At 33.3% G+C, this 139428-nt stretch overlaps 1 protein-coding gene across 2 annotated transcripts; it reads right to left on the reverse strand.

Annotated features, from left to right (window-relative positions):
* Positions 1-13894: 13894 nt before the first annotated feature.
* LOC140437359 (sterol O-acyltransferase 1-like) lies at positions 13895-107607 on the reverse strand. Of its 2 annotated transcripts, XM_072526842.1 has the most exons (8): positions 107388-107607; positions 98521-98628; positions 87126-87284; positions 62533-62669; positions 38736-38875; positions 29921-30075; positions 27054-27378; positions 13895-14316 (listed from the first exon to the last, which is right to left on the reverse strand). In XM_072526842.1, the coding sequence occupies exons 1-8, from the start codon at positions 107444-107446 to the stop codon at positions 13945-13947; spliced, it is 1455 nt and encodes a 484-aa protein (XP_072382943.1). In that variant the 5' UTR covers positions 107447-107607; the 3' UTR covers positions 13895-13944. The 2 variants fall into 2 exon arrangements, with proteins under 2 accessions (XP_072382943.1, XP_072382944.1); XM_072526843.1 differs by lacking the exon at positions 27054-27378 and having other exon boundaries at positions 14183-14316; positions 107388-107605.
* Between the last annotated feature and the right edge of the window lie 31821 nt (positions 107608-139428).

A 139428-nucleotide genomic window follows, 5' to 3' on the forward strand; every position in this document is an offset into this window, starting at 1 on the left:
GCAAATTTATAATGAAGAGTTATTTATAAATTAAAATAACTCTTTTTTGTGCAAAAACATATAACATAGCTCCTTGAAATTATGGAAATTAATAAGTTATTACAGTGCGCTAAATGTCAATCAGAGCAAATGGTTTATAGGTTATTTAATCTGTTTATAAACATTTATATCTTTGATATCGTTTATGCCACAAACTTATATAGAGGCTAATGAAAAACTGATGAAAAACACACTTCCTAAAAAAAAAGAATCTTCTATGACCATTACGAGCCAAGAGAGCATTTTATATTTAAAACCAAAGCATTTTATTCTTAAAATCATACTTCCATTGTCTATTAACAGTAAAAGATGAAAATTGAAGGGACTCTAAATAAAGATCTGAATTGTGCGATCCAGCTTACAGATGGCATATGCGGTAAAGAAGTAAAAATTTATAACCCGTTAAAATGATGGTACTCGTAAAATACCTCTTCGGAAGTAGAATGGAGAACCATCTGAGCTCCGTTTTTTTTAGATTTGAACTTTTTTAAAATAAATCGCGCTTGTAAAATTTGCAATATCTTGGCTTCTGTGGCACGTAAAACATAATTTTTTTTTTTAACTGGGGTAACTCAACAAAAAGTTGTTTAAATAATCGCTTTCCATGATAAACAAATCGTCACTATTTTTATTAGTTACATTACATACCATTATGCAAAAAACAAAGTTATTAAAATTTATAAATTTCTGCAAAATCAAGGGTTTTTTGCAACTATTTTGGTGAATTCTTTATATATTTTAATTTAGAAACTCACAAAAGGAAGAACTTTTTAAGATCTACAATTTTTATTTTAACTATTTTTCTCTAAACTGGATAAAAAACGTTTTATAAGCAAAAGAATGACCTCTCACTTTTTAAAATTGTTTAAACAAAAACAAACCAAAATACCTGTATGTCTTCACAGATTTATTATTAACTAACACTCGTATATCTTTTAGAACCTTCAAATATCTTTATAAGATTTTTACGTGTAATCAATGATTTTTTTACAGATGGACTGGTGTATAAATTAGTTCTCTAATTTGTTTTTCCGAAGTTTATTATATCATAATTATAATACCAACGAAAACGTAAAATTCAAATGATGAATGAAAAAAAAAATAAACATTTTTTTTAAGTTAATTACGTAACGGAAACGGTGTAAAATAAAAGAACATAAAAAAGTTTCTATTTACTTACCAGAGTGTAATATCCATGTTTGACAAGCCGAAAGATTTTTTGTCGGAAATCTGAACATTCTTAAACCATGAATTTTGTATGATGATAAACCACATTTGTAATAACAACAAATATTTCCAGCCATCTGTAAAAAACGATTTATTTATTATGGAAGTAACATTATTTTAATTTAAAATCACTTTTTTCAAATATTATCGAATGTATGTATTATCCGCTAAAATTTATTTCTAAATACCTAATTTGTTCATTTCTCATACAAATGTTTTTTGTTTTAAACACACAGAATTAAAATGTTTTACTTACCTCGGACCAAATTTTTGTAATACACTTCCAAATAAAATAAAATATTTAAATTCTTTAAACTTATTTAGATATAGGAAGATTTAGAAGCCACAGTACGTTTATGTACAATTTTAGTTGACACGATATTTACTAGTTGATAGTAATAACTCTATTTTAAATGAATATCTTAAGTGATTCAAGGTCTGTTTTTTGTTACATGTTTAAAATGTTGTAAATAAACATGTTGCTACTATGTCAGTGAAATATTGCAACGCTGGTGAATTTAATTCAATGGATCAAAAATGGACGTTAAGTTTAGTCTTTAACTTTTTCACATAGCACCATCTAGTATAACGTATATCAAACAAAGAATGGTATATTAAAATCTATTGAGACAGAAAGAGTGGTGACATCTAGTGACTGTCTCAATTAGAATCAAACAAATTTATACATTGCGTTGACTAACTAGTTCTATTTAAACAATGGTATATGATTCAATAAAAACTACAGTTTCCTTGAAAGGACTTTTTGAACCGAAATTACTAAATTTGTTTCACTCAGACTCCAACAGATACCACTAGTTGCAATGTATATACGCTTTATTACCTATTTTACAGACAATCAATTTACAAAAACGAATAATTGTCTGTACCTTCTTGAGTTTCCGAACTTGAGAAAGGGCTGACCCCCTGAATAACTCGTTTATATTTCTGTAAACAGTGTATTGTAAACGAGTTCGGGGAAACCTAACCTAACGCCGCACTTTGTGCTTATTGATGGGGTTGTTTTGGCATCGTGCAACTTTCTCCCCAAATTAAAAGAAAATATTATATTAAGTAATATAAATTATCTTTTATGTATGCAGCAATTATGCCAATTATTACTACTATAACAGTTGTTGAGTTATTTAATTGTTTGACATTGCCAATATAAAGTTTTATCAGGGATTTTTAATAAAAAAAAATTTTGGAGGAATTAAGTAAAATTTAATTAAAACAACAATTATATAGATATAATAAATATTATATACATATAAAAAGTGAATCATTTTTTAACTAAGTAGTGTGCCAATTAGTAGTACCACTTAGACAAATTAAGTTCAGGTTTTCAGAGATTCACAAAGCACTGGTTAACAATTTTTCTGCGGGTAAAATTTTGTACAGCTGAGAATAGTCAATAATATAAATATTAGTGGGTACCATTTTTTAAACATAGTTTAGGATTTTCAAAAAGTACTGTTCGAAGAATTCAATTAAAGTCATTCGGGGTAACTTTGATCCACTTTTTAAATAGTTTCTTGATTTATTTTTACACTGACCTCCTTAGTTGTCCTTTTATATTATATTATGACTGTGTATACAGTGGAACCTCGATTATTCGTCAGGGCACCGGACCAAGGGTATGACGGATAATCGAAAAGACGGTTAAAAGAACATTAAAAAAAATTCATAGAATGACTCCCAAATTTTATTTGTATGTTTTATTTGTCAATATAAGAGGGATTTATGTTAGTACAGTCGAATCAATTTGATTTAAAATATTTAGAAATCTTTGTTTGTTTTATTGTTACTTCACATTTCGCAACGGCTAAATTTCTTAATCGACTTAAAATCATCAAATCTACCTTATTTGTTTCTTCTTGCCGAGAAATCCACTCGATGAATTGTTGTATGTGGGATGCACCTTCTCTAGCTTCTTTACGCAAATCTTTGTGAGTTGCAATCATCAACATCGCCACCTCAGCCAAACTTTTCAATTCCTTCAGCATTTTTCTTTAAGATTGTTGTTCTCGGAAGATTATAGTTTTTGCTCAATACGATAGCAGAAACACCTTTCCTTCGTTATGCAATAATTTCTATTTTTTTTTTCAATTGACAAAACAACACGTTTTCTTTTTGATGCTCCAGATGTGGAAGGCTCCATTTTTCAAAACTTAATGAATCAAAGGACTAAGTGACACAATCAATGTTCGAATTTGAATCAAACTGAATTATGGTGACACACAGATATTGACTGTAATAATTATTGTGCTGTGGGTTTTTATTTTCGGCTTGCGATTCTAAAAATAGAACTCTAAAAGCACGGTATCATTTATTACTACCTATTTACATTGAAATTTAATCCAGAGCCCTTGATAAGAACAAAAATTATTTACATAAAATAATGTGGTGGTGGTGGTGCACGTGTATATTTTAACGAATTTTGATTGGCTGATCGCAATGCTCAAACAAAATGAATTTAGGACTAAATTTTTACTTACGTAGTCAATATATTTTATGTATGAACGCTGACGGTTAACAGAGGTGACGGTTAATAGAGAGACGGATAATCGAGGTTCCACTGTAGTTCGATAATGTGATACAAGCTTAAAAATTTGCAACAGTAGCAAGTATAATCAAGAAAAAACATTTGGCATGGTTCAAAGTTAGACCCGCTATGGGTGTAACTTTGAACCAGATTTACATTTATGAGGAAAATCCTATATATTTGGTGTTTTAAACTATCAGAACAACTTTGCAAGAGTGCATTAGGTTACTTCGGATGTACAAAAATTACACAGTTGTTACACAGCACAAAATGTTTAGTCCAGGCCTAGTTTCCAATCTATTTTATATGACTGTTCATGGGTTGATTCAACAATATGTACTCTAAAACTAATTTAAAAATATTTATTAGGAAACTAAAGTCTTACAAAACAATACTAAATAAAGATTCTTCGTTAACAACATATTGGAATTTGATTTGTGAAGTTTTTTATTTTCAATGCACCTCAAATGAAACATTCTTATGCACTTTTTACTTTTTATACCTAATGAATGCATAGAGACATTGAAAGTACAAAAATAACACAATCCAGAAGATATTTCTTGATTTTTAAAATTAACAGCTTCTGCCAAATCCTTCTTGCTTTGAATTTCACCCAATGAAATTAATTGAGGGGACTGCGAAGTCCTTTTCTGCTAATTTTCCAGTTTGTTCTGTTCTGTCTTGCGTTCCTTGTTGACGATTTAATCCTGTTCTGTCCTTTCTGCCAGTACAATATCTACTGGCATGTTGTCAATGTCGAAATTGTAGCCAATTGAGTCCTCGACCATGCAGATCTCCATAATCCAGCATCTGTTCCTGAATTACCTCGTCAACGTCTTCATTTTCTTGCACATTGTCCTCAACTGCAGATATGATTTTGCTTCTTCAACAGTGCTGTTGGTCGTAATAGATCCTTGCGATCTATGACCCCCTCGTATTTTTGGTCCACCTCGTGTTTTTGGTCCACCTCGTGGTTTTGGTCCACATGGTGTTTTTAGTCCACCTCGTGGTTTTATTACATCTTGTGGGTTCGGTCCACCTCTTGGTGTAGATTTTCTAGTATTGCTAGTAGTTGAACTCCTGTTTTGATAATACTGGTCTACTTCTTCGACTGAAACACTTTTGCCAGCAGTTATTGGAAGACAAAAATTTTTTGCCCTCGTAACGGTTTGCAAGTCATTTTCACGAATCTTTTCTACGTATAATTTAAATTCTTTTCCAATATCTTCATTTATTTCACCCATTAGTCGAGCATACAAGAGAAGTTTTAGCAATGCCTTGTTTCTGTCAGTGGGATAAATTCCTGAAGCTTCAAACCCTTTTTTGAGACTACAAGCTGCAGTGTCTTTCTTCCTCCCTTGGTCGCTCTCCACTGGGTTCAAATTTGGCGCCAATATGTTTTAAGACTGGCAAAATACTCATACTGACTTTAAGACTCTCTCATTATGTTTCCTTGCAAGTGTTAATGTCTTTATTAAAATATGTGTTGGCGTATGTTAGAAAATGTGTCTCAAACCAGTCATCAAATACAGAATTTTGAATCCAGCCCGATTTTGAGGAGTTCAACTTCGTACCATTAGGTGCACCAAAAATCCAATCCGACCACTTCAGATTACCTTTCATTATTACATAAGGAGGTAGAAACTCTCCATCTGCATTTGCACAGCACAAAGTGGTAAAACAAGATTTCGTTGAATTTATTATTCTCTCTGGATTCCTGCACCCTTCTGAATAAAACTTTTCTTTTTGTTGTAACGTCATGGAACCCTGTTTCATCGTAATTGTAAATATTTTTGGGTGCGACATCAGAAATTTCTATCTCAAAGTTGTCAAAAACTTATTATGTCTTCATTTACTTGAGCCCTTCTTCTCGAAATATTCGTTTGAAACCGTTGAGCAAGTTTTGTGCGGTTTCTCTCCAAAAATAATTGGCTCCAATTCCAGCCTAGTAAATTCTCCTTAAACTGTGACACTTTTCTCCCTTGAGAATTTAGGTAACTTTGTGCAATGCATCTCACATCAAACAAAGATATTGGAATTCCATTATCACTTAAAGAAATAACATGCTTGGCTATCGACTTTTCTTCTTCTTGAGAAAATACTATAGGTCTTCCTACGTTTTTTAAATGATTTCGCTTTAATTTATTTCGAATTGTATTACGCAGGATATCGTATTGTTTTGAGGCCTGCCTTTCACTCAGCATTCCACTTTTAACCTATTCTAGTAATGTTTATAGGTGTTGTTCTGTATATCGGCTTTTAGTTCCATACCGACGGACCCCAATATGTAGACTGTGTATCTGTTTTCTCGACATATCCGGAAATCCTGAAATACAAAATTACAAAATTAAATTTACTAAATAAATTTTTCCGCAATTTTAAATCGTCAGGATAACTTTGAACCAGTTTCAATGTGGTGCAAAGTTAGCCTGAAATCATATAAATTATCAGGCCGGTCAGTTTTTGCTGCAATTCCGGGTTATTTTAATGAAACTTGAAGCTCTGATGTACCGAAAGTGATTCTAATGTAGACTTTACAATACATGATTTTATCATATGACAATATCATATGAGATTTGTTATGATTCTTCGTTTCTATGATGTTTTAAAAAATCGTGTTTACACACCATGATAAGTTATGACTTATGAAATGAGTGACAATGTGTGAGGTTTTATTGATTTTTATTTTTGTTTATGGACATAAAGATATTAGACACAGTATAGGTATTAACTATTAGATTTTTAAACTATTATAATGGAAAATAAATCTTTGATTGCATTGGCTTCCCGACTTTTAATAATAATACCAAAGAATATAGACGCTTAAGGCGTCTATCTATGCCAGTAATACATCCAATGCTCTTATAATTACCGATTCCCTCAGTTCCATCAATACCATTAACCAACTGTACACAAAGCATCCAATTGTTCTCCTAATCAAAAAAGAAATAGCTACTATTCAAAACAATAACTATACTGTATAATTCCTATGGGTTCCTTCACACATTGGCCTTCAAGGAAATGAAGAAGCGGATCGTACACCCCAACAAGCCAGGAAAAGTGACACCGCGAGTGAAGTGAGAGATGTAGTTCTTAACGATTTAAAATCATTTATTAAAGTGATTAGTCGAAAATCTGTAAAACCAAACCAGTGGGACAGTTCAACTTCAAAACTTCGCGAAGTTAAAACGTTTGTAAAACCGTGAAAATCTCAAATTATGTGAAAACTGTAATATCCCATTAAGTGTTAAGCGTGTACTTGTAAAGTGCCCAAGATACCAGTTGCAGAGACAGAACAACCAAAGATATCAATGTATTTAACAAAATCTAACATTTGTAAATAAATTATCTTATGTATATGTATATATGTCGCTAATAACCTCAGAGGTTGATGCGACTATTTTGTAAAATAAAAAAAAACTGAGGTGGCAGGTCTAAACATGAATATGACAAAATGTGAATATCTCTCAGTGGGAACAGATGAAATATGTGACCTAGTCTTTGAAGACGACAAAATCAAAGGCGTGCAATCCTGCAAATATTTGGGGGTCATTTTCAACAAGAACGGAAATAGCGCAGATGAAATCAGGGAAAGAATAAACAAGGGCAGAGCAGCGACCCGTGCCTTAAACTCTCTTCTCTGGCAAAAAACAATTCGACGAGAAATCAAAAAACACATTTACGGTAGTATAGTCCAAAGTATTACACTTTACGGTTCGGAAGTATGGAACGTCACCAAAGCTAATAGAAACAAACTTATGACGACAGAAATCGATTATCTGAGACGAAGCTGCGGTAGATCGGAACTGAAGAGAGTTAGAAACGAACAAATAAGTAACGAAATGAAAATGGAGCGAAATATCAATGATGACATAGAAAGAAAACAATTAATCTGGTTCGGACATGTTAAAAGAATGCCAGAGTACAGATGGCCTAGAAGAGTACTGGAATGGATCCCTCCTGAAAGGAGAAAGACAGGACGACCACGGAGAAGTTGGCGCAACGATATTGATGAAGCAATGGCGGCAAGAGGCAACTGCATATGACAGAAAAAGATGGAAATTGGGGGCGGAGAAGCGGCGACAGCTGTATAATAAATCCGTTATTATATATTTATATAAAAAAAACTGTAAGTTATATTGTGTTACACCTGTATTAGTTGCTGGATCTTTGATAAATTAAAAAATCATATCTTTGTCACCTTGTTAATAACCATTAACAGAGTAATTAGAGACGGTTACAAGAACTTCACTTTACTAGAGTTATACCATCATCTTTCATTAGTAACATCTTGATAAACACAATGCGAATTTAATTTGATAAACTACAGTGTCGGTTTGTTTTTGGTTGAAACAAAGATTCTTGTATTTTCAAGTTATTGTCCAATTCTCATTCTAATCTTCGACGTATCAACATCAATTAAAAACCAGCTCATTAGTGCTAATTGTTTATCAATGAAAAAACAGATACAACTAAAAACAATATATTTTTAATATTGATAGAGATATCTAACAATAAGTGTGTCGGTTATAAAATTAAATAAATTAATTATAAACCAATAGTCCGGTCCGGGAGTTGATGGCAAAAATGCGTCAACCAACCTCCGATTATTTAACAATAATTGGATTCGTAAAAGTCACCGAAAGTTAAATAAATATACCATAAACAAGAAAACATCCAAATGGACTCCAAAACTACGCCCGTGATGCAGCTGTTCCAAATAATGCCAAAAACGACTGAAAATATGATGCAACCTACCATGATACAAACACAACAGTATGAACCTCAACCAACGCTAAGTCTAACCAGAAGCATCGGAAAATTATAGGATAATAACTCAAGCCCTTATAGACAAGAAAACACAATTTCATAAATATAAGCTGAAAAAAGAATGTTGCTCCCAAGTAGTACTGAAAAATATGTACCAGTCAGTCAACGTAAACAACATAACAAAAGATATAAAAAACATGGACACTGTGTAGAGAACGTTTGAAATATTAAACACTCTTCTTCTCATGGCTCCGTCTCCTTTCGAAGATTTGCGATCCAAATGGGAATTGTAGTTTTATCACTACAAAACTAAAAATCCACTGCTTATGTTTCTTGTTGATCTTAAACCAGCACTAACCAACACAGCCATATATGATCTAGAGCTACAAATAACTACAGCAAAAAAAAATCTGGCACTTTGTCCAAAGCATGTTAACTCCAAAAAATATATAATCTGAACAATATATACAACCCAGCATCACATACGCTCAGGTAACATCTAACAAACAAATGGAACTTCCTAGCACAGTGCGCAGCCACACCAAAACCAGACTTCACACAAAACCAAGGGCGATATGGTCAAACTGAAACAAATAATGAAAGGACTCATTGAACAAATGAGTACGATGTTAAACCATTTGACTATAGCGCTCGCTACACTGTCCAAGTGACCAGGTTTCTCAAAGTGGGACTCTGGAATGTCAACAGGCTAATCCAACATGCAAAAGACATCAAAGCCTTCACAATAAACAATAATATTACTATAATGCTGATATCTGAAACCCCCTTTACCAGCCGCAGTTATTTTAAATGTCCTAATTATGTAATATACAGCAACAATTATCCAGACGGTATGACACACGGCTGATCTGCAGTTATAATCAAAAAATCAATTAAGCATCACGTGCATAGCAAAACCACTAAAGACTTCCTGCAAGCCACCACCATGAAAGATTGGGCTTGGAGGAAATAGAGTGCTACAGATCTATTAGCCTGCTCCTTATTATGTCTAAAATATTTTAAAAACTGCTGTTATCTAGAATAGAGCTAATTTTAATTGAGAAACAAATAATATTTCATAACTCAGTTTTACTTTAGGCCACAGTACGCTACCACTGAACAAATTTACCGGGTTTACCAACAAATACGCCAATCACTTAAACATCTTGAAATCTTCTTAGACATCCCCCAGGCATTTGACAAAGTCTGGCATAATGGTCTTTTATACAAAATCAAAAAATTCCTTCCCAACAATAAATTCCAAATCCTAAGGTCCTACCTGCAATACTGCCATTACCTTGTAAATCATTACGGTAAATACACACTTTACCCAATTACTATGTATGGCTGGAGTCCCTCAAGGCAGTGTTCTCAGAATAGTACTGTAATCTCTTCTCATGAAGACGCAGCCGTAGTATCACACAGAGCAGGGTTGCCAGATGATTTTTTTTAATTCCCTAGAATTTTTGCCAAAGAGATTTCCCTAGATTTTCCTAAAAACTTGACAATCATATTTAGCCTAGAATCCTAGAATGGACTACCTAAGTCTGACGTCAGAATGAGCGGGCATTTTAAAAACCTTTCCAAACATTTCTAATTTGTGTGTATTTGTCACATAAGAAGTTAGAAATATTGTTTTTTTTAATTGTTTGAAGAATAAATAAGGACTTTTGATTATGAACGTTCATTCTGTGCGATTGGTATTATCTGTTGTTCATGAATTTGTGAGGTAAGAGGTAAGAATATCAAAGTATTAAGATATTTTAGCCCAGGGGATCCCCGTTGTAATTCGCCGTTAGTGAAATACCACCACTCTAGTCGCCGACGGGGAATCACATGAGCAGTTAAAAAAAGAGAAACTACAGTATACTCCCTCTATAACGAACACGGTTATTACGAGGTTTCGCTTATAACGAGATACTTTAGATGTCCCGTGAAATTTCTATTGAACTATAACCGTCTATAGCGAGGCAAATTTGGTTATAACGAGAGAAAATAAGATCCAAAAACCTGTTTTTTCGTTTTTGGTCCGGTCGTGGCTATAAATAAATACCTTTTCAAACAGCTCCTCAATAAACTTAACTGCAGCCCGCAATAAACTTCTTTACAATGAATAAATACAACTGTTTCACATCTTTAGAAAATATGATAGAATGATACTGGACCATTTAAAGCAGTTTAAAATGACAGAGTTCTTAAAATTGCAGAAGCAATAGTTTATGTTATCCTTGAAAATACGCTTTATACATTATGTAGTTGGAAAAAAATATTAGTACAGATTTTTTGTTTTAACCTATATCATTGATAATAAAAGGAAACAACTCTTTTATGTTTTAATATATTTCATTGACAATAAAAGTAAATAACTTTGTTTTGAAAACGCCATTCAAACAATATTTATTAGCATCTTATATTGCTCCGAATGGCTTCACTACAGGAAGTTAATGGTTTAGAAAACTACAGATTCATATGTATGCACAGTATTATTATTGTCTGATATAACGAGATCGGCTTATAACGAGGTAATTAGTCTGTCATCTCAGTTCTCGTTATAGAGGGAGTCTACTGTAGAAACCAAAAATCGCCCGAGGCCAATATATACTTTTGCTTAGGTGGATCCCCGACGTAATTCGTACTTCGTGAAATTCCACCACTCTAGTCTGCGACGGGGAATCACATGAACATAATTCAGTGATTGCCTGAATAATACGATTTCCAAGCAGATGATATACAGTAGAGCGTCGATAATTCGAACCTTGGTAATCCGTAATTACTATTTAAATGGGAATAAGCCACAATTAAAGGTTAAAGTACGTTTATTGACGTTTCAATTTCCACTTCGGAAATCGTTCTCAAAATACAAACATTAGTAAATTAATTGTATTTTGAGAACGATTTCCGAAGTGGAAATTGAAACGTCAATAAACGTACTTTAACCTTTAATTGTGGCTTATTCCCATTTAGTGTGTGTATGTGATTTGTTATTGCAAAAGTACTACACACATAATGACTGATTCAGTGAGCAGGAAAAGAAAACATAACCCTAACGATTGAAAAAAAAATGAGATTTTAAATCAACTGGAAAAGGGAGAATCTGGAGCAAACCTAGCCAGGTTTTATGGAGTAGGGAAGGCGACAATTACCGATGTTAAAAAAGGGAATCGCTAGGAAAACGCTAAAAACTTCACAAAACACAAAGTTGGAAGATTCTGTTTATTTATGGTTTACTCAGAGGCGTAGTTTGGGCGAACCAATACCTATCCCACTCCTCTGTGAAAAAGCTCTGCAATTAAATAAAAATCTGAAAGGGCCCACCGACTTCAAAGCAAAATTTTAAAATGCGGCACGGCATTAGAGAACTTCAAATTGAATGAGAAAATCTGTAGGGTGACAGTGCTGCAGCAGAAGCATTTAAAATAAAATTCAGCGAACTCATAATATCTTAAAATTATTCAAGGGATGACGTTTATAATGCAGACGGAAACATATAAATTGCCGTGCGCTCCCAAGCAAATCCCTCGCATCTAGTTGAGAAAAAAAGCTCCTGGTTATAAAGTAAGCAAGGACAGAATTACAGCCATGGTATGTTCAAACGCAAGTGGCACGCATGCTTTTCCTTTGCTGGTAATAGGCAAAAGCAAGAAACCGCGTTGCTTCAAAAACATTGCATGTCTTCCTGTTGCATATAGAGGACAAAAAAGTGCTTGAAAGATTCGGAAATCTTCATGGAGTGATTTTCTAAGATGTTTATACCCGAAATAAAGAAACACAGGAAGAAAGAAGAGAAGACGGGAAAAGTATTACTGCTTATTGACAATGCGTCGACTCATCCTGGATTAGACTGTTTAAACACAGTTGACGAAGATTTTGTGGTGATGTTTTTCCCCCCAATATAACAGCTCTTTTGCAAGCCATGGATCAGGGATACATTGCTAAATATAAGAAACTGTACCGAAAGCAAGTGTTACAACGTTTGCTTATCGCTGAAAGAGACCAAGATAGCGTGATCACTTTTTTGAAACAGTTAAATTTAAAAGACTGCTGTCATATGCGGACTCGTGGGACAGTTTGACTAATGAAAATTTAAAAAATGGATGGAATAAATTATGGAAAATACAAGATGACAAACAAATCGAAAGCATTAAGTGCGAAAATATGACAGATATCGCTGCAATATGTCAAAATATACCTGGGTTCGAAGAATGTGACGAACAGGATGTTAATGAATGGCTCGAATTCGATCATAATCTACAACGACATCAAATTTATGAGGACGATGAAATTGCCGATATCGTTTCTAATATGGTTGACGATAACGACGAGGATAGCAGCGACAATGATCATGATAATGATGATCCAAAGCCTTCACATTCCGATGCATTTAACTCATTGGAAACTGCTCTGAAGTGGTTCGAGAACCAGCCTAAGTCTGATTCGGCGCAATTGCTAGTGCTGAAAAGAATCCGCGATTTGGCAGCAAAGAAAAAGGCAGTCACAGTAGTTAAAAAAAAGATCTCAGATTATATTCATGTAAAAAATTAAACTTATTACATATGTATCTATTGATCTCTCACGTATACATATTATTATTATGCAAAAATACATATAATATATTTGTTTATTATGCAGGTGTTTTATTCCTTGTAACTAAAACATATGTACTATGTTTACGAGCTTTGAATTTAGAACACATGTTTGATAATCCGAACAATTTAATAATCCGAACTACCCCTCTACCAATTAGTTCGGATTATCGACGCTCTACTGAATGTACATTGTTGAAAAGTTTATTAAATCCAACAGATTTTTTAAAATAGTCTTACAAATAGTAAGAATTCCCTAGATTTTTCATAGAATTAAATAAAAATCCCTTTTCCCTAGGCTGGCTCAAAATTCCCTAGGTATTGGTAAAATTCCCTAGGTCTGGTAACACTGACACATAGTACAGGCTAACCTAAATGCAATACAAATTTGGCTTAAAATGTGGTGTCTTCGAGCCAATGAGGCAAAATCTTCGCAGGTAACATTTACAAACATATGTGTTATTGATATATTTGACATATATGACATATTTTAGATTTTTGGTTTTCAGAGTTTCTTAACTTTTCCACTTTTAATTACAAAAAGTTAAGTAGCGCCCTTTTTCTACCTTTTTCTTCTTATCTGTAATAATTTATTTTGTTAAACTAAAGATTAATTTCAAAAGCTAGTTTTGAACCCACGACCCTCTATCCACCAATCATCTAGCTGCCGTTCACATTATATCAATATAATGTGATACTAATGATAAATATTATAGTAAAGATAAAGACAAAATTTAAATTAAACAATAAAATATTTATTAGAAACATAAAAAATACAACGAACTAGAAACGAACACAATTATTTGTAAAAAATAATGACACAAATTGTTTATTCGAAGGAAAATTTAACCTAGTAAAATGCTCAAAAGCATAAAAGGTTATAATAATGTTGGTACCTAACATTATCATTATAATATATACAATGTTAGCAGCAGTGCTATATTCTTTTACTCTAAATACATACATGCAAATTGTGCTAAAAGTCATAAGTGGTACATGGAGTGGAAGAAAATATCCAGAGCAAACAGTGCAAATCCATTCGTGCACCACAGCAGAGATTAGTACAGTTACGATTTTTCCTAAATTTCTATTACCAGGGGCAATTATTTCATACATGTCTTTGTGAATGTAGGTGTAAAGCCAGTCTCCAATTACCTATAAAAAATAGAAAATGTAATGTATCAGCCACATAACCAAGGGAAACAACCCCACCCGCAAGCGCAATCATTAATCAGTTAGCCCGGTATGTAACAAGCCAACATAGCAAGAAAATAAAAGAAACAAAATAAGGGGTAGTTAACCTAGAAAAGAATAATTATGATTAACTACTCCAAATTAAATAAAGAATAAAAAATTCGACATAGTTTAACGTATACATTTTAAATTAAACAAAGCATAAACATATCAGGTCCGAATGTTTAAAAATTACGAAATTTTAGACCTTCGTTGGAAAATAATACAACAAAGCATCGCATGATCCATTTTAACACGTGGAGCAGATGGCACGATCAGCAAAAACTCTAGGGGAAAGCGGTAAGACGAGACGCTTTACTTTGGACTGTGACGGAGTAATTGAGGGTACGCGTTCGCGGGACATAAAAACGAAGAAAATTGGTCAACAGGGCAGTGAGTGCTCGGCAACCTAGGAGTGTGCTAATCGGTCAGCCGTCCCGGTGTGATCAACTCAGTTAGCGCAGCATCGTATCCGACGGGAAGGTAGAGAGTATAAGTACCAAATTTTCGTCTCCCTTAAAAATCGTGATAGCGTACAGTGCTCCCAGAGTTCATTCAGACTGTTCCTGAGTTCCAGTTCGGACTACAAGGCGTATTCTTTAGCTAGGCCGAAATACGCTAAAGTAACTAAACATAAATACTAACCAATGAGGAAATACAAATAATAGTAGATTGTCCGCCTTTTATACTCTTTAGTAAAGTCTCTTTTCCTCTCCCTTCGCAAAATTTGATAAAATAATAATTAGCTATCTCGTATATCTTGTTGTATTAGTTGTAGATTTACGATTTATTAATATATAGTAAGTTTGAAAATTGGCTTTTGTTCTTTCCCGGCCCGTTTCAGGTAGAAACTAGAAGAGAACACACTTTTAGCTTTGTACAATTTTCCGGCTTCTAACGTAAGCCAATAACCTCTAACTCTTTACAGAGCCTGCAATCTGAACGTAGTTCATCCCCTTATCCCGATTTTTCCTACCCTCTAGTAAAGCCGCGAGGGCGGAATCACGTCAGTTCGGACTAGTTGGACCAGTAAGCCTTCCCTCCGCTCGCAGAGTTAAGTATCCCTTAAAATTATAGACGCGGATGTTACATTTGAATACAGTTTAGTACATTGGTGACAGCGGTCTTTCCCGACTGTATTACAAAAATATATTTTTTTGTTACCACGCACTTAATAAAAAATTTTTGTTTGACACTATAGTAATAACTAATTATTGTAACTAAAGTCTGGCAAATATTAAATGACACTATAAATTAGAAAACCTTTTAAAACAAATAACGGGCTACGTCAGGGAGACCCACTCTCCTGTATACTATTCAATCTAGCTTTGGAAAAAGTAATACGTACGTCACAAATCACAACTACCGGTTCAATATATAACAAATCTGTGCAAATCTTAGCATATGCTGATGATATCAATATTGTTGGGAGAACGGAAAACGCAGCACGAGAGGCGTACGTAGCATTAAAGGAAGCGGCTACAAAAATGGGTTTAATAATAAACACCAACAAAACAAAATACATGAAAATAGGTACGCAACCACAAACACTACGGCCACTTGTTATAGAAAATGACGTCATCGAAGCAGTTAACGAATTTGTATACCTGGGAACGCTCGTCAATACTGAAAATGACACTACCGCAGAGATAAACCGCAGAATTTGCACGGCTAATAGATGCTATTTTGGGCTTAATCTCCTTTTTAAATCTACAGTTATATCAAGAAATACAAAAGTAAAACTCTACAAAACAATAATACGCCCAGTCCTAACATATGGTTCAGAAACCTGGACTTTAACAAAAAGTAATGAAAACATGTTAGGATGTTTCGAAAGAAAAATACTAAGGCGCATCTATGGAGCGGTAAATGAAAATGGTGTCTGGAGAAGACGATACAACTTCGAACTCTATAGGATATACCAGGAACCAGATATCGTAAAACACATAAAGATAGGACGTCTAAGGTGGGTAGGCCATGTTATGCGGATGGAGCAAACCGACCCAGCTAGAAAAACGCTCCTTGATAGACCTATTGGTCAAAGAAGAAGAGGAAGACCCAGAACAAGATTCCTAGATAACATCGATGAAGACATGAGAAATATGGAAATACGTGCTTGGCGGAGGAAGGCGATGGATAGGGACGACTGGAGAAAAATTCTTGGGGAGGCTAGGACCCACACAGGGTTGTAAAGCCAAAATGATGATGATGATAAATTAGAAATCACGCACCGTAAATGGTCAAATGTAGCTGAAATCACGTGCTCATCATGAATTATTTCTAGGAAATTTTAAATTCGATCATTGGCGGCGTGTAAGAAAATATGTTTCCTTGTGACCACTTTACATTGTAACAGTAAAATATTATATTTCTACTTATAATAATAAAAATAATACATTAAATCTAGTTTATAAAATAATTTCTCATTCACATTAATAATGTGTCGACCGAGTGAATGACTAGAAGTCGAATACATACACTAAGATGTAATTGCACTCTAATGTAAATTAGTATATTCTTTTTATTTCAAAAAGATAGTCAATTAAAATATTTTCCACCTAAGAAGACCGCTTTGCAATTAAATGCTGGTAACTTTAATACTAACGGACCAGATAAGCGGCGATATATTTTACACTACCTTTATGAATAACATTTTACTGCTCTGTTGTTTCAATCAGCACTGCTCAACAAGTTATCGTTTATTGGTTTTAATATTTTATTGCAATAGTACGAGTACTGAATATTTATTTAAACAGTGAATTTATTACACGTTAATTTTTTTTTAATTTCTTGTGACGTATCGTATAATGTAGGTTAATTCAATTATTAACAGTTATGCCTTTACAAGAACATACTACTTGAAAAATAAGGAGTAAATACCATGTGTCATAATAATTGTAATCTCCTTTATACACACCTTAAAAATTTGTTTAGTAATGTATTTCTTAAATCCACACAATCATTGAAAAATGATTCATGCTGTTTAAAAATATCTTTCTGTTAACGACACTGTCATCGACAAAGTAGAGCTAATTCAAACGTCATCATATTTCTCTTCTTTTTATCGTTTAAAATTAATTGATGGTCTTGGGTTGTATTGGTGTTATTTAATAATTTAACAAAATACATAATCACCAAAAATCTTATTTAAAACATACGAAAGGTTTTTGCAATCACAACCAATGCAGTGTTTATGCTTGTTTAGCATTGGCTGTTAAATAATTTGTGTTCGATTGTTTCGTCCGTTGTACAACGCTCGTCCTTTTTAGGGTGTAGTAATTGTATATAAGTACCTATTTTTTATAGTAGTGTAGTGAAGCGGTACTTTAAAGCAAAATGAGTAATTTAAAAAAAAATAAAATACACTCGAAACGTAGAGTGTTATCTCCAGAAGAACGGCGTTTAGTTCTAAAAGTCGAAAGTTATTTTAATTTGGAAAAAAATAATATGGGTCCATTGACATCTGTTGGATGCACAGAGAGGACATTCCGAAGAATTAATAACATGAGTGAGGATGAAATAAATAAAGTATACAAGAAAAATCGTCGACATCCAAAAATTTTAGATTTGCACCAGTCAATTAAACTTACAATTAAAAATATTATATATAATATGTATAAAGCCAAAGAACATGTAACAGTTAGTGCTGTGTTACAAAAAATAAAAGACAAGGAACTGTATGATATAATATGTAACAAGTTTGTGGAGAGTGCTGAAACATTTAGGTTTTCGATATAAAAAGACAAATAATAGACAAGTATTGTGTGAACTCTCTAATGTTGTTTTAATACGGTGGCATTTTTTAAGAAAATACATGAACAATAAAATGTCTGATAGTCCGAGGCAAGTTGTATTTTTAGATGAAACTTAAATTTTCGCTAAAAGAAATATGTCAAAATCATCCTGGCAAGATGGTACCACGAAATGATATTCTTCTAGTCGTTTCGGTAATGGTAAACGCTACATTATACTTTATGCTGGAAATGATGAGGGTTTTATTCCTAGTATAATCGTTTCGTCCACAAAGAATACAGGTAATTATCATGAACATATGGATGCACATATTTTTGAAGAATGGTTGAAGAAAATTTGTGAAAAAAATTGGAGCGACCATCCATAATGGTGTTGAATAATGCATTCTACCACTCAAGAGTAAAAGATAGATTTCCTTCAAGCAGCTGGACAAAAGAAAAAATAAAGTTGTGGTTGACAGAAAAGAAAACTTATCACAGTGACATACTTTTAAAAGTCGATTTACTTCAAAGGTGTGGAGAGCACAAAATTCAAAAGAGATTTGTTACTGACCAAAGGGCTCTTAAATATGGTCATGAAGTTCTTCGACTTCTGCCCTACCATTGCCACTATAATTCAATTAAGTTAGTTTGGGGTATAGCCAAAAATTTTTATGATACACATGCACATGCTTGAAGCATCTAGCACCCTTCAAGCATGAAGGACCTCTTTCATCTCTAATTTTGTTGATTAACTCATTTATTTTCCTTTATCCCACTCTTCTTTATTCTTTAGTCATTTCATTTACTTTTATTCCTGCCAAGTCTCTGAGGATCTCAGCCTTTTCAATTTTTTAAATTTAATCACATTATTATAACTTTAATTCCTTCAGCCGGAAGATTTTTAATCCCATTTCTCAATCTATTGGACTCACTTATATTAAAATTTTTACGATACGAGCAGTATTAAACTACTTCATTTAAATACGAAGTCTTACATTAGCTACAAATATATACTATTTATTTTTTCCTTGTCCTAGATGTAAGCAACATAAAAGGACATTTCCATATATTTAAGCTAATTCGTCACAAATTACACTTTTTAGACCACACTCCATACGATAAAGAGTAACATAAGCTGCCTAATGCATACGTCATTCTCTTAAACATGACCTTCAACAACACCAGTAATTTACATCTTTTATATCCAATATTAAATAATTATAGAAAAATTTTTAAATCCCAACACCTGGATTGCTGTTATCATTTTAACATCATCAAAGTTTTTTTTCTTTAATCTTTTGGCTGTAGTAATACTATGTTTAACTAATATTGTTTCATGGTACATTGACATTTTGTTTTTGACACCGTTCATGGGTATCTTCTTATCAATCAGTTACCAGCTGAAGTCCGTTTGAAGAGGTTTACTCTCCGGACACTGGAACTCACTTAAGCATGGGTGTATGTTACCTGAAGTAAAATTTAATTAAAATATTAAACATCATATAATATTATTAACATCATGTACAATCTTTGGTAACACATTACATTTTAAAGGGTTTTTACCGAAATATTTTGGTGGCTCAGGCATGGTAACCTGTAAGTATAACCATTTTGTTTTTTTAACCTTAGTCAAAATTTTAAACCACGTTTGCTGTAATTAAATGGTTTATACTTATTTTAGGTATTTTAACCTGATGATGGAACAGTTGTTCCGATAACGTTCGTGCTTTTAATGTTGCCCTTTTAAGGGTTTTTATTAAATAAAATATACCCACATACAAAGACTAACCTCTTTTTGTTATATGTGGTATACAGCCAGCTGCAGGAATTATTTTCCTTGTGGATTTTAAAAATATTTAATTTCCTGTATTTTATGTTCAGTAATAATATTGGATTTTACTGTATCTAAGGTAAATAAAATGAATATAATATGTATATACAGGGGCGTGTTAAAAGAAGTGGGATGGAATATTTCGAATACTCGAAATTATTTGTCGACATTCAATGTTCATCAAGGTCTCTATAAGTCTCTATTTTGCGTAGAGTGAAAATAATACGAATGGTTTTGCATGCAGTTAAATTGGAAAATACTTGCCAAGTTGCTGGTATGTCCAAATTTGAATAACATACATCCAAGACTTTACTTTCTGCAAAAACTGTATTAAATATAACCTTGAAACAAATTGGCACTAAATCACTTTTGAGTTTTCAGAAAAACAAAATGTTTAAACACATGTAGTTCAGAAATTAATACCAAAGGTATTAAGAGCATGTAGTCCAGTAATTAGACCGAAGGTACTTTATCGTTCAGCTAAAACACACCACAAAGTCCGAATTGAATTTCCGAAACACTTTTTTGTTACTTCTTTTTAGCAAACGATTTGCTTTATTCACTGTCTGATATTTCACTATCAGAGTCGTCACTATCCGAATTGTCTATCCGAATAATTAGAAGCCGGACCTCATCTATAACTCGCTAGGTTTGAAAAGACTGAACGATTATGTCTTCCGTATGTCTAATACAATTTTGCCATTGTTCTGCCTTTATTTGTTCTAGCGATTCTTTCCATAAACTAAGAACGCTAGCGTCATCTGTTGTTTTGGATGCATGTGTATCATAAAAATTTTTGGCTATACCCCAAACTAACTTAATTGAATTATAGTGGCAATGGTAGGGCGGAAGTCGAAGAACTTCATGACCATATTTAAGAGCCCTTTGGTCAGTAACAAATCTCTTTTGAATTTTGTGCTCTCTACACCTTTGAAGTAAATCGACTTTTAAAAGTATGTCACTGTGATAAGTTTTCTTTTCTGTCAACCACAACTTTATTTTATTTATTTTTTTTTTTTTTTTTATAAATATTTTTACTTTTCAAATGATCGGAATTAAATATTAACGCCCCACTGTTTGAGGCCCACTGATCATATCTTAATTACATATCGGCCGTCATAGGGTAAAAGGACTATAGCGGAATTAATCAATATCCTGACATTATGTCGTAATGTCTTAATACAGCCAAATTAAGACACAGCAGATAAATAGCCGACGAAGCAAATACTTTCATTTTACAAGCGTCAATAAAAAACTGAAAATTCTGCTAAATGAAAAATTGAAATACAAAGTAAACGCTTAACTTACATGGTATGAAAGAGAAATAATAACAAAACAAAAATAAAATAATTGGTGCTTGAGAAATAACGAATTTTAAATATTTTTGATGATGTGATTTCAAAAATGTCTTTTTTTTCATAGTAGGTTTTTTAAACAATTGTATAATTTTAACGTCGCTCGGAAAGATATACATGTAAATATTATTGACCATGTTATTGAAGACGCTATTCGCCGATTGTAGAATATTCGCTTGTAATTAGATTCATCAGAACTTTAATAATATATTATAATATTTTTTGCTTATATTAATGCTTACGTTTAATAATTTTTACTTCTTAATATGTCTATTTAAGGGAGATTACCGTTACTTTTTCTATCACTGTTGTTATCGCCTGTTAATGTAATCACTACGGGTTCGATTATAGTGTCAACATGAACATCCGATTCCCACATTTGTTTTTCACCTTCCATACATGAACAATAGCATTTTGCCATGCTAATGGAGTAACTTCATCAAAAGCAGTATTAAGCAGACACTTCACATCTTCAATTTTAAAATTTATACTTTGACGTGCCACCTAACTCTTTGCTTGTATCCAGATAAGCTAAATCGGGTTTAATTAGCGGTGATATGGTGGAAGTCTTAAAACAGTAACACCACGAGCACGGGCCATTCCATCCATTACATAATCGATATGATTAGAGCAATGTTCTTTGATTAAACACATGAATTCTATCATAACTGCATTCTCATAGAACGGAATATTTGTCCCCGGAGCCATTTGTACATTTCAGCCTTCCGGCTCTTTGAAGTGGAAATTTGCTTACTCTGCCTACTGTGGTATGATGCATAATCCATAAATATGACGCAGTTATCTTCAACACGTTGCAGAACATATTAAAACTACCGTTTGAAATGATCTTCATTCATGTTCTCAGGGTAATCACCGTTTAAAAAAAAAAAAAAAAAACTAGACCACTGTCTGCTAGAAAGCCGCTGTCGCTTCCAATATGGATCACTATGATGTGCTGTCTTTTACTTCTTGGTCCTCGGAATCCTTGACATAGACTTTCAACAAAAGCTTGCTGACTGCCTGTTACAGTAGTGTCAGTGCACACATTTTAAACGGTATATCCAGTATTGACCCAAGTTTTATCTAAATAATAGATTTTTCTAATTCGTTCACGAAATTCTGATATTTTACGCAGATAGTCGCGACGCCATGTAATGATTTCAGGTTTCGGTAAGATAGTTTCGAAACAAATTCAGATTTCTGCTTTAATCTGAACCTTCTATAAATGCAAGGTATAACAGACGTTGATAAAGATGTTAATAGAGACATGGGGAATCTAAAATTTGCATTCCACGACATGTCTATCAACTAAGCAGAAATCCATAACGAATTTGTTTCTTGTACTCATACAGAGTAGATCCGAATAAAATGAAAAAGACAGCAAAGATTTGATTTCACGTTCAAAGCGTCTATGTATCTGTTGATACGTATTTCGACTTAATAAGTCTCATCAGAACAGTTATTCATAGCCGTTCTTAACGTGAAAAATAATCTTCTCTGTCTTTTAGGAAGCAACAATAAAATGGCTTCGTTATGGACGCAATAGCGACATCTGATAGAAAAATCGGTAAGATAGTTTCGAAACAAATTAAGATTTCTGCTTTAATCTGAACCTTCTATAAATGCAAGATATAACAGACGTTGATAAAGATGTTAATAGAGACATGGGGAATCTAAAATTTGCATTCCACGACATGTCTATCAACTAAGCAGAAATCCATAACGAATTTGTTTCTTGTACTCAACGTCTGTTATACCTTGCATTTATAGAAGGTTCAGATTAAAGCAGAAATCTGAATTTGTTTCGAAATTATCTTACCGATTTTTCTATCAGATGTCGCTATTGCGTCCATAACGAAGCCATTTTATTGTTGCTTCCTAAAAGACAGAGAAGATTATTTTTCACGTTAAGAACGGCTATGAATAACTGTTCTGATGAGACTTATTAAGTCGAAATACGTATCAACAGATACATAGACGCTTTGAACGTGAAATCAAATCTTTGCTGTCTTTTTCATGATTTCAGGTTTCTTTATCAACGCTGAATTTCTCTTTTAATTAGCATAAATAAACTCCAATTTGTTTGTACTTATCAGTACTTAGTTAGGTCATCATCATAAGGGGCTCGACAATTCGTTGTGGATCTTGGCCTGCTCACAAAAAAGTCGCCACTCCTGTTGATTCCTGGCAACTTCCCTCCATCTTCTAACCCTTAGAATCTGTAGGTCTTCTTTCACATCATCAATCCATCTCATTCGTGGTCATCCTCTGCTTTTTGTGCCCTCTGGTTTTGAAAATGTTAATCTCTTCGTGTATTCGTGATCTGACATCCTAGCAATATGTCCAGCCCATCTAAGTCTCTGCACTTTAATAACGAATTTCACAATATCTGGATCGATGTGTAACTGATATAGTTTAAAGTTGTATCTTCGATGCCATTTTTATTTACGGCCCCAAAAATCTTTCTAAGAATTTTTCTCTCAAAAATACCAAGAAGTCTTTTATCATTTTGAGATAAGGTCCACGTTTCAGCCCCATATATCAAAACCGGTCTTATTAAGGTCTGTATATATTAAGCTTTACTGCACGTTTTATATTTTTATTTTTTCAATATTTCTGGAGACCGTGAACAGTTCTGTTTGCTATTGCTATGCGTCTTTTTATTTCGTCGCTTATCGTGTTTGTTGCGTTTACTAGCGATTCAAGATATGTAAATTCTTTGACTTGCTCAAAGGTATGGTTGGTAATTTGAATTCTCTGTTGGATATGTCGAACGTTTTTAGAAACCAACATATATTTGGTTTTTTCCTCGTTTACCACAAGTCCTAATTCACTTGCTGCGTCCGCAAGCCTCGTAAAACACTGCACCTATGTATCTCATACTTCTGCCTACTATAACTATATCGTCAGCGAATGCGAGAATTTGCGTCGATCTATTAAAAATAGTTCCATTCATTCTAATATTTAATTGTCTGATTGCCTTTTCCAAGGCAATATTATACAGCAGACACACCAACGCGTCCCCCTGTCTTAGACCATTATTAATGTCAAAGAACATAGAGTTTTCTCCTTCAATTCTAACGCATGAGCTTACGTTTTGCATTGTTAGTTGGGTCAACTTAACTAACTTAGGTGGGATCCCAAAGTCTATCATTGCATTATATAATGCAGTTCTTTTCACACTGTCATAGGCTGCTTTGAAGTCAATAAAGAGATGGCGTGTTTCTATGTTATATTCTAGTGACTTTTCTAGAATCTGCCTATGTGCTTGAATTTGATGTGTAGTTGACTTTCCAGCAGTAAATCCGCTTTGATATTGACCAACAATATCTTTTGTAAAATGTTTAAGTTTTTCAAATAATAACTAACATAGTAATGCCTCTATAGTTCTTACACTCCAGTTGATCACCCTTTTTATGCAACGGACATATTATTCCCTTTAGCCACGCCACTCTTCTGGTACCCATTCATTCTGACATATAAGTACTATCTTTATACATTTCCAAACAGATTTCATCGAATCCTGGGGCACTTAGTTGGGTATCATAAGTTTTGATATCATGCAAAAAACGAGCAAAAGAAAGAACAGTGGATGAGGTAAATAATTTCTTTAAGCGACAAGGGATAATACATTTTTTTATGCCTGAAATAACGACACAATTATTACAATCAACAGATCTTTTCACCAGTACGTCATCTTAGACCAGTCGTCCCATATTACATGCCCATCATGAACAGAAATGGACAGATCGCTGTCGACACATTCAAATTTATTTGCCTTTCTTCATTTCACATCACAAGCAGTTCAAGAAGAATCTCAAACTTCTCAAGAATTCACCAACCATGATGAGATCGTAGTATATAAATATACTTCTGGATTAAAATACAGATTATATGATTCTCTCACCTACTTACTAAAACTCGCAAACAATAAAATGTCTAGTAATAATTTTTAGTAGTACTTTTTAAAAAATTAGTTTTTAGTTTAAAATTTTTTTTTAGAAATATGTATATATTTATATACAATTTCGTTTCTTAATGGGTATCCTTTAAAATAAACAAACAATATCTTAAAAAAACTTCCAGCCTCTCTTTTTCTCAAGAAAGAATTATCTGAGAACATCTTTTGGGTTTAATACTTAGAAAGACGAAGGAAACAGAAGCTATACAGGACGAAGAACTAGAGGAAGCAATAGAAAAGATAAAGACTAGGAAAGCTCCTGGGAGCGATGAATTAAGTTCAGGGATGTTGAAATATATAAACAGAAAAAGCAAAGAACAGATTATTATACATCCTGAATCTAATATGGAAGAATAAAATAGTGCGGAGTGAATGGTCAAATGTAATAATTGTACCAGAGCACAAGAAGAGAAACACAAGAGACTGTCAGAACTATAAAGGCCTATCCCTACTATGTGTTGCAGTAAAACTATGAAACTGAGTTTTGCTGAGGAAATCAACTTTGAGGTCCCAAAATTATGTAAAAAGATGACAACTTCTATTACCGGGTTCCCCCTAAACCTGTCCTCGAAGGTGTGAAGTGGAAACGAAAAACATCGATTTACCAAAAATTTGTACACCGTAGAAAAAAATATTTTAAATGTGAAATATAGATGATATAATTTTAAACAAAAATATTTTTTAGCACTTTTTCCGTAGAACGAACCATTCTCTCACTTAGTGACGGGAATTTCGGGTCATCTTTAAGATTCGGGTCACCGGTTCCGGTTCACTTAAGAGAACCAGATCACTTTGTCGGGTCACGGGTCAGTCGGGTCAGTACAGATCATATGCAAACCAAATCTATAATTTTAGCGGTAGGCGGGGGGTGGATAATCGAGTGTAAGATCATTATGTTATTATGTAGTTGTTATTCAATCTTACAAGTAAATGTTATGGCAACCAAAAATTTACTTTGATCTATTAAATTTTACCTAATTTAACTTAAAATTCACATTTAATTTTTTTAAGCTAATTATATATCATCAACTAAACGTTTTTTTTAAGCAAGCTAATTTAGGCATACCTATCTAAGGTCTCTTTAATGTATAAAGTACAAAAGATCTCGTAGGTCTCTTACTAAATTATTATTATTATGCAACCTATTATACGCCATGTCATAAAATATTTCGGGAAATACCATAAATTGTACTTGCTCTGAACAAATATTATTGTGACCAAAAATACAAGAAATACAAAAAAAATATAATAACCAAAATAATCAGGTGGAAAGACAACAAATATATACATATTTTTTGCCGATAATTTAGATTATAAGTACTTATAGTTTTTAATTAATATTTTACACCTTATAATTATCAGTAAAATAAATAATATTTTGCTCTCCCAATATCCCCGTCATGATAACCGACAATCAGCTCACGATTCCGATTCACGTTCCTTTCAAACGAGCAAGACCGCAAAATATTTGAAAAGATTCGGTTCTATTTATAAAAACTTGGGATCGTGTTCAGCTGACTCCTTGCTTTCGCTTAGATACATCATTCCGCGCGTCATTATGTGTTTGTTACTGACCCGTGGTCCGTTAGGTTTAGTTTTGAGATTCGGGTCAGTTGGATCTTTCTGAAGATTCGGCTCATTGAATCGGGTCAGTTCTGATTTGCACATCCACAAACAACACTTGAAGCGACCGGCGATTTTGAATGTCTGTTACGAGCCATTGATAAATTTTAAAATGTTCCCATCTATTGATGTTATGTTCATATTATATAACTTACCAAATTCCATTTCCTGTAATACTGTTGAACATTTGTACAGTTCCACCAATCAGCATAAAACAATCGATCTCCAAATCTAAGAAGTTCGCCTACAGCATTTTGGATGGAGTGTAGTACAGTAAAAAACATCACCAATATAATAAGATAAGCTGGTATACAGAATTCAATAAAAAGCAGAAATACCTCCAGCGCGCTCCATGTTTTTAAGCAAGTTTCTTTAAAATATGGTGTAATGACGTATTCGTACCAATACGCCAAAAAAATGATTATATTAGCGATTTCTAGTAACCGGTAAAACACAAACCCCCATCTTATAACCTTTAACCTAAAAGATAAAAAAAACTATTAAACTATATAAAGTAAATAACAATTATTACGTTTTAGTGAAACTTAATAGATTATGTCTGAAGGTCGCAAAGTTTCCATAAAGCAGTGGATTACTGAAGAAATATGTACCTTAATAGATGTATTCCGAGAACATAGAAATTTGTGGTACCCAAAGGACATTAACCCTTAAATTCGATTCGTACAAAGAAGTTGCACAATTGTTTGACACCAACTGGATAGAAAATTTCACTTAAGTGGATTGGTTATAATGCACTGAGTTTTATACATTTTGTCCTTAAACATCGGTTGATCGGTTGTTATTAATAGCCAATAACAGGTAGTGATAATACTACCTAGTTGGTGGTAGTTTTATTACTATATTCATTACCAGGTAATGATAATATTAATAAAACTACCATCAATACGTTTGTATACTTGGGACCCTCCGCAAGGTCAACCAGGAGACATGTGCTGACGGTGTCAGCATATGGACCAAATACATACAAGAACTCTTTGATGATAATAGGTCCAAACAACCTCCGTCCTGTATATGTAATGACCAATTACCAGTCACATCAGATAAAGTGGAAAAATCAATATCACAACTAAAAGATGGCAAAGCTCCTGGACCTGACAATGCATATGCTGAACTCATAAAGCTATTAAACACCGACGGTACTCAACGACTAATAAAAATATTCAATGATATATATTTAAACGGAGTAATACCAAGATCATAGCTGAAGTCAACATTTATTGCTCTATTAAAGAAAACAAAATTTGTATCCTGCAATGATTTCCGGACCATCACCTTAATGAGCCACATTTTAAAGTTATTTCTAAAAATCGTACATCAAACGATATATAGACTATGCGAAGAAAAAATTAGCCGTACACAGTTTGGTTTTTGGAACGCAGTGAATATGAGAGAGGCTCTCTTTAGCATACAAGTGCTATTTCGATGTAGAGATGTGAACTGCGATATTTATGCATGATTCATTGATTACCATAAAGCATTTGGTACAGTAAAACACGACAAGCTGATGGAAAAATGAACAAATATTGGAATAAACACCTGTAATCTAAGAATTATTAGCAATCTTTACTGGAATCAAACATCGTCTATCCGTATAGAGGCTGGAGAAACCGATGATATTAAAATCAAGCTTGGGGTCCGACAGGGATGTATACTATCACCCTTGCTGTTTAACATATTCTTCTTCTTCAAGTGCCCTCTCCGTTACGGAGTTTGGCAATCATCATTGCTATTCGTATCTTTGAACCTATTGCTCTAAATAATTGGTTAGATGTGCACTGGAACCAGTCTCTTAAATTGCGCAGCCAAGATATACCTACGTCGTCTCCCCACGCTTTGTTTACCCTGAATCTTTCCTTGGATAATTAACTGGAGCAATCGGTACTTTTTTCCTCTCATCACATGACCAAGATATTAACATAACATATACTCTAAGGAAATCTCTCAAGAAGCAGTAGATGTTGGGAGCCAGAATTTGAATTAGCGGAGAATGTATCAATAACATCAGATACACAGATGACACGGTGGTATGGTATTCGCTGACAGTTATGAAGCCCTCCAGGAGTTAATGAATAGAATCATAGAAATGAGTCAGAGATATGTACTTTCACTGAACATTAAGAAAACAAAATGTATAATGATCTCTAAGAAGGAACAGCAAATTGAAAGAATCATTGTGAATGGTCAACCAATAGAAAGAGTAAAAACATACACCTACCTTGGTACTAACGTCAATGAAAATTGAAACCATTCTCTAGAAATAAAATCTAAGATAGAGAAAGCAAGATCCGCCTTTCAAAAAACGGCTAAATTATTCAAATGCCACGATTTTTCAGTACCCCTAAAAATCAGGTTTCTACGATTTTATAACTTTCCTATACTGTTGTACGGAGTTAAGTCGTGGACTCTCGTTTACAATTTAGAAGAGTTCGAAATTAAAAGAGGTGTACGAAAGGGATGTGTATTGTCACAGCTACTTTTTAAAGCATTCTCTAAAAAAATTATTAAAATAGCTTTTGAAGGAGAAAAAGCTATAGTGCTAAGATCACTATTGCTAACGCTGCACACAGACCACCGTATATTCTGCAGTGCCTTGTCTCGAAGATCCTTGTATATGCGTCATCTTTCTAAAAATTGTGACACATTATACGAGATGTGTCGAAGATACGCTGTTTCGTTAGAGCATAAACCATAAAATTTGATGAACGTATACCATACGTTATTTACTTAATGTTTGCAAAATCTTGATTTAAGCGCATGTTTTAAGTTTGTTTGTTGTGAGAATGATTTTTGGCTTTTTCTAAGCACAGTTTTTCTCTACAAGATATCAAATATCTTTCTATTTTTGTCATTTTGTCGCCGCAGGTGTCAACATCTCATAAAATACTTTAGGTAGATTCGTTCATCTAGAGGGTACTGTTCTCGGATGTCCTATAATGTCCTGATCACAGACAGCTAAGAAAAACAGTTTATAAAAAATAACATAAAAATACTGTTTGCTTACCTGGGATAGTGGTCTCTGTAGATTATTGTTGGTATATACAAAAAATATAGAAATTTCGAGAATGAAAGACAATCTATTGTTTTATCATTAGAATTATGTAACATCCTTGGAGCGTTATGTCTGACAAAGGCGTGAACTTTCATTAAAAAACGTACCTAGAACATAATATGTACTAATTAGTCTGAATTGTACAAACTTTTAACCACAAAATATAAATAATAAAGTCTTTAATTTTTCAGTTTTGTATCTACAATCCTTTAATATTAACAGTTTTATTTTATGGGAATAAGCCGCAACTATGTATATAACTAGTATTATTTTATATTTGGCGTTTCGTCTTACCTACTACTCAAAAATCGTTCTCAAAATACAAATTATTTTGTGTTGTTACTTGAAAATACAAACATTTTCTAATATTTTAATTTTATCAGCCTCACGCATAGTGACCAATGAAACATCTAATATGCTTTTAAAATTAGAAAAATTTAAAATATTATTAACAATATTTTTGAAATGCGTTTCTATATTGACTGTATTGGATGATAGGTCACTTGATTACAGGAAATCAACTTTAGTTTACGAACCACTTCCAAAATAATAACAATAATAACCTGTGGGAGCTTTTGTCAGTTCTTTTATCAGGCGCGACCTTCTGTGAATGGGTGCTGCTCTCTGGGTATTCTTGGCAACGATGCCCAAAGGGTAGCTGGAATACCTACCGTGAAATAAAAACTGACACCTCGCAGTAGCTATGCACATCCATAAAAATGCTGAAAAATAATTTATGTTTAGAATAGCTACGTGGGGATCGGTGCCTGAGGGCACCTGTGGAGCCGGCGCTGGACGTGACAGCGCCGGCTGTACATGACATGAATCAAATTAGTTTGTACTTCTATGATTTCTTCTGCTTAGGGTGCCTGTCCGTTCCAAACGTTGGCGATCATTCTTGCTATAATGACTTTGTTGGTTGCTATACAGAATAGCTTTGTTGAGGTCTTTCTATACCATGCTCTCAAGCCAGTATATTCTTCTTTATCCTGGGCCCCTTTTTTCTTCAATTTTACCTTAAAAAATGCATTGGAGTACCTCATATCTGCCTTGATTTCTCATTATATGTCCCAAATCATGGCTGTTCAGGCTTGAACACAGAGCTCATAGTCAATAATGCACTTTTTGCATTTCCGATGCGATATTTAATCTCTTGGGTATTATCCCACGACTCATTGATTATAGTTCCCAAGTAGTTGTACTGTGAGACACGTTCAATTGTCATGTGGTTCACATACAGATTTGCTCCAGTTATGTTTTCCTTGCTGATGATCATTACCTTGGTTTTGCTGGTATTTATATCCAGTCCTTATGTTCTAGTTGTTTCCGTTATTTTGTTCATTAAGTTTTGCTGCCATTCTATGGTATTGGAAAGCACTATTGTATCATTTACATACCGCAGGTTATTGAGCTTGACTCCATTTATTGAGATGCCTCTGTCAATATTTTTTAGAGCCTCTTCAAAAATGTGCTCCAAGTACAGATTGAATATCAGTGGTGATTTTAAGAACCCCTGTCTCACTCCCCTTAAGATTTTGACCTGATCTGTATATTCTCCATGTATTCGGAGCACCGCTGATTGATTCCAATACAGGTTAGCTATTATTTTTAGGTCTGTTCCGTCAATCCCTGTCCTCTTCAGCACTTCCATCATTTGTTCATACCTGACTATATCAAAAGCCTTCTTGTAGTCAATCAGACATCAAAGCTGACATCTCTACATTTCTGAAACAATATCTGCATGCTAAATAAAGCTTTCATCGTACCAATGGCTTTCTTAAAATCCAAACTGATTTGGCGTAATTTGTTCCTCGCATTTTCTTCAGAATTCTTTTGTTGATGACTTTTAAAAACAGCTTCAGCTGATGGCTCATCAGGCTTATGGTCCTATAGTCTTCACCAACTTTTGCTCCTGGTTTTTTGGACAATGGTCCGATTTAAGCCACTCTACTGGTATTTTTCCTGCCTTGTATATTTCATTAAATATTTCAGTTATTATTTTTATTTGTTTTGCATCTAATAGCTTCAGCAGTTCTGCAGGAATTTCATTCTCGGTAAAGTCCCGGTGCCTTTCCATCCTTTATCTGTCTGACGGCTGCCGATATATCTTCTGGTAGAATTTCGGGACCTGAATTTTCTTCAATGGTGGGTTCTTGTATCCTTCTAAGGTCGTGGAAAAGTTTCCCCAAGTATTCTTCCCATAATTTCTTTTTATTTTCTTTGGTTATGGCAATATTGCCTTCATCATCTGTTATTTTTCCGCTGTTGCGTTTTAGGAACTTTCCAGCTATTTTCTTCACCTTTCGATGAACATAGTTATCATATCGACTCTGATACTCCTCTATTTCTTGATCTTGTTGTGTTTTCTGTTTCTCTTTAACTTCTCTTATCCTTCTTCTGGCGATGGTATGTATTCTCTTATATTCTTGGAGATTTTTTTTGTTTTTTTTTTCTTTGATCCATAAGTTCAAGTATTTCATCGGTCATCCACGATTTCCGTTTCTTTGTATCTTTCTTCATGTGTTGTTCTTTTACTTCTCTCACTGTTTCTTGTAGTATGGCCTGCATTTCTGCATTTTAGCACCTTTGTGTTGAAGTTTTTACTCACCTTCAGTCGAACATTGGGATCTTTCAGTTTTCTAACATCATACTTCTTCATCTACTTATGATTCATAAGGTGCCAAACCTCGGTCCAGTAACAATTGGCTATTGACAACAACTGCATGTCGAATTTTGCAGGGAGTATCTAGAAATTTAAGTATTTGAACAACGAGTGGAAGACCAACTCCAGGTAATTTTAATAAACAATCTTATCCCAGAGACTAGATGCGATACCATCAGAAGAGAAGTTTAACGGGAGATACACTACCAAGAAGAAGTTGTAGATCAAGTCCCTAATAAAATACATGGATAGCTTTCTGAGATTACCCTACATAATACCAAACTTTATTATACATAGCAATACAACAATGAGTTGCCTGGTAAGCCATATGGCACGTGCTGTACAAGAGTTTAATCCAAAATCCCACAAAACCCCTAGAAAAATAGTTTTTCGGATTTTTAAAAATGGTGCACAATACGGAAAAATCTGGAAAAATCAGAGATATAGTTTTTGATCAAAGACACAAAATAAAAAAAATTGATATGCAGCCGTCTCCAAAAAAAAAGTACGATTTTTTCAAAAAAAAAATGAATTTTTAGGGTATGTACACTTAACCTACGGGTTTATAAAAAAGAGATAATGTTTGTAAAAGCCTCAACTACGCGTGTGAATATTTTATATTTTTTGATTGCATCCCACCTAAAAAAAACGAAAAATTGACGTTTTTGGGGATAGGGAGTGGGGGGAAGGGCTGGCGGGCTAAAATTGCACCAAGTCTTATTTTTTAATCACAAAGAACGTAAAAAAATTAAAGAAAAAATCAATTATGAGAGTGAGTGCATTTTGCAAGGTAGAAAAATACCAAACATTTAGAGGGCACCTATTTCCGGTAGCAAACACAAAGAGCAAGAAGATGATAACGATTTATTTTTTACCATATTTTGATCTATTGAAATGAGCTTCATTAAACCTTGACTTACTTTTCTGTAGATTCATTGATAGTATAATTTGTTTTTCGTCTACCCTGACAGGTTATTTAATTTCATAAAGACAAAATATTATGAAATATAAAACTTGAAAAAAGTATGATAAATTGATCTCTGTTTTTCATCACTTAGATAATAGTGTCAACAAATTTTAAAATCAAAGGTTATCGATCAATTACCATATAGTTTATTTATTTGTAACTCTTATGAAAACAATTATGATTAACATTAATTCGTGTAAATTATTGCAGAATTTTTCATATGATATGAACAGTCAAAGTGTGATTATCTATATTTTTTTTTCACAGCTTATTTTAAATTTTTTAAAAATATTCCAGATTTGTTATTAATTTAGTTTAACTAACTAGCAGAAATAATTTTAAATATGTTTATTCATATTGCATAAAGTAGTTATATATATATATATATATATATATATATATATATATATATATATATATATATATATATATATATATATATATATATATATATAATAGCACTAAAGGCCTTAGAGGCCCATGGCTTGAAAAGTTTGTTCTTTCTTAATTTTCGCTTTTCTTTATGTACTGAGATCTTCTCTGGCTCGATATGTGATTTTTCTCCATTCCTTCTTGTTATTCATTTTTCTTTTCTGGCCTTTTAGTCCAATTTTTTCCATATCTTTTTCTACCTCTTAATTCCATCTATTTTTTGGCCTTCCTTTTCTCTTTTTTGAAGCTATAGTGTAGTTTAGTACCCTTTTTGGAGTCCTCGTGTTCGGCATCCTTTCTAGGTGACCTCGCCATCTTAGTCTCTGTGCCTTTATGACTCCTATTATATTGGGTTGATTATATAATTCCTTTAACTCATTATTTGATCTTCTTATCCATAATCCTTCCTCCATATTACATATTACAGAAACTAAAGTCAGAAGAAACAAAAGAAAATCTGAAACACGAAATCAACACAAATCTAGATAGAAACCCAAGAAATAATTGCAACGTTGAGGAGCAGTGCCAATTTTTCAAAACCTCTATATTGGAACCAAGTAAGAAAGTACTTACAACAACCAAATGTAAGAAAAAAGAGTGGATGACCGAAGAAATTCTTGAGTTGATGAATGAAAGGAGAAAAAACAAAACCATCAATACGATCTGCTAGAAACAGCTTAAAAACCAAATAAGAAGAAAAATTAGGGAGGCCAAAGAAACCTACTTCCCTGGAAAATGTAAAGAAATAGAAGAACTGCAAAACAGATATGACAACTTTAATCTACATAAAAAAGTCTAAGAACTAGCCGGAGTAGGAAGTAGAAGAACCTCGAATATATTGCTCGACAAAAATGGAAATATTATATTGGAGACAGAACAAAAACTACGACGATGGAAAGAGTACATCGAGGAATTATTTCATGACCAGAGAGAAGCTAGTACATCTGTAGATAGCCAAACGGGAGATGTAGGCCCAGAGATAACCAAATCAGAGGTTAGTCAAGCATTAAACTCAACGAAAACCAATAAATCTGCTAGTCCAGAAGAATTACCAAGTGAGCTATTAAAGTTGGTCAACGAGAAAAACCTGGACATAATAGTATAACTGTTTAACGCTATCTATACTACGGGAATCATCCCTAGAGAAATGTTGACATCAGCATTTGTGTGTTTGCCAAAGAAAGTGAATGCCAACGAGTGCAGTGACTATGCTTGTTCCACATCTCCAACCCTATTTAAAATATACTTAGAGAAAGCCTTGACTACATGGAAAATAAAATGCGAAGGCATTGGAGTACCGGTACGGAGCGAATACCTATATACGTTAAGCTTTGCAGACGATCAAGTAGTGATTGCACAAGACCAAGACGACCTCAGCTACATGATGAAGAAACTACAAAAAGAATATACCAAGGCTGGCCTAGATAATAACCTCGCGAAAACAGAGTACCTATCTACAAGTGAAGAAAAAATAGAAGATCTACAGATTGATGACAACGTAACAATCAAAGGAAAGGATAAATTTAAATACTTGGGGTTTATAATCACGAAAAAGGCAACAACAGACGAAGAAATAATACAAAGATTAGGACAAACAAGAACAGAAATCCGACAACTGAACTCAGTATGGTGGGATAGATACCTAAATATGAAGACAAAAACACAGATTTATAAAACATTAGTGCGAAGTATTATGACATATGGGGCTGAAAATTGGATCATAAATAAGAAAAACAGCAGTAAGATAGTAGCAACAGAGATGGAATGCCTGCGAAGATGCTGCAGAGTAACAAGAATGGATAGGAGAAGTAATGACGAAATAAAGCAAAGAGCATCAATAGAAACAGACATACTAACATATATAGAACAAAAAAGACTAAAGTGGTATGGACACGTAAGGAGAACATGAGAATATGAGAAAGAAACAAGTATTTATAATGCATTGTTTTGTGTTCCACTATACATATCCTTTTATAAGTGAAATTAATTAACTACAACTACACAGTGCTGAATACGGCTCTGATTAGAATGAACCATTATATCGACAATCTAACAGTAAAACCGACCTGAGAGTTTTGGCAACACTGATCTCCATAAGCGCAATGTTATTTTCTTAACTTGAAACAAAGTATAGCAGAAAAGAAGTCAAGATTAACTTTTATAGTAAAATGATATAATTAGGGACGCAAGGGATGGTGATGCGCAACGTATAGCCTCTCCTATCCAAATGTGAACCTCAGCTACACGTCATGTGTGTCCTACTACATAATAAACAAGGCTTTGACGTCCGAGTGATTACCGGTATAAGCAACTCCCCCACCAATGAACCGATTTCCGATCAGAAGAAACCGCTACTGATCAGAAACGCTGTAACAGAAGCGGAAATCTCCAGGGCTTTATTAACTATGAAATCGCAAGTAGCCGGTCCTGACTATACTAAGATCAAAGAGCTGCGTAAGGTACCCGTTCACTAATTGGTTCTTGTCTACAATACCATGCTTCGGTTTGGAGTCACTCCTGAGATATTAAAGGAATAGAGGACCACTTTGACACCAAATGATGACGATCCGCTCGAAGTTGGTAATTGGCGCCTCATAACCATTTCCTCGGTGATGATAAGGATTAATGTTATCCGAAGTAATAAGCACTCTTACTGCGTAATGCGTTCTCTATTTTCTGTGCTTGAGCTGGTTGGATACCTTGGTCGAAGGTATAATTCACTCGGGCAGACCAAGGCAGCCTTCAGCGATCTACAGACTCAGCTCGATCGTATTTAATGAGCGGGGCTGAAACCAGCGCACAATCTGCTTGTCCCGAAATCATCCCTACTGTCAAGATATGTTGACAAACTGCAGAGACCCACGAAAACTATCGAGCTAAAGGGTGTTGACAGGCCGTACGGAAAATTATGTTTCTAAACCTTATGTGTACTGATGCATATGTACATGCTCCCACAATAGAGAGTGGTCTGGGCGTGATGGTTACGGCCATGTACAGTCCGGCTATCATGGGAAGGAGAGTGACAAAATTGATTAGCGCAGCGACTAAAGCTACAGCAATTACCCTCTCTCTATTATACATGTCACATCTCTGGAAGAAAATCTCAAAATTTACGGAAGCAAAGGTGGGCCGTTCTAAATAGATAGCACGTGAGTTGAGCTAAAAGTTGGATGTCGGCTACAGCGATAATGGTCTTTGTCAGGGCTCTTCAAACTCAGAAAGCTCTACCTGGATTAACAATCCACCTTCCTAAAAAGTCGGGGAAAAATTATATTTATGCAATTTAGCTGGGACGATATATTATACCTACTTGATGAATCCCATGAAAACCACCACATGAGCTAAGGTGCCGAATGGCATGCGAACGTAAAAAGATTTTGAGTCACATTCTTCAAAAGTGACCTACAGCACACTGGTACCAAATAAAGAGACATGACCAACTCTTTACGTATCTTCGAAAATTATGTGAACGAAAAGGGTGGCTCTGTAAGATAGAGCCTAAAATAAGATGTAGAGATTGGGTTCTGAAAATACCTGAAAAGGTCCTAAACCTTTAAGTATGGCCACCGCTAATAAAACGGCGCTAAGCCTTGATTTCCTCAGACCATACAAACCCAATATCCTGGGAAAACTATTTGCATAGCACCTCTATAGTCGCAGCCCGCGGAACATGGTGTCTATCGAATTCTACTCCTAAAATAAGTGACATATGAGAATTTTTACTTCGAGTACAAGTACCGAATTTTTCCTATTCAGGGGTCTATGTTCGTCTATTTAGGGTTTTATTCCATGGACCATATTGATAAATGTATGTGAATATCTATTTTACGTTTGTGAATGTCACCTTTAAACTCCTACTATTTTTATAAAATATTTTTTAAGCTTGAACGTTTGGCATGAAACGTTAGTAACTGCAGGGGGAATGCTGGATGTCGGTACGATATCTAGCAAAACACCGTGGTATAAAGAGTTGTATGCTGCTGTTTTGTTGGTTTCCGGATCGAAACGGGGAGAGATCAGTAGAATTAGGCCAGGCCGGATCGACGGACGAGGGTTTGGTTACATGATGAACGAATGTTGCCCGGCCATCCAATCGGCTATGCCCGGTCTACACACAAAGAGGTTATGGCTTCTGATAACCAACGGCTTCGGGCGGATGAGTTGATAAGTGGCAGAGCACTCTTTTTTTCCTGAGGTTAAGAAATCCACCCCGAAGGCGAAAGAACCAAAATTTGGCCATATAAAGATTTAGAAGGTATGGGGAAACCACTAAATTAAAGAAACCTATAGATATCCCTGAAACACACGAACGCTGAAATTGTCCAGAAACTCTTGGACAGCTTCAAACCGCTAGGTTGCAACATAAGTATCAAACTGCAGTTTTTAAAAAGCCATCTAGCTAATTTTCCGGAAAATCTTGGCGCAGTCAGTAATGAGCAGTATGAGCATATTTAAAGGAGGCACCGTATCAAGGTAGATATAAGCTATAAGCAAAAATTTTTGTTTTAATAGGTAATTACCGTTCGTTACTTAACGAATTATTTGCAGTAAATGCTTTTGTGAACAATATATTCTTGTCATATTTATTAAATGTCCAAATCTTGGTTTTGTATATTCAATTTATGTTCACTGTGGAAAAAGGGCGGTTTGGTATTTTAAAGCAAACAAAATAAATGAAGTGTGTTTAAAACTATTCAGATACTTACTGACTCCATTGTAATAATAATAGCTGATGCGAACGGTAAATTCAGGGCAAAAACTACCTTTGTTATCACTACAAATGACATAATGTAATAAGTAATCAGCAGAAGAATCCATAATATGTCCCATAGTTTTTGAAAAATCACTAAAATCAAAAATAAAATAATTATTTGACCATCACTAACAGAAAGTAATTTCTATACATAATAAAGGTAAAATACGGATCAGAAAAAAAAAGCAGTAAGAGTGAAATATAATATTGACATTTAATTATTCTAACATGTATATATATATATATATATATATATATATATATATATATATATATATATATATGTATAAAATAACAATATTTTAAAAAATACAGTAACCATACATAATTATGGTATATAGGCAATGTCACAAACTAGTGGCAATAATTTTTTTTTTCAAAATTTGCATTTAAAATATGCTTTATATCTGAGTATAAATGTTTATAAATCGAAAAACTTTTTTCAACATAAACAAAGAATATTGATGCACTTTTAAACTTGTTTATGTTGAAATATTGAATAAATTGAAAATAAACCCAATTCTTATTAACGCCACTCAAAAATATTACAAACAAAACTTTGCAAGAATTAAAATGGGCCAAGAAATCACCTCTCCTTTTCAAACAACAAAGGGACTAAGACAAGGCTGCTGTCTGTCACCCACCTTATTTAAAATCTATTTGGACAGATCCTTAGTGAAATGGGTAAAAAAATGTAGAAACATGGGAATAACGGTGGAAGAAAACAAGCTATATATACACTTTTCTTTGCGGATGACCAGGTAGTAATTGCCGAAGACAGCTATGATCTTAGCTATATGTTAAGAAAACTGCAAGAAGAATATGAGGTGGCAGGTCTAAACATGAATTTGACAAAATGTGAATATCTCTCAGTGGGAACAGATGAAATATGTGACCTAGTCTTGGGAGACGACAAAATCAAAGGTGGAATCCTGCAAATATTTGGGGGTCATTTTCAATAAGAAGGGAAATAGCGCAGATGAAATCAGTTAAAGAATAAACAAGGGCAGAGCAGCGACCCGTGCCTTAAACTCTCTTCTCTGGCAAAAAACAGTTCGACGAGAAACCAAAAAACACATTTACGGTAGTATAGTCCAAAGTATTACACTTAACGGTTCAGAAGTATGGGACGTCACTAAAGCTAATAGAAACAAACTTATGACGACAGAAATGGATTATCTGAGAGGAAGCTGCAGTAGATCGAAACTGGAGAGAGTTAGAACCGAACAAATAAGAAACGAAATGAAAATGGAGCGAAATATCAATAATGACATAGAAAGAAAACAATTAATCTGATTCGGACATGTTAAAAGAATGCCAAAGAGACTTAGAAGAGGCCACTGTAAATGACAGAAAAAGATGGAAAAGGATTCCTTGCTGAACTTCTGCAACTTTTTCCAAAATATAAAATCTAGAGCTTTTGTTTAAAACATATTGCAATTTATTTTCTACTGATACATCTACGATTCCTTTACATATATATATATATATATATATATATATATATATATATATATATATATATTTCTTTGTAGTACCAATTGACTTCTGGACGAAAAGTATTCCCATTTGGCATCCGTGAATATTCACGGGCCACAATATACAGCGAATTCTGTTGCGGTACCAATTGGCATCAATCGCTGTTGCGGTTTCTTTGGCATCGATTGGCTTTGGACCTTTAGCATCCATTGGTTTATGACTCAAGTCGACAATAATACCTAAAGGTTTCGGTGGAATTCTACCTGAGTCAATTCATCTGTTCAGTCATTGTAATATTTTGTTGTCGAAACGGATGTTTAAAAATTTAACTTGTTAGAGTATATTATAAAGTTATCTTTATCTATAAATTGTAGGCAGGTAGTTATTGCTTTTTTCGAGATTGAATATTTTTCTTTTAAAATTATGACAGCTTCAAATTTGATTTAATTTGCTAAATACTTTTATTTTACATTTTTTAAGCTCAGTAATTTAAAAATGTTTTATCGTCTTTTAACAACTTCTAGTCTGATTATTCCCTGAGTAAAAGAGCTCTGTTGTGTTGAATTATTTGGTATTACTAAAGAAATTCTGGTATAGTAGGATTAAATGTTAAAATTAAATGTTACAATGATTGTAACTTCATGCCTTGGGCTGTTACGTCGCATTATGGGCTATATGGGCTGTATTTTCTCGTTCTTGTTCGTATTTCTCTTCGATTTGCATTTTCGATGACACTTTCCAATATTTTAGCAAATTCAAAGTCCATGAAAAATACTTAGAAAGCAAACAAAAGTACTTATAAGAGTATACGACCATTTGATAACACTCACTGTGAAAATTTTTGCAAGTGAAGATGTTTAAGACAACAGGCACATTATTGCCGAACGCAAAGTGCACATAACTTTCTCCTTTATTTTTTGGTATCTGACTTCTTACAACTGTGTGTATTTTTCTTTCCTCTGCCCATACTTCTCGTACGTCACTGAATCTGGTTTGATGTGGTATTATATAATAATAGATGCACAATCAAAACGAACCAGATTCTTTTACATTAAAAAGAGATAAAATATTATGTCCATATACTATGAAAAGCAATAATTAAAAAAGAGTCGTATTTTAACACATATTTGTTTTTCTTTAACCGTTTGTTAATATATCAAAATTTATTCGACATAATGTATGTTTTATTTTAAGGCTGTAACATAAAAATAAGAATTACCTGTTATGAAGGCACTACATAGGTAATTATTATCTGTACCTAACAAAAACCAATTTTATCAAAATCAACCTAGTTTGAAATATATGGAGTCTCGATTATATCTCATGGTTGTGTTTGCCCTACGTAGAAAAAAATAAAATAAAATTACTGAAATCTCTTGGGAATTGAAGTACTCAAGAATTGAAAAGATGTTGAAATTACTGTAACTTTGAAGAAGTTGAAAATCAAATGTTTAAAGGTACACTTCTTTTAAACAAAATTCAGAATCAGTATTTTATCTCTTAACTTCATTAGAAGTGAATAATAAAGAAGTTATATACATACAAAAGGTTTTTGTAAGAAACACAGTTGCAAACATATAATTTACAAAATTTCTTGGTCTCTCTTTTTAAAATGGCGATACATAGCTTTCAACGTAAACAAAGTTTTAGGAGTAGTGTCCACTTAATAGCTTCTAATGGTAATAGTGGGTTAGGGACAATTAAAACCTAGTTAATGTTTAAAATTTGCCAATGTTTTTACTTTATTTTAAGTCTTTATCAAGGCTATACATGGCACATACCTATAATGGTACATAAAATGATCCATTGTGACGTTTGGGTTCACCATTGGAAAGTTGTCCGTTCTGCTTTGGGGACTGTGTTCTCTGACTATAAAATATAAGCGAAAAATTGCAATACACTCTTAACTGCTCAACATATCAAGGTGTTATAGCAGGTGTTCCGCGTGCAATGCTGCCATGTTCACATGTACAGCGTGGAAAACAAGAGTCATTTGCTGTCGGTTAAGGTTACCGAAAACCCAAGCAAAGCTTAACTTTTTGGATCAATAGCAACAACTACTCCAGTGACTCCAATAGTGAACAGTGAACATGGCAGCATTGCACGCGGAACACCTGCTATAACACCTTGATGTGTTGAGCAGTTAAGAGTGTATTGCATTTATTCGCTTATACTAATTGAACATCTTTGGGATATGTTAGATAGATGTGTCCCGAGGCGCCCACATCCACCTCAAATCCTTCAACAACTAAAAGAAACTCTAATCGAAGAATGGGAAAATATAGGTACCTCAACAAGATATCGACAGGCTTATACGCAGCATGCCACGTAGATTTCAAGCACTAATTCGCGCTGGTGAAAAATACACACGATATTAAGAATCAATTTTTCTTTATATCCTTACGTTAGAGATGTGGAACAACTGCTTATTCCATTTCATTTGTTGTAGTGTTTTCAAGTTGTTATGATTATCTTCAAAATGGTATGTAGAAATGGTTTTAATTTATTAAATTTATTTGAACAAAACATGATTCCTTTATTCAGGTAATAAGATTTCTATATTATTAAAATTATTAAGACGCAAATATGTGTGAGGCAAAATTAATAACAAACTATGAACGAATAAATAAACGAAACACAAATATAGAGATATCAGCAGGAGTGGTGAGAAAAGCAAAGAATAGTAGAAGGCAGGAGAGTAATAATATCCCAGTTAAAGACAAAAAATGATCCAGAAATTGAAATTTCATAAGACACTTTAATAAAATATAGGTAGAAGAGCGAGCACTAAATCCTACATATCTGATCTACCCGAAAATGTATTACTTTGCTATACTATAAAATACTAGTTATGTTTGGATCAACAGAAACAACTACTCCGAGGGCTAATACCCCTACCGGCATTGAATTATACTATTGATCCTATAGTCGCAGAACAACACAACCCATCAAGTGTGAAACGCCAAACAGCTGTTTCGGTCCGCCAGACCTCATCAGTGACGCTTGGCTTCTCCATTGGAAAGTTGTTCGTTCTGCTTAAGGGTACAAGGTCCTCTGAATCTCAAATGTAGATGAGAATGCAATCCACTCTTAACTGATCAACATTTAATATGTCATCACAGGTGTTCCGTGTGCAATGCTGCCAGGTCACCCATGTACAGCTTGGAACAACAAGAGCCATTTGCTGATCGGTTTAGGTCACTGAAACCCAACCAATTATGTTTGGATCAACAGAAACAACTACTCCGAGGGCTAATACCCCTACCAGCTTTGAATTATACTATTGATCCAATGGTCGCAGAACAACACAACCCATCAAGTGTGAAACGCCAAACAGCTGTTTCGGTCCGCCAGACCTTATCTGTGACGCTTGGCTTCTCCATTGGAAAGTTGTCCGTTCTGCTTAAGGGGACAAGGTCCTCTGAATCTCAAATGTAAATGAGAATGCAATCCACTCTTAACTGATCAACATTTAATATGTCATCACAGGTGTTCCGTGTGCAATGCCGCCAGGTCACCCATGTACAGCTTGGAACAACAAGAGCCATTTGCTGATCGGTTTAGGTCACCGAAACCCAATTAATTATATTTAGATCAACAGAAACAACTACTCAGAGGGCTAATACCCCTACCGGCATTGAATTATACTATTGATCCTATAGTCGCAGAACAACACAACCCATCAAGTGTGAAACGCCAAACAGCTGTGTCGGTCCGCCAGACCTGATCAGTGACGCTTGGCTTCTCCATTGAAAAGTGTTCGTTCTGCTTAAGGGGACAAGGTCCTCTGAATCTCAAATGTAAATGAGAATGCAATCCACTCTTAACTGATCAACATTTAATATGTCATCACAGGTGTTCCGTGTGCAATGCTGCCAGGTCACCCATGTACAGCTTGGAACAACAAGAGCCATTTGCTGATCGGTTTAGGTCACCGAAACCCAACCAATTATGATTGGATCAACAGAAACAACTACTCCGTGGGCTAATACCCCTACCGGCATTGAATTATACTATTGATCCAATGGTCGCAGAAAAACACAACCCATCAAGTGTGAAACGCCAAACAGCTGTTTCGGTCCGCCAGACCTTATCTGTGACGCTTGGCTTCTCCATTGGAAAGTTGTCCGTTCTGCTTAAGGGGACAAGGTCCTCTGAATCTCAAATGTAAATGAGAATGCAATCCACTCTTAACTGATGCAACATTTAATATGTCATCACAGGTGTTCCGTGTGCAATGCTGCTAGGTCACCTATGTGATCAGTTAAGAGTGGATTGCATTCTCATTTACATTTGAGATTCTGAGGACCTTGTCCCCTTAAGCAGAACGGACAACTTTCCAATGGAGAAGCCAAGCGTCACTGATGAGGTCTGGCGGACCGAAACTGCTGTTTGGCGTTTCACACTTGATGGGTTGTGTTGATCTGCGACCATTGGATCAATAGTATAATTCAATGCCAGTAGGTGTATTACCCCTCGGAGTAGTGGTTTTTGTTGATCCAAACATAATTGGTTGGGTTTCGGTGACCTAAACCGATCAGCAAAGGGCTCTTGTTGTTCCAAGTTGTACATGGGTGACCTGGCAGCATTGCACACGGAACACCGGTGATGACATATTAAATGTTGATCAGTTAAGAATGGATTGCATTCTCATTTATATTTGAGATGCAGAGGACCTTGTCCCCTTAAGCAGAACGGACATTTTTCCAATGGAGAAGCCAAGCGTCACTGATGAGGTCTGGCGGACCGCAACAACTGTTTGGCGTTTCACACTTGATGGGTTGTGTTGTGCTGCGACCATTGGATCAATAGTATAATTCAATGCCGGTAGGGGTATTAGCCCTCGGAGTAGTTGTTTCTGTTGATCTAAACATAATTAATTGGGTTTCGGCGGCCTAAACCGATCAGCAAATGGCTCTTGTTGTTCCAAGCTGTACATGGGTGACCTGGCAGCATTGCACACGGAACACCTGTGATGACATATTAAATGTTGATCAGTTAAGAGTGGATTGCATTCTCATTTACATTTGAGATTCAGAGGACCTTGTCCCCTTAAGCAGAACGGACAACTTTCCAATGGAGAAGCCAAGCGTCACTGATAAGGTCTGGCGGACCGAAACAGCTGTTTGGCGTTTCACACTTGATGGGTTGTGTTGTTCTGCGACCATTGGATCAATAGTATAATTCAATGCCGGTAGGGGTATTAGCCCACGGAGTAGTTGTTTCTGTTGATCCAATCATAATTGGTTGGGTTTCGGTGACCTAAACCGATCAGCAAATGGCTCTTGTTGTTCCAAGCTGTACATGGGTGACCTAGCAGCATTGCACACGGAACACCTGTGATGACATATTAAATGTTGATCAGTTAAGAGTGGATTGCATTCTCATTTACATATAAAATACTAGCTTTTATCCTCGATTCGATTGTGATGGCGTCTTCTGCCGAGAAGTATCCCTTGAAAATACAACTTTTTTTAATAAAATGTATCATCTGTGCTTATTTGTGTCCCTGTCAAAATTGCAAAAATAATCAATATGATCGGTTAAAAAGTTAAACAGGGAATGCGAAAAAAAACAAGCCGACAAACACCTTACACTCACATTTATAATATTAGTTAATATTTTCACAGAAAAAAAGACAAAGCATAACCAGAGATAGATAAAAACTAAGCATCTTAACGAAAGAATCTTATTAACACAGCGCCAAACCACATTTTCAAAATTCACAACATTTTTAATGCATTTACAACCCCTAACATTAAATGCTTTTTAATACACAACGTTTTAGCAATGTGCTTCAAAAAATTATACACATGGCGCTGAGAAATAAGGTTATAAAACCTTTCAAAAAGAATAAAAGACTGCAGATAACAAGAAAGTAAGATAAAACCAATAATATATTGTAAATCCAAAAACTAAACAAAAAATATCCATTCTAAGAATTAAACTCAAACACGAATCGACCAGATGTTACTCGAACCTTTATAAACCTGGAATCTAAGACAATCTAAGTGACTAACTGGCTTCCAAAATCGTATCACATCCTGTAGATGCCAATTGAACCGCTAAGCTGTAACGACATGAATATCGCTTCAACTCAATATACACAAATCGATGGTGGCGCTGCTTATTTTTTGCCTCGAACTACGATTTATTTACGAATCAAAAAACGGTCCAATTGGATTCCGGGTTCATATCGCGTAAAGAGCCTTATAATATCATCCACTATGCGTTTCTGATATTATTTTGAAGAGGTCAATTGGCATCCGAATACCGGATGCCAATTGACCAGCGGAAGCCAATTGAACCTACAACTTTACATGTGGGAAGTCAATTGTTACCGTAAATAAATATATATATATATATATATATATATATATATATATATATATATATATATATATCTATATTTAATATAAAATTTGTATTTCTTGGTTTTGGGTTCATTAAGTAATAATAAATTTGGAACTAGATTTTATTGTCCATCGTAATCCACGTTTCGGCAGGAAACCCTTGCCTTTGTCAAGACTAAATGCTTTTATATACGTTATTCACACCAGATTTCTGGACTACCCTAAAATATTTTTATTGGGCATGGATCGTTCTAAAAATATTAGGTGGGTTTTTAAACTATTTTCTTCTCATTTTTCTATCAGTTATTATAGTAGAAATATTTGATCTAGATAACATCGTCCAATGCGAATATCGTTCTTCTTCTTCGCGTGCCATATCAGAATTATCCGACGTTGGCGATCACCATTGCGAAGCCTTCTCGATCTTCTGCAATATGGAATAATTGTCCTGCATTTAATATCTGAGTCCATTCACGAATGTTTTTTAACCAAGAAACTTGTTTTCTTCTTACACCTCTACGGCCCTCTATTTTGCCTTTAAGGAACAGTTGTAATATTTTATATCAACTTCCCCTTACTATATGTCCCATATACGACATTTTTCGATGTTTAACAGTCTTTAGCAGTTCTCTTTGTTGACGCTCCTTCTTCATTAGTTTTCCTTGCTGTCCAAGGTATCTTCAGCATTCGTCTATGAACCCACATTTCCAATGCTTTAATTTTGTTTATGATTGATACTTTTAACGTCCACACTTCTGCACTATACAAAAGTACGGACCAAACATAGCACTTAACCATTCTTTGTCTTCGTTCTAAACTGAGATGATTATTGCTAAGAAATGACTTCATTTTCATAAAAGTAGTTTTAGTCATCGCTATTCTACGTTTTATTTCTATGTCTGGATCTAGTTGGTCCGTTATCACAGTTCCCAAGTATGTCATTTTGTGAACTTTCTCAACTTGGATTCCGTTTAATTGAAGCTTTGCATCGGGATGTGGGTCAAGACTAAACACTAAAAATTTGGTTGTGTTTGAGTTTATTTTAAAGCCCATTTCCTCTTCTACCTCGTGAATATGATCAAGCAGAATTTGGAGAACTTCAATATTATCTGACAGAATTACTGTATCGTCTGCATATCTAATCACATTAAGTAGTTCCCCGTTGATTTTTATTCCATACGGTTGAAGTGCCTTTTTAAATAACTGGTCCGAGTAAACATTGAACAATGTTGGCGACAATTGTTGCAACCTTGTCTGACTCCTCGTTGTATGGAAATTTCATCGATGTAGTTATCTCCAATTTTTACGATAGCAGTTTGGTTCCAGTACAAATTTTAAATGACACGAATATCCTTGTCATCTATTCCGATATTTTTCAGTATTTGCATTAATTTTACATGCTGTGCTTTATCAAATACCTTTTCAAAGTCCACGAAATATGCAAATACATTTTTTCTTTGGTCACGGCATTTTTGTAATGTTAAGCGCAAAAGGTGCCTCCCTGGTTCCCATAGCATTTCTAAAACCAAATTGGGTATCTTCGAGATCTTCTTCGCATTTGCGTCTTATTCTGTGAAGTATTTTTAGGAAAATTTTAAGAGTGCGGCTCATTAGGCTAATTAATCAATATTCTGAGCATTTTCTCGCATTGTGTTTTTTAAGTATTGCGACAGAGATGGATTTGAGCCAATCTGTGGGAATCACTCCGGTGTTATATATTGAATTAAAAAGTCTTACTACTACTTTTATGTTATCATCCTCTATTAGTTTCAGCAACTCAGTTGGTGTATCATCTGGACCACAAGCTTTTCTAATTTTAGCATTATTTATAGCGCGTTCTACCTCACATTTCATAATTTCTGGGCGTCAGTACAGTTTTGGTAGAATTCGGCAATATTATTCCTGTCATCTTCAAACAACTCTGATATATACAGCTGCCATTCTTTTCTTATTTCGTGATTATTTACAATAATTTTGTTATTATTATCAAAGAGTACAGAGGTAACTCGTTTTTTAAATATGTTACTCATTTCTTTTAGTTTTTTGTGCACATTAAATAAGTCGTGTTTAGATATTACATCCTTCATTTTGTCGCAGATTTCTCTCATCCATTTTTCTTTGGCCAATTTGATCTCATTTTTTATTCTTCTCTGCAGATGTCTATATTCTGTTTCATTAGATTTTATCAGTCGACGTTGTTGCATTAATTTCAAGATGTCGTCTGTCATCCATTTATTTTTCTTGATTAAGTTTTTTCTATAATCTTTGTTTGTGGAGATTTCGTTAACTTGGTTATTGAATTCACTCCATAGTTCTTCTGGATCTTCTAGTTGTTCTAATATGTTTTTTATTCTATTGTTAAATTCTTTTTTAATGTTATGTTTTATGTTTATATCGTTAAAGTTAAGTACATTAATTTTTGGTTTTTGTTGCTAAATTCGTTTTAATCTTAGTTTAATATCTGCTACAAGTGGTTGATGATCAGATCCAAATTCTTCCCCAGGAAATGTAGTGACTTTTTTGACGCCATTTCGGAAACGCTCATTTACGAGCATATAGTCTATTTGATTTCTTGAAGACTCAGGGCTATTGCCATCATCAAATGGGGCTTTTCAAGTGTATAGTCGTCGCTTGGGTAGTTTATACCAGGTGTTTACAATGATCATATCATTTTCTTTACAAAATTCATACAATTTCGGTCCTAGATCGTTAGGTTGTCCCAGACCATAAGGACCTACAGTCTCACCTCGTCGACCTTCCCCAATTTTTGCATTGAAGTCGCCTATAATATATAAAATTTCGTGTTTATTAAGTTTCTTTGAGATGTCGGATCTGATCATACGACTTCTCGACTATATCGTTCTATTTTCTATCTGCAGTTCGGGACATAGATTTGAAGTATGTTAGTTTTAAATGGTTGAGTATTTATTTGGAGTAATATTATTCTATCCGAGACTGGTAGGAAATTGGTCACATATTTACTCATTTCTGATGTTACTAACATACCTACACGAATATCGTTATGTACTGCGATATCTGAAAAATGCTTCGTCTTCTTATTTTTTTTATGTAAATAATACTCTGCCTGATTTTCAATGTGCCCCCAGTAAGTTATCGTTCCATTGTTTTCGTGGTATTCCCACTGATTGGCTGGCACTTGGCAAAGTTAGATAAGATACGCCTAAAAAAATTTTACTCGAAGCGATTTGGTAAGTTGTTTTTTTTTGGTTATAAGTTATTTTGTTAATAACAGTTTCTGTCCCACTAAGACTGGAAAAACTAAAAAAAAAATACATTTAAACTTAACAAAAACTTTAAATCGAATAAAAAAAGTTTGGTGCAGTAGAAACGCAAAAAAAATCTGGTCGGTTATGCTCTGCTAATATATTCTGCATACATAAAGTATATGCATATAGGTACACTAAATACATCTGCTATTGAATGTATATTCGTGTTGATCTTTGCGATCTAAAAATGTGTTCATTCGTAATCAGTTCTCCATTTTCGTTCTAACATTCTAATTAGTCATAAAATGTTTCCCTTGTTATTTGAGGCTTGTTGTGTTCAGGTCTTCCTTCTCCATCCTTTTCTATGCGGTTACAATCCTTTCTGATACGTATTGACACTCTTTGATGTGATTTTGGTATATTAGTTATTAATAAAGCTACACCTTTTTTGTTCATGTTTTCTTTTGCTATCCCACTGTAGATTAGTATATTTTCACCTAATTTTAATTATCGCTTTCCTTTCAGAACTTATGTTATTCCCTGGTTTCCCGTGTTCATGTAGTAATTCTCATAATATGTAATTTTTAAATCTTTTATTTAGTTGTTAAGAAGTTTTTTATACGTTTTAACCTTGACATACATTGTTTAAAAATCAATGAAATAAGAATGTCATACTGCTTTATTATATTATTGGTACATCATTGTTGTCTTACAATAGCATAATAATTTTACTTGCACGTAGTTCACCGCACAATGCACGTAGTTCAATAACACATGCATCAATGTATCTTTTTAGATATATTAGAACAAGTATTACCTACAGTATTGAAAATAGTCTATTAATTTTTTTAAGTTATATAGTCTAAATGTCTATAAAAATGCGATAAAAAATATTTGGTTTTACAGTTTTTACTATTTAGGTCAGGTTAATTTTCTGTATTTAATTTTCATTAAGTAACCATTTTGTTATTTAGTTCTTTAAACAATTTATAGAGTAAGGTATTTTACTTATTTATTTATTTAAAATTCTCAACAGACTTTGTAGGCCCAGGGCCAAAAGACAATTAAATCATTACATTAATAATGAATAATTAAATTATTACATATTACATGAGAATTTTGACCATTTAAGTGTTTTATAGTTAATATTCATCTCTATAAAAAATTCGATGTGTTGTCGCGAAAAAGCTGATAAAAGTTGATAATAAAGAGCTTAACTTAAACCAGGGCTTCCCAAAGTGTGCGTCACGACGCCCTTGGGCGTCGCTGCGTTGTTCCAGGGGTGTCGCGTGTCAGCGTTGATTTTTATCACAGAAAATATATTTATTTGATTTTAAATGAGTATAAAATACATGTGTTAATACATAAATCAAATAAAAAATATAACATCAAGTCGAGAGACTATAGGCCCTTGAATTATACGAAATTAATCAAAAAATTGGATAATTATCTGTTTCGCCGGTCGGCTCCCCTCCGCCGTGTTCCCTACTGTCGCACGTGTAATGTCATTTAGTCAAGCTTTTCTCAGAGAACTACAAACACAGCTCGTGTTCGTAGTTCTCTGCTTTTGTTTTGTTTTATTAAGCCTAGTTCGGACTATGCTAGTATTTTAGTCGAGTAGCGAGTAATTTAGTAACTAAACATGTCTGAACAACAAAAATTTAGTCGAGTAGATTAGTAAGTAATTTAGTCGAGTCGATCTATTTTATTCTATATTTTTTCGGCAACTAGTACCTCCCACCACGCGTCCGTGCTCACTGGTTCACCGGCTAAACAAGTTCAAACCAGTTGAATTAGTTGAGTTCATTAGTTACCGCAAAAATTTCGTTTCTAACTAAAATTAAAAACTAAAATTCGTTTACAAATATTTAGAACATAAACGATTCTCACTTCTTAAAAGGGTCCGATGTATTTGAGAGTGTTTTTGCATTATCAGAATATTTACAGAACTTTCAAACATTCTAAAAATATCGAAGTGGGTCTTCCAATGGTTATTCCTTTTAGAAGACAATTGGTAGCTCCTAGTTTATCTCTTCTATCGATCCAATTTCGTATCTCTAGTTTCTTTTTATTAATCATACAAATTTCCTCAACCATCTCATCTTAAACAGCCGTTACGAATAGCTTAATCAGTATATTTATTTTATTGCGTTATAGGCTGTTTTAAATACAATTAAATACAATTAAAGTCAGGAAACTGCAATATCTGGGACATATCATGGGGGATGAGCGTTATAACTTGTTGCAATTAATAATGCAAGGAAGAATAGAGGGTAGAAGTAGTCGCGGAAGAAGACGCCTCAACAGACCTTGTAGGCCCAGGGCCAAAATACAATTAATAATAGTAATAATAATAATGTTTATTGATTTCAATATACAAGAAAAAAAGTATAATTAGTAGTTTTTTTACATACATATTAAATTTACATTTGTCACTCAAAAATCAAAAAAAACATTTACTCATTACCCGTTAAAACCTATTGGTCGAACACGGGAATAGTGTGTGACGATATTTAATTATATTTATTTATGTGTATAATAATCTACAAACATTGTGTAGTATGTATATTACATGTATTTAATTTTTTTATATGTATACAAACGAATATAAAAAATCACTCTATTGCAAATATTCTTCTTTTTTTTTAATTTTGATTATTCTTAATTAGTCAGATCGAAAAGTGTATGCACAAACATACGATCTAGACGTAACACATACTTTTTAAATATAGATTTTACCATATTTATTGATCTAAGAGTACTAATATATATTTTATACATGTTGGGCAAGTGAATTTTACGAAATTAATCAAAAAACTGTTCAATCCGACAATTATCCGACATTCCACGAAATTATCCGAAAATCGGATAATTATCCGGACATTGGCATGGTTATTCCTTTTAGAAGACAATTGGTAGCTCCTAGTTTATCTCTTTTATCGATCCAATTTCGTATCTATAGTTTCTTTTTATTAATCACACAAATTTACTCAACCATCTCATCTTAAACAGCCGTTACGAATAGTTTAATCAGTTATTGCGTTATAGGCTGTTTTAAATACAATTAAATACAATTAAAGTAAGAAAACTATAATATCTGGGACATATCATGAGGGGCAAGCGTTATAACTTGTTGCAATTAATAATGCAAGGAAGAATAGAGGGTAGGAGTCGCGGAAGAAGACACATCTCCTGGTTAAACAATTTGAGAGCTTGGTTTAACTGCACTTCTGCTGACCTCTTTAGAGCAGCGGTATCGAAAGTGCGAATTGCCATGATGGTTGCCAAAATTCTTAGAGGAGATGGCACATGAAGAAGAAGAAGATAGGCTGTTCATCTTGCAAAACCCAACCCACTTGTGAACTGTACTAGAACAAGTGAGAACGATTTTTGGGCAGTAGTATGTGTTTTAGTTACTAAATTACTCACTACTCGACTAAAATACTAGCATAGTGCGAACTATAAGAGTTAAGCTATAAGAGTTTTTTGCTATCAACAATGGATACTTATATTCAAAACAATAGAAAACGAAGTGAAGAATCAGGCAAGAACAGTAATGTAAATTTAGGTAAAAAGAAGAAATATAGAAAATATGACGACCAATATTTAGATTTTTGATTTACCCGCCTTACTAAAGGGAATATAGAACTTCCAAAATGTGTTGTTTTTTACAAAGTATTGGTGGCTGAAAGTATGCTTCCTAATAAACTAAAACGGCATTTGGAATTAACCCACAGTTATTTACAAGGTAAGCCAAGAGACTTTTTGTAAGAAAATTGCGAGAGTTAAAACATCAGACCACGGCTTTGGTTTCAAGAGCATCAATTCCTAAAAAAGCATTGCTCGCCTCTTACATGGTAGCTTATCATGTTGCCAAATGTAGAAACCACATACGATCGCTGAGGAACTAACTTTACCTATGGTAAATATGGTAACAGTGATGATTGGAGAATCGGCAGCTAAAGAAATAAAAAATGTACATCTTTCAAACAATACAGTTAGACACCGTATTCACGACATGGCAAAAGATATTAATGAGCAAATTGTGGGGAAACCTTCAACTTGGTGGTTTATTTGCTATTCAACTGGACGAGGCGACTGATAGTAATGATAATGCTCAATTGATATTATGCTCCATATTATGTACGGTACATACAAGAAACAAATATATGTGAGGATTTGTTATTTTGCAGAAAAATATGTAAGAGTTGTAAAGCTACTGATTTATTCAAGATTTTAAACTCATATATGACTGAAAATAATATTAAAGGTCGTGGCATATTATCGTGCACGTTGCGTTTCCAGCACAAAGCGTTTAGTTTCCAAAAAATATCATTTAAATGGTTTTAAATATGAACAACGCACACTGTCCGGAACATAGCGTTTCAGACACTTAACGCTTCCGTTCAGTATATTCGAAAACAATATTTTACTGATGCCGACGGCTACGTAACGAGCCATAACCGGTTGGTAAGGATAATGTGCATTAGATGTTCGTCGTTTTCCCCTTGTTTATTTAGATATTTGTTTGATTTTGATACAGAGTATGTATTTAAAAAAATAAGTTTCGAGGCTATTTTGTCATTTATGCATGTGTTTTTATTGCTTTGTGACAATTAATCACGGAAGTGATAAACAATTAGGACTTTTGTACGGAAGTGATACCTCTTCTTTTTAAAAATAGTTTTTGGTTTGATATGTACTTTTCGTTAAATGTAGTATTTTGTTTTTTAACTGAAGGTGAAATTAAATTTAAAACATATTTAAACTGAATCCTATTTATTCTAAAATATCCATAATATTTTTCATCGTCATCAATTAATTCTCTGTATAAAGTCCAGTATTCACATTCCTTCTTCCTTTCTTTTAGCATTGGATGTACTTCAAACCTTCTTTTTAACACAGTTTTTCATTCTTCATCGTTAAGTAGAAGAGCAATTGCTCATAATTTTTGTCGAGAAAAGCGAGATTATATCTTCACCGAACCAAACTGAAACGTTCTATGCATGAAAATGTGAACGCGCAGCCCAATTGCTGGAGTGGAAACGCTACGTGCCCGAAACGCTACGTGCACGATAATATGCCGCGACCTTAACTGGGATAACTGTGTAGGCGTGTGTACGGATGGTGCCCGAGCGATGTCTTGACAGAATGGAGGACTACAAGCTCTCATCAAAACCAGGGCTCCAAGTATAAAATGGCACATTGTGTCATACATAGAGAGGCATAGCATCATTAAAGTGGTGAACTACATTAAAACACGACCCGTGAAATCAAGACTTTTCCATAAACTTTGTGAAGAAATGGGCGCCGAGCAACGTACTCGCACGTGTATACGAATTAAGAAATGAATTTTACACGTAGGTATCTATATACAGAATCACATGATAATGCGCAAAACTTTATTAATTCAGAGTTTATAATAAAATTAGCATACCTCTGTGACATATTTAACAAATTAAATGTTCTTAATAAGTCTTTGCAAGGAAACAATACTCATATCCTGCAATTGGCAGATGAAATTACTGGGTTACAGAAGAAGTTGCTCTTACGGAAGAGAAAATTAGAAGATCAAGAAATTGACTGTTTCCCTGCTTTACAAAGTAAACTACAAGAAAAATCGATAGAAATCCTTGATCCCTCTTTAATAAATATGTTTACACAACACATGTTATCATTGAGCGAACACTTTGAGAAATATTTTCCCAAAGATATGAAACAATATGACTGGGTCAGAAACCCTTTCCTGTCATCCACGCCATCGACACTTTCAACAGAGGAAGAAGAACAACTGACAGAATTGTCCTGTGATTCCAGCCTAAAGCTTCAATCGTCAAGGCAAACTGTTTGAATTTTGGAGCTTATTTTATTATGAATATCATGCTATCAGCACTGCTGTATTAAAGGTTTTATTACCATTTGCTACTTCGTACTTGTGCGAAACGAGCTTTTCTGCAGTTGCAGTAATTAAAAACAAGTACATGTCAAACATAAACTTAGAAAAAGAAATGAGAGTGGCAATTTCGAAACTAAAGCCCCGGTTTCATAAGCTGTTCTCAAAAAAGCAAGCACATCCCTCACATTAACCAGCCAGTTACATAAAAAATATTCCTTTTCATGTTTGTGCCTATGTTTTAATTTCGTTCTTAATTTCTTATTAAACATATAAATAATTAATTAAAATCCTTTGTAAAAGGTATATATTTGAAAACCCAAACGGGTTATGTTAGACAAAACGTTTTCGGAATCCATCATTCCATCATCAGAGTCTAGGAGTACATGAATTGAGCAACTGAGTTACTTCCATGAAGTCCTCGTAGACACACCGTCTCAGAACTAGCAATTTCAACGTGGAGTCATATGTCGCCATGTTACCTAATCAAACGGTAACTTTAACATCTTAATATTTTATAAGTAATACTGTCAACCAAATGTAACTAATTATTTGTTAACGGGTTTTTACCCATATATTTAGTGGCTACATTCATGTACTCCTAGACACCGGTGATGGAATGATGGATTCCGAAAACGTTTTGTCTAACATAGCCCGTTTGGGTTTTTAAATATATACCTTTTACAAAGGATTTTAATTAATTTTTTAATATATGGTATACAGCCAACTACAGGAACGTAGATTCCTTGTTAAAATATAAATGTTCAAATAGTGTTTTTGTTATAACTATAACCTGTTACTAGGCTATTGCTAAAATTGGTAAGTATTATTAGGGGTTAGGTTGAGGGAGCGTCGCAAAAAAATAGCAAAGTCCCAAGGGCGTCACAGAACGAATAAGTTTGGGAAGGTCTGACTTAAACAATACTTAACGAAGACCACGTTGCACAAGTCAGAGAGCTTTATTGGGGGTGGGTAAATATATAGATGGTAAAAAATTGTAGATCAAAATAGATAGATAATAAATAGATAACAAAGTATCACAGTTTGAATACAGCTAAACTGCACAACAAAATGGGAGCCAATAAGTTTTCAACTGAAACTCAAAAATGAACTCAAGATTAAATAAATAAACATTTCTCTCAAAAACACACGTCAGAAAACACATCAGCAAATTATCAACAAAAATCTTGAAAATTGAAATATTTAACAAGAAAAGGTTATATATTCAATAAAATACTTTAGAACAAATATTATATTATTTTTTACAACAAAATTCAAATTATTTATATCGTCTCTACTCAAAAATAAAATAATACGTCACAATAAAAAAGAATGTTTATTAATCTTTTAAGCAAACATGAATTAAAAAAAAAAACAATAAACATTGTTTATTAATACTCAAAATACTCTAAAAATTTTATCAAATAATTCATATTATGACACATATTATCATCAAGAATCTTATATTTTAAAACAGTATTATCATTTATATAATTTAAATAATAGACAATACAGAAATTCTTTAGTCAAAACTTTAATATCTCACAACAAAAAAATTAACAATCAAACGAATATTTTACTAGAATCTGAACGAATATCAATGGACATTGTTCCGTTTTACCTAAATTAACGTTAAAAAATTATAATAAAAAAAATTAAAAATAAACAAATCAACAAAAAATAATAAACGTTACTGTCCCTAACAACAAAAAACATTATTATAAAATATTTCACTTACAATAGTTTGTTTATGTTTGGAAATAGGGCCATAGGCCTGGAGAAAAACAAATGGCTTTAAAGATGTTGAAATACGATATATTTACCTCTTTGGCCAAAATATTGCTAACGACGGTTGGCCTAAACATGACAAAGGGAGGTTTACTGTGAATACTAGTGGCAACGGTTGAATGGCCAGTCGGACTATAAATAAACGAACTCTTGCTATCGCAATTAATTAAAAACGAATAGTGACTAACTTAGTCACAAAATTATGAGATTCTCAATACCTAGAGTACAAAAATATGCACGTCTGAATGCATATTGATACAAATAATAACTGGCAACTGAAAACCAAAAATCGGATAGTGGCTTTTTATAAATTAGGCAGTAATAAAAATTAATAATCCCAAGACATAGTTAACAAAAAAATCAGGCACATAATAAAGAAATTCAACCTGCTACAGTGTTAAACTCCCCCACTATCTTGTATCCCTTACTTTTGCTCTTCAGCATGCCCGGGTATCTCTTATGGGAGTGACAGTCCTCTGAAATTTGTATTTCCTAAGGACACCAGAGGGCGTAGCATTCATAGCAAAGCTTCGTGACTGCGCAATACCGCAACCAACAAAACAAGTACGCCATTTTTATTGTGGTTTCGACACAGTGTTTCGAGTTGTAATATTTGCGATTAAATAATTGTTTGCTTTTTTGCCATCATATTTAAATAATTACGGTTTTTAACTGTTGCGTTAATGGTTGTAATAATTACAATAAGGATGCTCAAATGCATATTTTTCCTAAAGATAGGGCGGTAAGTAGAAAATGCTGATATAAGATTTTATTTATTTTTTAATAATTGCCTTAAAATGTCCGATGTTGTCCCCAACTTATTTCCTTTCACGTTATGATGTGTATTAGAATTGTTGCCGATATAGAATTAGGTAAAAGTTTTTTAGGAAGTAAAATTATCGCCATTAAAAATGTGGCAATTCTTCAATGTTTTAAGAACTTTTTCTACAAAACTTTTGTTTATTTGTCCTTTAGTAAAGCACCTCTAGAAATATACTATGTAACATTATTTCACAGAAAATATTAAAAGCAAATTATTTATTTTTTAGCTTTATGATATTTGGATTAATAAAATTGGCAGAGAAGACTTGAAGTGGTAAATTGGCAGAAGCCCGCTATGTTGGAATTGTTGGATCGAGATATAAGTCCACCTTGAAATGTGATGCTATTCCTTCTCTGTTTCTGTGTTGTAATTTATAGAAACTACAGAATAGCCACTGTTTAACCAACTACATTTAAAAACATGTAATTAATGTTTATAAAAAAAAATAAAGTAGAAAAAGAACCAACGTTTGTTTTATTTTTGTAATCAAACCCTCAATATTAATCTTTATATTTGAAGAATTACTAGATTTTTTAAAAAGATGTTGCTTTCCTAAGGCCGCCAGATGGCGCATTGTCCAGAAATATCCTACACAGTTTCCTATCTATTCAGTAATATATATTCTTTATCTATGCTCTTCAGTCCCTGATTACCATAGATTCTATATATTCCTATAACTTCTCGTGCCATATTTTCCTTGGTCTTTCTCGTCTTCTTAGCTCAATTAACCTTGTGCGTAGTTTCTTTTATATATTTTCTATATCCATTTTTTCAACATAACGTCCTTGTAAAGCATATTTAATTTGTTATTATTTCTACTTTGCCAGCCATTTAGTATTATTTTTCCACCAAAAATAGCTGTCAATCTTTCGTTTTCTTCTTTTCTTCATTTTTTCTTGATTTTATTAGCATTCGTAGGTCACTGTTAGTCTTATAACAGTTTTGTAGATTCTGAATTATGGCTATTCTCGATATATACATACTTTGATTTTACTAAATGTCTAAAACTGCCCCACTTTTGATTTCCTTTTGTTGTTCTAAATTTGTTTAATTTGCTCGTGCCCTTTTTTGTCCATCACCATTCCCAGATCTGTAAAATTTAAAACTCTTTTACATTCCTATTCTTTTTCGTCAAACAATCTAACGCTGGTAACTTTATTGTTTTTTCCATGTTCTCTTTTTATATTTCCTAGTACCATGCATTTGGTTTCTCCTAATTTATTATTAAGCCGAATTTCACCTTTGCTTTTTTTCCTACTTTTATAATTTTGCAATTCATTTTTTGTTTTTGCTAGCAGCGTCAGGTCATTCGCGAAAGCCATGCCCGGATGTTCGTATCCCTGGCATTTTCCATTGCCTTAGTGCTTTGTACATATTTTCTCTATCTCTCCTATCATAGGCCCGTCTGAAGTCTATAAATACAGCATGCAGAACCATTTTCTATTCATTGCAGACTGTTTGCATGACTTTTTTAGTTTTGCATGCTATTAACTGTCACCTCGGGGAAACAAATAAGGGTGTAACCACCTTCTAGCTCCTCTACTTAAGTCCATTTTCGGGTTATGGACTTGGAAAATATTTATCTTCGGTGTCTTGCCTTGAAAAAGGCAAGATATTTCTTACATGACAATTTCTTTGTCGAAATAAAAACACCAAGTTAAGTTGAAACAATTCTCAGCCACAGAGTATGGAAAACAAATGCAGGAAGCAGAGCCCCGAGAGCACTAAGCTCTCGGAGAGCCCGTGAGGAACTGACCTGGCTGACCTGAAAATCGCCAATATTTATATGCGCTGCTCGAGCGATAAATAGGGATTTCCAGGTCAAGAGCCAACGGGAAAATTCGAGGCGGGGCGATGCGCATCGAAATGCGTACCAGTCCACAGACTATCGCATTCGATGACATCCCCCCTTCTCTGGAGACTCTGCGGCTGGGAAAAATATTTATTGAATAAAAAATACAATAAAAGTACATGTGAAAATACACAAGAAAATATGCATAAAAATACAAGTAAAAAATGTTCAAAATAATTCACAAAACACACTTATGGGGGGAGGTCGGTGGTGATGACGGCATCTCAAGCTCCTGCAGGTCCATCCTCGGTCGGTGTGCCAACCCCTCCAACGGGTTCGTCTTCTTTTCGGTCGTCCGGATCCCATCTGCCATATCCAACGGGGTTTCGTAGGGTACCAGTGTGCCGAAGCCTACGTGGTCGTCCGACCACTTTCGCTAGGGGGGCGATGACTGGGTCTACTCCGGGACTTCCATCGGCATCTGGGGCTTCGGACTTCGAAGAAGCCTGGCTCGTCAAAGGTGTCTACACGTCGAAGGAATCAGGTCTGCAGAAGGCCTCGATGTCGGAGTGTTAGAGTATTGCTTTCTAACACTACGTGGTTCTCCCCATTATTCTCTTGACTTCAACCCATGTTGAAGTTAATGGTGTGTTGCCTTCTGTGAAGCGAGCTGGGTCGCAGGTTCGGAATAATCCACGTTGTCGGGCGCCATGTCACCTCGGGGGAACAAATAAGGGTCTAACCACCTTCTGTTGTCTCCGGGTGCTCTGTAGAGGGCTTCGAATATACTGTCGAGAGCTCCTCTACTTAAGTCCATTTTCGGGTTATGGACTTGGAAAATATTTATCTTCGGTGTCTTGCCTTGAAAAAGGCAAGATATTTCTTACATGACAATTTCTTTGTCGAAATAAAAACACCAAGTTAAGTTGAAACAATTCTCAGCCACAGAGTATGGAAAATAAATGCAGGAAGCAGAGCTCCGAGAGCACTAAGCTCTCGGAGAGCCCGTGAGGAACTGACCTGGCTGACCTGAAAATCGCCAATATTTATATGCGCTGCTCGAGCGATAAATAGGGATTTCCAGGTCAAGAGCCAACGGGAAAATTCGAGGCGGGGCGATGCGCATCGAAATGCGTACTAGTCCACAGACTATCGCATTCGATGACATAACAGGATTCCTTGGAACCATATTAAAACAATTTTATACTATTTATAAAAATAGGATCTATAAACTTCACGAATATGGTGTAAGAGACATTAGCCTGGGTGAAAGGTCTTTCATGGATAACTGGGAATGAAGCAGTTGATTTTGAACTTAAAATAAAAAAACACATCACTTAAATTTGAGAGTAAAAATGTGTAACTCGTCAGATATTATTAGCTTATATAAGGCTGATATTAGGGTTAGATGGGAAGCTCAGTATAGAAAGTGTTTGGATAAATTTCCGCGATCAGGTAAACGAAAATGACTAAGTTCTCTTAAAGAATCGAATTTATTTAATACTCGACGTTTTGAGACCCATTTAGGAGCCATTATCAAGGGCGATATGGTTCAATTCGAGTTCGGAGTCTCAATCTGCCTACTCCTCTCACTCGTGGCGTACCAGTATCGTGTTCTGTAGAAATACAGAAACCGTCAAACTGTACTGAGGTCCCAAGGTCTTCAGTGTCGAGGGACGACCGTTCTTACCTTGTGATGCCTGCACGAAAAATTAAGGAGCGGATGGGAGCAATGATTTTTGTTTTTTCGAAATCTATTTTGTGGCCTGTCTGAATATGATGTTGGGCTAGGGCTGATGTAGTATCGTAATATTTGACTGATATAGAATTTTCGTAAATACGGTTATGGATTCGTCGGTTTGTCTGTCCTGTGTATGTATGTGGACAACTGAAACAAAGTATCTCGTAGACACCATGGTCTTTATTGGTGATTTGTTGTTTTACGGACAATCTCTGACGAGATTGGACAACTTGGAGTGAGTAGTGAAGATGGTTTTGATGTTCGTGAGGGATAAGAGTTCTACTGATCTTGTCAGTGACAACTTTAATAAAAGGTAGAAAGATTTTGGGTTGATCTAGCGGCAAGGTTTCCTTCTTGGATGTAATTTTCATATATATATATATATATATATATATATATATATATATATATATATATATATATATATATATATATATATATATATATATATATATATGTATATATATATATATATATATATATATATATATATATATATATATTCGCTAATTCGCCCCAACTGACACTAGGCGTTTTAAAATTGACTTGTGATTAATGAGGTTAAGTTATGAGGTTATAATCGATATCCTTAATTTTTAAGATTTTACTCGAATACAAAATCCTCTTAATGTAATTTAAAGTTGTGTTAATTACCTTTTTGTCTAGTTTTTCCCCATAGAAGAAAGAGATAATAGGTTGAAAATGTTGCAAAGTTGTTTCCCAGCCATACCATTGCAACTAAATGCATTTTTCCAAATGAACGAGGAATTATAAGTAATGCTTTGGGTAACCTAAAAATATTTTACTACAATATATTATTATGAAATAATATAACACCAAATAATAGTAATTGAATTTAAATACCAAAAAAGCAATTTGCAATTAATCTAATCTCTAATGAGACTATGACCGTTCTACTCAGTGAATTTTTAGTACGCTGAAAAATATTTTTTATACATTCTAAAATTATCAAATTTTTAAAAGTTCTTTCTCACATCTTTTTCGTGTGATTTTCCAAATGTTATATTCATGGCATATAAAGAAGGCAAACTATTGAAAAATTAACTGCTTAATATTAATTTAAATTGTTTGAGGCTAGAGTTAAAACATTTAATATAGTTCATACGTAAGTTTGATCAGAAGTTGTTATTGTTTGCCAAATCATTCTTGTGAGGAATATAAGAAAGAGCTCTAAGAAGAATAATTTTTACTGGCATAAATAACACAATAATTATATTATCCATTGAACAAATAACATTATACATATTACAAATTGGCATCAGATATGATTATTCGACAAGAAAATCGAGTTTGGGATAACACCCTACAGTTTTCCTGGTGAAAGTGCTTACACTAAGCCTTTAGCGATAAAATTACTAGCAGGACTAAAAAGCGGAAAAATAAATTGGATATTAACAAATTAAAGTCAAAAATGGTCAATTTTTTTTTTTTGTCTATCAGCAAACAGAAAAGCATCTCAATCAAATATAAGTGTAATAACCTTATAAGTCATATAAAAAACTTCAAAATGGCGTTTTTAAATGTTTTATCCTTATTTGTTGCTAAGAATGTTGCAAAAAAGTTTTGTTTTATGTAAATGTTAAAGTATGATCAAAATTTTAAAGCGATCTTTTAAATAGTTTAAAAGTTATTTTATTTGTTTTCCCCAAAATAATTTTTTTTTGTAACAGTATAAGTCAGAAATTGATAAAGTTACCGTAATTCTACGGATAGCTTATGAAATAAGCTAAATTATTCCATTAATAATATTAAAAAAAATGAAGGAATACGATTTTAAATATTGCATAATCATTTTGCAAAAACATGTCGATTTTTTACTTAGAAACAATCAAAATAAACTTTTTAACTGTTGCCTAAATGAAAATTGTTTTTTCATACTTGGAAAGCATTTTTTTACAGATTTCAAAAAGAAAGTTTGCCTCCGGGTAATTTGAGACTTATTTAATTGGTTAATTAATTAATACCCAATTAATTAATTGGGTAATTAAGATATCTAATTTACTTTAAAGTTTTAATATATCAAATTTGAAAAAGGTTACCTTTTAAGGGAATCGTCCACAAGCTTTAAGACGTGGTAGTCAAAATCAGCCTACTTGAGACTTGCGGGAGCGATGAAGGGACTGAAGCTGTTGATTATATCTCTGGTTCTGGGTTATGGATTTTAAAGTTTCGTTAGGAATGTGCAGTATTTAAATAAATAAATTGTTAAATAAACCATCTAATTTGTTCTAACGTTCTTGTTAATTATATCCTAACGAAGAATAGAAACCTAGTAGAAGACGTATCAGTATTAAATCAGTTTGACCTAGGAAGCGATCATAAACTAATAAGAACAAAACTAATAATTAACAAAAAACTAGAATGAAAAAGAATACATGTAAAAAGATACAAATGGACATCTGAAGAAATCAAAAATAGTGAATTTAATAAAAAGATAGCGCATGCATTAAATCAAGTTAGCATGCAGCAGATAAACTCCAATGATATTGATGATTTGAATAACCTTATTACCGAAACAGAGAATAAAAGCCTTTTGCAACTGAAAAAACCAAAAACAACATACAATGAATTAGACAAAGAAATATTACAACAAATAAAAAGAAGGAAGATCTTAAATAAATCTAGCCATAGCAAACAAATGCCAAAAGTAACAATTTCAGAGGTAACTACAGCATTGGAAAATATGAAGAGAAATAAAGCTGCAGGAGAAGATAATATTACCACAGATATAATATTAGAAGGAGGTAAGGAATTAATTGCAATTGTAACTAAGCTTGTGGACAGTTGTTTACATCAGGGCAAAGTCCCTAAGAGCTGGAACAACTCTAAAGTAATCTTATTACACAAGAAAGGTGATAGTCGAAAATTGGAAAACTACAGACCATTCAGCCTACTGTCACACAAAAGTCACTGAAATTAGATGAATACCAACCATATGAACAGGCAGGTTTTAGAAAAGGCTATTCAACTTCCAATCACCTGTTAACCACAAAAATATTAATAGAAAAATGTAACGAATACAAGTTTCCAGTTTTCCTAGCATTTGTAGACTACGAAAAAGCTTTCGATACCATAGAACACACGGCCGTAATAAACGCAATGCAAAATTGTAGAATAGACAGCAGATATATTAACTTAATAAAAGAAACTATGAACCAAGCTACAGCTACATACTACCTAAATGAAAATGAACACACGAACCCTGTACCATTAAACAGGGGAGTCAAACAGGGAGATACTTTATCACCCAAACTGTTCACCTTAGTTTTGGGGGACGTTTTTAAAAACCTAAATTGGAAATATAAGGGAATAAACATCAATGGCCGCTACCTCAGTAATCTACGATTTGCAGATGACATAATCCTGATAGCTACTGACCTACAAGAAATGCAAACCATGCTTTTAGAACTACATACCGAATCTTCTAAAATAGGACTGAAAATGAATTTAAACAAAACAAAAGTCATGCACTCCGAAGACACTGTGACAATAATAAACGATAAAGTTATAGAAAAAGTTGAAGAATATATATACTTAGGACAAAAAATAATACTAAATAGGGAAATTCAAACTGAAGAAATAAAAAGAAGAAGAAAGTTAGCTTGGGCAGCATTCGGTAAACTGAACTATATACTCAGAAATCAACAAACTCAATTACATCTTAGATCTAAAGTTTTTGATGCATGCATTATTCCGATATTAACTTATGCGGCACAAACATGGACAATCGCAAAAAAGAATATGAATATACTTAGAGTCACTCAACACGCGATGGAAAGAGCAATGCTAGGTATATCACTTAAGGACAAGAAAACAAACACATGGATAAGACAGAAAACCAAAGTCACCGATGTGGTGCAAAAATCATTAAAGTTGAAATGGGAATACGCTGGACATGTAGCTAGGAGCGATCTAAACAAATGGCACAGATCAATTTTAACCTGGAGACCATACCAACACAAAAGACCCAGAGGCAGACCTCCTATGAGATGGACAGATAATCTGAAAAGGACTGCCGGGAAAAATTGGCTACAAGTAGCGTACAATAAAAAACAATGGAAAGGAAGACTTGAAGAGGCTTATGTTCAGATGTGAACGTGAATGGCTAGACGAAGAAGAAGAAGAAGAATTTGTTTAAACATTTTTTTTCAGTTTTTTATTTTGTTAGTAATATCTGAGGTAATTTTTATTGTAAAACATAATTATTTATGAATAATATATAGGGTAAAACACCTAAACGTTGGCACTGGACCATCGATTGGCACACTAACTTTTAAACAATATTAATAAAGACAAATATCAGTCAGAAAGAAGTCAATTATCTGAAAAAACTATATATATTTCAAATCTGGCAACATTTCCCTTGGTATTAAATGACTGCTCGTGCTTGTTGAAATCAGTGTGGCTTGTGTTTTATATGAATGTTGTGGTGACTGTACCAAACAAGGTAAGATTTTAAGTTTTTCGTAAGGATTGTTACGAATGTTATGTAATGTAATGTTAAACTGCTTTGTAAATTAGGTTCATTTTTGTAATATAAAACACAAATTTTTACACACATTTACGGACCTTATTGATTAGATTTTAGCATAATTTTTAGAGGGTGCCAACATTTGGAAAGCACAATTTTTTATAATCTAATTATTGGCATAGGTGCCGATATATAGAATTGGAGTTATTTTTGTTATTTCTTATATTGATACTTCAACGGTAAACGGTGTTAATTACCGCCTCTTTTGAATTCGAGATTGACAATAATTGTGCGTGAAAAAAATAAATCATTGACTAGTCAAAAAATATTTTTTTCTTTTACTATTCTAGATGCCAAAAGTAAAGAAACATGTAAAATATACAAAATCATACACCGAGGAATTGCTTCAGGAAGCATTAACTGATGTGAGGAATGGTGAACAGAAGAAGACCGTCGCTATGGAGTATGGCTTTCCAAGGCAAACACTTCAATATTGGTTGGGTCCTAAATTTTCAAAACCAGAACTTGGAAAAAATACGTATCTAACAAGAGATAAAGAAAAAAAACTGGTCGAATGGATTTTAGATAGCCATAAAAAAGGCTTCCCACGAAGAAAGGTTGATATTCAGGCCTCTGTAAAAAGCTTTTTGGATGTAGATAATAGAACCACTTCTTTTAAAAACAACATTCCAGGTGAACACTGATATAACCTATTTTTAGATAGAAGAGGCATCCAATACTCACGGAACGGACACCTCAAGGAGTAACTGCGGCTTCAGCAATCGTGTCTAAGGAAAATATACGAGGTTGATTTTCCGAAATAGAAAGAGCTATCTTAAAGAAAAAAACCTCTTTTCTGTTTTGAATATCCCAAGCAGAACGGCGATGAAACGTGTTTCCAGTTTTGTCCCAAAATGGGTAAAGTTATTGCACCAAAAGGTTCCCGTAATGTATACGAGGTTGACGAGGAGAAGCGAAAGAAAACTGGCAGTAATGTTTACGTTTTCGGCCGAAGGCGATACCTGCGTCTGTCAAAAAACAGTTGTTAATAGTGTTCCAGACACATGGAGAATCGGATTAAGCGATAATGGCTGGATGACAACAGAAATTTTTATAGATTATATACAAAATGTATTTCATCCATATTTAAAAAAGAAAAATGTTGAATTTCCTGTTATTCTCTTTGTGGACCATGCAACTCATCTTAGCTATCAACTTAGCACTCTTTGTACAAAGCTTGGTATTGTTCTCATAGCTCTTTATCCTAACTCTACCAGGATATTACAGCCTGCAGATGTCTCGAACTTTAGACCACTTAGACTACTTTTCCACAATGTGGAAAAAATCGCTGTTAGATTTGCGTCGTAAAAATCCATTTTGTAAATTTTCCACAGAAAATTTTGCACAAATCCTTAAAGAAGCTGTATATTCTTTAAAGCCTGAAATTGCCTCTAGCGGATTTAAAGCTTGTGGATTATATCAGTGGAATTGAAATTAAATCGACTATGACAAATGTTTAGGCAAAAACTACCCAAAAATAACCGGTTCCAATGTTGCAAACACTAAGAAGCGTAAGACTGATAATAATAGGGTTTTAACTTATCAAAAGTTTATTGAAATAGTTGGAATAAATAAGTTATTAGAACTTGATGGTTTTGGCGCCTTATTTACTGGAGGTGATAAAAGCTGTAAAAATTTTCTATTATTACAAAAATTGAAAATCTATTTTAAATCTGAAACGGAATCTGACACAGATAACCATACAATAGAGATATAAATAGAAGATCTAAATGATCGCATAGTACATTATAACAATAAAATATTTTTAAACAAAGATAATATAGAAGATATACCTATTAGTTTTTGCGATAAACAACGCGCTGATGAGGGCAGTAAAACCCCAGAAAGGACTTGTAAACGGTAAACTGAGAAAACTTCATTCATGCTTACGTCAACGGTTTATAAAGGCAATTGGAACAAAAGGAAAGAATTAAAGAAGAAAAAGAGAAAAAGAAAGCAGAGAATAAACAAAGAAGATTAGAGAAGCAACAGATAAAGAAGGATAAAGAGACATTTTAAAAAAAGAAACCTTTAAAAACATTAAAAAACAAGGCAAATAGTAAAGATATTCACAACCATTCCTTAAGTAAGTCTGTCACACCTCATGAAACGTTCGGTCTCCTCAATGTCAAATCTGGTTGCAGTCCTTCTAGATAGAAGCTGTGGTACTAGCAACAATAACCATGACTTACAAAATTCAACAGACCTAAATTTATTTTCGCAGATCGCAAGTATCAGACGCTATTACTCCAAATTTAAAAACTAAAGTCTCCCATATAAAAACTCTTTTTCAAGTCCAGAACGGCCGTCACCACAAACTTTTCCAGAAAACAATACGATTGTTCCGCGAGGACTACGTTTTATTTGTACGCACAATATTTACAGGACAAACATAGGAATAAAATGTCAGAACTACACTAGGACTTATCATGTTAGCTGCTTAACTAAATACAAATTATATAAAGAAACATTTATTTGTAGCACTTGCTTTGCTAAGAAAAATCCTAAGAATACCTGAATGTAAACACAATATAAGATTTCTTTAACTTTAGTTGTTTACTTAAAATGATTTTTTAATTGGTTATTACCAGAATTTAAATTGTGTTTTAAAGAATACAGCATTTTGATTTTTAGTTTGGTAACTTAAAAAAAAATTATATTTTGTAACTAACTGAATTAAAATATATTATTTTTTATTTTGATGTTTTGTTTTAATTGTGTAGATGATCGTCTAAAATTACCTAGGTATCTATGTATCTTTCACAAAATAATTGGTGCCAATAATTGAGAAATTTTCAATAAAATTAAAAATTTTCAATAAAATTAACTAAAATTTAGCTATAGCAATCAATATATGATTATAAAATATTCAAATAAGTGTCTCGAAAGTGATAAATATTCATAAAAAATACATATCGACCATATGGAAAGCACTTGGTTATTTTAGAGGTAATTATATTAATACGATCTCCTTAGAGTGCCAATCATTGGGTAGTTTACCCTACAAAAATAATCCTATTCAATTATTTTTAAAAATAGTATTGGTCTATGTAGTTCTTTGGACATAAAAAATCTCAAATAAATTATTTTTTATTTCTTGCTAAAAATTTTAGGTGGGTGGTTTTTGTCAAAAAAGCTGCAACAGCCACATGCTGAAACTTGTTCTGCTAATAAGTTGAAATTTTACCAAAAATTTTTCGTGACAACCTATGTACCTATGTACAACAATGATTAAACAAATTATAAAAAATTTATTTTCTCGCTTCGAAACCACTATTTTTAATAATTAAGATTATTTTAGAAGACGATAGTAGTTATTCTTGCGATTTTTATGTAAAACGGTTACTTTACGCGAGTTACAGTACAATGACCGCTACCATCATCGAGAAAAAAGACAAAAGAGGGAATGTAAAGGTAGTGGGGGCAAGAATATTGTTAGACAGGAAGTGCCATCTTGAGAGGCCACATTAAACAAGAAAAGAGAGACTCTTTCCTTGTTTAAGAAATTAAATTTAGTTGGGTTATGTTATTGCTTATGTTATTGTTTGTCCCAACTGTCATACGAAAAATTATTTGTATTTGTAAAGTTTTTTAACAATTGTTTCACATTTTAGACTATTATTGTTATCATTTAATTAAAACTTTATTGTGTTCTAGTGTTAAAAAAGTATTTGAAGTGTATTATGTATTAATATTATGTAATATAACAAATAAATAGATACATTAGAACCCCTACACCACTGTATGATTATTGTGAAGTGTCATGAAATTTAAATTTGGCGCATTCGCATTTCCGGATATGTCCGCCATCAGAGGCCACTTTTTTGGTCTCCTTTTGATAACGATTAGATTCCTTCTTTTGTCTTTTTGCTCGATGGCTACCATCCAGTAAGTTCCACTACGTGGATTCCAACACGGGGCTACCGCTTGAACATTCTGGACTAAATTGCGACGTATTGAACAGCAAGATCAGCAATTAATAAATTATAAAAACACCATGTTAAAATCAATATTTTAAGTCTGATTAATTAGAAGTCTGATTTAAATTATTGTTGTTGTTACTAAAATCTTTGTAAGTCGAAAATAAAAGTTTTAATTGTGAAGTTCAGTTTAAAAAAAAATGTTTTTCCCAAGAACATTCATAATTGGCGCAGAGTCAGTACGGAAGTGGAAGAGTCTTTATAGATTCTCGTCACTTTTAAGTGTTTGTCCACTGTTCCAAGAACCAGCCGCCCCAGGGAAACCGTCTGCAGAGTTCACACGAGGGAATTAGAAGTTAGAAGAAGCCTTCAGGAGCAAAGGAATGCCCATCGGCATCGACTTTATCCTGTAAGCGATTTTATTATTACTTAGAACTAAGAAGATTAGATTTTGAAAGAATTCTTAATAAATCAGACTCCTCTGAGTCCGTAGATTGAATCAGAGCTAAATTAGAAGATAAATAAAACAAAGATTTGAATAGATTAACACAAAGATTAAAGTAATTTAAAAATATCTCCTCCAAGTCCTTAGATTGACTTTAGAGTCAGATTTAGACAAAATTGAATAGCTTAATAAATACTATATATTAATAAACATAGAGATTAATAGATAGAAAATAAGTAGATTAAGATTGATATATTGATTATTGAAAATTACTATACCGATTTGACTATTGACTATATATTATATTGAAAATTTTTAAAATATGGCAGTTCCACAATTTGACGTTAAAAATTTATGCATTCTTCCAAATTTTGACGGAAATCGAAATGAATTACATGAATTTATTAAAGTTTCTACAATACTTCTAAACCATCATTATGACAGACTTAATGCAGCTAATATACAAAACAAATTTTTGCTTCATGGTATTATCAGTAAATTAACAGGTAGAGCCAAGGAAGTTATATCTGTATATGGATGCGAAAGTTGGGACGAAATAAAAAACGCATTAATTCAAAATTTTGGAGACCAGAGAGACGAAAATTCGCTTACAAGGGATCTAGTAAATTTAAGACAAGGCTCAACAGAATCCATTATGCATTTTTATGAAAAAAAATCATGGGACTTTTAAGCTGTATTAATAATTACCTAGAATTACATACGATAAATGCCGATATTAAAAGGAGCAAACAAGAATTTTTTCGTCAACAAGCTCTTACAACATTCTTATCAGGTCTACGAGAACCAATGAACTCTGTTATTAGGGCAATGAGACCAGGAAGTTTAGCCACGGCAATGCAATACGTACAGGAAGAAAATAATGTTCGATACCTTCAAAAAAATTAAATAAGTCAACCTTCAACATCAGGAAGACGCGAAAATTATCAAGAACGCCGACCTCAGAGACAGCAGATGCCTGTAGCTATCCAGAAACCATTGTATCAACAGCCAAATTTTGCACCTCCGCGATGGCAGCAACCAATGAGACAATTCTATCCGCAGAATCAGTTTCAGCAACTACATCGGCAACAAAACTTCGATCAATTTAGACAAAATTCAAACCCTCCAGCATTCATAACCCAAAACCAGTCAAATGTATGGGTACCCAAACCCGGACAGTCAAAACAGTCTAGACCAACACCTATGAGTGGAATATCAGAAACCAAAACCAGAGGCCGTCAAAATTTTACACCAAATTCCCGAGCACAGCCAAAATTCACCGTAGAAGAACTTTACAATATACAATGCCACGGAGATGAGCAAGAAGAGAATGCCAACTACAATGATTACTACGAACCTGAATACGACAATTTTCTACAAGATACATACGAAAATCAACCAACCGAATACGAAGAAAACGTAAATTTTCGAGAGGACCCACCAGAAGGAATCGGAACGTAATTGAACTTCATTCATTTCCCGACAAGAAGGAGCTACCCTACATCGAAATTTCGAAGCCTTCTTTACGACTTTTAATCGATAGAGGATCCACAAAGTCATTTCTTAATCCAGAAATAGCTTCTTCATATTTTCCAAGTTACATAAAACATGAACCCTTTGTCGTCACATCAATTTTTCAAAACTATTCCCAAAAATATTGTGCCGAAATTCCTTTATTTTCAGAATTTAATTCTGACAGCAAAATGAAATTTTATCTGTTTAAGTTTTACAAAACTTTCGATGGTCTTATTGGCCTCGATAATCTAAAACTCTTCGAAGCCCAATTAAACTTCCCTAAATCGCTTTTAGTTACAAAAGATTCTACAATCCCCATTAAATATTACGAAACAAATAAAACACAATTTTATTTCATTCATTTGGAAGCAAATTCTATTAGCCAAGTGAAAATTCATGTCAAAGAAGAAAAAGGAACCATCATTATTCCTACTCAAAAAGTACAAGGCGTCGTAGTACGAGAAGCCCTTTGAACAAATCCCCTTCGTTGGCTCAGTGAAGATGTTCGTTCAGTTGTAATGGAAACACCAAATAATAGTAGCAGAGTTTATTGTAGAGACGTACACTATGGGTGTAGACCCGGGATTACTTTGAGTAGAGACTGATGAAGTTGATCGTTGAAGACTATCAAGATCGTTGAGTGAATATTGATTGAATGTCTCTCTAGGCAAGAGATCTTAGTTTTATATAAACTTTAATTGGGTCAATATTTTCGCGGACCTCGCGTGACATGTGTATTTAATTTATGTAAATAGTTTAACTTTGTCAGCACTTTTGACTGATGTACAAATTATATTATTGATAATTGACCAAATGTGTATGTAACCTAATTAACTACGTGTGTGTATTTAATAACAAATAGATTCATTCGGTCTACTGGGTGATAAAATTATACTGTCCAATTTCGGATATGAATTCTAAAGATTTGATATTGGACACCTTACTAACGCCGAGAACCACCTCGCCTGGACCGAAATTGCCAACTTCACGTCAGACCCCATTCATCTTTCTCTTATGGAACCACTCGAAAGCAATAAAATAGACATTTAAGATTTCCATATATATATATTCCATGGAAACAACCTATGGACCAGACTGCAGACAAGATATCGACGACTTAATTAAAACCGAACATCTTAACGAAGAAGAAGAGGAACAAGTTCGCCACCTATGCCGAAGATTCTCCGATATATTTCACCAACCAGACACTCCTCTCAGCTTTACTAACGAAGTTAAACACCACATCAGAACCAAGGATGAGGAGCCTGTATATACGAAATCATACCGGTATCCGTATGTGCACAAGGAAGAAGTAAAGAAACAAATCTCTTCAATGTTAGAGCAAGGGATCATTCGACCAAGTCAATCGCCATGGTCCTCGCCCATCTGGGTCGTGGCAAAGAAACCAGATTCATCCGGTAAAATAAAGTGGAGAATAGTGGTAGATTATAGAAAGGTGAACGAGAAGACAATTGACGACCAATACAGAATTCCTCACATTAGCGATATTTTGGACAAATCGGGAATCACCAAATCGAGATGGCTGAAAAAGATATTCCCAAAACAGCATTTAATGTGGAAAATGGACACTATGAATATTTAAGAATGCCATTTGGACTTAAGAACGCTCCGTCCACGTTCCAACGTATGATGGACAACGTATTGAAGGGACTTCAGGAGAAATATGCCTCGTCTATATGGACGACGTAATAGTATATTCAACATCACTACAAGAACATATAGTAAATCTCACAAAAGTATTTCAACGACTAAGGGAAGCCCGACTAAAAATCCAAGTCGGCAAATGCGAATTCTTAAAAAAGCAAGTTAATTTTCTAGGACACGTAGTCACACAAGAAGGCATAAAACCGAATCCAGCGAAAATTGAAGCAATAGAAAAATATCCAATACCGAAAACAGCGAAAGAAATAAGAGGATTTCTTGGACTACTGGGATATTACAGGAAGTTTATTCGAGACTTCGCAAAAATCACAAAACCTCCAACAAGATGCTTAAAAAGGGATGCAAAGATCGAACATACACACGAATTCGTAGAATGCTTTGAAACGTGCAGGAAATTATTATTGAATGAGCCAATATTGCAATATCCAGATTTTTCCAAACCGTTTAACCTCACAACAGATGCCAGTAACTTCGCTATCGGTGCAGTATTTTCCCAAGGACCAGTTGGCAGTGATAAACCAATTGCCTTTGCTTCCAGGACACTAAATGAAACCGAAACCAAGTACTCCACAATAGAAAAGGAAATGTTAGCAATGGTGTGGGCAACTAAGTATTTTCGACCTTACCTATTTGGAAGAAAATTAAAAATACTTTCAGACCACCGTCCTTTGCAATATCTATTCTGCCTAAAGGAACCCAACTCCAAACTAGTACGTTGGAGATTAAAATTAGAAGAATTTGACTACGAAGTAATTTACAAAAAAGGCAAAGCTAATACAAATGCGGACGCACTGTCTCGAATCGAAATACACACGAAGGAAACTAAGGACATCGATTCACAAATTAAGGAAGTCTTTGATGATTTAGTAGACATGGAAGACGATGGATGGTCAACGACTAATAATCCAGATGCAGATCGAATAATCGACGAGATTGTATAAGAAAAAGCAACAGAATTAATTCCAGAAAACATCCCAGAAGATACTGTTGAAAACGAAGATCAAAACATGGACGAAGACGGAAATGAAACAATACATACAGCAGTAGAAAACCCAATTCTTGGTATACCTATTTCGGAAAAACCACTTAACTTCTACAATAACCAAATTATAGTCAAAATCGTCAACTACAATCCACGACCTCCAGCAATTATACAAACCTTTCCGAATAAAAGACGTTATCATATCCAGCTGTCGAAAGATCAGTTAAAAGCTGATACCATAAAAATTTTTAAGGAACACCTCAACCCGAAAAAGAAGTATGCAATTTTATTTGAAGCAGAAGAAGAAATTTTTGCCGAAATTTGCGAAATTATCAGGAAAACTTTTAAACACAACGCATATGACTTAGTAAAGTGCAATCTTTTATTGGAAGATGTTAACCTAGATGAACAACAAAAAGAGATTATAAAAAACTATCATGAAGGAAAAACGATCCATAGAGGAATAGCTGAAACAGAAAGTCAAATAAGGAAACGATATTACTGGCCTAATATGAAGAAGGACATAGAAGATATCATAAACTTTTGCGATATATGCCAAGAAAATAAATACGACAGACTTCCTCCCAAACCAAAATTTATGGTTACACCAACTCCCACTAAACCACTGGAAATAGTTCACATTGATTTATTCCAGGCTGATGGACAGAAGTTTCTAACCATAATAGACGCATTTTCGAAGTATGGGCAAGCCTACCCAATAAATGGAGGAAATGCAATCAATGTACTCAACGCCCTATTGATTTTTATAACACATCATGGACTCCCAACAATGATAGTAGCCGATAATGGTACGGAATTTAAAAATGGAGTAATACAAGAATTTGTAGACTCTCATAAAATCTCAATCCACTATACAACACCAGAGAATCCGCAATCCAACGGGATGATTGAGAGATTTCATTCTACGTTAATCGAACATCTTCGAATCCTAAGGAACACCAAAGCAAAGCTCTCGATAAAAGAACAAATGCTATACGCTATAATTGGGTACAATAATTCCATACATTCAGCAACGAAGTTAAGACCCATTGACATATTAAACGGACATATCGACGCAAAAGATCCCTTTGACGTTGACATACAGAAAGTAATACTGAACAATTATATCCAAAATCATAGAGAGATAACAAAGGAATTATACAAGGAAGTAAACCAGCATATACAAGAGAATAAAAATAAAGTCATCGAAAATAGAAACAAATCGAGACAAGACCCTATTACGTATAAACCAAGCACAAAAATCTATACACGAAAAACAATTACCAGAAATAAATTACTTCCGCGATATTCCGCAACACATATAAAAAGGAATAACAAAGTGACTGTAAATACATTAAAAGCTACAATTCGCAAGAAAAACATAAAACATCAACCAAAATCAAAAACTAATTCTGAACCGTCCACACAGGATCACCCTGACGATGGGAGAGGAAGAGAAAATCAAGAACCCGAAAGACAACCCAGGAATAATTCCCCTCAACCTGGGACCAACCAAGTTTCATACTAGTACACACGATTTTATACACTTTTCCAAACTACTAACAATAAAAGAAGAATTGGACAGAATTGAAACCCAGTACGACGCAGAGACCACAGCAATTCAAAGTGGACTTAGCCATTACCTTTTTCCGTGTATTATATTTATCCTTCATTTTCCTGTCCTACATCCTAATTCTTTTACTTATTATCATTCAATTCCTATACCTACCGCAAATTCTACTACAATCATTCCTCCTAAACCATGTCTCCTCATAAACAAAAAAAAAATCCTTTCAATATTTGGAAGAACCATGTCCCCGAATCAACCGAAATTACAACTCGATGTTCTACAACAAAAATTTTGGGCCTAAAAGAAACTTATCTCATCAATCTTCCGCCCAGATACAAACTCAAAACCCCAATTCAGAGTTACATAAATTCAAGGACAACCATCCCAGAGTAACCGCTAATGCTTCCCAAAATAAGGACCATAGATATTCAAACAGCGATTAAATTCAAATCATTAAGGATAGATCACATCCCCTTAGACAAACTGCATGAACTGTATAAGGAAGATGAACATCTAGAGACAATTAATCCGAAATTATGGAACCTTAGCCATAACCATTTTTGGATGACTCCTTTATATATCTTTATTACAATAATCTGCCTCTATATATGTTACAGGTATAAAACAAATAACAAAAAACCCAACTCTAGCGACGAAACTCCAGAAGAGGCCAACTCAACAGTTCTGTTCGTCCCACACAAAACTTCTTCAGGGGATGGAGTAGTTACAGTACAATGACCGCTACCATCCAGTAAGTTCCACCACGTGGATTCCAACACGGGGCTACCGCTTGAACATTCTGGACTAAATTGCGACGTATTGAACAGCAAGATCAGCAATTAATAAATTATAAAAACACCATCTTAAAATCAATATTTTCAGTCTGATTTAAATTATAGTCTGATTAATTAGAAGTCTGATTTAAATTATTGTTGTTGTTACTAAAATCCTTGTAAGTCGAAAATAAAAGTTTTAATTGTGAAGTTCAGTTTTTAAAAAAAGTGTTTTTCCCAAGAACATTCATAATTCGCGCAAATACATAACATGCAAATAAATAACGGAAATAACCGAAAAAGCTAATTTTAGCGTGTTTCAAGGCCTTTTTTAATAGGTTGGATATGAGTTGAAAAAAACCGTATACAGTATAAAATATAAGATAAAAGGTTAAGTCGAGTAGTTTAAAAATGCTCAAGTCTATTTTGATTTTATATTGCGAAAGACAGTTTAAAATATCCATAAACAAATTGATATACCGATACCGATGTATAAAAACGTCTAAACTTTAACGATCGTAACAAATTGTTTATTTATTAGTCACAAGATAAAAGGTTAAGTCGAGTAGTTTAAAAATGCTCAATTTTAGTTTGATTTTATATTGCGAAAGACACTTAAAAATATCCATAAACTAATTTATATACCGATGTATAAGAAAGTCTAAACTTTAAGGTTCGTAACACATTATTACCCACCCATAAGCGATATCTTATCGAAAGGGTATGATGCTGCAATATTACAGTAAAAACTTCAATCAAAGTTCATCAAAGAAACCTGCTTATTATAAACGAAAGAATGAATGGGTTTCAAAGAAAAAAGAAATTTTTTATTTCTTGAAAAATTTCTATATAAATATAAATATAAAAAATATAATATAATATTAAATATAATAAATAGCTTCCCGTGGTAAACTTTGGGTAAACCTATTACTGTAATGTAAATAGTTTTATATTTATTAGTTTTTTTTTAATAATGTTAATAGAATTTGGAAACACAACTCAAAATAACAGAAAGAAGACAGTTACAAAGTGAAAGGGACATTGAACCACAAACCATTCGGGCACTCAATAAAGACATATCGAAAGCTGTGAGAAGAAATATTAGGAAATTTAAACATGAAAAAATCGTACAGACTATAGAGCAAAACAGGAGCATGAAGGTAATGAGACGAAAAATGGCGACAAGTAGAAAAGAAATTTTCCAGCTCAGGAATAAAGAGGATGGAGTAACAACAGACAGACAGAAAATACTTGAAATAGTCGAAGTGTTTTACACTATATTATATACAAACCAAATCAACAATAACGTAAATGAAGGCGGTAGACAAAAGGTGCAAAACCACAGATCTGAGGACATTCCAGAAATTACTCAAGATGAGATACAATATGCAATTAAAAAAAAAAATGAAAAACAACAAGGCGCCAGGAGATGATGGAATAGTTGCAGAAGTTATAAAACTTGGCGGAACTTCTGAAAAAAATACGAGACCTCTTCAATCTCTGCTTGTATAGTCAAAAAATTCCTATAGCTTGGAATAACTTCATTACAATTCTTCTGCATAAAAAGAGTGACAACATGAACCTAGAGAATTACTGGCCAATTTCTCTACTCAACCATTTATACAAACTGTACATCAGAATAATAACCAATCGATTGGAAGCAAAATTTGAGCTATATCAGCCAAGAGAACAGGCTGGTTTGGCAAATGACCACCTGCAGTACATAAAAGTCTTGATTGAAAAATCAATTGAATACAATAGACCTTCAGTTCTAACATTTATAGACTTCTATAAAGCGTTTGATACTATCGAACTACCCGCACTTTCAAAGGCATTGGAAGAGTATCGAATTGATCATAGGTACACCAATATGATAGAAAATATATACCGAAATGCTACAACAACTATAAATATGCACGGTCCTACCAATAAGATACATATCAGGAGAGGTATTCGACAGGGAGATACTATATCGCCCAAGTTATTCATTACTGTACTTAAACATGCTTTGAAGTCACTGGAATGGGAAAGTAAAGGAATAAATATTGATGGTGAGATGCTTAGTCATCTACGATTCGCAGATGACATTGTTCTGATTTCAGATGACCTAAAGGCTGCCAGTGATATGTTGAATGAACTCAGCGATGCAGCACGTAAAGTAGGTCTAAATATTAACTGCCAAAAGACAAAAATGATGAATAATTTAGTTCCGAGCCATCCTTTAAGGGTAGAAGACGTCGAAATTGAAATTGTTGACAGCTACATATACCTTGGACATACGGTAAAAATTAGCAGAGATAATCAAACTGCTGCTCAGAACAATAACACTGGGATGGGCAGCATATGGAAGACTACATGATATTTTTAAAGGTGATATACCCATCAGCTTAAAAAGAAGAGCCTTTAATCAGTGTGTCCTGCCTGTCCTTACATATGGCGCAGAGACACTTACCATAACAAGGACATCTACACGAAAACTACAAGTGACGTAACGTAGAATGGAAAGATCATTGTTAGGCATAACGTTGCGAGATAGGGTAAGAAACAAAGATATCCGTAGAAAAAGTGGTGTAGAACACATTATAAAACACATAGCCAAAATTAAATGGAGGTGGGCAGGATACGTTGCTAGAATGAAGGATAATAGGTGGACCAAAAAAATCTTGGAGTGGAGACCGAGAGCGGATAGACGAAACCCGGGAAGACCACCCACAAGATGGACTGACGACATAAAGAGGATTTGTACCAACTGGATTGCAGCAGCGCAAGATAGATCTGAATGGAGGTTTTTCGAGGAGGCCTATGTTCAGCAGTGGACGACTATCAGCTAATGATGATGATGTTAATAGAATAATGCTTCTACTTTCATACGCTATCTGTAAAATTACTGTAACTTCATCATTTTCTGACTTAGGTATATTGCTGCAAAAAAATTTAATTTGGGATAAATAAATCAAATTGCATTTCAACTGTATAACCGACCGCTTTGAAATATTTAAAACAAAAATAACGCCATTTTGGTGATTTTTATAAATGGTTTATGTGTATTAACTCTAAATTTATTTCAAATGGTTCACTTTTTGCTGAGAGACGATAAAAGTGAAAATTTACCAATTTTTGACCTTAATTTGTAAATAACTAATTAAGTCAAAAAAATTGACTAAAGAAAATATGTTATGACGAATTCCACTGAAAATATCTACTTTTTTGATGCCAAAAACATTGATTTTAAAATTTGAGGGCACACTCTTGGGACCGGTTTTTTTTTATTATTTAGTACACAAAACTAAAGAAAACAACAGTACTGCCATCCGGAACGAGAGTAATCGTGCCTTTTTTGCAAGATTTCAAATATTGAATGAGCGAAATAATAGCGATTATGGAGTGTAACAATATCGCGACTTAAAGTCACTGTAGAGTCTGTTCGAAAGCATCTACAAACTTATTTAAAAATTAAAAATGAAGCCTTTTTTATACTTTTTTTTTTATTTTTTTATTTAAACACAAAACCACATCAACCGCGCAGGGTTATTAGTGGATATAACAAATACATGAAATATTACATTAAATAAAATTGAATAACTTGATGTCTTTTAAATAGTTTAACACTGTCGAAATTTTTTTGGTGAGGACAGTCTTGAGATCATCATCTGTGAATCCGTGGGATCTTCTTGTTTCCTTAAATTAAGGACAATCAAGCAGGATGTGTTTCACAGTCAGTGGGTTAGAGCAGCTGGAGCAGATAGGTAGTGGTTCTTTTGTTATTAGGTATTTGTGTGTTAAGGCAGTATGGCCAATTCTTAAACGATTAATAATGACTTGGTTTCTTCTGTTTAAAGGAGTCTCCAGGACATCAGCTATTTTTGGGCAAATTACATTTAATTTAGTACCTAATTTTTCCCAATAATTTTGACAAGTATTAATACAGTGGATGGTAACCAGGTTTTTTAGATCGGTGTACTGATATGTCTTCAATTTTGCAGGATGTTTTGAGTTCATTCTGCTTTTTCATTTCCATAAATACCTGTATGTGAAGGTACTCAAATAAAAGCCGCTTCCTTTCCTATGATCGAAATTTTTCTAGTTCGTTTTTTATACTCTGTATAATAGGGTTGTTGGTATTTTTTATACTTTTAAAATAATGCTTTCAGTCCTTTTAAATTCTCAGAGTGAGAATTAATCTTATCTTTTGATTTCTGAATATTGTCAGATTTTGTTTTATAAGTGATGCCACAAGATTCATGTCGAGTGATTGCCGGGGAATTTCGATAAAACCACGCCTTCCAATCTATCCTCTGGGAAACACGATTATGTAGGTATGGCCTCTCCTTACGAGTATAGTGAAGTGGAGCACTACCCTGTTGCAGCCAAATATTATCGTTTGGGATATTGTTATTGTCTGAAATTTTCCAAAAATGAAATTTCTATATTAAAATGTAATTGAAAATATTTAATTAGATTTGGAAATAATCCAGTCAACTCAGGTATAATACTCATCATCATCAATCAGCCAATCCCGTCCACTGCTGGACATAGGCCTCCCTCAGTTCTTTCCAGTGTTCTCTACACTGGGCCGCTTGTAGCCAGTTTCCCGCTACTCTTTTTATGTCGTCGGTCCATCTAGTCGGTGGTCGTCCTCGGCTTCTTTTATAATTTCTGGGCCTCCATTCCATAATTCGTCTTGTCCATCGTCCATCTTGTGTTCTGGCTAAGTGTCCTGCCCAGTTCCACTTAAGTCTCGTGGTTCTTTCGATGACCTCTTGAACTCCTGATCTTTGCCTGATTTGTCGGTTTGTTATATGGTCTCGGAGGCTCACATTCAGCATTGCACGTTCCATGGCTCGTTGTGTAACTCTTAGTTTATTCGCAGATTTCTGCGTAAGTGTTAAAGTCTCTGCTCCATAAGTTTGTACAGGCAAAACACATTGGTTATAAACTTTTCGCTTGAGACACATGGGAATTGAACTTTTTAGAATATGGCTTAGTTTGCCAAATGCTGCCCATGTCAGGCCTATTCGCCTCTGTATTTCATTTGTTTGATTGTCTCTGTTTATTTTGATCTCGTGTCCCAGATATTTGTAAGTGTCTGTTTGTTGTATGGTATTATTGTCGATAGTTATATTTCCACTCATTACGAGATTTGTCATAAGTTTAGTTTTCTCAAAGTTTATCTTTAATCCTGCTCTTTCAGACAGACTTTTAAGCGGATGTAGCATAGAAACTGTATCCTGTAAGTTATCTGCGATTAATACGACATCATCTGCAAACCTCAAATGATTTAATCTTTCTCCATCTATATTGATGCCCATATCTTGCCATTGGGTGTTCTTAAATATTGACTCTAGAGCTGCCGTGAACAATTTTGGTGAAATATTGTCTCCTTGTCTTACTCCTCGACCTAAGCGGAATTTTTCTGTGTCTTCGTGTAGTCGTATACTTGATGTAGCGTTCTCGTAGATGTTTTTGATTAGTGACGTGTACCTGTAATCTATTCGGCTTTGATTTAGGGCTTCCAGTACGGTTTCAAACTCTACAGTATCAAAAGCCTTCTCGTAATCGACAAATGCAAGAACCAGTGGTATGTTGTACTCGATGCATTTTTTAATTAAGATCTTTATGGTGTGCAAATGGTCATTTGTGCCATATCCTCTCCTAAAGCCTGCCTGTTCTTTGGGCTGATAGAAATCAAGTTTAGGTGTTAGTCTCTTTGTTAAGATTTTCATAAAGAGTTTATACATATGTGTCAAGAGGCTGATGGGTCTATAATTTTCTAATTTAGTAATATCACCTTTTTTGTGTAACAAGACTATCACTGCATTGTTCCAGTCTTTAGGAATCGTACCCGCATGTAAGCATTTATTAAACAGTTCGCTTACTGATTTTAATAGAATTTCTCCTCCTGCTTTTATTGCCTCAATAACGAGTCCATCGTCACCAGGCGATCGATGGTTCTTCATTTCCTTTAAAGCTGATCTTACTTCTGACACAGTAATGGGTAAAAGTATTTCCGATCCCTGATTTATGAGAGTCTTTACTCGTGTCGGTAAATTTTCTTGTGGTATAATACTATTCTCCAATAAATCCAAATACGCCGAATCATTTAAGTTCCTTTCAATGAAAAAGGGACCAATTATTTTGTCACCTATTATGACATATCATACATTATGTTGTTCTTTATACTGTGTGTGATATTCACGCATACAAAGAGGATTAATACGTAGCCAGTATCTTCAACTATTCCGATTTACATCTCCATTATCCTTTTAGTGATAATGTGACATGATGGTTCACAAAATGTAACATCGGACTAGCAGTCCGCAAATCTAGAAAAGGTCCAAAAAAGAAATAGTTTGGGAAAAACGGTCTGAGAACTTGTTGATTCTTTAAATATATACAATATTAGTATAGAAAAAAATATTTGCCCGCAAATTTATTATAACTTTTATTTTTAAACTCATGCTTTGAAAATAAAAGTTAGCAGATATATATTTTTTACATTTTGGGGACTATAAAACACAAAAACTCAAATTAAACAAATAAAAAACAACTATTTCTACGAAATTAAACAAAGACTAAATTAAAAATAAATGTTTGAGATGCGCAAAGTAGATACACGAATAAACGGAAATAAGTCAATCTTCGCTGCTGTCTTCGGAAATACCATCCTGTACGCTGTCGGAGCAAATGCAGTTTACGTGTTCTAAGCATACAAATTTTTTGTATATCTGGTTGGCCTATTTCTTTGTCTACTATAGTAAAAACAACGACCTCGACAATTAGGTTGTGGATTTGGGGCTGGAACAATAATTTTTTCTTTAATACGGCCAATTTCGTTTATTCTTGACCTAATTATTGATCTAGAAATACGTTTATTTAAAAATCGACGTTGCAGATGATCGTTTACTAGTTCCATGCCAAGGGCTTCTAGAAAATGTCTTCTAGGCATTTTATTTATCCCATTAGATTTATATTTGTTTATTACAAATGAATTGATACCGGTTACATTTATTACAGAATAAAAAATGACCATAGGCCATCGGCGAGTGGCTCGAGCGCAATTGTAGGCAGCACACATTTTATCAACTAGATCTTTTTTTTTTCGTCTTTATAGAGGGGAAGTCTGGAATCTTCAAAAGACATCTCACTCCAGGACGCCGCCTGACTGACCTTAATGCAGGATTCGTTCTTCGTACTCCCGGCGATAGTTCTCGAGGTATTTTAAAATACCCTCCAGTCGCCAAGTCTACGCCGAACGTCTAAATGCTAAACCAGACCCTCCTCTGTCATTCAGCGATCCGGAAGCGGAATGGCCGCTGTAAGGCCGGCATCACTTCCGAAGCACTACCTTTATTCATTCATTCTTCATTCATACACATCCACACTCCATTCATCAGCAAGGAGGCTTATTGGCTCGTTCCAGGTAGCGCGTAGAAGACCCTTATCGCTCCTAGTACGGCATCATTCCCAGACGGACATTTCCTCCATCCCCACAGTCTGACTCACGCCTATCTAATTCATACAGTGTGACCCACTTCTCTAGCTTCAACTTCCAACATCTTTCACTCTTACCCTTGCCGTTGGTCCAGCTATCTTTCTTCCTCTTCCTTTTTCTTGATCACTGCACGGATATAGCTGTATATTTTAGTCCAACCTGATATATTTTCAATCATTCTCTCAATCATTTCTCTCACTGTAACAAAATTTACACCTGTCTCTCTCTCAATTCTGTTCCTTTCCACTATCCATATGCTGCAATTTAACATCGTATGTGTTACAGTGTCCGATTATCCACAGTATAGGCATTCATCCGCGTCAGCCTTTCCGAACCTAAAGAGGTAGACCCTAAAACATCTGTGTCCTGTGAGCACCTGCGTCAGGAAATAATCTAGTTGCCTGTGGCCACAGTCCACCCAATCTCTTATATTCGAGATCAGCATTTTCGTCCACTGTGCCACATCCTCCGTGTTGTTCCATTCTTCTTGGCATCTTTCAATTGACCTTTCCCTTTCCTGTCTTCTCTCGGCCACAGTAAGGTTTGGGCCTCTTCTCCCATAGAGCTCTTTTCTTTCCACCGCCAAAACATGCGGAAACGGAACACATCCAGTGATAGTACACAAGGCTGCCGCAGACACTCTTGTAGGCGCATGCCACTCGCAACAGACTTGTTCTGTCCACTTGTGTCATGAGCCTCCTATAGGGCATTATCTCTAACGCCTCGCTCCAGACTGGTGCCGCGTAGAGGACGATCGACTTTACAACACCGTGTAAGACCCTCCTCCTTTTGGATTTGGGTCCTCCAATGTTGGGAATCAGCCTCCCCAATGCAGCCGCTCTATTCGCAGCCTTCCGGACCACCTCCCGCACGTGCTCCCCCCATTTTCCATTCTGGCGCAATGTCACTCCTAGGTACTTTACGTGTTTCTTGGGTGTTAGACATGCTCCCGCACATTGCAATTCAACACTTTGCCTGTTCCTTGTCCTCTTCAGAATGATGGCTTCGGTTTTCTCTGCTGCGTCATCTATTTCTTTACGATGCGGCCTGCGTTCCGAAACCGGTATTTGAGATCTGGCTCATCCCGGGCCACTACCAGTACAGCGAAGTCATCCGCGAATGCGAAGGGGGTTGTATTCTCTCCGTATTTACAGCACATTACTCCGTCATATGCCAGGTTCTATAGCGTTATCAACTAGATCTACTCCTTTGGATTTATTATAGTCAATGATGATTTCTGGCTTGCCCGTTAATTCGTCTAGCAGATCGTCGTATGGTTGCAATAAACAATCAAAGCAATGTATAATAATAATAGTCTCCCGTTTTATACCGCTGTCGCGGCTTTGGGAGTATAGCAGGGTAGTCTGCTATATCTAGGGCCTACGGTATACAAGGAAGGTAACATGGCCAGTGCTACGCTTCAACCGTCTATTATTACCCCTGGTTTTACCCAAGGTACTCATTTTTATTCAGGCTGAGTCGACCTGGGGCCTATAGACAGTTTTAAAATGTCTAGATGTTCTTGCCGGCGGTGGGATTCGAACCCCGGACCACCGGCTTGCGAGTCAAGCATCCTACCGCTTGCGCTACGCAGGCCCTTAGCAATGTATATGCTTAGGTAAAACTAGGTATGGCTTACCGGTAATTGAAGTTGATTACCATGGTTTACACTATTTTATGAAACAATGAACAAAACGAATTTATTATATGTGTATTGGTTCACTGTCGGGTTGCGTCTGTCCCTCTTAACGACTTACGCTCTTGAGGTTAGCGAGATGCATTCCCCGCGCGGTGCTATAGGGATCGTAGGGATACAGGGAGGACAAATGTATCAATTAATTTACACAACCATATTTGAATTTAAACACGTATATAGAATAATTTTTTTAAACGCCGTACATTTTGGCTGACGTCATTTTGTGTACCGATAAGAATTAGAGACATATTTTCTAAAGTTGTTATTACATATTATAGTACTGATTTGTATGTGATTCATTATGGGTCAAATGTCCAATTAAAAATGTCCCATAAGCTTGTAGTCTATTATTATAGAGGTCCATACTACTCAACACAACTGTCTTTTGTCCAGTGCTTCTGGTTCAGTGTCACAAACAGGATACTTTTGTGCTTATTTCTCTGGCCTATATACCTAAATGTGTGTAAATGAAAAAATAATTATTTTTAGACATTATTAACATAAGATTATTGCATTAGGTTTTATTTTCCTGGACAAATAGAGTTACAACTGCTGATTCGGTCTTTTACAACAAATAAAATATAAAATTAGAAGTAAAATAGAGTCTAATGTTGCTTACCTTTGATGATTCATATATTCCTTTAAAGTAAATGCAAAAATAAATAGGATATAATTTGCAACAAATATATTATAAACAGCTTTTATCGTTCTATTTTGTTCAAATAATTGCAAGATATACGATTCCCTAATTGAAAATTGTTTACTTGGTAAAGAGAATCTGAAAATAAATAAAAAATATTTCTTAAAATATATGTATAGAATAGAATATAAATATGTTTTATTGTCACTACAAATTGTATAAAAATTGCAAAATTTAATTTAAATTAAATTCAAATATATTAAAATACTTAAGTAACTTGTACATAAAGATACTGTGATTTCTTAGTTACTCATTAAGAAACTCTTAAGCTATGGTTTCTTAGAACAGTGAGCGACGCATAACTCACAGTCAGTCGAACGCCGCGCACGTTCGTCAAAATCAAAGAAATGGTTCTCTATGATAACGGTTTGTTAGGTTCTGCTGAGCTGCGCGCACTGCAGAGGGATAGCGGTGTACGTCGACGGTGTGCGCTGGAATCAACTGCGATTTGATTTGGACGCAAACGTTCAGCTGAGCTCACAGCTTACACATCTATACCGAAATTATAAGTGTATTTTTATATAGTAATGATATATAGGAACAAATGACCATCTACAAAGTATAAAAAAACCCTAATAGAGAAAGCAGTGGAATACAATAAACCTCTAGTTCTAATATTTATCGATTTTCACAAAGCCTTTGACACAGTTGAGCTAAACAAAATATTACAGGCGCTTAAAGAATGCACGCTAGATTACAGATATACTAAATTATTATACAAAATATACCTGCAGGCAACAACCACTGTCAGATTACATACTAACAGTAATCGCATAAAAATAGAACGGGGGGTTAGACAAGGAGACCCAATGTCACCTTAACTTTTTAATACGGTGCTAGAACATGCTTTTAAGAATTTGGATTGGATGACAAAGGGAATAAAAATAGATGGAGAATATCTAAACAACTTAAGTTTCGCCGATGATATACTTATAATAGCTGAAGATCTAGGTATGGCAAGAGAGATGGTACAGGAACTCGTTGTGGCTACAGAAAGTGTAGGTTTGAATATAAATATCTCGAAAACAAAAATCATGACCAATTTGGTACCCAACAAGAACATCAGTATTGGTGGGAAAGAAAGAGAACTCGTAGATAGATATAAATACCTGGGACATGAAATTATAATTGGCAGGGATAACCAGACTCATGAACTGAAGAGAAGAATCAGCCCTGGGTGGGCAGCATTTGGAAAACTGAGAGAAACTTTTAAAAGTGAGCTGCCCACATGCCTAAAGAGAAAGGTATTTGATCAGTGCGTCCTCCCAGTCTTGACGTACGGAGCAGAAACACTTACCTTAACAAAAGCAGCAGCTACCAAACTGAGAGTCACGCAGAGAAGAATGGAGCGGTCTATGTTAGGAATAACTCTGCGAGACAGAATAACCAACAAAGACATCAGGAGAAGAACCGGAGTGACTGACATCATCGAGAAGATAGCCAGACTAAAATGGAAATGGGCAGGACACATAGCCAGAATGACAGATGGGCGATGGACAAAGAGGTTATTGGAATGGAGGCCAAATGAAGACAAGAGAAGCGTCGGTCGACCACCTACAAGATGGACTGACGATTTAAGAAGACTCAATAAAAACTGGATGAGAGCGGCGCAAGATAGACGGGGTTGGAAACATGAGGAAGAGGCCTATGTTCAGCAGTGGACTCTTGAGGCTGGATGATGATAGTAATTATTATTGTAATAATTAAGTGATGTCTACTAAATTTTCTCCCGAGAAAGATGAAAGACTAGTGGATCTAGTACAAATTGTAAGAAAGTTCCAAATATATCCCTGGAAAGTCTAAAATATTCTCGAAGTTTTTACTCGTTTTGAAACAATCTTTGTTTGACTGTTAATTTAAAAGCACCTTCTGTATTAAGACATGAAAAAATTTCGTTTACATATTTATTTCTTTTATTTAGATTTAACGTTATCAACTCTTCTTCTTCCTCCTCTTCTTGGAGTAATAAAATTATTGCGTTAAGTTTGCGATAATTCATTTTTTAAACGTACAACCTTTGCGAGAATAAACGTGAAACTAATTTCTAAACTTGTTTTTAGAGCGACAGAATATTTATGCGAATTAATCTAACAAACCGACTCAACCAAAACTGCCGTGAGTCGAGTACAACAGATTCTGCTGTACGTGTATGCTCTGCGCTACGCACTGTTCTAACAAACCGTATCTTTACACTGAATAATATGGTCGTTCAGATAAATAGACTTTTGTCACTTTACGGAAGTTGGAAAAATATGTTGCAGATGTTGTTAAGGAAGATCGTTGTATAATTTTTGTTTGCATACTACTATAATATAGATTTCTTTACTAACTCAGCGCACGAGATTGGTAAATAAACATCAAAGGTGGAATTTCTGGTGGAGTAGTCATGATTAGGCCTTGCTGCAAAACATGTAGTTGGTTACGAAATAAGCAAACAGTTTCTAAAATGTATAAAGAGGGAAGTTTATGGAAAGTGTTGTTCTTCTGAGGTCAAGCAGATACTTTGAAAGATGCTACATTTATTTTATTCGAAACAGATCTTATTGCATAGCAGGCTATGGCTAGTTTCTTAATTAACAAATTGATACGTAGGGACCATTTAACGTTGCTGTATATAAAAATAGCAAGAAATTTCATGTCAACGATACTTATCTGGCTGTTATTAAAAAGCAAGGGTTGAAGAGCTCCTTTATACGATAATGCTTATGTCTTATCCACGTCAAAATCGAGTAAACTTTAGTAGGACCAGGTTTTTATTGCTATTTCTCAAATAAGATTGGAACGAACTTAAAGAAATACCTCGAATTCCATAGAAATTTAGTTTTTCTATCAAAATGTCATGAATTATACAATCAAAAGCTTTAGCATAGTCACAAAAAACAGTGACAGTGTAAAGATTATTGTTTAGTGGTTGATAAATCTCTTGTAACACAGAAAACATGGCATTGCTAGTACATTTATTAGATAAAAGCCGAACTGTTTTTGTGGTAAAATGTCAACGAGAAAGGACTTAAGCTGTTATAAATCTCTCAATAATTTGGATAGTACCGTTAGTAAGGCAATATTTCTATAGTTGCAGAAAATACTGGCATTAGATTTTTCACCACCCTTATGAATAGGAATAATGGTTGTCTTTAGGCACTCTGCAAATGTTTCTATTTCAAAGAAATAATTAATTAGTCAAAACAGGACTTCCAACACATTTTTTGGGCGATTTAAGAACATTTTTATGGATAGTCCATCAGTACTACGGGAAGATTTGGTGTTGATACTATTAATTGCTGGAATCAGTTCAGATTTATCAACTAGTCTAATAAAGAATATATTTGAGACGTTTTTGGAATTGGGAAGATAGAAAATGTGATCTTTTTGTGGCAAAATATTTGATGTAATATTTTTACTCACATTAACCATATATTTATTTAGATTTTCGGGATTTGGAAGGTGTTTGACCTTTTTTGATTTTATTTCGAAGATCGCTTATATGAACCCAGTTTTTTTTACACTTTAGAGCTTTACAGATGATTTTAGTCGTATGCTTTTTTACTATTTTGATAAGTTTTAGATAGATTTCTCTATACTTCCTAATATACTAAGTGACAAGGACGTTTTTAGTGCAGAGTTTGTGATGTTTTGGCTGAATTGTAATTAAAAGATATGCCTTAGTGAAAATACAAACAAGTATATTAAAAAATGACTAAAATTACAGTCCACCTCCACAGATGGAAACTAAGATCTAGAAGTCTAGCATAAATTTTGGAATTTACGAAAGTTCTGAGCGGAAAAAATCCTACCCAAACGTTGGGTTTTCGAGGAGGGTTTGCTGAGAGTCTTAAACTTGGTATATACTGCTTCGTGATCAGAAAGTCACGCATTAATAATTGTAGAGTGGACATCAACCAAGAGGTAATAAATCTGAGACAATATAATCAATTATGGTAGATATTGTTTTAGTAATTCTTGTAAGAGAATTAACGTGAATTGTGAGACCATACGATTCGAATATATTGACCAAGGATAGTTATGTTGCAATAGCAGCAGCGTAATTGATATTTAAATAATCACGTTAAAATTTTCAGCTTTTATTGGGCAGGTCATCTAACAAATTTAGCAGGTTCTGAGAAATAGTTCCGTTGAAGGGTCAGGTGATAAATACAAAGAATGTTTAGATTAAGATTCTTATTATAAACTGAGGAATACTCAAAGAAGACTTCATTCAACAAAAAGTCATATTTTGTTACTTGAGAGAAATCATTATTTGCAGAAAGAATTAGGATGTCACCATGAGCTGAACTTGAACAATCATACCTAGCAATTGGGGTATATTTTTTAATAAAAAAGGCTCAATATTGACTTTAAGCCAGTGTAACCGCAACTATCGGGTAAAATCCTAATTCTTCTATTTTATATTTTATTGAACGAATATTTATCAGAACCATGCTAGTTGTCATCACTAAAACAATTTAAGGTTTCTGTCCCACAGTCCCACAGTCCCACAGAACACGTCGTATAGACTCTCTCTCTTCAATCCTGCTACCCCCCCCCTTCCCAGATGGAATGTAGTGGTCATCGTGATGTCGTGTACTGTCTCTCTCTGTCTCTCTATCTATCACCACGAGAGCTCACTTTTGGGCCTTCTCTTTTAATTTAAAGAACTTCACTAATCCTTCTAAAAGAGTACTACTCTTGCAGATTTGGACTGATGCCGTTTTGTAATCGCAAAACGAAACGATTCCGCTAATATATGGAATAGTAAAATCTAGCTCTGTTTCCTTTCTCCATTTATCTGACTGACACCTTCAAGAGTTACAGTGTGAAAAGTTTCCAACCCTTTTCATTGTTATATCACTACCTTTTTAAATGATACATATAAAAAGCAGTTGGCTAGTATTGACTGACATGTTATGTTAGAGCAGTATAAGTAAAACATTTTATTATTATCTAGCTTTCGCAATAATAAAATGATTTGCATAAATCAAACAACAGAACTAAATTACCAAATTGTTCAATCTCAATTTACTGTTACGTCACTACCTTATAAACCAACATTAACATCCAAGCTAATCAAAGTGTTTGCTAACTATTATCAAATTAAAATTGCAACTAAAAATATAGAAACACTGGCATCATTGTATACAAAACCTAAAACACCTATTAGCATTACGAAAAGATCAAATGTAGTTTATAAAATACCATGCGAGTACATAGTACATCGTACTACGTACATCGGACACACATCCAAAAATCTAATAGGCAGACTTACATTACATAAAAGTTACCTTAGAACTAAGAAAAATACTTGAGTATTAATAGATCATTCAATTAATAAAAATGATTTATTTAATTTTAATGAAACCAATATATTAAGACATAAAAATAAATTAAACAAAAGCGAATTCCTAGAAATATCCTAAATTAAATAAATTTTGCGAAAACTAGATATTAACCAAGAGTTTAGCTTATCCTGTCCTATAAATTAATGATAACCTCAAGATTAAATTTTAGTTTATATATTTAGCTTATATAATATACATTATACATTATATATAATGTATTTTAGATGGGATGGTTTAAATTACATTTCTTTTGATTCAACAAAATCTTAATTTGTTTATTCATACGTTTAAAACTCTATCAGATTTGTTTATCCCGAAGAGATAAATTGTTATTATTGACTTAAAGTATTTATTTACAAAAAATAAAATGAAATGACATATTTTCATTATATAATAAAAATTATGAAAGCAAATTAAGATTATCTTAATTTACCTCGAGCATATAATTTTATTATCGGTTATACATTTTTACGTTAAAGGTCAGGAGCAATTAAAATGCTGACAGAAACTTGAGGTGTAAAAGGTTATTTTAAATGAGTAATAAAATAATAATAATAAACTGCTTAAGCATAACCTAGCCCTTTTTTATCAACGTTATAATACCAGATGAATAAAGAAACACCCAAAATATTTTTAAAAAATTCTAATGGTTAATGATATATTCTTGTTACGGACGTTGAATTTTCCACTGATGACCATGAATATTTTCATGTTCTTAATGATATTACCATAATATTTTTCTTACTTATTTAACAAAGGGTACTGAAGGCCATTCACTGTCCGCCACCTGTTACATCGCGGCTAGCCTGTATCTCAGCCTCAGCTGGCTTATACTTAACAACGCAGCGTTTTTACTATAATACGAGCTTGGTGAAAGTAGTTTCAGGTTGACGTCTCGTTTTTTAATGCAAAAAAATGCTTTAGCGGTAACTTTAACTAACTTGTGGGCTCTGATTTGGAACGCACAGGTTGGACACTGTTATACTATATATTGTAGTTTTTAGCTGATTTGCTCGACAGCAATAATTAGGAGTCCGACGTATTACATCATCATCATTCTGGCTTTACAACCCTGCGTGAGCCCTCAAGAATTTCTCTCCAGTCGCAGTCGTCCCTATCCATCGCCTTGTTCCCTTGTATCCATCTTGTTCTGGGTCTTGCTCTTCTTCTCTGACCAATGAGTCTATGAGACCATTGTGTTCTATCTGCATCACATGAACTATCCACCTCAGACGTCCCATATTAATGACGCGTTACTGACGCAAGTAAATACTGACTCTGCACATATCGTGACTGGTCCTTAATATGTTTAAATTGGTCAATTTTTTCATACGTTAAAAGAAATGACCAGAGACAGAGATCAATGTAGACATAACACATATCATGATTACCACTACACTCCCTCCGGGCGGTCATGACTGAAGAATGACAAAACTTTTTAGTGTTTTATTGTTATATAGAAAGAGAATAAATTTTTTGCTGTGTTTTGTGTCTTTAAAAAGGTTGACTGTATTTACTAGCGCTTTTTTAGACTTATGGAACAGGAATAAATTTTAGAAAATCTAATAAGCAAGTTTGAAGCACAGTACTCAAAATAAATTAGCTGCTAGTATTTGAACGAAAGGTTCTCAGAATAATATTTGGCACTCAAAGCGATAAATTGGCAGGAGAGTGGGGAAGGCGAAAACCTCGTCAGACATATAAAAGCTAACCGGATATGATGATCAGGTCATGTGGTAAGATCAAAGGAAGACAGAGTGCTAAAGACAATTTTTTTTTGAAAGACCAGATGGTAGAAAATCAGTAGATCGTCCCAGAAAAAGAAGGAAGGATGATGTTAAAGACAATTTGTCTAGGATTGGGGTACACCAATGGGAAATGGAAGCACAATATCGTAGAAGATAGAAAGCTATGATTTTTGGCAAAGACTCATCCCAAGTTGTAAAGCTAGTCAAGAAGAAGAAAATGAAGAAGGTCTGCTAAGAATTTATCTAATTTGCAGAATGTGATTTTTTTTTGAAATTTGCAAGTCTGCTTCAAATATTACAGGGTGATTTTGGCTGTAGATAAATGTTTAATCATTCCGCGAGATACAGGTAAGCTATTACTCGATCAGGTATAACCCTAATAGAACATGTGTGGTAGATACTAGAAGTACTGGAGACACGAAACTATTGGTAGTAGAAGAAAAGGTAGAAGGCCGAAGACCAAGAGGACCTTTAACACGATAGGCAGACCAAATGAAAACTCTGGTGGGAAAATCCCTATATGAAGCCGTCTATAGTCACAAGATCGCAGTCAATGGAAACAGTAAGCTTATAATATTTAGAATATCATTACGCCCTACAAAGGGCTCAAGGAATCAGGAGGAGAAGATAGATAGTGATAAAGTTTATGTAAAATAGGATTACATCAGAGTTCAGTGCATAGTCCTTATTTATTCTATTCAGTCTTAAATCAGATAACAGAAAAAGTACAGATGAATCAGAATGTGGATGATGTACTGTTAGTAGAAAAAACTTAAAAGAATCTAGAACAGTGGAGACAAGCTTTTGCAGAAAAAAGTTTCCAATACTAGACACTAGACACAATATTTATTTAAATATTGCGTTACTTCTATGAATAATACAATGAAAGAGCTCATAAAGTTATCACAAGGTATATCAGAAACCGGAAAGAGCTTGCATCTGAATACAACGTAACTCTTACTGGAACAGTATATTTGGTCAAGCATATGGTAAAATGTATTGCACAGACCTGGGCAAATAGATCCAACATCTCAACATCATAACAATCTGTTTTACTGGACATACACCAGTCAGGGGACACCTGCACACAATGGGACTGTTTTTTGAAGGCTTAAACTGCAGATCTGTAGGAGAATATCTGAAATTGTCAACAATGTGTTTCATAAATACGAGGCACTACGACAGACTATCAATTATTTCAAAAATATATAGTACAAAATCAGTAGACCTGTACAAGCTGGTACAGAGTTCAAGAATTCTGGAATGCGTGTAACAGATGGCTTTTAAAAATGTTTTAAAAAACAGTTTTAAGTATTTAGATTGTGTATTACAGGATAACGGGGATATAGATAGAGTGAGAGTAAAATGGCTGAAATGGAAGAATGCGAGTGGTATGTTACGTGACATAAAGGATTTCACAAAAATGAGGTGAAACTTCTAAGGAAGTGTCATAAAAATGTATATATTACAAGAAACCTAGAGGTAACACTAATTAATGAAAACATGGTAAGTATAGCATAGGTTGGGATGCTTAAGGCACGCTCAACATCGAAATCATAATCACCCAATATGAAGAATAGCTAAGCTGCAAGTTATTAGAAGAAGTAGGTGAGAAAAATCAAACTACACCTTTTGGGAGACGCTTAGAAGTCGTTCACGCATAATGAATGTAATAAAATATTACATAAAAACTTTTGTTGTTGATTTATTTATAGTACACTTAGGGATTACCATCTAATAAGAGTCATGTATTTGCTGGTACATAGCAGGCGTTTTTTTGGTACAATAGAGGGAAAAATAAGTAGATGGGGAAACCAAAAACCAGGCTTCCCACAGGGAAGCGTATTGGAATCAGAGATCTTCAATATATACAAATGACCAACTACGCCAGCCGATACCAAGCACGCCCTTAACGCCGAAAACATTTGAACAAGTAGAAAGGAACCATGAAAATAACTTAAGTACAATAAACACTTATTATTAACAGAATTATCTTAGGATCAGTTCATACAAAACTATGCCCTTTACACCTACGCTCACAAGAAGTAAAGCAAAAACTACAAATTACATGGAGCGGAAACGCCATAGAATACACAGACCAACCTAAATATCTTGGAGTGGTTCTGGACAGGTCCTTAACCGATAAATACCGCTGCATCAAAACAAGACACAAAAGTGAAGCACCAGAAACAATCCACATAAATTAACAGGTGGCAAATGATGTGAATACACTGGTGTTCACATCAACGGATCATAAGAACAATGGCACAGGTAGTGTGCTTCTTAACTGCTCAATACGCTTGCTCCATTTGGAGTAGATCTGCTCAGACCAAACAGTTAGACGTGGTCCATAATGAAACTTGCGGGATACTGACATGGTGCATAAAACCCACATTATTTACAAATCTCTACAACGCAGCAGGCTTTACAAATATCACAACTCTCTGAAGAGCAGCAGAACATGTAGAGAAGAAATGAAACGAAACGAATAAATAAAACGCCTTTCATAAAGCTCGAACACAACCGAAACGACTGAAATTTTGGAAAATTTTCCTGGAACAATACAGGCTGAGCCGTCCGAAAATTAATTTCTACCTTCCACAGGCTAGATGGACCGGCCTAAACTTCAAAATATGGAAGGCCTTGAATAAGATTGAAATGGGAGCTGCTCCAGTAAAAACAAATATCATTAAATCGGATCAAATAGATCAAGACGATGCCAACTGCGGGTGTGGAGAAATACAAAATATAAAACACTCCTTTACATGCCAAATCTGTCCCCACCAGTGTACGCTCGAAGATTTTTGTCTGGCAAATCAAAATGTAACCGACCTAGCTTGGTACTGAGCTACAATACTATGAACAAATAATTTGTCCAGGCAAGTAAGTTGTTGATTTATAATATTATAATAATTATTGCAACTACAAAGTTACATTTGCGATATTTTATTAATAATATGAATTATTATTTACAAAGTTCAACAGGCCTTGAAGGCCTATGGCTAAAATACAATTAACATAATACTTATATATTACAAAATCTGTATTAACTGGGGCATCTTGTTCAATCAAGCTCCTTGCCTACTACATTGGCTTACTATTCTCCTCCATTCATCGTTTGTTGCTCGTTCTTCCCAGTCATCCTCTTTCCCTCTTTTCTGAGATTTTCTGTACGCTATCAAGCCATCTTTGTCTGGGTCGTCCTTTTTCTTTTTTTCGTGATTAGGTCCCATTTTAGAATCATCTTTGGCATCCTCTTTCTTTCCATTATCATCACGTCCCCATTCATCTTACTCTCTGTGCTTTTGTAAAGCGACTAATGCTTGGCTCGTTATACAGTTCTGTTTTTTCATGGCACCAAACCTTCCACCGTGTTTTAGCAACCTTCCTTTAGCACCTTCTACCGTTAGCTCTGCATTAGCAACATTTTCCCTTCCCATCTTTTCAATTTCTCCGTATTTGCATTTTTATTGTCAATACTTCACTACCATACGTCACTGTAAGCCTTATTACTGTTTTATTTACCCTTAACTTTGTTTTAATCGATACATGTGTTCTTAGGCTTCCCATCTTTTTATCTTCCTTTGCTTCCTGACCCTTCTCTTTTATAATAATCACTAGATAAGTAAAATGCACCATTGTCTCGAAATTATATTTAGTAGATTCATTAGATATGCAAGTAAACTGCCCCTCTTCTTTTTACTCTGTATTTCCGAGTATCATGTAGGTACTTTGATTTTTCCTGGTTTATTTTTAGGTCAAAATATTTTGCCCTCTTCTCTAATCTTTTTATAACCTTTTGTAATTCTTTTATTGTTTTCGTTCGAATAGTACAATCATCAGCGAGGGCCAGACTTTGATGTTCATTGTTGAAGATGGATCCGGTGGTTTTAACTCGGCTATTTCTGATTATTGTTTCCTATACCAAATTTAAAAGCACCGTGGATAACGAATATAATTGTCTAAGACCTCTATTCACTTTAAACTCATCCGATAAATAAAAAGGATTAATATGAATAGCAGTAAAAAACATACAAAACATCATATATATAATTAATATTAGAATATTAATGATTTTCTTTGTTATTTAGAAAAGAGCTATTTTAATTAATGTTGTCATAAAATTGTAATTTGGTAATAGAAAGTTGTAGAACGATTAGACGAATCCAGACTGAATTATAAAATGTTAAAAGTCTTTACATAAACAAAACGTAAAAAGGTTTTTCTTACTTATCTTTCTTATTTTCCTCTTCATGATTACTGACATGTTCCTCCTGTTTACCATTTTGATTTATATTTTTTTCGGTATTGTTGTTTTTAGATATTCTTGATTTCATACTGAAAAATACATAGATAGTTACATAAATTAGTTTGATACTTAAGAATGTTTTCATACAATTATTCTTAACATTGTTTGAATGGAACCTGTATTTTGTGTTCCTTTGAAATATTATGTACCTGTATTTACAGTCAGATATATTATGATCTTATTATGTATTGTAGTATATATTATATATTAAAAATTCTACCTGGCGTATAAAAAATGCTGCGGCGTTCTTTTAACCCTTTGAGACCATGTGTACATGTGTATGTACATAGCTTTTATTGTTTTGTTAAATACCAACTACTCGCTTATCTATACCGAAATAGCATTCAGTCACTCAAATATACATTTACGATCCACATTTTTAACTTCTGCTTCCATCCAATGGTCAACAGGTAAAGTTGTCAGCGATTTTGTTGTAAAGTGTCAGCTGTTTAGTTGGTAACCGATACTGCTAGTTTTATTTTACGAGAAACTGTTATCTTTTGTGAAACGAAATCGATCCAACTTTTTAAGTGTGATTTATAAGGTAAGTAGTTTTTTATAAAGTACAAAACATTGCCATAAAAACGATAGTTTTGAAATAAACAAACATTTTTTAGATGCACATGAGCATGTACAAGTGGTCTGAAAGCATATTTCTGATTGTACATCTGTATGTACATATGGTCTAAACTTGGGTTTTAACTTAGTATTGTTGATTGCAGATAACATGGATTACAAAAGAAAAAAAAATATGATTTCGACAACCCAAAACATCTCCAAGAGTTAATTGACCTGATAGAGGACGGTAACGTATCAGAAATAGACAATTTGGAAGTTCCCGGAGGAGAGAGTTCTGACGAGGAGGATGGAATTCTGGATAACTGTGAGAATAAATCTATTATAAGACCAGGGGTTGATGCTTTGACCAGACGTGACACTGAGACACTGGAAAAAGGTGATGGCAGCGAAAATGATAATAAGGAGTTAGGGAGAACTTATGATTCAGAAGACGAATATATACCAGATGAAGTTGCAGGTTACTCGGGTACAAAAAAATTAGGAAGTAAAGTATGTTTCTCAGAAAAGGATTGTTCTAAAAAACCAAAACAAAGAGAAATTAAAACAAAAAAGAGAACCGTAGAGTGGACTAAGGCATCGATAGAGAATCCTACATTTACATGGCATCCTACTTTCCCAAATACAAGTCTTACAGAGCCACTGTACCCAATTCAGTATTTTTCGAAGTATATTTCAAATGATTTGTTTGAAAATATAGCAACATTTACAAATGTATATGCCTTACAGAACAGAAAAACGGAAAAAATTTTAGACCAACTAATGAGAGAGAAATTAAAATTTTATTTGCACTTCATATAATGATTGGAAATTTAAACAAATTTTCCAAAATTAGGATGTACTGGGAAAGAAGCCTTGGTATTAGAATGTTCCTAGATAACATGTCTAGGCACATATTTTTCCAGCTTAGAACATGTTTACATCTAGTGAACAATTTGGAAAGACCAGCAGGTGATACAGATAAATTTTATAAGGTTCGTCCTATCATCGACACTGTCAGAAAGAGATGTTTACAGCTTGAACTTGAGCAAGTACTTAGTGTTGACGAGCAAATGATTCCTTACACAGGAAAACTTTCCGTAAAACAATATGTGAAGGGGAAGCCCTGTCCTTGGGGAATAAAATTTTTCGTCTTGTGCGGAAAAAGTGGTCAGGCTTTTGATTTTGTTTTTTATCAGGGTAAATCTACAGAACTGAATGCAGATAATAAAACAAAACATGGATTAGGGGCATCTATCGTTCTTCAACTAGCCGAAAGAATTTCCACCAGTGAAGGCCACAAATTATGATAATTATTTCTCATCCTATGAACTCCTTGAAATATTATTGGCCAAAAAAATATATGCTGGAATTATTATCGAATATTTATTAGATCGCGAAAGTGGACATTGCGTGTTATTATGCACATGATAGACTTCGCTCTCACCAACTGCTGGCTGGAATACAGGAAGGACTGCGACAAATGTAATACAACCAATAAGGATCGAATGAAATTTCTAGACTTCAGAGTCAGAGTTGCCGAAAGCCTAATAAATATGGGCAATTCAGTAAGTAGAAAACGAGGAAGACCAGCATCTTCATCTCCTAAGCCTTCTATTTCAACATTTAAAAGACGAGGAGAGACGAGGCCATTTTTGGAAATACAAACGGACAATTTTGGTCACATACCGGAGTTTGATTCTATGAAGGAGGCTACTAGGTGTAAAAACACAGATTGTAATGGACGTAGTCATGTGTTCTGTACAAAATGTAAAATACATCTGTGTTTAATTAAGGCTAGAAACTGTTTTGCAGCTTTTCATGAACAATAAATATGTAATAATAATTACTTTGTAGTAAATATATTTTTAGTGTTGAGTTTATATTTAGGACCATATGTACATACATATGTACAATAAAAAAAATTTTTTTTAAAAAGCGTACATTAGTTTTTTTTATTTTATCTTACTAATTAAAGACTTTTGAAATATAAAAACACATAAGATTTTTTTTTGAAAATAAAAAAGTCAGGTCTCAAAGGGTTAAGCAGACAGTTTTTATGTGATGAGCAAAGTGTTTATTTTGAAAAGCGATATACAATAATTTTCTAATGAGATATTTGTTGTTTAGTTATATTTTAAGTTTATTAGTTAGTTTATTATAAGTGAGTTTTTTTTTTGTAGTGAGTTAAATAAAATTAGTTTAACTATCGGCCGGTTTCGGAAACTTTATTCAAATCTCCAATCATGTAATCAAGTATCAAATTTGATCAATTGTTAACAAGCGACAGGTTTCCGAAACGAAAATTATGGTAAAATTACGTGATCACCGATTATAGATTATTTGACATACGATTTTACATGGAAACAGTAGAATCGATTGTAATCGTTTATTATTTCTGTACGAATTGTTCTTTATCTTGCTCTAAATTAAGAAAGTAATGTTGCTGTTTCACTTTACCATAATTTCTGTTTATGTGTAATCTGCATTCTGAAAATCAACAAACAAACATAACCTAACTAACTAATAATTTTGTGTCGTTCGTTAATGTTTACCAATTTGTCATTTATCATCTTTAATTCTTAAAATGAACCTTTGTAACAATATTTTTAGGTTCTTTCTAAACAACAGCTTTTTATAAAACACCTTAGGTTTATGTATCTTACAACGTAACCAAAGATTTTATTTTATTTACTTACAACATCGAGTTAGAATCTATGGAGAGGGCATCACGTGACTAAAAACGACCTCACTTCGCCATATTGTTTTGACACTTTTGACAGATCGTATATAATTATTTACGTTTGTTGTTTTTCGAATATTTTTAGTTTTATAATACTTTTATAGAAACTGTAATAATATATTGTGATAATGCATAATAATGGTTTCTTGTTCTCAACGTAGTTGCAGTGGCAGAAGCAATGTTAATAAAAAATCTTCAGGAATAACGTTCTACAGGTTAGTATACAAATATGTAAACAAAGTAATGGTCCATACTTCAGAGAATAAATTAATAGTATTTGACTGTATTCATTTATCTTTATGTATAATATATCGTGTTTTTTGTGTTTACCACGGTATGCATAAATCATAGTTTATTAAAAATGTATTGCACTTTGTAGATTATGATTAAATCTTCTGAATAACTACTCATATTTTTATAGTAGTTTTAATATTATTGAGTCCGGCCATGATCCCACCGCCATATTGGTTTCACAGTTAGCCACGCCTACCTACGTCGTTTTTAATACACACGTTAATATGCTCATAGCTTCTCCATAGTTTCTAACTCGATGACTTACAACCATTGGTACATAACCAAAGATTATAAGATTAATCGTCCAAAAATCTCAGATTACCTGACAAGCTAGTATGACAGAAGTTTGACATAGATAAAATGATAATTAGCGTTTCGGAAACCAAAAATACTTCTGACAGGCTGTTAATCATTGATTATTTGCTTGTTAGATTAGTTAATGTGTGTTATGTGATTGAAGTTTGATCGATGTTTCTGCAACTCAAAATGCATTTAATCGACTGTTAACAGTAGATTACCTAATTTTGATAATGATCAGCCTTTCGGAAACCGGCTGTACGTCTACTTCACTTAATCTCTGAACCCACAGAAAAACGTAACAATGTATATATCAGACCATGATACCAATATCAGACTTCGATCAAAGCGGTCGTATTTTGCTACACTGCGACAAATTAAAATTAAATTGATTTTAAATGTGTTTTTAAAAAACCAAAGAAATAATTTATTGTGATTGTGTTTGTAAACATTCAAGTGATAACGATAAATTTGGTGTTTATTATCAATCCAATAATTACAATTCATATCTAAAACTAGCATAAAGGTAATTATGCGTAATACATCGTTTTGCGCTAATTGTTCAAAGCCAACTTCTACCTGTATATATATATATATATATATATATATATATATATATATATATATACATATATATATATATATATATATATATATATATATATATATATATATCGAGAAAAGGAGTACGACCGTCAATCCAAAATAAACTAAGGTACACTCGAAGAGTGGTGGGTTTTTCGGTCAAAGTGGAGAAATAAAAGACAAAGAAGGTGGCTACTTCATCTATTTATTGAAGACGTTTCGCTTTCTGCTCAGAAAGCATCATTAGTTCATCTAAAAAGAACAATATGAAACCAAACATCCATAGAGAAGTTACAACAAAAGTGTGTTACCTTACAAAGACATGTAGCAGTCAATGATGTTAAAAATATGAAAAAACTTACGAAACTGGACATTCAGAGTTAACGTTGTATAAAATAATTAATTGAAACTAGGTATAGTTTGCAATTTAACAAAATTAGCACAGCAAAAGAACATGTGATAAACATACATGTATAAAAAAGTTATTATAAAAACTTAAGTAAAAAACATTAAGGTTTATTTTAAAGTGTAAAGAACTAAAAAGATCATACGAATGCACTTCCAACAAATATATTTAATGAATTAGATTTTAATTTTAACTTTAGGTAACATTATAAGTTAGTTAAGATGTGTTGTGTTTTATTTTATCAATCAAGAATAGAATAAAACTTTTATTTTATTATAGAACGCGGGTACATAAATTTGCAACGCCCTGTACATCGATTTGTAAATATTTGTTATAAGTTAGTTTTAAGCAGTGGGTTTATCCATAATGAGTTTTACCCTGAAGGACTGAAAAACAATATGTAAATACTTAAATTTGAATAGACAATTGTTTCCCGGTATTTGTAGATGTTATATTTCAAAAGCCTTTGGTTTTGTTTCGCTGGAAAGGCCAAAGCCACCAGGTAGTTATTGTATTTAGAAAGTATAAGATAAAACCGTTATCATTTTCAAAGAAAGTTGTTTAGAAGCGATGCTTGGGTTTTTCTGATTGTTAGAAGTGGGTGGCTGAAAGGTGGAACGAGAGATCAAAGTTGAGAAGTCGAATACTTCCTTGATTCTATAAAGTCCAAGTGAGCAAGTCACAAGAACTATAACGATTAAAAATATTTGCGACACCAATTAAAAAAATACTTGGGTCTCAGGAGATTGCTAGTATATGAAAGAGAGGAGAGAATTTTGGAGTTTGTTGAACGAGTACTGGTAAAAGAGGCCTGTTCGTGTTTTGGAGAAAGAGTTGCTGGTATGCTGATAGTTTGATAATTAGAACGTAGAAGGCTTTGTTGTTTTTAGAAAATAGAAAATTTAAGAGACGACTCCATAAAATCATTATATCAAAAAAGGCTAGAACAGAAAATACAAATGGAGAATATCGAAAATCAAAGCAATGTAGAGACTAGCTGGAGAAAACTTAAGAAAAATATTCTGGATGCTGCCCGAGAAGCACTTGAAACGAAAATAATAAACAAAAAATGGTCAACGAAAACACCATGGAAAACAGACTACTGGGAAAGATTCACAAAAGGACTAGAGATGGATTTCTATGGACAACAGAAACAAGTATGGCGCTTCATAAGACAGCAAAGAAGCGAAATGAAAGAACTAGTTTAAATAGAACACATACAAGAGGATACATGGGTGGCCTTCCTGACAGAAATGTTTAAAAAACAAAACGAAGAACCTTTACCAGAAACGCCAAATATAATAACTGAGGAAAAGACCGAAATCTCCCAAAACGATGTGAAAGAAGGAATAAACAAATTAAAAAACAGAAAGTCACCAGGAGTAGATCAAATACCAAATGAACTCTTAAAATATGGAGGTGATCATCTTGTACAACTGCAACTTCTTATTAATAAAATAATCTCCACGAACAGAATACCAGATGAATGGAGGAGAGCGATCATGGTGATGTTCTTCAAAAAAGGAGATAAGAAAGACCCCAATAATTATCGAGCAATAAATCTATTAAATACAACACTCAAATTGACAACAAGAATAATAGCGACAAAAATAAACGAACGAATATCTCTGCAAGAGGAACAGCAAGGATTTTGGACAGGAAGATCATGCTACTGCGTGATACGCAGTAACGACAATCGCCTTATTAACAATGTGTTCTGGGAAAGGCCAGAGGGAAGAAGGTCTGTAGTGTGGCCTAGAAAAAGGTGGAAATATGCAGTCAAAGAAGATCTAGAGAAAATGGGAGTGCGCCAGTGGGAATTACTGGCACAGGACCGACAAACATGGAAGGCAATAGTAAACGCGGCAAAGACTCACGAAGAGTTGTAGCGCCATTGATGATGATGAAGATCATGCACGGATGCAGTTTTTGTAATAAGACAAATAAAAGAAAAGTCGCTAGAATACAACAAACCAGCATATATGTGTCTGATAGATTTGAAAAAAGCGTTTAGAGTGAGAATTCGGGACGCGATACATTTATTATATGAAAAGGAAATATCATTGGATTTAGTAAAAACCAATGAGAATATATATAAACATAACATAGCTATGGTAAGATGTAAAGGAAAACTATCGCACCCTATCAAATATGAAACTGGCATTAGACAAGGAGATTCGCTAAGCCCATTAATATTTAATCTGATAATGGATGAAATCATAAAGAAAGTTAAAACAAGAAGAGGATATAGAATGGGAGAAAAGGAAATAAGGATAATATGCTACGCCGACGATGCCATAATAACAGCCAAAAATAAAGATGACCTACAAAGATTAATTAAAGAATTCGAAGATACGGCGCTCATATACAACATGGAGATCTCAACAGAGAAAACTAAAGCGATAGTGATATCAGCGGAATCGAGAAGATGTAAACTAGTCGTAAATAACAAAATAATAGAACAAGTGATGGAAACTGAATACTTGGGAATAAAACTGTCAAGCTAAGGAAAAGTGGAAGAAGACGTACAAAAACAAGTGAAAATGGCAAACAGAGCAGCAGGATGTCTCATCAACACAGTCTGGAGAAACAAATACCCCACAACGGAAACGAAAACCAGGATATATAAATCAACAATAAGACCGATAATGACGTACACAGCGGAAACAAGGGCAGATACGGCGAAAACACAAAGACTACTGGAAACAACAGAAATGAAAGTCTTACGAAAAATAACAAACCAAACTGTAAGAGACAGAGTAAGAAGTGCGAAAATAAGAGCGAGATGTGGTATAGAGGAAATAAACGCGTGGACCAGAAGAAGAAAAGTGGAATGGAATCAACACATCGAAAGGATGACAGAAAATAGAATAGTACGAATAGCAAGAGACAAATCGCCAAATGGAAGAAGATCATTGGGACGACCGAGGAAAAGATGGTCAGACAACGTCAATTGAGGCTAAAAACCGAAGTAAAACAGGCATTTTGCCTATATATAAAGTAGGAAGAAGAAGAAAGAAAGGAGTCATCGTCGTGTGTGAATTAAAAGGACAGTCAATAATTTTTTATGACAGAATTTTTGTATGTTTCGAATAAGACTCTATACCATCAGAAGATCAAAAATTATCGCTATTTTAAAATACCTACCATAAATTTTATAAAAGTTTTTTTACGTCAAAGGATAATTATTAATATTGTTTAATAAATTTAAAAGGTTTCTTTGTATAATATTCAGAATTTTATAATTTTTTGAGTACAAAAACATATGAACAAAGATTTCAATATTTCAAAATTTTCATAGGAAGTGTAATTATTTTACGAATATCCAAATTTCTTGTTTATGTTGTTTTATTAATGTTATAAAAAAAAAAACGATAAATACTTGGTAAATTAAAATTATTTTATGTGGTACAATTTTCATTGGGACAGTTAAGCTCATGGAATTTATTTGATAAAGTTTCATATTATTTCGTTTGACAATAAAATATATTTGTATTTGTTTATTTATGTTATTTCTATTTATTTCCTTTTCCTAATTTATCCCGATAAGGAACAACTAAGAGATATTGGAAGCCACGAGAAAAGATAAGTATAACCTAAGCTGATTTATTTTTTTTTGTATAATAAAATGGCACGCTGAGATTATTTTTATGTATGATTTGCGACACTTAGATAATTAATTAAATAATTAATAAAAGTAATTAAATAAATAAAAAGTTAATATAAAAGTAAGGAAGAGAAAGATATTTAATTTAATAATAACAACGGAAGAAAAAATTAGAAATATTAAAGTATTCAACATGATAAAAAATGAACTTTATTTAAGTTAAAAATACTTTATTTCAAAAAGCAATCAAATTTCCTTTGCTTCCAGTGTACTTCCAAATAATAAAAAGGTATATACTTACGAAGAATTTTTTTCGTTATCTAACAAATTACGTATCTGTGATTTATCTTCTGTCGGCATGTTTAATAACAGAAATAAAAAGCTTCCGTTTAGGAGACAAACTACAAGACCAACACTTCGAACTAAAAATAAAAACCGGTAACTCAGCTCTTTGTACTAAAATGATAAAGAAAATAGGAGTTGTTTTAATTTTGACCTGATAGTGCGACCTTATGTGGTAATTGAAGAGTTGGGTTAAAGGAACCTCGAATAAGATCCACTATCAGATTAGTACGGTCTCTGATGTATGGATCTGCGTCATTTTATACATTCTGTTTTATTGGACGTACAATTGGTTTTGATATATATATATATATATATATATATATATATATATATATATATATATATATATATATATATATATATATTTATACGTTTTATTGATTTATTATTATTATTTATTATTATACGATACGATTTTATACGATATATATATATATATATATATATATATATATATATATATATATATATATATATTGTTATGATGTGTTTTTTTGTTTGAATGATGAGCAATGAGTATTTTTAATAATATAGGGTTTTTATCGCGGTTCTCAAAGAATTAGCTTGTAAGTACTTTTTTAAATTATCTTTATTATAACTATTATGAAACACACATATATATCTAACCTAGTCAATGTAAATTTAAAATAAATTATCTTTAAATTGATATTCTTATAAAACTAATTAAATTCTATAGACAATCTAAAATTTAAACAAAACTATCTTCAAAATTGAAATTGTTATGACACTAACTAAATTATATTAACAAAATTGTGTACCTTTCTTTCACTGAATGCCTAAATGAACTGTTTTCCACTATATATATTCTAATCACCACTGAAAGTCTTCGTACTTCGGTTATCCTTGTTTTTTGTGAAATTACTTTTTTCAATTATCAGCTTCTACCAATTTAAGATATAGTTTTCTTCACCAGCATTTATACACCACCAACCAAACCAGCAAACAGCATTTATATTTATTCTTCTTTTCAATATACCAATATCCAATTATTATAAGTTGATTTATACTAATCTCCAACCATAATATAATTTAATTTCTTCGAATATACCTTTTTTTATCTTCAATAATTATTTGTGTATAATTATAAATGTGCATTAAATTATATGCATAATTTTTAATCTTCATTTAACTCACTATATTAAACTATTGGACTATTTGTACTTGATTCACTGACTCTAACTAACTTTCATAATAAACTGCTTGACTTCTGACAAAAAACTTCTAAAAACTCTTCTGACTGCACTATCTAAAACTTTTCTGACTAAAAACTTTCAAAAACTGCCATCTTGAATCCAAATCACGGGTATTTATATGTTTTTGAATTTCTAGAACCATCTCGTAAGATATCATGTTCCAATTTGTTCTATTTAATACTTGTATGAATTTTCTGGAACAAACCATTTCGCAAACATGGCCATCTCCGGAGATCCAGAGAATTCCATTCTTTTCTATTAATAATTTTGTTTACATTTAGGCTTTTCAGATCAGAATATATAATTAAATTAGTAACTTAACATTCTAATTTAATAAAATACACATTTCAAACAATATATTATTATAACCCACTTTATATTCGTAAATATTCTTAAACGTCACTTCAGAGTATAAATATCTGTCAATCTCCGAGAGTATTTTTATTTGCCTAAGCACATGGCTCACTTATATATATTTACAATATTAAAATACAACTTTTTACAATTATTATATGCTAATTTATTAAAAATGCCCTCACATAAATATATTTTTATTAAATTCTCTAGTATATAACTTATTTAAAACAACCAAATATCTAATATTATGTAGTATATAACTTATAAATTATTTTCTATAAACCCTAATCGTCACAATACCCCAAAAATAATATTTAAAATAAATAATTTACTTATTATTCTTTTAAATATTAATTTTCTCATACCTTATTAAATTTAATAAATTAATAATTCAATTTTTTTTTTATTATTTAAAGTGTGTTAAATACATCCCTGTTCGCTGTCTATGTCAAAGCAGAGAACAACGCTGCACAGTTCGGCTATTCTATGGTCAAACTGTCATGTCAATTGGAGAATGGATTTTATCAGAGAATAAAATATAACCTTAATTAAAAATATAATCTATATTGTGTTCTGTTTGTTTATAGACAAAATCTAGGAATTATTTCCATTCAAAAGGCTTTTATCCATATGAATTGGTAAGTTTTACACTTTTTATAAAGACATTTACACAATCAATTCTGTATCTAACCCCAAATTATGATTTTTAGGGTACAAATTAATTTCCATATATACAAAATTCAACAAGTATGATGTCAAATTGATTCAAAATAATGAAATCTACCATCTACCATTTAACAAATCAAGTCTATTGAATAAAATGGACACATCAGTAAGTTATTAGTGTTATTATATTTGTGTTAAAGGTATAGAAATCATTATTCAATCTCTTCATGATATTGAAAAATGTCGTTGATATGAAATATGCCTCTTAGTCTGTTCTCTGCATCTATTAACACATAACTATTTAGTCCATTCTGATTTTCAATTGTATATGGACCTTCAAACATTGGTTGTAATTTCTTACAACGGTTTTCTTTAACATTACTTTTTCTAAGTGAACGAATTAACACTAGGTCTCCTTTTTGAAATGTGATTGGTTTTTTTATATTTCGATTTTGTCTTCTGATATATTTTTCAGCTTTCCTCCTAATTCGGTTATTCACTTTCTGCATTACTTGTTCTAACATATCCTGATTATATTCACTAATCCACTTTCTGTTTCCTATATGGTAAAACATTAAATATTCTGGTACTTCCTCTGTATTCAAATTATGTGTATTATTTAAAAAATATTCTACTTGTGGTATATGTTGCTGCCAAGTTTCGTGTTGATTTTGGCACAGTATCCTTAAATATTTTATAACTTCTTTAATATATCTTTCTGCAGGATTTGCCTGAGGATGTCTGATACTTGTAAAATGAATGTTGATTCCCTTTTTCTCACAAAATGTCCGAAATTTTTGGTTGTTAAAATATGTAGCATTATCTATTATGCAATTTCTAAATGGTCCTATTTCTTCGAAAAATTGATTAATATATAATTTTATTGTTTCAACATTTGTTCTAGAGCAGGGATATAGTTTAATAAATTTTGTATATAAATCAACTATCACTAGTATATGCTTTTTTCCTGTTGGACTGAGAACTAAATTTGAAATAAAATCCATGGAAACTGTATTTAGTTTCTCATATACAACATTAGATTTATATGTGTTCTGGTTTTTGAAATTCTTTTCTTTGTTTAGTTGACATATTGGGCATTGGTTAGTAATTTCCTTTGCTATACTTATGTCATTCTTTGCAAAATAATTGTTCCTAAATAGCATCCATAGCTTTCTTGAACCAATATGCATATAATTGTTATGTAAATTTTTCAATATTTTCTTTGCTAAAGTTCTAGTTATTACATATACTTCTATGCCATTTATTATTTTATAATATACTCCATCTTTCCTAAGGACTTTTTGTTTTTCACTCAAATTGATCTGATCTCTTATAATTTCTTCTTTAGAATATAATCCAGTACTTTCTACTAATTGATTTAATCCAATTTTTATTGTGCGCTGCTCTTTTTGTGGTGTATTTTCTAACCTTGATAAAGCATCTGCCACTATATTGGATTTTCCAGAAATGTATTTGATTTCAAAGCAGTATTCACTAAGTATTAGACTCCACCGATGTATTCTACTGTTTCCATATTTGTTATTTAATATAGACGTTAAAGCTTGGTGATCTGTTTCTATTGTAAATTCATTACCCAACAAATAAAATCTTAATTTTGTGACACAGTGTATTATACTTGCTAGTTCTAATTCTGAAACTGAGTAACCCTTTTCATGTGGCTTTGTAATTCTTGAAATGAATTGTATTGGGTATTCGACCCCATCATGTATTTGTAATAATACCCCTGATAATCTCTCTATTGATGCATCTGTTCTTAATATGAATGGCTGTGTGTAGTCAGGATAGTATATTTTCAAATTTGACAAAAAAATGTTTTTAATTTCTTGGAATGCTAGTTCTCTTCTCTGATCCCATCTCCATTTTACACCTTTTCTCAGTAGTTCAAGTAATGGAATTTCTTTTATACTTAGATCTGGTATCATCCTTTTATAATAATTAATTATTCCAATAAATCCTCTTAAAGTTCTTAAATTGTGTGGTGTTTTATATTCCTGAATGACTTGTGTCCGTTCTGGATCCATTTCGATTCCCTTAGTGTTAAGTTTATAACCTAGATATATGACTTCTTTTTGAAAAAATGTACATTTTTCTTGATTTATTTTTAGTCCAACTTTGTCTAATCTATTTATTATAATTTTTAGGTGTTTCTCATGATCTTCAGCCGTTTTAGAAAAAATTAATATATCATCAATGTAGTGAATTACAAAATGTTCATATTGATCCAAAATATCATGAAGACATCTACATAGAGCACTGCAAGATGATTGAAGTCCAAATGGTACTACTTTGAATTGATATACTACTCCATCTATCTGAAATCCTGTATACTGTCTACTTTTTCTTTCTAGAGGTATTAACCAGAAACTATGCTGTAAATCGATTTTAGTGAAAAATGACATTCCTGTAATTCTTCCTAATATTCCATCTATACTCATTGGTGCTTCAAATTGCTTTTCAGTAATCTTGTTAATATTCCTTGCATCCAAACATAACCTGATTTCACCTGATCTTTTTCGTACTACTACTATGGGGTTAATAAAATGTGTGTCTGCCTTCTCAATGATTCCATCTTCTAACATATTATTAATTGTTTTGTTTACTTCTTCTCTGTATTTATATGGTATTGGGTATGATTTTGTTTTAAAATCTTTTTCTTCTTTAACTTTTATACTATGGATATAATTTTGTGCAATTCTATTTTCTTTATTGACAAGTCCCTTGTGTTGCTGCAATATGGAAATGACTATTGATTTATATTCTTCAGGGCAATTTAAAACTTTTATCATATCTTCTTCTTTACAAATAAAATTATTCTTCATTATGTACTCATTATTCCTTGCTTCCAATTTTACGCACTCCGCCTCGTAGGCATCCATCTGCTTAAAATTTCCATTCCTTAAATATTCACTACAATAATTATTCTTTACATTCTTTTGGGACATTTCCCTATCATCAAAATACATTTCTTCTTCATAAACATCATTATTTTCTTTTAATAATATCCTATCAACTCTTATTCCTTCTTCTACCTCATCTTTCTGCATAAATTTAATTATTTGCCCTTCCAAAGTTACCATTTTTTTTTCAAAATCTATCTTTACTTTCTTCTTTTCCAATTCATCATTTCCCATTAATATATCAACACATAAATCCTTGACAATAAATCCTTGCATATTAATTTCTTTATTAAGAATATTAAATTTAAAATTGGCTAGTTTATCAATTTCACCCAACTTCTTATTATTTGCACCAATAATTTTAATTTTTGGAATCTTTATTATATCTGATAGTTTTAATGTATTAAAAATAAAATTCTCCGAGACTAATGTACTTTCTGAACCAGTATCTATCATAATTTTAATCATTTTATTTTTGGCCAAAGCATTTATATAAATTAAATTAATAGATTCAATAATTTTCTCTTCATCTAAAGAAATAAATTCAGAAGGTTTTTCATAATAGCAATGGCCTAACTTGTAATTCAGAAAGTTTACTGCACAAAATTTTGATTATTAGAATTGTCAGATTGTATCTGACCACTTGGATCTGATGTCCTATGTCTTTCCCTACTATGACTTCTACTCACATTTTCCTGACTTGTACTACTTCGTTCCCTGTCTTCGCAGCTTCTATTCCTTCGAACACAATTTACCTGTCTGTTATAGTTAGGTCGCTCTGTATTTCTTCTATTGTTAAAATCTTGTCTATTATTATTAGTACTGTTATTAAAATGTTGTAACTAGTATTGTTATTACAATTTTGTCTAATTTGATTACTGTTATTATTATTAAAATTTTGTAAATTATTACCATACCTAGTATTATTGTTATATGATTGTCTATATTGTTGATTATCATTTTTTTTATATTGAAAGTTATTGTTGTTTTTTCTGTTGTTATTATTACTTGTCATATTGCCTCTTTGTATTCTTTGAATAAAATTAATAAAACTATCTATTGTTTGAATATTTTGTACAGTTACGGTTTGCACAACATCAGCATCAAAATGTCTAGATACATTTAAGACTGTTTCATCCTCTCTAAGTGGTGGTTCTAAATATTTTGCAACTGTTATCAATTTCAATGCATAATCTACCATATTTGATTTTAAATTTTGATTATACTTTCCAAAATATAGAATTTCTCTAAACTTGGCTTGCTCTAATTCACCCCAATAATAATTTAAAAATTTATTTTCAAATGTTTGAAAATTATCTAAATCATTCTCAATACTAGCAAACCAAGTTGCTGCATTGTCATTTAATGTCATTCTAATATAATCTTTAATATCATTAATATTATTCACAAATCTTAATTTATGTTTTAAACTATTTATGTATACTCTAGGATGCAAATTTTTTATATTACCAGAGAATTTAATCCCAGTCTCATTTGTTAAATTTAAGTAAGGTCTCCCTATGTCTCTCATTTGTGAAATATCATCTATTCTCTGTTCCACATTTCTTATTTGATTACAATTTATTTGAATATTTTGTTGTATATCGTCTAATTTTTCTTCTGTGTTTCTCCTGTCTTCGTTAATTTTTACTTCTAAGTTACATTTCTGTAACTCTATTTTCTGTTCTATATCTATCTTATTATCTTGAATAATCCTCTTTACTTCTGTCCTCTCATTGTCTATCCTTTTCTTGTAGTCATTCCGTATACTTTTTATTTCATTTGCTACTTTTTTCTCTGCAGCTTCAAGTTTTTTATCCATTTGTTTTACAATTTTATTATTATTATCTTCTATTTTCTTTTCTAATTTTCTATAATTCTCTTCCAATTTCTGTTCCATTTTTTTCATGTCTTCTTTGACTTCTTTTGAATTCTCTTCCAATTTTTTTATGTCTTCTTTGATTTCTTTTGAATTCTCTTCCATTTTTTTCGTATTCTCTTCCATTTTCTGTTCCATTTTTTTCATGTCTTCTTTGATTTCTTTTGAATTCTCTTCCATTGTCTTGTTCATCTGCATCATTAATGACATCAAAGCTGCCATATTGACATTTTCCTCTCTTTCTGGATTCATTTCTGCAGTATCTTGTGGAACTTGAACTAAACTCTCCTCTTGTATAGGTTGTGTTTCTACTTCCACATCTTCTTCATTCTTTTTGCTTCTTGTACCTTTCTTTCCTTGAGACATTTTGAGACTTTACTTGTTCAAATATAATTAAAATTAAAATCTATACTTTTTTCTTTCTACTGATAATTAATTTAATTATATGAGAGCACTTATCTTCCCAAACTAATTCTTTTAAATAGAGAGCCACCGCGTTGGGTGCCAAATTGTTATGATGTGTTTTTTTGTTTGAATGATGAGCAATGAGTATTTTTAATAATATAGGGTTTTTATCGCGGTTCTCAAAGAATTAGCTTGTAAGTACTTTTTTAAATTATCTTTATTATAACTATTATGAAACACACATATATATCTAACCTAGTCAATGTAAATTTAAAATAAATTATCTTTAAATTGATATTCTTATAAAACTAATTAAATTCTACAGACAATCTAAAATTTAAACAAAACTATCTTCAAAATTGAAATTGTTATGACACTAACTAAATTATATTAACAAAATTGTGTACCTTTCTTTCACTGAATGCCTAAATGAACTGTTTTCCACTATATATATTCTAATCACCACTGAAAGTCTTCGTACTTCGGTTATCCTTGTTTTTTGTGAAATTACTTTTTTCAATTATCAGCTTCTACCAATTTAAGATATAGTTTTCTTCACCAGCATTTATACACCACCAACCAAACCAGCAAACAGCATTTATATTTATTCTTCTTTTCAATATACCAATATCCAATTATTATAAGTTGATTTATACTAATCTCCAACCATAATATAATTTAATTTCTTCGAATATACCTTTTTTTATCTTCAATAATTATTTGTGTATAATTATAAATGTGCATTAAATTATATGCATAATTTTTAATCTTCATTTAACTCACTATATTAAACTATTGGACTATTTGTACTTGATTCACTGACTCTAACTAACTTTCATAATAAACTGCTTGACTTCTGACAAAAAACTTCTAAAAACTCTTCTGACTGCACTATCTAAAACTTTTCTGACTAAAAACTTTCAAAAACTGCCATCTTGAATCCAAATCACGGGTATTTATATGTTTTTGAATTTCTAGAACCATCTCGTAAGATATCATGTTCCAATTTGTTCTATTTAATACTTGTATGAATTTTCTGGAACAAACCATTTCGCAAACATGGCCATCTCCGGAGATCCAGAGAATTCCATTCTTTTCTATTAATAATTTTGTTTACATTTAGGCTTTTCAGATCAGAATATATAATTAAATTAGTAACTTAACATTCTAATTTAATAAAATACACATTTCAAACAATATATTATTATAACCCACTTTATATTCGTAAATATTCTTAAACGTCACTTCAGAGTATAAATATCTGTCAATCTCCGAGAGTATTTTTGGTTGCCTAAGCACATGGCTCACTTATATATATTTACAATATTAAAATACAACTTTTTACAATTATTATATGCTAATTTATTAAAAATGCCCTCACATAAATATATTTTTATTAAATTCTCTAGTATATAACTTATTTAAAACAACCAAATATCTAATATTATGTAGTATATAACTTATAAATTATTTTCTATAAACCCTAATCGTCACAATATATATATATATATATATATATATATATATATATATATATATATATATATTTATATATATATATATATATAATATATATATATATAATATATATATATATATAATATATATGTATATATATATATATATATATATATATATATATATATATATTTACGATACTTTTTGACGATGCTTCTAGAGAAAATGCTCCAAATACTGCCTGTGAAAACCAGTTAGACAGAGGTCCCAGTATACTGAATTCGGAAGTCAAAAAGGCAATACAGCAAGCCAAAAACAATAAAGTACCTGGATCAGATCAAATCCCTGCTGAGCTACTTAAACTTTTGGATGAGGAAAGCATTGCCTGCTTAACCACTTTCTTCAACAAAATTTACAACGAAGGAAAAATACCAGATGATTGGTTAGAGTCACTGTTTATAACATTACCAAAGAAAAGCAGGCCCACCAAATGCAGCGATTTTATACTAATCAGTTTGATGACACACTGAACAATCTTACGAATTATACAAAACCGAGTATTTCTTCTATGCGAAAGTAGGATGGGTAATAAGCAATTTGGATTTAGAAAAGGTCTAGGAACTAGAGAGGCACTATTCTGTATGCGCGTTCTATTACAAAAAAGTTGTGAATTCCGAAAGAATGTTTATGTTTGTTTCATCGACTTCGAGAAGGCCTTCAAGAGAGTACAACACGATACACTTTTTGATTTCCTACGGGCAGCAGGACTCGACCACTATGTTATAAGACTGCTGAAATACTTATATTACAATCAAGTAGCCTCTATCAAAATTGAAGACAGTCCGACTGAAAAAATATCCATCAAACGTGGAGTAAGGCAGGGTTGTGTTTTGTCACCCACTCTTTTTAATCTGCCCTCTGAAGAAATCTTTAGGGAGGCTTTGGATGACAGACAAGAGGGAGTAAGACTAGGTGGAGAAGTAATCAACAATATTAGATACGCTGACGATACAGCCATTCTTGCAGAAAATTTACAAGATCTCCAAACATTACTAAATCTAGTTAGTGAAGCAAGTTATCGGAGAGGCCTAAAAATCAACATTTCAAAGACAAAGTGGATGGCAGTTGGAAAGATCAATATAGATCAAGGTCTGATTTCTCTTAATGGAGAGGAGATCGAATACGTATTTCGTATTCCTGAAATGTTATGTGTGGTCCAGCCTATTGTATGGTTGTGAGACATGGACGTTAAAAACCACAATGCTAAACAAGTTAGAAGCATTCGAATTGTGGTGCTACAGACGAAGATGCTACGCACACTTTCAATGAAGATGTTCTTCAAATGATCAATTCAGAACATCTGCTCCTAAACACCGTATATATATATATATATATATATATATATATATATATATATATATATATATATATATATATATATAAACGGTTGATAAAGCTGCACATGATGATGATGATGATATATATATATATATATATATATATATATATATATATATATATATATATATATATATATATATATATTATGTTGCACGGAAAATTTCAAAAAATGTATTCAGTAGGTGAATTCAGAGGTTTAATCGGTCATATAGGTTGGCAAATAAAAGAAGTCAGCTATCATTAAGTCATTGATTTGATTGAATAAATTTCGCTTTTTATTTTTTTAAAGCTTCCTCACTTCGCCCTAAAAAATGTTGGCGTAACAATGGTGGACAGTGACGTAGCTAAGATTTTATTTCGGGGGGTGTCCACTCGTTTAATTTCACCCACTCCTTCCAACAAAACGTTTAGAAATTCAATCCAATAATGAACTATTTAATCTTTTTTAATAATTATTTTTATAGTCTTTTGTAACAAGAATACTTACTTTTTTTAATATATTTTTTTGAGTAAGGCGTAGTTTTTAATTAAGGAAAAACTTGCACTGAGAAATGATGACAACACAATGGTCCTGATAAAGTATATTTTTAAATATTATTAATTAATATGTAGGTATTTGAAAAACAGTATTTGTAAGAAAAATAATTGTAACAAAATAAAAATATTCATCCATCGATGTAGAAATTCTTCAAATCAATACACAACTTGAAGCAGTCGCAATTACTATCAAAGGGCCTTTAAAAATTAACATATGTAATACAGTATACTCCCTTTATAACGAACACGGTTATTACGAGGTTTCGCTTATAACGAGGTACATTAGATGTCCCGTGAAATTTCTATTGAACTATAACCCTTTATAGCGAGATAAATTTGCTTATAACGAGAAAAAATAAGATTGAAAAACGTGTTTTTTACGTTTTGGCCCGGTCGTAGCTATAAATAAATACCGTTTTTAACTGCGGGCCGCCCGCAATAAACTTCTTACAATTTATGATTCTTAGTCGGAAATGTAAAATTTATGATTCATAAGTGTCATTGTATTGGGTTGACCATTCACACGTGTTTTAAAGGTTGTCAGAAACTTTATCCAAGGACAAAACGCAAATGAAGAAGCATAAAACTGTTTCACATCTTTAGAAAATATGATAGATAGAATACTGGACAATTTAAAGCAGTCAAAAATGACAAAATAACTTTATACGCTTTATACATATTTACAGAATACAGATTTTTTGTTTTAACGTATATCATTGACAGTAAAAGCAACTCTTTTTTGTTTTAATGCATTTCATTGACAATAAAAGTAAACAACTTTGTTTTAAAAACGCCATTCAAACAATATTTATTAGCATCTTATATTGCTCCGAATGGCTTCACTATAGAAAGTTAATGTTTTAGAAAACTACATATTCATATGTATGCACAGTATTATTGTTGTTGGATATAACGAGATCCGCTTATAACGAGGTAATTAGTCTGCCATTTCAGTTCTCGTTATAGAGGGAGTCTACTGTATATACATTCCACCTACACAAAACCCAAGCACTACTGAGATCTCAGATTTGATTAAACAAATACCTTCACCTCGCCTAATAGTTGGTGATTTTAATGCACATAATTACATATGGGGATCAAATAAAATTACTCCCTTGGGTCGTAGAATCGAAATAATGTTGAACAATTTTCAGTTAAACCTACTAAACGATGGAAGAAATACTCATTTTGGCATTTCTACTGGTAAATCCTCTGCCATAGACCTTTCAATATGTGATCCAGCATTATCAGTTACCATATCTTGGGATGTACTTTCTGATTGTAATAACGAATCCTGACAGTATACAATACTCTTGTAATGTTGAACAATGGAATCTCAAAAATGCAAATTGGCATGAGTATTATAATCTAGTTTTAAATGAAATGAATGCATTACACGAAATTTTACAATCAAATAATAATATTGATAGTCAAATTCAAGAATTTTCCAATGTATTATTAAATGCCGCCGAAAAAGCCGTTGGTAAAATGAATTCCAAACAATTAAATTCGTCAGTCCCTTGGTGGAATTCTGAATATCACGAAGCTATTAAACTTTCAAAAACAGCATTAAATCGATTCAGGAAATATAATACACTTGAAAATAAATTAAAATTCAACCGACTAAAAGCACGAGCTAGATTCATCATTAAATGAAGTAAACGTGAATCATGGAAACAGTTTGTTTCAGAATTAAATTCTTCTACACTAATTAATATAGTCTGGCAAATGGTACGAAAGATATCGGGGAAAAATACCCCAAACCACATTAACTTCGTAAAAAAAAAACCAAAAAATATACACTTCCCCTCTAGGCATAGCCAATATTCTAGCTAATAATTTTGAAAAATTCTCAAGCGATGATGTTCTTCCTCCAGATTTTTTGATCAAAAAAGAAAGAGAAGAATCCAAAGGTATTGATATACCGCCTGATGACCTTTTTACTTTAAATTATCCCATAACCATGAATGAATTAGAATACTCACTCAATAATATGAAAAACTCTTCTCCTGGTCCTGATAACATCCCTGCAATATTTCTTTAAAAACTTCCTTCATCTGCGAAGAAACACTTCCTAAATATCTATAATAATATATGGAAACATAGCAAGTTTCCAAAAATTTAAAGTTCATCTATCGTCATCCCTATTTATAAACAAAATTAACCAAAATCTCTATCACATTCATATAGACCTGTTTCTCTAACTTGTGTAATGTGTAAAGTTCTCGAGAAAATCATATCCAACAGATTAATGTGGTTTTTAGAAAATAATAAATTACTTGCCCCGGAACAAAGCGGATACCGGAAAAATCGTTCAACACTGGATAATCTTATTAGTTTAGAGTCTGAGATTCATAAAGCAATGGCATGTGGACAAAAATGTATCGCAGTATTTTTTGACACAACTAGAGCATACGATACAGTTTGGCGACATGATATTATTCAAACACTTAGTCGATGGGAAATAAAAGGTAATATATCACAATTCATAAAAAATTTCCTATCTTATCGAACTTTTAATGTACGAGTTAACGGTACTTTATCTAATACAAAAATTCAAAAAAAACGGAATTCCCCAAGGATCTAATTTAAGCGTCTCCCTATTTCTTATTGCAATAAATAATATCATCTCCACTTGTGACTTACCAGTAAAAGCTAGACTCTTTGCAGATAACTTAATCATTTTTGTTAAGGGGATAAATGATAAAACCCTTCAGACCCATCTACAGAAAGTGCTATGGATTCTCGTATTATGGACAAATTCCACAGGTCTTCAATTATTTACAACAAAAACAAAGGCTATGTTATTTTCAAAAAAAAGAAGTTATATCACTCCAGAATTAAAACTATTTAATAAAGAAATAAAATATGTTGAGAAAATTAAATGTCTAGGCATGACATTTGACAACAGATTATCCTGGAACCACCACATTCATGATCTAAAAAGTACGTGTCAATCTGCACTTAACATTATAAAATCTGTTGCCTACAACACATGGGGAGCAGATAGTAAAACACTGACAATTATGTACAAGTCATTGATCAGGTCCAAACTCGATTACGCTTGCACTATTTATGATTCAACAAAACCATATCATACAACAACTCGATCGAATACAAAATAGTGCTTTGCGAACCATACTAGGTGCCTTTTATACTAGCAATACTGAAAGTTTACACTGTGAAGCTGGAAAAGTCCCCCTGGAATTCCGAAGAAAACAACTTTTACTAACATATGCGGCATCAATACAGGCAAATCCTATTAATCTTGTTAACCACTATTATCCATTATATTTCAGACCATTATTTCAGACCATTTTAGGAATATCTTTAAAACATATGCTAGGCTTGACCTTCCTTTTTATGAAAGGGTAAATAGATACCTCAATGAACTTCAATCCAAATTTCCAGATACCTATTGTATACTAGATATTAACACTGTTCCCCCTTGGACTGTTCCCATCCCATCTATCAATACCAAACTCTCCATATATAAAAAAGCAGATAACCATCCCAAAGCATTATATCAATATGTCCTCCAAGAGCTCATGATATACAGTAACCATAATCTTATATATACCGATGCCTCTAAAACTCTAGATGGAGTGGGAGCAGCATTTATAATAAAACAAAAATATTAATGAAACCATGGACGTATGAACACAGATGGACTCAGTTATTTACATAAAAATGTGAAGCCAAAAATTATTTGACTAGGTCACATTCTCAGCACCTTCAAATGTTGTCACATTTTTTTATTAAAATATCTTATTCACGTATCGCTGAAAATATAACTATATTTATTTTATACTCTACAGGTGCTATCAAACCAAAATAATAATTTATTACTTATATTAATATATTTAATTGTAATTAAAACATCAAATGTGCACATAGTGTGCATATCATTTAATAATAGCGTATAACAGATATCAACCAATTATTTTATATGTAGAAGCACTGAAACCTATTTATTAATGGCAACGGTGTTTACATTTCTCTGTCTTATGGCTCTACGTCAAACTTCAAATGCTGTTCCATGTCATGTCCATGTTTGTTTACTTTTTACCCAAGATGAGGAAAAGTTGTTTTTCGATATTTTGGCTGTATTTTAAGTGATATTTGTAAATAGTGAAATAAACAAATTATAATAATGGTGCTACAGTTTTGCATTTGCAAAAAAAACGAAATATTTACATCCCAATGTCTCATTTAATTTGTAAGTACTGTTTGTTTACATTATTTATGATGAGGAACTGAGGAAGCCTGTGTGTTTACATTTTAAAATATGTCTTTCATAGGCGTACCATTGGGTTTATTCATATTAATTAATGTATTAAACAAGATATTAGTTCATGAAATTAGTATAGACATTTTTAAATTGTAAGTAGACATCATCTGATTAAAAAGATCTGTTTAGTAGCTTTTTAATTTAATATTTCTCATGAATTAACAATAAATTAGTGAAATGATGAAACTTACTCTAAACTTCAACAGAGAAAACAGTATAAAAAAAACCTTTCAAAAGCATCCTTTTTGGTTATTTAAACTTGTAAGGAAGCTGAAAAATATTTCAGATTTTTTAATAAAACTATAAATATCTACAACAGACTAGTTAAAAACCTTATGAATATTTTGTTTAATAAAACCATACAAAATGTCCCAAAATCAATCTATGAGCATTTTGGTGACCATATGTATGATGAAGATGCAATCGATGGTCACTCTATGCAACTTTTAAAATTGGTTCTTGAGAAATATTTTAAAATTGGAATTCATCATGAAACGAGGACTACTTTAGATGCTAACACCGTGCGCATAAGAAGCGTTCTTACTAAGACTGTTTTATTTCGCAATCAATAAAAATTTATTTCTATACCAACGGCTTCTATTATGTCTATTTACCATTTTTACTTTAATATTTCTGTTCGGTAAATAGCTTTCCAATAATTTATACATTTTCACGCCTACTTTTTAATAAGTAGGTATATTTGCAAATAATTTTATGTCAAATGCCAGCAAGAGCTTTGGAATGATCAATAAATAATTTTGTAGCAGAAACCCTTACTACCTGGAATCTATTGATATTGTATTAAAACAAATTTGTCACAATTTGAAAAAATATGTTTTAACACATTATCAATAAATATAGGTATGTAGGATTATTTGATACCTATTAAAAAAAATAAAATTGTATTTTATTTTTTCTATAAAAACGTGTTTTTATACATTATTACTACTTCCAATTATTAACGTCTGAATAATTATCCCCGCGAGTAAAAATTCAAGCACGCTTATGCTCATTGAGGAAGTATCACAGTCTATCGATACACGTTTTACTCCCCTTTACCCTCTTGTCCAGGAATATCGAAGCTTCAAAACAGTGTGTGTTTAAGGTATCTTATTGCTGGGTCCATCTATGTTTATACGTCCATGAATGAAACTCTCTAAATTAACGTCCATTTACTCAGCCGAGTTAACCGCTATTCTCAATGCAATAAATTTTGTGGTAGAAAATAGTATCAAAAACCCTGTCATTATTACGGATTCCCTAAGTTCTGTAATTTCCCTAAATAACTTATATCCTAGCCATCCAAGTCTACTACTTATTAAATCAGCATTAAGCCAACTGCAAACTATGAACATAAATGTCAACTTTGTATGGATTCCTTCCCATATCGGAATTGCTGGTAATGAAGAAGTAGATTCCTTGGCAAAACTAGCAATCTAGAGTCCGCAAGCTGTAGAAATCAGAAGCATTCCACATCTAGATATAAAACCTATAATCAAGAATCAAGAATAATCAATGATTGGCAGACCAAGTGGAATCAGTCAACATCCAAACTACGAGAAGTAAAACATTCTATATTACCTTGGAAATCAACCCCAAATAAGCGTACACATCAAACCATCCTATCTCGTCTTAGAATAGGGCACACCGCCATCACCCATAAACATCTGCTGGAGAGTGAATTAAAACCACAGTGCTACGTATGTGATATTGTGCTCAGTGTTCGCCATATTTTACTGGAATATCCTTTATATTGCATGGAGAGACTTCAATATAAATTACAAAATAAATTACAGGCAATATTAAGTGACGGAACTGATATGAAAAATTTGACATCATACTTTGTTTGATGTTAAGGTTTTAAGTAAAAAAATGCATACATTATAATAAAAGTGAATATAGTTATAATTTGATTTTTCTACTTTTATTTTCCATTATATCTAAAACATTCTCTGAATTGACGTCAATTTTCCAGTGATACGACATTAGATCCAGTCCAGTAATCCTTTCATTACCGGTTCTATTCTTCAAATAGGTTTTTACTCGCATCATAGTTGAAAATGAGCGCTCAACACTGGTCGTAGTGACAGGAATAGTATTTAAAATTCTATTGATGTTTGGAAAAAACCTTTCACCACAAAACTCCAAAACATCCAAGACTTCTGTATAAGTCTACCAGTTCTTATTTTTTTACACGATATTAAATATTCTTCTGTTAGTTATGCCAGACAACATTTTTATCTTCAAAATATTTATTGTAGTTAAATCTGTATTTTAAACTAGAAATTAGATTGTCTAAACATGTAATAAACATTGGTACTCTAAAATATTCTTTAACTGAAGTTGTTGGATGATTAAATCTACAAGTCTGTCTCCTATTAACCCTTAGAATTTGCAGCTAGCTACCAGAAATATATAAAAATAATTTAGAAGCAGAAATAAAGAGTTTTTCAAATTCAATTTCGGACTGTTTTCTTAAATCTTTTGTCGTAAGAACTTTAAAGAAATATGTATAGTGGAAGCGTAACGCTTAAGATCTTTTTACAAACCAAGTAGGAAATTAAGCAATTGCTTTTTTCTATCGCTGAACATAACGCACTAGCTGTTTCTGAGCTGTTGCGACCAGATTAAAAATTTTTTTCGATACTGATACAAATAGGTTTAAACAATTTAACCAAGTTCAACAAACTACTGTGATTTTCAATAAACCTAGTATCGCACAAGCTACTATGCGTTTTCTTTTTGCAATCTGGAAAGAGTGTTGCTAGTATGAGCATATCACTTGATTGATAATATCTAAACAATTTCTTATATAAGTCTCTAATTTTATAATGGACAATGTACGATTGAATCTGTGATTGGCACAATGAATGTAAATTACAAAAGGGTATAACTCATGTATTTTACTTTAGGTATCTTTATAATAACTATATAAACTATAAACTAAACCGTCATAACTAATAGTCGTCCTTATATCTGCCCTTTCATCAGACCCCAATGATCTTTGCCCTTTGACTCCGGCTCATTTTCTGATCGGAAGGCCTTTGACAGCCATTCGTGAACCTGATTTGATGTCTATAACGAAAATAGATTGAACCACTTTCAGCACCTTCAAAAAATGGTGCAGCACTTTTGGTAAAGGTGATCTAAGGCTAAGGGGTTCATACGAGAGCTGCAGCAGCGGAAAAACTGGAAGCAAGTTGCCAAAGACATTAATATTGGCATCCTAGTTCTTGTCAAGAAGAAAACTTGCCACCTCTAATTTGGCAGTTGGGACGTGTAGTCGAGATGCATCCAGGTTCAGACGGAGTATTCTACCATGCAGTGAATAGTGCTAGACTCTTGAACAATAAAATTTTGCTGATTTTTGAAATTGTTAAGTTATTCTATTATTTTTGAAAGACCCTTTCAAGGCGGGCGGCCTGTTCCGTTTCGCATCTATGTTTATTTCAAACTTATTTGTCATAATAATAATATACTCATTTTGCATTTGTATTCAAACATACGCGCCACTGACTAGAGCGCTTCATGGTTCTAGCCGTTAAAGGAGAAGCCAAGTTTTGGAACAACTTCACTTCGCTTTCAACACTAGAAAAAGTCAGTCGCTATTCTGTATCGTCGGCTTATTTACTGTAATTTGTATAAAGTACGTAATAAAAGTATATCAAAACCCTTACAATTTTCTTCAGTCCCCTTTCAGCGCTTGTTAGGAAACCAATCTGTTTCCTCCCTGTATGTGCTAAAATTTTGATCAACTTGCTAGTGACCATTTGGACACTAAACTAATCCATAGTATATATATACTCATATATTTGATCTTATTTTTATTTTGTATTTCATCCAAAACGAAAAGAACTTAGATAACCTGTTTATTGATAACATGTACGATGCGAAGAGACCAAGAGGAAGACCTCAAATGCGCTGGAGCGACGATATCAAAAGAGTCGCAGGACCAATGTGGAAACGCCTAGCACACAACAGGGATGAATGGCGAGAAATGGGAGAGGCCTTTATTCGACAATTCGGATAGAAAAAGGGCTATAAAAAAAACCTGTTTATTAAAGCCTCCTGCTCTGACAGCTCTGTTAATTTCGTGCTCACAAAAATTGTATTTTTAGGCGTTTTAATTGAAGTAAGTAGTGTTCAAGTTTTCACATGCGAAAAACCATTTCATTTTTCGCTGTATGAATTCCCATCATTCTCTACCTCAATTTTAAAATTATTACGCTAGTCCAACCTTTGGTAATACTTTCTAGTCCCGCTTAAACCCCACTCCATTATAAATACAGACAGTTGTAAGATAGCAAACGAAAAAGACTTTCTTTTGCCTGTTGACTATCGCTAGCAACAGACGCATTCTCTCTTCCCTGTTGACTATCGCTAGCAACAGACGTATTATCTCTACTGTTGACTACCGCTAGCAACAGACATCATCTCTCTCTCTCTCTCTATCTCTCTCTCTCTCTCTGATAGTTATAAAAATATAAAAATACCGCGAATCCTCTTTTGAATCGCAAAGACAATAAACGCAAATGTGCTCTGTCTCGTGATCTTAGTGTTAGTACCGCGAGACACGTGTTGAGAAACCAGTAAAGACAGCTGCCCTGTACGAAGAGCAACCGCAAGTGAATGCCTGTAAATACCGCGAGTGTGTGCAGCAGCAGTATTGGTAAGACTTTTTATAAACTTCATTTGCTATTATTATCTGTATAACCCTTTAATACGTATCCTAATTTATTTGAACCAGCCCTATGTAATACAGTCTTCATACACTAAAATTATATTCATATTTCACATATCTACACCCCGTTTTGTACAAGTAGAATTTTTTTTAATGGAGTTTAAAAGGTTTTTTTTTGTTTATTTCATACTATTGCAATTTTTTTAATAATTATCAGTAGTCACCCATATAAATTTTAGACATTTCCATTTTAATTTAGACATCCAAAGATTTCTTTTAGACCTCCTGTGGTTACCCAGGGCGAGAAGCTTTAATAAAGAGAAGATGAAATACAAAACAAAAATAAGATCAATCCTATATATATATATATATATATATATATATATATATACATATATATATATATATATATATATATATATATATATATATATATATATATATATATATATATATATATATATATATATATGATTAGTCCAGTACCCAGACAGTCACTAGCAAGTTGTCCAAAATTTTAGCACATAAAGCGAGCAAACAGATTGGTTAACTAACAAGCGCTGAAAGGGAACCAAATGTCACCGTTCTTTTCTGTGTAAGTAATGAGGGTCTATTTATTCCTCCAGTAATAACATTTTCTCACAAACGAAGGAATGAATTATTATTTCAAGATGCCAATATAGAACATTTTCTCTTTACAACGAATCTAAACACATAAAATCATGAAACAATTTTCTTTTCATGCAGGACATTCAAGCCACAAGTTTGCCGAAGCTGTAGATTACTATAGAAAAACTATCATTATAACGAGTTGATGATATTCAGATGATATCAGCTTCTTGGAAACAATCTGGGAGGATTAACGGGAAATGAAACTTTATTCACTGTAGCTTGAAATCCTGAAGTTGTTGTTTCAAACCACAAAGTTGACATTACAAGCTCTGCAGTTGGTATTTCCGAAGTTAGGAGTCCAGAACAGAAAGGTGGTAATACCCAGCGCTGGATATATCTCCACTACCTCAGCCACCTCCTCAGGAAAGGAGTTCAAAACCTTCGCAAGGATCAACTGTTTTCACCTCTATACCAAATTATTTTTTGTTAAAAGACAAATAAAAAATAATAAACTCAACTTCACAAGCAGCTAGGAAAGCTGTAAGCAGAAAGGTGTTTAGAAAGAACAAAGAAAATAAGAAATTTGATGATAATGAACATGACGGCGACGTTGACTGTATATTTTGCTCGGAATTATTCAGTAAATCGAAGGCGAAGGAGGTTTATTTGTGGAATAAATGTTGTCATTTATTGTGTGCGGTTGTAACTGAAAAGCAGAAGTTCTGCTATACCCCACTTATCGTTTGATTAAACTGTACCTAATTATTTCGTTTTGTGTTATCTATCTCTATCTATAGCCCAAAATCTATTCATGTGTTGAATACAGGCCTCTCCGATTTGTCTCCATTTGTCTCTGTCTTCTGTTTGTCTTTTCCACATTGGACCTGCGCTTTGCTCAATGTCATCTTTCCATCTCATTTGCGGTCGTCCTCTTGACCTTTTTGCAGTATATGGTCTCCAGCGGCCAATTTCTTTATTCCATCTTCCATCCTGATATCTTTCGTTATGCCCAGCCCACTTCCATTTTAATTTCAATGCATATTCGACAGCGTCTGTTGTTTCGGTTTTGCATCTTATCCACTCGTTCCTCTTTTTATCTCTCAACGATTTTCCCAACACTTGTCTTTCCATAGCTCTTTGAGTTTTCTTTATTCTATCCAAGTTGCTCTCAGTACACGTCCACGTCTTGGCACCATATGTCAGAACAGGTAGGACGCATACATTAAATACCTTCGTTCTTAATTTTAAAGGTATTTTTTGGTTTTTGATAGTATACGAGAGTTTTCCAAATGCAGCCCCACCCCATTTCTATTCTTCTGGTTATTTCTTTAGTCTGGTTACTTTTGTCTGCTCTGATAGCTTGTCCTAAGTAAATATATTCTTGGACGTGTTTTATGTTTGTTCCACCTATGGTAATTACTGATCTGTCTTCTGTATTAGTTATTATTTTAGTTTTCTTTAGAATCATTTTTAGTCCTTTCTCAAGAGATGTTTTTTCTAGGTCTGAAATCATTATTCGTAGTTGTTCCATAGTTGTTGCTATCAGGAGTACATCATCGGCGAATCTTAGATGATTTAAATATTTCCCGTTTATACAAATCCCTTTATTGTCCCAGTCTATAGATTTAAAAATGTCTTCCAACGCCAGAGTAAATGGTTTGGGTGAGATTGTAACCCCTTGTCTGACACCTCTACAAATTCTAATTAATGGAGTTTGCAAATCTCTATCTAGCTGAATTCTCATAGTGGCGTTTTGATATATATTGTGGATTAACATTCTCTACCGTAAATCTATTCGGCAATTAACTAGCGCTTCTTCCACTGCCCATAGTTCTATGCTGTCAAACGCTTTTTCAAAGTCAACAAACGCTAGGTATATTGGAAGGTTGTATTCATTGGTCTTTTTTATCAATATTTTAAGGGTGTGAAGGTGGTCGGTTGTGCTGTACCCCATTCTAAATCCTGCCTGTTCAACTGGTTGGTATGCATCAAATTTGTTGTTTAGTCTAGTTGTGATCACCTTAGTGAAAGTTTTATAGATTTGTGACAAGAGAGATATTGGTCTATAGTTAGCTAATTAGTCAGAATTGTATTTGCCTTGTTCCACTCTTGCGGTATTTGTCCTTCAAACAAACATTTATTGAAAAGTATCTTTAGGTAGTCTTTTATCTTTTCCCCTCCTTCTTTTAACATTTCAATTAGAATTTCATCGTCTCCCGGAGCCTTATTTCTTTTCGTATCTCTAATTGCTTTTTCTATTTCTTCTCCGGTTATGGGGGGTAATACTTCAGAGTTTACATTCATTATTTTCTTTTTCAGGTTTTGTTGAGTTGTATCAGGTGGACTGTTTTTAGAGCTATAGAGGTCACTATAATATTCTCTTGTTATCTTAGATATTTGGGTTCTGCTTTTTTCCATTACACCTTGTTTATTTTCCATCTCTGTGATTTTATTTCTTCCTAGATGGGACTTGATAGATCTTCAGTTTCTGTTTTCTTCTATAATCTTCTCGATTCGTTCTTCTTGATGTCGTTTGAGATCTTGTTTTGCATGTTTTCTTATTTCTGTATTAAAGGTTTTGTATTCAGTTGTATTTCTTTTATTTTCTTGCAGTAGGCTTCTCCGTTGTTGTAGCATGTCAAAGATATGGCACTTAGTTTTGATTTTTTGTCTGATTTTGCTGGTGCTACTTCTAAGCTAGTCTTTAGAAGTTCTTCAGTGATGGCTTTGTTTAGTTGATCTAGATTTAGGTCTGTTAGCTTTAGTTCTTCAGCTGTTCTTAATTTGTTTTGGTATTGTTCTTTATCCTCCTTTAATTTTTCTGGGTGGACTTTTTTCTTAGAGTGCACATATTGTCTTCGATCTTTTTTGTGTTTAATACTTATTTTAGCCCATATTATTCTGTGATCACTACCAGTAGAGATTGAGTTTATTACTGTGATGTCTTCGAAAATGTTCTTTTTATTTGTTAGTATGTAGTCAATTTCATTTTTGGTGTTCCCATCTGGCGACATCCACGTCCATTTCCTATGTGGTGTTTTCTTGAAGAAAGAGTTCATGGCAAATAATTTGTTGTTTTCTAGATAGTTAACCAATAGATCTTCCCTTTCATTTCTTTTTTGTTATATTTAGCCTAAAAAATGCATTTTGCCCCACACTTCCCTATCAACTCTCGTGGTTGGTGTTAGATGGTTCTTTGAAATGCCACGTCTTCTAGTTCTAGTAGTAATGTCACACACATTGTTGCTTCTGTAGTGATCCTTTTTCAAACGAATGATGTATTCTACTGTAATTTAGTTGTATTGTACTTAAATCAATAAGACACAATTAAATGTCTAAAATTGCCTTTCTATGTTTGCACATTCTTTTTTTGTTGCGAGCTTTGCTGTTATTTTTCTAACGCTTTACTTTTGTTACTCTGTTATTAAAACTTATCGACATTTTCTTGTTTTCTTAAAGTACTTAGACTATGAAAGTAAAGGTTAAAATTAACTGTGAACAATTATTAATAAAATCACAAATTTTGCCGCAATGACTATGCAACCAACAATACACTATTAAATAAGATGAAACACAAGTTAAAAATCTGTTGTTTACCACCTGTTTACCACAAAGTTTTATTAAATAACCTAGGGGTGGAATCGTCGAGCTCCCTATGATCGTATTAGGGCAGAATTGAAGCCGGCTAGAAGGCGCTATTTTTCGGCAAAAAAACAAATAAGCGGGCAATAATTTGACAATAATTACATTTGACTGCATATAAGAAAATTAAAAAAAATCTCTTTTATGTTAGATTTATTTTTATCATTTAATAATAGAGTTTGGGACTTCCTTTATTACCTTATACGTATGCGTTTATTCCGCGCGTTTAATATTGAAACTTTTTAGTACCGTAGAGTTGGGTGACTTAAAATTGTTGGGGTGACTCAGAGATATGTAAGGGAGTGACATCAGAGTGACATATTACATACCTTACTATCTCTTACATATCTCTTGGATCACTTGACACAGCAGGCAATTATTTTTGAAACTGCTGTTGCCATCTATTAGGTAAATGCTCAAACCACAAAATCATTTCTAAAGTATTCTACAATGATGAAATGCGGTACTTAGTTGCAAAAAGTTGTATCAAAAAATATAGACGCATAAATGCGTCTATATTCTTTGGTTTTACATAAGAGTTCTGTTTGGCTTTTGGCTCCTAAAAAATACTAAATAAAAGGTAAGAAAACCACAATTTTTGATATGCTATACATATAACTAAGCTCATCAACATGTGCCCGTAGCAGCAAATTACATGTTATATTTTTTTACAATAGTTTATTGCCTTCTTAAGGGGTTCTGAACCTCAGTTTTGTTAATTTTATTTTTTAAGGTTAAGTAACGATTTTTTAAATTTTTTGTTACAGATTTTGGTTGACTTGACAAAATGCCTAGTCAGATGAATTAGAAGAAGCCTCAAGAAATATTCGTAACGGTAGATGGACACTGGCGGAGGCTTCAAGTTTTTTCTTATTTGTTTTAAAATACAATCTGTTACATACAAACAAGTAGGTAACACTAAGCATTTTTGTTGAACGAACATAATAGGTAAGCAAGAGTTTTAGTCCAATTACTATTAACTCCAAGTAGGTTTATTACTAATATATAAAGCTTAGTCTAGACACCTATTTTTTAAATGCTAAGACAAGAGGAGTTCTAATGTTCAATCTTTGTGTGGAGCTATCCAATAAATTTACTGCTAACTCGTTGGGATGTTTTTCCTGTCATTTATAATATTTATTACTACTTTTAACAACCATTTTCTTCACTGTTTCGATCTTCAAGTCCCTGTAAATATCTGCATTTGGAATGAACCGCGGTGCATAGTGATGACACGAAGAACCTTCGATTGAAATCCAATTCTTCAGTTGAAAAATCAGCTGTAAATATTGTGTAGAGAATTGGTTTCAAGACACTGCCTCGCGGAACCAACTTCTGCATTTATGTTGTGGATGTCAGACACACGACACACTTTCTTTGTATCTTGCATAAAATTATCTTTCTTCGAGGTATGATTTTAGTATCGTGTATAGTGGTAGACCAAAAGACTTTGGCCAGCTTTTTACCGAATGCATCTACCAAGAAAAAACTCCTTAATGGAATATTGCAGTGATTACTTTACACAAGCAAGGAGACATAACAGATTTAAAAAACTACCGTCCTATCAGTTTGCTTTCACACATATATAAACTTTTCACAAAAATTATCAAAAAAAAAGTGGACGCTAAATTGGACCTCTGTCAGCATAGCGAACAAGCTGGATCTAGATCCTTATATAGCACTAACGACCACTTACTAGTGATAAAGAATCTAATAAAGAAGTCTGCAAAATACAACAAATCATTGGCACTGATATTTGTCGACTACGAGGAAGCATTCGATACCATAAGCCATCAGAAGTTATTAAAAGCATTGACAGAATGCCGAATAGAGCATCGCTACACTAAAATAATCAAATATATCTACCATAATGCCACAGCTACCGTAAGACCATCTGAACAAGAAACAAATAAATTCTGTATACAGCGAGGAGTACGGCAAGGAGACACCGTCTCTCCAAAGCTGTTCACGATGCTTTTAGAACATACTTGTAAGAAGGCACATCTGAATGAGTAAGGTATTAACATTAATGGAGAGAAGCTCAGCCATTTGAGATTTGCAGATGACATCGTCCTTATAGCCGAGCGTATGGATGATGCCATTATAATTTTTGAAAAATTATATCACGCTTTCTTGGAGGTCGGACCAAAGATTAATATGAATAAGACGCAAATAATGACTGATCTGGTGCTAAATCGAAATATTGATGTTAATGGAAGTAGTTGGGCAAAGATAACCAGACATGTGAGCTCTCACGTCGCATAATATTAGCCTGGGGTTTGGTAAATTAAACTATGTATTTAAATCGGATCTACCCATATGCGTTAAAAGTGTGTTACCTGTACTCACTTATGGAAAAGAAACATTAACACTCACAAAAAAGGTAGTTTATAAGATCCGCGTGGCTCAAATGACTATAGAGTGCCAGATGATTGGTGGCGTTCTGAGACACAAAATCCCAAACGAAGAAATACGTAGTAGAACAAAAACATCAGACGCTATCGAAAAAATCGCATCGTTAAAACGAAATTGAGCAGGACTCGTCGCCAGATTATCAGATAACCTATGGACAAAACGTATTTTAGAGTGGAGACCAAGGCAAGAAGCAATACAGAGCAGAGGACGCCCACCAACTAGATGGGCTGACAACCTGAAGCGTGTTAGCAATAGACAGATGGAAAGAGCTGAGGGAGACCTGATGATGATATGTAGCGGCTGAGATATTGCTTTCTTCAGTATGAATAATAATCCTAGATGCCAGAACTTGTCAAATGCTTGACTAACATCCAGAAAAATGGCTCTAACATTCAGAAAAAAAGCTCTGTATTTCATGTAGGTAGGATGTAATCTCATGTGAAGGTTTTCCTGGTTTTTTAATCGTAATGATTAATCGTAATGAACTTTCATTGTACAGGAACGTAACCTGTTCTTAGTATCGAGTTTACGATTTGTGTTAGACTTACTACTCCTTTTCTGGGTAGATCATTTAATATGTTAAATCATGTCCAGGCGACTTCTTTTTATTGATGTTTTTTATTAGATTTTTTACCTCGTTAGGAGTTGCCCATTTGGGGAGATAGTTCATTTGATTAGGACTGTCTACATATTAGTATATGTCGTCATCTTCATTAGCTCTGGTTGTTAGCTGAAATACCTTTCCTAAGTGGTTTGCGAAAGCGTCTGGTTTTCCTGATCTGTCCTGTAACCATTTTAAATCTTCTGTTATGATAGGTGGAATTTGGTTTATTGGCCGCTTAAGCTTATTTGTGGCCTTCCCTAATGAGTAATCACTATTTGCGTCAGGTGTCAGATTTTCTACGTAATGTTAGAAATTGGCGTTGCTATGTTGTTTTAGTAGTTCGTTTATTTCTCTACACAATTTGTTCAATTTGGTTTTGTCCTTAAGTGAACGAGTTTGATGTCATTTTTTAAGAAGTTTTTGTTTTTCTAATATTCTTGTTCTTATTGTTATTGGGTATACATGTTATTACATATATTATGTTTAAAGTTACTACAAATCATTTTAATGCTATTGTATCCCAACTCGACCAGAATTATGCAGCCTGCAGATGTTGCTGAATTTAAACCATTAAAGGTAAATTGGAACCGAGCAGTATTAAAGTTTAGATGAGAAAATCCGAATATTGTTTTTGGCTTTAAAGCTTTTGGATTTTATCCGTGGAACCCTGAAGCACTAAACTATATCAAATGTTTAGGAAAGATCAACTACCCGAATAAAGGTATTACACTAATAACTAAGGTATTACACAAAATAAGTAAAATTATTATTATTATACATCAGCGAGGGCAGAAGAACTAAGTCCCTATTATGCCCAAAAACAAAGAAATTTCATTAATAACCTACTAGTAAAAAAATAAAAGTTACAAATAAAAGGAATAAAATTACAATTTTTGGTTTAAAAGAAAAACAATATTTTAACTATAATGTAAAACGGTCAAGTCTATTTTTGAACGAGTTGGTAGAGGTAGCAGAGACAATGTTATCGTTAAGGTTATTCCAGCACTCAAAAACTCTATTTGGTAAAAAGTTCTGCCTTGATCTTGTAGAAAAATTTTCTTTCTTCAGTTTGAACTGATGACCTCTGAGGCGTTCATCTTGATTAATGATAAATATTTCATCGAGATTTCCAAAATTGAATTTTAATATTTTAAAAGTTGTAATTAAGTCTCCACGTTGTCGGCGAAGTTCAAAAGAAGTTAGGTTAGCCATACTAAGTCTTTCTGCATAAGAAGGTCTTCTCGGTCCCAAAGACATTCGGGTGGCTTTTCTTTGGACGTTTTTCGACATAGTCTTGTCTCGAACCAGATCAGGATACCACGTTGGGCCAGCGTATTCAAGTATGGGTCTTACGTACAGAGTGTAAAGTTTACAGAATGATTGCATTAAAACTCTCGAAAAACACCTCCGAATAAGATACAGTCTGGAGTTCGCACGTTTACAAATAGAGGTAATATGGTCGGACCAAGTTAGGCTGCTGTTTATGATAACATCAAGATCGTTATACGAAAACACAGAATCTAATGGCTGCCCGTTAACAAAGTACGGCACAAGTGGGTTATTTTTACCAATTCGAAGCACTACACATTTTTCCGCGTTTAAGGGTAGTAACCACTGAGAACACCAAGTTAAAATAGAGTCCAAGTCCATTTGGAGGGTTAGCTGGTTTGTAATTGGATTGGCATATATTTTTGTGTCATCAGCTTAGAACGATATTTTACTTGAGACATAATAAGGAACGCTGGTGTAAACCGTAAACAGCAGAAGTCCAAGGACGGAACCCTGAGGCACTCCACTTTCCACTAACCTGTCCTTTGAGAAAGATTCGCCAACTCAGGATCAACTCACCAAGATATAAGGATTTTATATACAGTTGGAGTCGCGAAAATATTAGAATTTGAAAGTTTGGATAATCCCGAAGAACTAAATGGAGATTAAAACTTGCTCTTTAGCATATTTAAGTTTTTTTAAAAGAGCATAGATATACCCAAAATTCAGGTTACAGGGATCGATGGAATCACAAATGACATACAAGATATCTATATCATGACAGAAAACCACATAGCTTCAGATATTCCTCTTAAGCCTGCAGGAGGCAATAAAATCTATGCAACATACAAGATATTCCTGTTATCAGAAGACGACATGCTTGTGGATTTTCGAGTTTAACTTCCAGAAAACAAAAACGGTGATATCACATATGTCATAAAAGATAATACTACTGTCACAGAAGATACAATAAATTTAGATATTTAATCTACATTCAATAATCAGCTTTTACCTAATCAAGATATCTTCAGAAAGGCTTCAGAACAAAAATTAACAGAGGCAAACTTATTGTCCAAATAAATTGACATCTTAATTAACAAATACTTTTTTAGGACAAAAACCCCAAAAAGAAAAAAACAAAGGTAAAAAACAAACAGAAAGAGGAGGAAAAATGTGCGATAAATATGTGTCAAGAATCTGAGGAAAAAGAAAGAAAATTGATATGTGGAGAAGAAAAAGAAAATTAGGTGCGTCTGATGTTAAAAGAACACGAAACTTTAATAAATGAGGAAAACAGAGTGGCAAAAAAGTACGAACATTCTTTTGAGGTAAAAAACTTGGGAAACTTTCGATCGAAGACTTACCCGATCCCATATAAATATCGACAACAGGTGAAAGAAGAAATTAATAAAATGTTGGAAGATCAAATAATTGAACGATGTGATTCACCGTATATTAATCCAATTGTAATAGTAAAAAAAACAGTGAAGAATTAAGACTATGTTTAGATGCCAGAAATATCAACCAGCACACGGTATCACAATATGAATCACCTCTAAACATCGAGGCCATATTTGGAAGAATTACAGGATCACACATTTTCTCTAAAATTGATTTAAAGCATAGTTTTTGGTTGATACCTTTAGCTGAAAAATGTAGAAACTATACCGCGTTCTCAATTGATGGTATTGTATACAGGTTCAAGGTAGTGCCTTTTGGTTTACAAAGCGCTTGTGCAGCATTGGTACGGGCTCTACATTCTATTTTAAATCGATTCGAAGATTTCATAGTCCATTACATCGATGATTTGTTGATTTTTTCACGAGATATACAGAGCCATATGAAACATATAAAGATAATTCTGGAAGAATTGGACAGAGCGGGATTAAAATTAAACATCGAAAAATGTCAATTTTTCCAAAAGGAAGTAATTTATCTAGGTTTTCAATTGGACACTACAACAGTTAGCTTAGCCGAAGACCGAGTCAAGCTCATTGATGAATATCCAAGACCAACGAATTTGAAAATATTGAGAGGTTTTCTTGGCACGATCAATTATTTTAAAAAACTAATTCCCGATTTAAGCCAAAAGGAAATTCCTCCAATAAAGTTGCTGAAGAAAGGGATAAAATGGAATTGGAAAAAAGAACAGGAGAAGGCTTTTCAAATATTAAAACAAGAATTTGCAAAAGGAACAAAAATATACCACCCCAATTATAATCTACCATTCACACTCCGAACTGATGCGTCAATACAAAAGTTTGCAGGAGTTTTGTCACAGATGCAAAACGACCAAGAAGTGCCAATATGTTTTATATCTCGGGTGACCAAAACTCACGAAAGAAAATATAGTGTGACAGAATTGGAATTTGCCAGTGTACTATTTTGTGTAAACAAATTAAGATATTACTTATTGGGAGCTAAATTCACAATCGAGACGGATCATGCCGCTTTGGTTCACATCATGAAAAACCGATTGGTGAATAATCGGATACATAGAGGCATTCTATTACTACAGGAGAACGATTTTGAATTCCGGTATATCAAAGGAAAAGACAATATCATCGCCGACGCGCTAACACGGGATAAAGACACAGGAAAAAAGGAAGCAATTACGTTACATGTGGGACTAAATATCTTGACACAAGAAGAAGGTGTATTCTCATTAAATGAAATAAGAAGAGACCAAGGAGAATTGAAGGAAAGAGAAAAAAGAAGAGCGGAAATAGAAAACGACATATATTTCAAGAGAATAGACGGAAGGGATCTATATTTGGTGACACAAAAATTGGCAGACAAGATTGTAAAAAATTTACACGAAGACAATGGACATATCGGTAGCAGAAAAGGCTGGCTGGTTTTTCAAGAAAATTTTATTTGCCGACAAGATTACCGCATCGCAAAAGAAATTACACAAAAGTGCCAGATCTGTCAAAAATATAAAATTAGAAATTTCAAAAATGAAAACGTTACGAAAAATGTTATATCCCGAAACAAATTAGATATTGTAGCAATAGATATGTTAAGCGATCTAATTATGACGACGAAGAGGAATAAACATGTTTTAGTAATGGTAGATGTGTTTTCCAAATATGTAAAATTATACAGTTGCCGTACCACGAAAGGGGAAGAAATAATGAGAAAAATCGACAATTTTATAGCCACCGTAGGAACACCAAGAAGGATTCTTCTAGACAATGCAACATATTTTAGAAATGATCGTTTCAAGGGACAACTTCGAGAACGGGGAATAGAGACAAATTTTGTTAGCATCAGACATCCACAGAATAATCCTTCGGAACGTTTTATACAGGAAGTGACGAAGTTTCTACGGATAACAACAGAGGGTCAACATCGACGATGGGATAGGAAAGTCGCCGAAGTAGAAACGTATCTAAATACCATCCCGAGAACCGTAACAAAAGAGACTCCAGAATATATAATGAAGGGTATAATGCCACTAAGACCATGGGAAGATAGAGAACAAAAGGAATACACACAGATAATGGAAAATGTGCCGAGGAGATTGCGGAGAGCAAACGAAAAATATATCCAGAGGCAAGACCAAAATAGGAAAAGAAGACCAGTTACTTTCAAAAAAGGTGAGAAGGTTATGGTGAGAGCATTGCGCGTGTCCAACATACCTAG

This window comes from Diabrotica undecimpunctata, chromosome 3, assembly GCF_040954645.1.
Source record: "Diabrotica undecimpunctata isolate CICGRU chromosome 3, icDiaUnde3, whole genome shotgun sequence".
In the NCBI taxonomy this organism is placed as follows: Eukaryota; Metazoa; Arthropoda; class Insecta; order Coleoptera; family Chrysomelidae; genus Diabrotica; species Diabrotica undecimpunctata.

What these genes read in the sequence shown, in the direction of transcription:
- LOC140437359 (XM_072526842.1), bottom strand. Translation starts at nt 107,446, where the DNA reads ATGCCGACAGAAGATAAATCACAGATACGTAATTTGTTAGATAACGAA. An exon ending in GATAACGAAAAAAATTCTTC is followed by an intron (nt 98,629 to 107,387) that starts GTAAGTATATAC and finishes TGTATTTTTCAG; the next exon opens with TATGAAATCAAGAATATCTA. An exon ending in GAGGAAAATAAGAAAGATAA is followed by an intron (nt 87,285 to 98,520) that starts GTAAGAAAAACC and finishes ATTTATTTTCAG; the next exon opens with ATTCTCTTTACCAAGTAAAC.